General features: G+C 41.9%; 7 protein-coding genes across 16 annotated transcripts; 5 read left to right on the top strand and 2 right to left on the bottom strand.

Moving 5' to 3' along the window:
• Window positions 1-34,290: 34,290 nt before the first annotated feature.
• Window positions 34,291-41,334, top strand: c15h5orf22 (chromosome 15 C5orf22 homolog). 6 transcript variants are annotated; one of them, XM_057057552.1, is made up of 11 exons: window positions 34,291-34,522; window positions 35,287-35,463; window positions 35,931-36,004; window positions 36,818-36,967; window positions 37,595-37,728; window positions 37,944-38,227; window positions 38,599-38,661; window positions 38,962-39,083; window positions 39,247-39,313; window positions 39,981-40,120; window positions 40,755-41,334. In XM_057057552.1, exons 1-11 carry the CDS (start codon window positions 34,454-34,456, stop codon window positions 40,954-40,956), a joined length of 1,482 nt encoding a protein of 493 aa, XP_056913532.1. In that variant the 5' UTR covers window positions 34,291-34,453; the 3' UTR covers window positions 40,957-41,334. The 6 variants fall into 6 exon arrangements, with proteins under 6 accessions (XP_056913532.1, XP_056913534.1, XP_056913533.1 ...); XM_057057554.1 differs by having other exon boundaries at window positions 34,299-34,522; window positions 38,052-38,227; XM_057057555.1 differs by lacking the exon at window positions 34,291-34,522 and adding an exon at window positions 34,539-35,097.
• A 141-nt stretch (window positions 41,335-41,475) lies between these two features.
• On the top strand, window positions 41,476-45,688 carry LOC130539307 (uncharacterized). The gene is made up of 7 exons (XM_057057566.1): window positions 41,476-41,651; window positions 43,154-43,298; window positions 43,373-43,468; window positions 43,860-44,004; window positions 44,122-44,267; window positions 44,352-44,491; window positions 44,570-45,688. The coding sequence occupies exons 1-7, from the start codon at window positions 41,552-41,554 to the stop codon at window positions 44,716-44,718; spliced, it is 921 nt and encodes a 306-aa protein (XP_056913546.1). The 5' UTR covers window positions 41,476-41,551; the 3' UTR covers window positions 44,719-45,688.
• Window positions 45,689-45,832: 144 nt separating this feature from the next.
• LOC130539311 (actin-related protein 2/3 complex subunit 5-like) lies at window positions 45,833-52,227 on the top strand. Of its 3 annotated transcripts, none has more exons than XM_057057575.1 (5): window positions 45,833-46,082; window positions 46,902-46,973; window positions 47,664-47,840; window positions 48,107-48,199; window positions 48,329-48,825. In XM_057057575.1, exons 1-4 carry the CDS (start codon window positions 45,942-45,944, stop codon window positions 48,167-48,169), a joined length of 453 nt encoding a protein of 150 aa, XP_056913555.1. In that variant the 5' UTR covers window positions 45,833-45,941; the 3' UTR covers window positions 48,170-48,199; window positions 48,329-48,825. The 3 variants fall into 3 exon arrangements, with proteins under 3 accessions (XP_056913555.1, XP_056913554.1, XP_056913553.1); XM_057057574.1 differs by lacking the exon at window positions 48,329-48,825 and adding an exon at window positions 51,853-52,227 and having other exon boundaries at window positions 45,834-46,082; XM_057057573.1 differs by having other exon boundaries at window positions 45,834-46,082; window positions 48,107-48,825.
• Window positions 49,092-55,470, bottom strand: rnf2 (ring finger protein 2). Its single transcript, XM_057057560.1, has 9 exons — window positions 55,317-55,470; window positions 53,450-53,546; window positions 53,201-53,361; window positions 52,766-52,848; window positions 52,555-52,687; window positions 52,380-52,479; window positions 51,768-51,940; window positions 51,448-51,637; window positions 49,092-51,371 (listed from the first exon to the last, which is right to left on the bottom strand). The coding sequence occupies exons 2-9, from the start codon at window positions 53,534-53,536 to the stop codon at window positions 51,270-51,272; spliced, it is 1,029 nt and encodes a 342-aa protein (XP_056913540.1). The 5' UTR covers window positions 53,537-53,546; window positions 55,317-55,470; the 3' UTR covers window positions 49,092-51,269.
• Window positions 55,471-56,218: 748 nt separating this feature from the next.
• On the top strand, window positions 56,219-71,094 carry si:ch211-267e7.3 (ADAMTS-like protein 2). The gene is made up of 20 exons (XM_057057541.1): window positions 56,219-56,376; window positions 57,627-57,716; window positions 58,333-58,436; window positions 60,451-60,526; window positions 60,596-60,698; window positions 60,788-60,933; window positions 61,064-61,187; window positions 62,712-62,792; window positions 63,077-63,252; window positions 63,377-63,740; window positions 63,888-63,956; window positions 64,398-64,725; window positions 64,946-65,046; window positions 65,301-65,427; window positions 65,656-65,869; window positions 67,037-67,192; window positions 67,284-67,454; window positions 68,442-68,618; window positions 69,045-69,198; window positions 69,334-71,094. The coding sequence occupies exons 1-20, from the start codon at window positions 56,284-56,286 to the stop codon at window positions 69,480-69,482; spliced, it is 3,003 nt and encodes a 1,000-aa protein (XP_056913521.1). The 5' UTR covers window positions 56,219-56,283; the 3' UTR covers window positions 69,483-71,094.
• A 3,666-nt stretch (window positions 71,095-74,760) lies between these two features.
• On the top strand, window positions 74,761-79,894 carry LOC130539314 (putative ferric-chelate reductase 1). 2 transcript variants are annotated; one of them, XM_057057578.1, is made up of 7 exons: window positions 74,761-74,955; window positions 75,562-75,729; window positions 75,799-75,876; window positions 76,036-76,112; window positions 76,275-76,372; window positions 76,505-76,595; window positions 79,460-79,894. In XM_057057578.1, exons 2-7 carry the CDS (start codon window positions 75,630-75,632, stop codon window positions 79,511-79,513), a joined length of 498 nt encoding a protein of 165 aa, XP_056913558.1. In that variant the 5' UTR covers window positions 74,761-74,955; window positions 75,562-75,629; the 3' UTR covers window positions 79,514-79,894. The 2 variants fall into 2 exon arrangements, with proteins under 2 accessions (XP_056913558.1, XP_056913557.1); XM_057057577.1 differs by having other exon boundaries at window positions 75,525-75,729.
• A 137-nt stretch (window positions 79,895-80,031) lies between these two features.
• agla (amylo-alpha-1, 6-glucosidase, 4-alpha-glucanotransferase a) lies at window positions 80,032-105,287 on the bottom strand. 2 transcript variants are annotated; one of them, XM_057057527.1, is made up of 35 exons: window positions 105,130-105,287; window positions 103,718-103,845; window positions 102,757-102,967; window positions 102,490-102,659; window positions 102,206-102,409; window positions 101,205-101,386; window positions 100,935-101,046; window positions 100,346-100,472; window positions 99,932-100,034; window positions 98,833-98,930; window positions 98,329-98,468; window positions 98,057-98,244; window positions 97,411-97,534; window positions 96,601-96,764; window positions 96,230-96,331; window positions 95,474-95,629; window positions 95,027-95,177; window positions 94,783-94,907; window positions 94,574-94,686; window positions 94,306-94,440; window positions 93,508-93,638; window positions 93,014-93,150; window positions 92,534-92,667; window positions 92,272-92,447; window positions 92,033-92,135; window positions 91,832-91,955; window positions 91,318-91,419; window positions 91,120-91,231; window positions 90,817-90,952; window positions 88,684-88,796; window positions 86,482-86,693; window positions 86,247-86,344; window positions 86,083-86,170; window positions 81,640-81,773; window positions 80,032-81,506 (listed from the first exon to the last, which is right to left on the bottom strand). In XM_057057527.1, the coding sequence occupies exons 2-35, from the start codon at window positions 103,803-103,805 to the stop codon at window positions 81,389-81,391; spliced, it is 4,611 nt and encodes a 1,536-aa protein (XP_056913507.1). In that variant the 5' UTR covers window positions 103,806-103,845; window positions 105,130-105,287; the 3' UTR covers window positions 80,032-81,388. The 2 variants fall into 2 exon arrangements, with proteins under 2 accessions (XP_056913507.1, XP_056913506.1); XM_057057526.1 differs by lacking the exon at window positions 97,411-97,534 and adding an exon at window positions 97,104-97,227.
• Between the last annotated feature and the right edge of the window lie 12,393 nt (window positions 105,288-117,680).

Below are 117,680 nucleotides of genomic sequence, written 5' to 3'. Positions count from 1 at the left end.
CTAGGTTGCCTCTTGATGTGAGTGAGTGAGTGAATGATGTCAATGTCCTGTAATATACTTAAAATGAGTGAAGGGACAAATGACAGCAGTTGCATGGATGGATGGATGGATGGACTATGTTTTAGCCATACACACATCGCATTTGTCCTTTTGTGCTGTGCTGTGCTGTGCTATGCTGTGCCATGCTGTGTCATGTTGTGTTGTCTTGTACAGCCAGTGTTGTTTTCACACTGAGGCATACATTGGCCTTCAGTTTTAATTAACTGCATTTTTTCTTTTTCTGTAATGGTTAACTATTTCCAGCAGGTTTCAAGCTTTATTCATTTTTTTCATTCAATTTTTTTCAACTCAGTACATCTTGTATCTGATGGCACAAGGTGGTAATAAAAAAATCATTTAAACTTTTGACTATGTGTTTCAACAATGCTAACCCTTTCACTCAGGAGGCCTGTATATAAATGCTGCTCAGCATCGGTATGACACAAACAAGGTTGGGTTTTTTTCATTGCTGATAACATGCTTGGCGTGCATCACGTATCTCCATTAGTGCTTCTTATTTTTTCCTTCACCGTTAATCTTTGATGGGACTGCCGTGTAAGGAGATAAAAAATGCCAGTCAAATTTACCAAACTAGCCCCCCCACCAACACTGCAAAACACACATAATTCAGACAGTACTTTTGAGAAATACAAACATGCAGTGATTCACTCAGAAACATGACATGACATATACAATCACACCTTACACTGACTTCTGTGACAGTTCAGACCAAACATGGTGTAAACAGCGACATAACGTGCTGAGTGATCACATTTGGATTGAAGTGAATTTTGGACCAAGAGACTAGAAACTGACTTGAGGTTAAAGTTCTTCACAGGTGCTTTAACTGGCATCCTCTTCTGAACTTGAGGAACTACAGAATTATGTTATGAATGTAAATCCAAGTATTCCCAACATATAAATACAGTTAACACATTACACAGACACGGGCAGGGGTTGCAATTCTCGTTGCTCCCCAGCTCAGTGCCTGTATATTGGAGTTTACCCCGGTGGATGAGAGGGTAGCCTCCCTTCGCCTTCAGGTGGGGGGACAGATCCTGACTGTTGTTTGTGCCTATGGCCCAAACAGCAGTTCAGCGTATCCACCCTTTTTGGAGTCCTTAGAGGGAGTGCTGGAGAGTGCTCCTTCTGGGGATTCCCTCGTCCTCCTGGGTGACTTCAATGCTCACGTTGGCAATGACAGTGTGACCTGGAGAGGTGTGATTGGGAAGAACGAGCCCCCTGATCTGAACTCGAGTGGTGTTTTGTTATTGGACTTCTGTGCTCATCTCAGATTGTCCATAACAAACACCTTGTTATAAAGGCGTCCACATGTGCACTTGGCACCAGGACGCCTTAGGCCGCAGATCGATGATCAACTTTGTAGTTGTGTCAACAGATTTGCGGCCGCATGTTCTGGACACTCAGGTGAAGAGGGTGCGGAGCTGTCAACTGATCACCTGGTGGTGAGTTGGCTCCGATGGTGGGGAAGGATGCCGGACAGACCCGATGTGACCCAAATGTGTTGTGAGGGTCTGCTGGGAACGCCTAGCAGAGTCTCCTGTCAGAAGGAGCTTCAACTCACACCTCTGGGAGAGCTTTAAACATGTCCTGGGGGAGGTGGGGGACATTGAGTCCGAGTGGACCATGTTCCGTGCCTCCATTGTTGAGGCGGCTGACCGGTGCTGTGGCCGCAAGGTGGTTGGTGCCTGTCGTGGCGGCAATGCCCGACAGGCTGAAGAAGGAGTCGTATCGGGCCTTACTGGCCTGTGGGACTCCTGAGGCAGCAGATAGGTACCGGCAGGCCAAGCGGGGAAAAGTTCGGTGAGGCCATGGAGAACGACTTTCGGACGGCCTCAAAAAGGTTCTGGACCACCATCAGGTGTTTGAGGAAGGGGAAGCAGTGCACTGTCAACACTGTGTATAGTGGTGATGATGTGCTGCTGACCTCAACTCGGGATGTTGTGGATCGGTGGAAGGAATACTTTGAGGACCTCCTCAATCCCACCAACACGCCTTCCAGTGAGGAAGTATGGCCTGGGGACCTGAGAATAGGCTCTCATATCTCCGGGGCTGCCGAGGTAGTCAAAAAACTCCTCGGCGGCAAGGCCCCGGGGGTGGATGAGATCCGCCCAGAGTTCCTTAAGGCTCTGGATGCTGTAGGGCAGTCGTGATTGACTCGAATCTGCAACATCTCGTGGACATCGGGGGCGGTGCCACTGGATTGGCAGACCGGGGTGGTAGTCCCTCTTTTTAAGAAGGGGGACCGGAGGGTGTGTTCCAACTATAGGGGGATCACACTCCTCAGCCTCCCTGGTAAGGTCTATTAAGGGGTACTGGAGAGGAGGGTCCGCCAGATAGTCGAACCTCGGATTCAGGAGGAGCAATGTGTTTTCGTCCTGGGCGTGGAACAGTGGACCAGCTCTACACCCTCAGCAGGGTCTTCGAGGGTGCATGGGAGTTTGCCCAACCAGTCCACATGTGTTTTGTGGACTTGGAGAAGGCATTCGACCGTGTCACTCGGGGGGTACTGTGGGGGGTCCTCCGAGAGTATGGGGTGTCGGGCCCGCTGATACGGGCCGTCCGCTCCCTGTACGATCGGTGTCAGAGTTTGGTCCGCATTGCTGGCAGTAAGTCAAACTCGTTTCCGGTGAGGGTTGGTCTCTGCCAGGGCTGCCCTTTGTCACCGATTCTGTTCATAATTTTTATGGACAGAATTTCTAGGTGCAGTCATGGTGTTGAGGGGGTCCAGTTTGGTGACCTCAGGATCGGATCTCTGCTTTTTGCAGATGATGTGGTCCTGTTGGCGTCATCGGCCCGTGACCTCCAACTATCACTGGATCGGTTCGCCGCCGCATGTGAAGCGGCTGGGATGAAAATCAGCACCTCCAAATCCGAGGCCATGGTTCTCAACCGGAAAAAGGTGGAGTGCCTTCTCCGGGTCAAGGAGGAGATCCTGCCCCAAGTGGAGGAGTTCAAGTACCTCGGGGTCTTGTTCACGAGTGAGGGAAGAATGGAGCAGGAGATCGACAGGCAGATCGGTGCGGCATCCGCAGTAATGAGAGATTCTCAATTTACCGGTCGATCTTCGTTCCTACCCTCACCTATGGTCATGAGCTTTGGGTAATGACCGAAAGAACAAGATCACAGGTACAAGCCGCCGAAATGAGCTTCCTCCGTACGGTAGCTGGGCTCTCCCTTAGAGATAGGGTGAGAACCTCTGCCATCCGAAAGGAGCTCGGAATAGAGCCGCTGCTCCTCCGCGTTGAGAGGAGCCAGATGAGGTGGCTTGGGCATCTAGTTAGGATGCCCCCTGGGCGCCTCCCTGGTGAGGTGTTCAGGGCATGTCCCTCTGGTAGGAGACCCCCGGGAAAACCCAGGACACGTTGGAGAGACTATGTCTCTCGACTGTTCTGGGTACGCCTGGGGATCCCTCCGGATGAGCTGGAAGAAGTAGCTGGGGAGAGAAGTCTGGGCTTCTCTTCTTAGGCTGCTGCCCCCACGACCCGACCCCGGATAAGCGGTAGAGGATGGATGGATGGATGGATGGACATTACACAGACATAAGGATAAAGGATAAGGATAAAAGACTTTATTGATCCCACATCGGGGAAATTGCACGTTACAGCGGTAGCCCGTGGTGTACAATACAGAAAAGTACTAAAAGGAAAAATAAAAATAAAAGACTCTTATGTTATGTACATTTCTATGTACATTGTACAGTATATATAGAAATTATTTTAAAAAAATTATTTAAAAAATTATGTACAGGAGGAGTGTCGGACAGTGTGAAAACAAAAAAATAAGGTGCAAATGAGATGTGCAAATAATAACTAACATAATAATAACTAACTGGGATTTCAGCCGCATAAACAGTGGATCCGTCGACTTTTGGTTATTTTCTTATTGATGTGAGTTACCTGTAAGTCTACTTTTCAAGAGTTTTTTTTTAAATTGCCATTAAAAATCAAATCATAGTTCACATTTAATTCAATTCAATTCAAACTTTATTTATATGGCACTTTTCATACGCTAGGTAGCACAAAGTGCCTCACAAAGGATAAAAACAGCAAAGAGAACAAGAGAATCAAGAAAAGGACACACACACACACACATGCATACAACACACTTACACACACACCCACACACATAAACAAGCTGAGGCAAGCTGAGACATGGCTGGGCACCGAGACCTGAGGCGAAGGAGACGCCACCTTTGGAGGCCCACCAGGCCGAGGGAGGTCACGGTCCGTGACCACAGGTGGTACCGCCACAAAGACCACCCCGACCCGGACAGACCGGAGGCTCCACACCAAAGCACAGAGCCCCCTAACCACCCAGGCCAGAGTCGACAATGGGACAGCATCCCCAGCGGTAGACCGGAAACATCTCCCAGCCTGGCAGGCCCCCATGAGGAAACACCATGAGGAAACACTGGAGCTAAAAACTGAAGGACTGAAACAGTAAATGGGATAAAAGGTATAAAAGCTAAAAACTGAGGAACTAAGAATTGAAGGAGTAAAACAGTACTAAGACTAAAACAGACTGAAACAGAAAATGCGATAAAAGGTGTAAAGACTAAAAACTGAGAATAAGAACTGAGGGAGTAAAACAGTACTAAGACTAAAACAGACTAAAACAGTAAATGGGTTAAAAGGTGTAAAGACTAAGAACTGAGGGAGTAAAACAGTAGAAGTATCAAGTAAAATAAGGATAAGACATAAAAAGTATGAGGACATAAAAGAAATTAAAAATAATCGGAAAATCAGTTAAAGGCCTGATTAAAAAGGTGTGTCTTGAGCCTCTTTTTAAAAATCTCAACAGTCTCTGCGGCCCTGAGGTTCTCCGGCAGGCTGTTCCACATTCGGGGACCATAATAACTGAAGGCCGCTTCCCCGTGCGTTTTAGAGCTTACATGTGGAATGGTTAAAAGGCCGGTGCCCGAGGACCTCAGAGTCCGCGAGGGTTGATAGAATAAAAGCATGTCTGATAAATAAGTCGGGCCAAGACCATTAAGACATTTAAAAACTAATAAAAGAACCTTAAAATCGATCCTGAAACGCACGGGTAGCCAATGCAGCGATTCTAAAACCGGTGTGATGTGCTCCCACCCTCTGGTCCTCGTCAGCACCCGTGCAGCTGAGTTTTGTAATAATTGTAGGTTCGTGACGCTCTTTTTTGGAAGACCAGAGAGCAGGGCATTACAATAATCTAAACGACAAGAGATAAAAGCGTGCATCAGCACCTCCGTGCTGGCCTGAGAGAGAAACGGGCGGACTCTGGCTATATTCTTCAGGTGGTAAAAACATACCTTTGTTATGTTTTTGATGTATGGGATAAAACTAAGCTCAGAGTCAAAGATCACACCCAGATTTTTTACAAATTGAGATGGCTTAAAATCCTTTAACTTTGGTACAAGTTTCTCTCTCTGACCTTCAGGACCAATGACTAAGACTTCTGTTTTGTCCTGGTTGAGCTGTAGGAAGTTTTCTGCCATCCATGACTGGATATCTAAAATACAGTTAAAAAGGGCATCAACTGGCCCTGTGTCATCAGGAGCCACGGCGATGTACAGTTGCGTATCGTCAGCATAGCTGTGGAAGCTGATGCCGTGACTCCTGATGACGTCCCCAAGAGGAAGCATGTAAAGATTAAAAAGGGTTGGACCTAAAATTGACCCTTGGGGAACCCCACATTTTGTCTCGTGGATTCTCGAGGAGCATGTATCCATACTTACAAAGAAGCTTCGATCAGTAAGGTAGGAGGTGAACCAGTTAAGAACAGTACCAGAGAGGCCGACCAGCGAGGGTGCGCCCTCTGTTGTGGGTCAGCTACGTGACATGTTGTTTAAAATCCAAACTGTGAAGGAGGTTTAAGAATTCTCTGGACACTGGGTCCGAGGCGTTGTTGAGGTGTAGATTAAAATCACCAGTTATTAAAATCCTATTGTATTTAGCGTAAATGATTGATAAGAATTCCGAGAATTGACTGATAAAAGAGGTGGAGTATTGGGGTGGTCTATAAACTGTTATGCTTAAAATAGGTTTCAAATGATGGAAACGTATTAAAAGAGACCTCGCGTGAAGACATTTGGGTCCTTGTTATTGAGGCGGTTCCACCTCCTTTCCTGCCCCCCCTTGTAGAAAATAAAAAGTTAAAATCTGGGGGGCAAGCCTCTGTGAGAACAGCAGGTGCATCAGTGCCAAGCCATGTCTCAGTAAGGAGAATACCATCGAGGTTTCTGTCTAAAATTAAGTCGTTTATTATAAAAGATTTGTTTAAAAGAGAGCGCACGTTCAGCACGGCCATCTTTATGTCCGCGCCGGACATGATCGGTAGGGAAGCAACAATCATGAACTCAGTAAAACAGTGAAACAATTATAAGTAGTAAGTAAGTAGTAGTAAGTAATAAAAACAGTGAAAGAACAAAAAAGGCAATAAATATAGTTATCAGTTAAAAATAAGGTGCAATAAGTAAAGAACTGAAATGTAGTAAGACTGTAAAATAGACTGCAATAGGGTAATGTGGGGAGGGGGGAAGGCATAGTTATTTTTGTCTTGCATTGTACAGCATCCAGTTATCAGGTTTTTCTCTGCCAAGTGGTTCTTGTCCTGATACTGTGCACCCTCCTTCCTGAGGAGAGGAGGCAAATAGATAGGGAGCAATGTTGGTGGAGTCTCTTATGATGCAAGGGGTCTTTTTACTGCTCCTGCTGTTGCAGGTGTCCCCCACTTAGGGCAGGCTGTCTTTGTGTAGACTTCACCACTCTGCAGGGCTTTCCTGTCTGTTTGAAGCTGGAGAAATCTGGAGTAAAAGCTGGGGGAAAAATTCGTCTCTGAGATGGGAGGTGGCAGGGTTGTGGCCCTCCTGAAGCTCACCGCCAACTCTTTAGTCCTATCCGCATTGATGTAGAGTTTGTTGTCTCTACATTAGCACTCCGGGAGTTCCAATTCCTGCCTCGTCATCATGGGTGATTAGTCCCACCACAGCCGAGTTGTCTGCAAATTTAACAATATAACAGCTCGGTTGTGTGACAGAGCAGTCATATAACAACAGAGAGAACAGAAGGGGGCTTAACACACATCCTTTGGGGGAACCACTGTTAAGGATGATGGGGGAGAATGTGAAGTCATGGACATACACTGATTGGGTCTGTTTGTTAAAAAGTCCAGCAGCAAGTTGCAGAAATATGAGCTCAGCTTCAGTGTGACCAGTTTATTGATGAAAATTTGAGGGATCATGGCATTGAAGCTGAAGTGTCTGAGGTCCTGGTAGACAACAGAGGAAATGGCGTGAGCAGGGGACCAGTTTCTCCTGTATCCATACTGGTGTGGTTCTATACTGTATATCTATATATATATTTTAAATTCCCCCTTGTCCTGTGAGACAAGCAGCATTGGCAAACCCTCCCCTAGCATGTGAATATGTATGTGTACATGGGCATATACGTGGGTCTATATTAGTGTCTATATTGTCCTTCATATGACCCGTGACCAGCCACTGGAAGAACTTTGTGACTTTTGGGGTGAGAGCCACTGGTCAAGTCATTCAGATTCACCTCAGAGAATCTATTATATCATAATTCTGTTTTTTAGGTGGTTTACATTTTTGTGTGTGTTTAAAAACTTATGTGTAGCATCCTTTTAGCATTTGTTACTTTATATGATGCTCCAGTAACTTACTTGGCCTTGACTGATATTTTGTTTTTGAGCAGTGAGCAGAGCCTGTGACGACGCATGAAAAGAACATAAAATTCCACAGCTGCAAGCACCTCGGTGCACTCTCACATAGACTGCGTTCCACTCTGGTTGAGCAGGGCCTTTGATGCCTCAATTAAAATATTCATATTCTCGTTCTCTCATCTGAACAATCTTTATTTCACTCTCACTGGACAAATAGAAAATTCCACACACAAGAAAACTGAAATTATTTGAAACTGATCACTGTTTTTATCTTGCAATATATATATATATATATATATATATATAATATATATATATATATATATATATATATATATATATATATATATAGCGTTAGCAGGGGACCAGTTTCTCCTGTATCTCCTGTAAGATAAGAAAAACCTGAGAGATAGAACTAAAAAGAGGCACAACAAGCTTCAAATAAAAGTGGTCAAATTAGGTCTTAATTCCTCCCAAACAGCAGACCTCACAGATGGACAGACAGACAGGTATTTAGCTGATAAAAATTTAGAGGTTGTTAACATATAGAAGAGGAGCAGGAAAGCAATTATAAACTGCAGGATCAGAGAGATGCTGCAGTAAAACCAAATGTTATCCAATCAATGATGTGAATATTTAACATTTGATTATTCAAAAATTTTAACTGTATACCTACTAATTAATTACAAGTTGTTAAATGATATTTTCCAATGATTAAAAGATGATTCCCCGCTCTAATTATTCTACCCATCAAACATATACAGGATTATATATTCTAATTAAAGTCATCCATCTTCCTCCATATTCATGAGGAGAATGCTGGAAAAACGTGTTGTGAATGATTAAGGTCACTTTTCTGAACACAGCTTATCTATTGCTGAACATTAGATTCAACCACATGCTGTCAGGCTGCTTCTGCCAACATTCCTGCTAACCTTGTTAAATCTCTTTACCAGCTTTACATTCAGATCCATCATGATCTAAATAAGAGTTGTAAACTCAGGCAACAGTAAAACAGTAAAATAAAATATGGGAAATTATGTAAGAGAAACTTTACTGTTTTGTGATATAGTTTATGTGTGTATTGGGTGCCAAATGTAAAAACTTACGCTTGTCACGGCTACTTTTCTCAGATTTAGCTAAATATGATGACTAATTTCCTCAAATTTAGCTAAATGTGACAAAGTCTAAAAGTAAATGTGAAATGTAAATCTAGATATTACATGTAAATATTGAATGTGATTGTTGAATTTAAATTTAAATGTTAAACCAAACTCTAGTGCCTCATAAAATTTTGCTACTGCTACCTTGGGAGCATATCCTAGCTGCCAGCAACACAGAGTACACAATTTATTATTTAATTATCCGGTCTTCATGTAGGCAAGGCCAAAGCCAACATGCAACCTAACTCAAGCTACATATTACCTCTTACTGCATGCGTTTAACCATTTGAGATGCACTGAGCAAAAATGTATGATCATAAAAGTGATGAACTGTAGGTGTGTAGAACACAGTAGCACATTTTGATAAGTAGCAGTAATCAACAGAACACCAGAGCTTTGAGTCAGGATGAGTGATTTGAGATCGGTTCCACGAGGTGGTCCTTTGGAATACATTGTGTTATTATATTTATTATGGTTATTCCTGAAATGTCAAACTGTTGTGACTGGTTGATAATTTTGGTTAATGGGTACATTTCATTAATATTTCGCTCTATTACTGTCACAGCTGTGGGCAATCATGCCCGTGAGTCACACCTGTTGTGCATCTGGACACTAATGAGCCCCTTTCTTAAACCCTGCACACCTGCTCCCTGCCCGATCGTTATTCGTGTTCCGATGACTTTCCATCGTATTCTTGTTTGCCTGCCTGCCTGGTTCCGACCTTGCCTGTTCCAGACCATTCTGTTGTTCCTGCTCCCCGGTAAACCCTGTCTGCCTTCTGCCCGATCTCGACCTTGCCTGTCCCCGACTATTCTGTTCTGCTCGCTCCCCGGTGAATCCTGTCTGTTGTCTGTGTCTGACAATAAAGCGGTGTTCAGCCAAACTCCTGTGTCGCATTTGGGTTCTCATATGGTTTGTGACAATTACTCATCACAGCCCATCATGTTAAAAATCACAATTCACAGATTACCATTTAATCACACTCCTTACATATTGGAGTGTAAAGCAGAGATTTTCACTCATCAGGAACCTCTTGCGGTATTCATAGTCCCATCTGAGGGCTGAACGGAGTTTAGGAGCGAGACGAGGAAGAGCAGAACAGAATGGAGTGTCAGGTGCTGTGAAAGTGCTCTTAAAAAAGATTGAGGAATTGTGGTGTGTGTGTGTGTGTGTGTGTGTGTCTTGGAAAAGGCACAGCTAAACTTTTTAATGGATTCTGGTAAAAATGCCAAGAGAGCAGGTCTTTGAAGGGGTTTGACAGTTTCTTTTTGTGTGTGAAATTGTGAAGTGGAGTGTGAAACAGCAGAGCCAAAGTGCATCTGTTAGCTCAGAGGAAGAAGGTCTGTGTGACTCTGTCAGCTGTTATATTTTTATTGTTCCTTCAACTATGCAGATTAAGTTAATTTCATATTCATATCTTTCACTGTTGAACTACAGTTGTTTTAACAAATGACCACGTTTTAATCCAAACTAACATTTGTAGCATGAGTGAGGGCTTTAGTGCACATGTTTGCGGGTCTTCTGTCTTCAGCAGCTGAGTTGTACCTCCAGGTAATGAAGCCTGATGTGCATTTCGGCCCTCGTGCCAACAAGAAGATTTAAAGTCCACACAGGAAACCCATAGGCAGAGATTTGAACCAGAAACTTTTTGTTGAGAAGGGATGCAACCTTACTACCCTTTTCACATCTTTTTAACATCTTTTTCTGTTTGGAAATGTCATAAAGACTTTAGATTGTATTTACATTAATGCCTGTAGACTTCTCATCATAAATCATATCTGAACCATTTTTACTTATTTAGGTCAGAAAAGGGAGGTTTCCTAATTTGATTCCAAATTCCTCACCTTTCTTGTGTAATAACTTAGTAGCATCATGTGACTCTTTTTCTCTTGACCTTCTCACAGACAGTTAATTTTATCAATTAGATACAATTTAACTGTTGGAATAATCTGCTTAACCTCTCATGGACAAATTCAGAAATTAGTCAAAAGCTGAATTCTTTGTTTGAATATAATTGAGCCACTGAAAAGAATATGAAGTAAATTCAGTAGAATCCTGCATATTATTTCAGAGTACAGTATGTCAAAGACTGCGTTTTGGAGCTAAAATGTGTGTGTGAAGAGAAATTTGTATTTTTTTTAAAAAACCCATTAAACTAAGGGTTATATGTACTGCACTAGCAATTCAAATGGAAGTTGAGCAACGTGATGTAGGCTGGAACAAATGATAGCTTCAAGCTGTTTGATTTACACTTTGGCACAGAGTCTTTTCTGATGGCAAGGGTTAGTGAATAGCAGAATCCTACGCCTCACGCCTGTTGAGAAAAATGCAGCAGGAGGATAAGATGAACATTAATTTCAGCAGACTGGAAGGGATCGCACATCTTGACAATAAGATTCTGCTCAATAGCAACCCTACGAAAGAAAAGTTTGGAATCTTGCACCACTTTCTCCTTAATAGGGTCGATGGTCTGGAGCCTATCCAAACTGTCACTTCTTATCGTCAAGCAACAATCAAAATTTAAAAAAAAAAAAAGAAATTCCCACCATTTTGTATTTTATATTATAGGTACCTCCTCTCATTTTCAGAGACAATCCCAGTGATTAGCCAAGCAGGCCACTGTGGACCACAGTTGGACTCCACAGGAGGTCTCTTCTTACTGTGATCATCAAACTGTATGACCCTCCCCTGATCTATACAAAATCCTGTTAGTCCTGTTACTTAGGTGCCACCTTATCTCTGTATAGGTTCAGCTATGCAGCAATGCTGATGCTGCAGCATCAGTAAAGTGGGGGCTGAGAGAGAAGGAAAAACCGGTAAATGTATGTTCTGCCCCTCACTTATGGCCATGATCTGTAGATAGGGACAGATAAAATAAATATAGGCAGCTGAAGGCTGGCTGGGCTTATAGACAGGGAAAGGATTTCAGATAGCTGGAAGGCACTTAACCCTCTGTTTTAAGAGGAACTAGCTGAGGTGGTTCAGGCATTTGGTCAGGGTTCCTCCCAGATGTTTTTGATGTCTATGAGGCAGATGTACAGTATATACATACCACTGTTAAAAACTGCCACCACTTTGCTCGGAATACAGAAAAAGAAATAAAAATTTGCTGATCTCTAATCTGAAAAGGAATGGAACAGGATAGCTGACAGCTGACAAAGTAGGATGATTTTGTTTTTATCTTTATTCCCTGGTAGAATGCCATCATTTTTACTTGATCAATAATCAATTTTTAGTCCAGCTATATTATCTTTTTATTATCAGTGCACTATCAAAGGCAAAAGCTCTCTGATGTAAAAAGACGGGTAAACATTCTGACTGTATTCAAATAAAATCAGGATTTTAGTCTCCACAGACTGATTTGGATGCAGCAAAGAAAGATCTGAGGTTTGTGATGGAGGAGAAGAGCTATTTTTGCCAAAAAGCCATGGAAACACATGTGGTGCTTTATTTAGCAGCACAGTCTTTGTGTTTGACACATTGCAGAGAAGGTAGATTAAAATGTATCGTTTCAAAAAACGTTTAATCAGTGGAACTTTTTGGAAGGTGGCAGAAAACATTTGAAGCTTTGATTAAAAAAAACAAAAAAGAACATTCAATATGATCGTGGTAGGCTGATGGTCTTTGGCTGCTTCAGGATCAAGAATGGATCCATGAACCAGAGTTCCTCTGAGGGACAATGTCTGCTCATCTCTTTGTGACCATAAACTCAAGCACATTTGGATTCTGCAAAAGGATGATCTGGTACAGACAAGTCCACCCCTAAATGTGAAAATGCTAAATTAATCAATTAATTAATCAAAATAAAGTTTGTGGAGCCCAAAGAAAATTCTGACTGAGTATCTGTTGCATGACCTTCAGTGCGTCAGAATCCCTCTATAGTGGCTTAAAACAATTCTGCAAAGAAGACTGGGCCAAAATTACTCTTTCTTCCTTCTGATGGATTTTGAGTGAAAAATACAGCAATAAATCTCCCTTCAGTCAGCTGATAAACACTAAAGCATTTCAGAGCAGGTGAAATGTGTGACAGGTGCGATTAGGACCCAAAAGCAGCACTCTGGAAAACTGGACCGTGATAATGACTTTTATTAGCACACGGGCAAACAGGAACGAAGGCAGACAAGGAAACACAGGAAATAGTCCGTTCTTCAGGCTCAGGGGCCGCACAAAGTCTATGGGTTGCAGGCTCAGGGGCGAGCAGCAGCGAAGTCGGGGCCGGGTGGAGAAGTCAAAACCAGGTGAGCAGACAGGAACCAGAAACGCTGAGGCAGAAGTCATGGTCAGGGGCAGAAAGCAGGTAGGTTGCCCAGGGAACAGGCAAGGCAGGCAGAACGAAGACAGGCAGGGTCAATAACAGGTAATCCAGCAGGGAAATAACACTGGAAAGTCTTGCATCAAAGCAGAAGAACAATCTGGCAAAGACTGAGAGTGCAGGGGAGGCTTATAAACAGGGCTGATTGAGAATAAGCTGCAGCTGTGCTTGCAGGTGAGTGGAGTTGAGCTGAAGGGGTGGGAGTGGCTGGCAGGTAGAGTGGAGCAGAGGCAGGGAGAGTGGAAAATTACTGGGGCAGAGGGACAGGAGGGAACTGGGGAAATGGGGCTGTGACAAAATGTCTTCTACTTAGCCAAAACTGCACTAAAATAAAAACAAGACTAAATGTCTCACACTATTTTGTCTTTATTTCCAATATTATAACTGATAGGAAAATGTAAAAAATAATAAATCAAAATATGTAAAACTGTGCAACTGCATCCTTTGTAAAACACACATTATAACTTCATTTCATTGTGATGAAGAGGTGACGCTATTGATTTAAATGAATTAAAATGAAGCTCCTAACAAGGAAGGAGACCCAGGAGGAGGAGGAGAATGCTCAGTAAACATATTGATAGCTTGACTTTGTTTGTACATAAATGCTATTTTTAAGGATCAATCAATGTAAAGTGCACAGCTCTCTGAACATTAGAGACATATAGCGGCAACTAATAGTGGCTGAGAGACTTTCCAGAAGATGACACGCACTGTGTGTGTGTGTGTGTGTGCACGTGTGCGCGTGCGTGTGTGTCTCTCTCTCTCTCCCTTGTTTCCCTGAATTCTTCAGACCTCCCTACAGTCCCTGTGCTATGCTGTTAAATTATAGATAGCAGCTGCTGCTGGCTGTTCCAACTCTCTCTGCAACAGTGCATCAGCACAAGCATTAGACCTCTCACTCCCTCCCAGAGAGCTGCAGGGTGCTGAAGGGAGAGGATATATGCATTATACTCAGGGCAAATATCTTGCTTCCAGATTTGCCAGTGTTTGTATACATTTTCAAAACATTACATTAAAAAGCATTAAATAAAAGATTTTTAAAATTTTCACAGCTTGTGAGCCACACCTCCACGGTCTGATGTTGGTTCATGGTTCGGAATCAAGGCCTAAAAGTTTAGTCTTGGCTTCATCAGGCCAGAGAATCTCCAGATTGCTCCAGGTGCCTTTTACTGGAGACAGACTTTGTTGGTCATATAACAGTTCTTAAGTCTTTTGAGAATTTTTTTTTAATAGAGCACTACTTTGATTTTTTATTTTTTTTTCAACATTAATAACACATTAAATGTACTTATGTCTTAGTACCATATTTTCCGGACTATAAGTCGCACTTTTTTTCATAGTTTGTAAGGGGGTGCGACTTGTACTCCGGAGCGACTTAAATAAATACATTATTACAGAATTTCACATGTTCCTTATTTTCACACTGACAACCACAAAAGGGCGCTCTAGGTGTGTGTACCTGAGGAACGAGTTCCTTTAGTGACGCAGAAGAAGAAGCGATGCTTCTTCTATGGAGTTAGACTTGATTGTTCGGTAAACTTGCTCGGATGTTCTTTATGCTATAGTTATCTGAATAACTGTTAATATCTTACGTTAACAAAGCAGACACATACTCAGTTCGATGTGGGTCATGTAACTGAATTTGTTAAGTTAGCATACCGTAACCCTATTGCTAATCCATGCTAATTGCCTTTCAAGATGAAATGTATGTTCTTGGTCTCGGATTTTATCAAATGAATTTTCCCCCAAAATGTGACTTATAGTCCAGTGTGACTTACATATCTATTTTTCTTCTTTATTATGCATTTTTTGGCTAGTGCGACTTAAACTCTGGAGCGACATATAGTCCAGAAAATACGGTATCCACAAAATATTTCCAGTGCATCTGAAATTTTAATAAATTTCGGTAGTTTCTGTTGTGAAATATCACGAATTCTATTTTATGTTATTGATTTTAATAAAAGTAGGGTAGTTTCGTAGGTAATGCGAGAGGGATTAAAATGTGGCTATGTGTGAGCATATTTAGTTAGAAGATCAAAAGAAGAAGGTGTAATATCTGCTTAGGTTAGGCCAGTCACGCCTGGGCGCCTTTGAGTATGCTGAGAACCGCTTCAAGGTAGTCAAAGAAGCCTTGGCACCCACATGGCTGTGGACATGTGTGATATGGTATCGTGGTAAAAATGTGTAGTCAACACATGAGCAACGTGACTCAGCAAGCATAAACTCGCCCCTGCCTGTGTGAGAAAATGTAACTAATGCAGACTATGTAACTAAGATACGCTTCCTGCTATGTAACCTTGCCTGTATTGTAATAAAAGGAGACAATGCTGGGAAAGAGAGTGAGTCTCCGGGACAGCACGACAGCAGACGTGTCTGTAATGGAGTGGGACTCCCCTTGGCCAAGGAACTTTGACGTCTGGTCTCAAGTTGTGGTGAACTTCGGTCCTGCGCCTATCTGAGTACACTTCTGAGGATTTCGACTTCAATTTGGTGACCCCGACGTGATCTGCTCCAGAGGAGAGTAGGACAGGCGCACACGTCGAAGGTCCAGATCAACCGGTCCTTGGCATCATCCTGAAAAGGCGCCTGACTAATGAGGTAAGCACTGCCTGTTAAATCGAAAGTGATGAATGATGTCAAGTGAACTGCGTTCAGTCCGAATTGGTAGACCTTTGTCCTGGTTCTGGACACATTTGTCCGAATTGGTAGACTTTCCTCTTGGTACCGGAGGATCGATCCGAACTTGGTAGATGGGTCCCATTCTGGGGGACCGTTCCGAATCTGGTAGACTTCTCCCATTCTGGGAATCTGTCCGAATTTGGTAGACCTTTGTCCAAATTCGGACTGCCAATTTCCCTCATCTCCTTGCCCGAAGGAGATGAGGGAAAAGGCTTACAAATACTGTTGGAGATCGTAGCTGAAAATAAAAAGGAGAAGGATAAATGTGATGTGGAATTGGCGAGTGTGAGTGTGTTGGAAAAGCAAAACTTAAGAGATAAAATGAGGGTTGCAGATGAAATGAAGTGCATGGCACAACACCTACGTGATGCTTGTCTAGCTTCGCAGGCGGCTGCAGTTTATGAAATGTACTGTCACAATCAGCAGAGCATGAGCGCAAGGAGAGAGGAGACGAACGCACCAAACGCACCTCCACATTATGACGAAGGGTGCCAAACACTGTACCCAGTGTTGGCAGGAGGAAATATAGTTGTGGCAGGAGGAGAGTTGCAGTTTGATGAAGGAGCAGTAGGTGGCAGCGGAGAACCAGGGGTAGAAAAGGCAATGGCTAAGCTGATGGTGGGAGAGTCAGGACAGGCAGCGGCCTTGACTCCACATAACCCGTTCGTACTGCGCCCACCGCATGAGGGAGGACAGAGCGACAGTTGGTTGGCTGTGCAGCGGAGCATGATAGATGAACAACAAAAACAGAAGGGTGTGGCGGAAGACGTGAACCGTCGGTTAGCGAGGATTAAGAACATATTGGTGAAGACCAGGGACGAGGGTGGAGCTAAGACACGGAAGAAAGGCAGGCGTAGACGTAAGGATGAGGATGAGGAAGAAGGCGCTGAAAGTGGAGTGAAGGCATGTGACGGGCTGACGCTCAACTGGGAGCCGCCCCCACAGCAGGCGGCCCCCACCCTTTTGTGGAACCCCCTCCATGGCAGGGCCACGAGTCAACCAGAGGTTCCAGCCCTTCCCACCCAGGGAGGTGGACCTGTAACCAGGTCACGAATGGAGGGAGCTGGACAGTACCCCCTGGTGGCCGCTCCAGGAGGGGGAGCCCCGCAGTATAAACCATGGAAACGAAATGATTTAACAGCCCTGCGGAACGAGCTGTCTCCGCTTCCCAATGGAGCAGCACCGTGGATAGCAGCCTTCAAGGCACTGACAATGGGCATACCCTTAGCACTGGGGGATGTCCACATGATTGTAGATGCATGTGTTGGATGAGAAAAGCTGGCCATAGCGGAGCAGACGGCAAGCACCGCAGTAAACAGAGCACCAGACACTACACCATTTGCAGACCACACAGGTGCTTTCTGCGATGCTATGAGATTACACTTCCCAATTAGCACGGCGGCTATCGGAGGGTTTGCCCATCCCTGGAAGAATGATGGTTCTCTGAGTCCAGAGTCTTGGCTACACGAAGCCCACCAGAAATAGTTACAGATGAAGGGTGAGGTCCCAGTTGATAATACCCCTGCAATGGTGATGCTTAAAGACAAACTATTGTTCCACTAACGTTCCACTACCATTGAGGACACTACCATATTGGCATTGAGGACACCATGAATGGCCTACTGGCCGCAGGGGTCATTTACCCTACCTCCTCACCTTGGAACACTCCAATCCTACCCGTTCTAAAGGCGGATGGGCAATCCTATAGAATGGCACACGACCTTAGGGCCATCAACACCCTAGTCAAAGAATGACCTCAACCAGTCCCCAATCCAGCCACCACATTGGGACCGCTCACGCCAGAACACCAATGGTTCACGGTCATCGATCTGGCTAACGCATTTTTCTGCCTCCCCTTGCACCCTAACTTGCAACCGATTTTTGCATTCACGTACAAAGGGCAACAATATACGTATACACGCATGCCTCAGGGATTTTCTCTAACTCCTGGGATCTTCAACACCATCCTCAGAGACATTTTGAAGCAATCTCCAAAACTTCCACCAGACACTATGCTGATTCAGTATGTGGATGATCTGTTAATAGCATCCACCTCTCGAGCGGCATGCACATCAGCCACACTCACACTTCTCCACTACCTGAGCCAGGCAGGGTTCTTGATCAAAAAATCAAAAGTTAGTCAGGAGAAGGGTCACCTTCCTGGGTAACTTGATATCAGGGCGAGGCAGAGAGCTGACGTCCATACAGAGACAAACCATTCTCCATCACAAAAGACCCATACGGTCCAGGACATGATGGCTTTCCTGGGCCTCATCAACTTCTCCAGACATTTTCTTCCTGACTATGCGGGCCACACTGCTCCACTCCGGGCTTTGATGAAGGAACAGGGTGTGGGGAATCTTCAGTCACACCTAAAGTGGACACCTGAGGCTCAGGCTGCTTTTAATGACATTAGACAACTATTGGCCAATGCGGCAGCACTAAATAAACCAAACTACGCCGCACCATTTTTCTTGGATGTAGCTGATAAACAAACTACAGCAGCAGCCTGCCTTTATCAGCAATAAGAGGGGGAAAGAATGGTATTAGGTTATTACAGCATCATTCTAGACCCAATTGAGCAGAAAGCACCACCATGTAGGGATTGCGAGCAGGATTTGCAGTTGTGATGAGAGAAGGTGAGAGCTTTATCAAGGTGGTCTCGGGGAAAGTTGAGCCAGCATCAGCACAGAAAGCAGAGTTGGTGGCGTTGCAAAAGGCACTGGCAGTGGCACCAGGTAAACCTGTAAATATTTATACTGATTCTGCTTTTGGTTATTTTGTTGTACATAGAGATCTGGGTTCATGGAGGAGAAACGGATGGCGAACAGTAACAGGGGTCCCACCTAAACACGAGGAAATCGTCAAGCAGATAGATGAGAATTTGTGGATCCCCTCTGAATTGGCAATAATTAAAGTGGCGGCACACAGGAGTGATGGGACCATTCACTCCAAGGGAAATGCGGTTGCAGATAAAGCTGCAAAAGAGGCAGCGGGACTGGATCTGATGGGGATGTACATAGTGAAGACAGTGGAAAAGGAATAAATGGAGGACTTAAGACCCCATACACTCGAAGAGTCGGGGCACGCGCAAGTGCAAGCAGAATGGGCAGAACAACAACAATGGGAGGAGCACGGAGCCACAGTAGAAGAAATAGGGACAGAGGAGAAAGGTCAGTGTCCACTGTGGAAAGGCCCCAAGGGACAGCTGGTGGTCCCGGACAAATTCCTCACCCAAATGTGTGAAGAAGCCCATGGTCCAGCGCATGTGGGGGTGGACACCATGAAAAGACTTTGTGTAAATATGTGGCATCCAAATCTGCACAAAATGATTGAACAAATTAGAATGAAGTGTGACATTTGCAACCAGTTTAATCCAAAATCCACTTTTAGGACTCAGAAGGGGGCCTTCCCAGTAAGGGCCCCAGGAGCAGAAATAATTATGGATTTTACTGATATGGGAGACCGGGCAAGTTGGCAAGCGCTACTTATTGGTCATAGTAGACGCCTGCTCTAGATGGCCCGAGGCGTATCCTAGTGCTATGGAGAATGCAGCAGCAGTAAAGAAAGCATTGGTGAACCATTTCATACCAACACACGGGTTCCCTAGAACAATCCGACAATGGATCTCATTTTAAGAACAAACACCTGAGAGAAGTAGAGACTGCAATGGGAATCAAACACAAATTTGGCACGGTTTACCACTCTCAATCACAAGGGAAGGTGGGACGAATGAACACAAACATCAAGACCAAATTGGCTAAAATCATGAAGGAAACGAGACTAAACTGGGTGGAGGCGCTCCCGTTGGCCCTCATGGCAATTAGACACACTGTAAACAGGTCCAATGGGTTTACACTGTTTGAACTCCACCATGGAAGGCCCTTCCCAAGACCAGGACACCCCATGACTGAAGGAGCGGTGGTACACCCCAAGGTAATGTTTAAAATACTTAACTACACGTGTTCAAGCTTTTCTCTCCAGATCCCACCAGAACCACAGGAGAGACCCAACCTCACAGGGGAGGAGTTCCTGCTATTGAAGGTCCTTAAGAGGAAGTGGCAGGAACCAAGGTGGATGGGCCCACATCGAGTGATAGCGTGCACTGACACAGCGGTCCGGTTTGAAGGAAGGGGTGACACCTGGTACCACCTCTCTCAGTGTGCCAAGGTACCGAAAACCACAGACGTGAAAGGGAGCAACAAGGGGTAGTTTCATAGGTAATGCGAGAGGGATTAAAATGTGGCTATGTGTGAGCATATTTAGTAAGAAGGACAAAAGAAGAATTTGTAATATCTGCTTAGGTTAGGCCAGTTACGCCTGGGCGCCTCTGAGTATGCTGAGAACCGCTTCAAGGTAGTTAAAGAAGCCTTGGCACCAACATGGCCGTGGACATGTGTGATATGGTATCGTGGTAAGAATGTGTAGTCAACACATGAGCAACGTGACTCAGCAAGCATAAACTCGCCCCCGCCTGTGTGAGAAAATGTAACTAATGCAGACTATGCAACTAAGATACGCTTCCTGCTATGTAACCTTGCCTGTATTGTAATAAAAGGACACAATGCTGGGGGAGAGAGTGAGTCTCCGGGACAGCACGACAGCAGACGTGTCTGTAACGGAGCGGGACTCCCCTTGGCCAAGGAACTTTGACGTCTGGTCTCAAATTGTGGTGAACTTCGGTCCTGCGCCTGTCTGAGTACACTTCTGAGGATTTCAAGGTCAATATCACAATCAAAACATATTTTATTGAAGAAAAAAAAGAAGACAGATCATAAAATAATGTGGGATGAACATAATGATGTCATCCCATCATCTTCACTTAACATCCATATGGACAAACAGCTACATAGCCAAAAGTGAAACCAAGTGTAGCTCTTGGGGCTTATTTGTGGATTGCACTGAATCTTGACTCTGGGTGTCAGATTGATAAATGAATGTGGTGCTGATAAGATTTGCACTTTCAGAATGTCTTTTTCCATAAATTGACCAGCATAAACAGCCAAAGCTTCCTGCTACAGACTGTGACTCTTGAAAGTCACCTGTGGCTCAAGTCCATTTACCTGAAAGTGATGTCGCCACACGTGGCGACGGCGCTCTGACTGGTCTGAAGCCACTGAATGCGTCAGAAGTGAGAACTTTATTTGCCTGGCAACAAAACTAATTTATATAAAAACACTTTCTAAACAATTAGACAAAGATTCAGCATGTTGCATGTCAGAGATATTAAAAGGTTAACAGTTATGCTCTTTCCTTGAGTAGTTTTGGTCTTCAACCCAAAAAAACTTGGCAGCATCCAACACTCAACACATTGCGCTGTTCATAGCTCGGGCGCATTCTACTTACAGGTCTGTACCTCATCTTGACACAAGAATGCAATGGTAAACTTTGTCCCCAATCATAACTTCAAAAATATGCGTTGCTGCTAATGACCTGGGCTGTTATGTGTTCATCAGTATTGGACTCTATTTCTAGAAAAGGCAAATATCAAATGCTGTCCCATGTGTACTTGTTCTGTTTGCAGTCCCCTTGTAGCTCAGCCCCCTGAGGTCGGTGACGTCCTGTTGTGTGACAAAGCCCACTGCTCTTTGATCCACTGGCTAAACATGTTCACACATCCAATGTGTTGTGTTCACAGCGACTGTGGTGAAGCCACATAGAAAATTGGCTCTGATCAGCCAGGCCTAAAAAGGTTCAGAAGTGGGGAAATGGCCCAAAAAAAAACTACCGGTCTCCTCCAGGCAGTCAGCCAGCTTTTATTGATTTATGGCATTATCTTTTGTGCTTCGCTTGACTTTTGTAAGGCATGGTCAAGTGTAAATTGCTAAAACTAAATCTGACAGACTTGGACACATGCAAGCACCCTGCCCCCCCCCCAACACAACCGCATACACAATAAATGTCATTGTGCACGCTCAAAATGTGCACGTGAATCCACCCACTCACGTTACTGTTGTTGTGCCAGACTTGTGTGGGCTCCGTGCCTCCTGCAGCCCTCTCTGCATCCTCAGGCACCTTAGGTTCAGCCCTCTCACTGCTGCAGCCATTCAACCACTGATAACATAAACCAACCATTCTGTTCTGGATTGTTTTGTTTTTTAGTAGTGTTTCACATTTTGGACTCCAGTTCTTTAATAATTACATTTATTGATTTTGTTTTTTTAATATAAATTATCCTGCTTCATTATCAATCAAGGGTCCTGGACACTGTGTGCTGCAGCAGCAGCCAGGTTCAGAGTATTACTGCCGAGGGTTACTGCGGTGAATTTGTGGAATCGCTCAGGGTTGCTGGGGCAGTTAAAGCAAGAGGGCTGTGATGTAGATAGATTTGTGGAGGTCTTATTTAAGCATAGGGGGAGAAAAATGAAGGCTTAAAAATAAAGATTACACTAAAAACATCTAGGATGCAACAAAAAAGTGTCACTTTGAGTATGAACCAAAAATTGACTACAAATTACTTTTAAGAATAATTTTATAGTACATGCATGTACTTAGTGGGATTATTATGGATAATGACCATTTTAACATGTAAACCCCCCAAAAGTTTTGCAAAGTAGTGGTTGACAGAGATCTGTGATCTACCCTGCTGGTACCTTTGTACCAGGTGAGTCTGTTTAAATGCAGTCGGGATGCACACAGATATCTGCAGGGGAAGAAGATTAATGTTATTTACAACATTACAACCTCTTTCAACCAAAAGAGTGAAGAATCTAGTAAAGAATGGCTATACACATTAAATGCTGTGAGATTATTTTTTGTGAATAAATAAAATGTAAATCACACTGAGTCTTATTTATACATTCATCAAATAAATTGATGTTTGGAACAGAACTAAAACTTATCTGTTTAGATTTCAGGCTTCTGTATTGGTTTAAATTGTATGAAATATTTAATCAGGTTTTTCATATTTTAAAGGTGAGATGATTTGTGGGTTTATTTTTAACTGATAGACAATACCGTATATTGCCTCCATAACCAGAGGGGACAGCGCAAACACTGGACTCACACAAAAAGTAAATCAGTCGAGGACTCATTTCAAATTGGCCCCTTTGAACTTTGGTGCCTGGTGTTATTTGTGCAAAAATATGATTCAGGAATTTCCAAATCTGTGCCACACTGTTCACTTTCAATCTAGAGCAATCAGAAAAACCAAGACTATCCCTTTCATCCTTTTGATCAGAAGGAAAACAATTTACACCTTTTCATTTTAGAGGTGCTGTGAAATGAAAAGGAGAGTCAGAAGAAAGGGCATGAGATGGAAATGGGAAATGGCAGAGTGTATAAGTGAATAGATGAAAAGAACTTAGCATGTTTCATCAAAGTAATCAATCATAAAAGTGTACCCCCCTCCACCCACACACATACATGCACACACGCACGCACGCACACGCACACACACACACACACACACACACCACACACACACACACACACACACAAATGTCTCAAGGAAACTCGGCTCCACTAAAAGACAGCAACAGACAAAACTACCCTCTGTTTTATGCTGGTAAAAATTATTTCTGGCAATAGATGCTGAGAGGTGACAAACCAACAGATGTCAAAATTCTTAAGAGGCAATAAAGCAAACTGAAAAATGAAAAATCCATGATGGACACCTAATGCAGACCAGTGCATTAAGTGGAAAAAATAAGTGCCACTAATTCCCTTATTCAACTGTTGGCACGTAAATTAGATGGTGGGCAGTCAGTACTGGAACATAATTAAGTGATATATTCAAATAATACAATATGGTGCTGATTTTTAAAAAGAAAATTGTTTTATTGAAGTTTTCATACAAACAATGTCTCTTAATTTGGATATTGGCCCAAGGGACGTCTTCAGGATGAGAGACCTTAGTAACATATAGACTGATGTACACGGGAACTAACTGGCACCTACCATTCAGATGGAGACCAGCCATGGAGAAAAATGAAGAATTAATCTATGGACTTGCCAAGTAAAGCAGTCCAATTGCGTACTCCTGTGTTTGTTTCTATCATCAAAGTAAGTCACGTCAATGCTTACCAATTCTGTAATGCTGCAATCTTTTCTATTCCTGCTGCGTTTGTGTGAAATTAAGATGTCTTTGTTCTTTAATCCTTTTAGGCATGTTTTTTGGTCTTGTCAGCTCCAAATGTAGATTAAACATCCACTCCACTCGTTCAACAACCTCTCCCCCAGATGTGTTTGGGTTCACTAACCATTCTATTCAAATCAACCTGGTGTCTCCTCGCGTTTATGTTCATATTCATATTCAACGTCTGTGTTTATAAGTGACCTCAGGTGTGTCAAGAAGTAATCCTTGATCAAAGTGAGTACTTTATATTGATACAAACTGGTTCATTTTTGTTTGAAATACTTAAGTTCTTAAATTGTTTACATCTCAACATTTTGATTTTGATGAAAAAGTCTTGTTATTCATCACAGTATTAGAACATCCATCCATCCTCTACCGCTTATCCGGGGTCGGGTCGTGGGGGCAGCAGCCTAAGAAGAGAAGCCCAGACTTCCCTCTCCCCAGCTACTTCTTCCAGCTCATCCGGGGGGATCCCCAGGCGTTCCCAGGCCAGTCGAGAGACATAATCTTTCCAACGTGTCCTGGGTCTTTCCGGGGGTCTCCTACCGGAGGGACATGCCTAACATGCCTACCGCAGGGACATGAGGTGTTCATGCCTGAACACCTCACCAGGGAGGCGCCCAGGGGGCATCCTAAGTAGGTACCCAAGCCACCTCATCTGGCTCCTCTCAATGCGAAGGAGCAGTGGCTGTACTCCAAGCTCCTCCCGGATGGCAGAGCTTCTCACCCTATCTCTAAGGGAGAGCCCAGCCACCCTACGGAGGAAGCTCATTTCGGCCGCTTGTACCCGTGATCTTGTTCTTTCGGTCATGACCCAAAGCTCATGACCATAGGTGAGGGTAGGAACGAAGATCGACCAGTAAATCGAGAGCTTCGCAGTTTGGCTCAGCTATCTCTTCACCGTCTCTCTTCACCACTACAGACCAGTGCAGAGTCCGCATTACTGCGGATGCCGCACCAATCCGCCTGTCGATTTCCTGCTCCATTCTTCCCTCACTCATGAACAAGGCCCTGAGGTACTTGAACTCCTCCACTTGGGGCAGGATCTCCTCCTTGACCCAGATAAGGCACTCCACCTTTTTCCGGTTGAGAACCATGGCCTCGGATTTGGAGGTGCTGATTTTCATCCCAGCCGCTTCACATGCGGCGGTATGCCGATCCAGTGATCATTGGAGGTCACGGGCTGATGACGCCAACAGGACCACATCATCTGCAAAAAGCAGAGATCCGATCCTGAGGTCACCAAACCGGACCCCCTCAACACCATGACTGCACCTAGAAATTCTGTCCATAAAAGTCACGAACAGTACGGTGATGAAGGGCAGCCCTGGCGGAGACCAACCCTCACCGGAAACGAGTTCGACTTACTGCCAGCAATGCGGACCAAACTCTGACACCGATCGTACAGGGAGCGGACAGCCCGGATCAGGGGGCCCGGCACCCATACTCTCGGAGAACCCCCACAGTACCCCCCGAGGGACACGGTCGAATGCCTTCTCCAAGTCCACAAAACACATGTGGACTGGTTGGGAAAACTCCGAATGCACCCTCGAAGACCCTGCTGAGGGTGTAGAGCTGGTCCACTGTTCCACGCCCAGGACGAAAACCACATTGCTCCTCCTAAATCCGAGGTTCGACTATCTGGCGGACCCTCCTCTCCAGTACCCCTGAATAGACCTTACCAGGGAGGCTGAGGAGTGTGATCCCCCTATAGTTGGAACACACCCTCCGGTCTCCCTTCTTAAAAAGAGGGACTACCACCCCGGTCTGCCAATCCAGTGGCACCACCCCCGATGTCCACGCAATGTTGCAGAGTCGAGTCAACCACGACAGCCTTACAACATCCAGAGCCTTAAGGAACTCCGGGGGGATCTCATCCACCCCCGGGGCCTTGCCACCGAGGAGTTTATTGACTACCTTGGCAACTTCAGCCCCGGAGATATGAGAGCCTATCCCCAGGTCCCCAGGCCCTGCTTCCTCATTGTCAGGCACGTTGGTGGGATTGAGGAGGTCCTCGAAGTATTCCTTCCACCGATCCACAACATCCCGAGTTGAGGTCAGCAGCACACCATCACCACTATACACAGTGTTGACAGTGCACTGCTTCCCCCTCCTCAGATGCCGGATGGTGGTCCAGAACCTTTTCGAGGCCGTCCGAAAGTCGCTCTCAATGGCCTCACCGAACTCTTCCCATGCCCGGGTCTTTGCCTCGGCAACAGCCATAGCTGCATTCTGCTTGGCCTGCCGGTACCTATCTGCTGCCTCAGGAGTCCCACAGGCCAGTAAGGCCCGATACGACTCCTTCTTCAGCCTGACGGCATCCCTCACCGCTGGTGTCCACCAGCGGGTTCGGGCATTGCCGCCACGACAGGCACCAACCACCTTGCGGCCACAGCACCGGTCAGCTGCCTCAACAATGGAGGCACGGAACATGGTCTACTCGGACTCAATGTCCCCTGCCTCCCCCGGGACATGGTCAAAGCTCTCCCAGAGATGTGAGTTGAAGCTCCTTCTGACGGGAGACTCTGCCAGGCGTTCCTAGCACATCCTCACAATACGTTTGGGTCTGCCAGGTCTGTCCGGCATCCTTCCCCACCATCGGAGCCAGCTCACCACCAGGTGGTGATCAGTTGACAGCTCCGCCCTTCTCTTCACCTGAGTGTCTAGAACATGCGGCCGTAGATCCGATGATACGACCACAAAGTCGATCATCAATCTGTGGCCTATGGCATCCTGTTGCCAAGTGCACATGTGGATGTCTTTATGCCTGAACAAGGTGTTTGTTATGGACAATCTGAGACGAGCACAGAAGTCCAATAACAAAACACCATTCGGGTTCAGATCAGGGGGGCCATTCTTCCCAATCACACCTCTCCAGGTCACACTGTCGTTGCCAACGTGAGCATTGAAGTCACCCAGGAGGACGAGGGAGTCCCCAGAAGGAGCACTTTCCAGCACTCCCTCTAAGGACTCCAAAAAGGGTGGATACGCTGAACTGCTGTTTGGACCATAGGCACAAACAACAGTCAGGATCCGTCCCCCCACCCGAAGGCGAAGGGAGGCTACCCTCTCATCCTCCGGGGTAAACTCCAATATACAGGCACTAAGCTGGGGAGCAACAAGAATTGCCACCCCTGCTCGTCGCCTCTCACCATCGGCAACTCCAGAGTGGTGGAGAGTCCAACCCCTCTCAAGAAGACTGGTTCCAGAGCCCTTGCTGTGCGTCGAGGTGAGGCCGACTATATCTAGTCGGAACTTCTCAACCTTGCGCACCAACTCAGGCTCCTTTCCCACCAGAGAGGTGACATTCCATGTGCCTAGAGCCAGTTTATGCAGCCAGGGATCAGACCACCAAGGTTCCTGCCTTCGGCCGCGACTCAACACACAATACACCTGACCCCCTTGGCCCCTCCTGCAGGTGGTGAGCCCACGGGAAGGGGGTCCCATGTTGCCTCTTCGGGCTGTGCCCGGCCAGACTCCATGGGCAGAGGTCCAGCCCCAAGGCGCTCGCCAACGTGCCCCACCCCCAGGCCTGGCTCCAGGAGGGGGCCCCAGTGACCCGCATCCGGGCAAGGGAAACTTGGCATCAATGTTGTTTATCATCATTAGGGGTCATGGGCTACGCTTTGTCTGATCCCTCACCTAGGACCTGTTTGCCATGGGTGGCCCTACCAGGGGCATAAAGCCCCAGACAACGGAGCTCCTAGGATCATTGGGACACGCAATCCCCTCCACCACGATAAGGTGGTAGCCCAAGAGGGGGTATTAGAACATGTTTTAAGAATATTTGTACAGTTTTCATCCTGATAATTTATTTCCAACATAAACTATCCTAACAATTTAAGAATAATCTTTTGCACATACCATAAAACCAAAGGTTATAAAATATCAACTGTTTATTATATATGATTATATAGTATGAGAATCCAACCATCCAGCTCTCGATTTACTGGTCGATCTTCGTTCCTACCCTCACCTATGGTCATGAGCTTTAGGTAATGACCGAAAGAACAGGATCACGGGTACAAGCGGCCGAAATGAGCTTCCTCCTTAGGGTGGCTGGGCTCTCCCTTAGAGATAGGGTGAGAAGCTCTGCCATCTGGGAGGAGCTCGGAGTAGAGCCGCTGCTCCTCCGCGTTGAGAGGAGCCAGATGAGGTGGCTTGGGCATCTAGTTAGGATGCCCCCTGGACGCCTCCCTGGTGAGGTGTTCAGGGCATGTCCCTTCGGTAGGAGACCCCCTGGAAAAGCCAGAGGAAAAACTCCCCTTTAACAGGAAGAAACCTTGAGCAGGACCAGGCTCATGTAGGGGCCTGGTCCTGCTCAAGGACAGGTAGAGGATAGAATGGCGGGGAGAGGAGAGGAGAGTAGAGGGGAGAGGAGAGGAGAGGAGAGGAGAGGAGAGGAGAGGAGAGAGAGGAGAGGAGAGGAGAGGAGAGGAGAGGAAGGAAAGGAAAGGAAAGGAAAGGAAAGGAAACCATGACCCAGTGGGGTGACAGAGGCCTGTCAGGTGATCATGTTTCTGGATCCTGGCATAACAGCATATTTGAAGACATCCAGGACTTTATGTCTTTAAAACAGGTCTGAAGCTTCACTAACTTCTCTGTCTCCTCTGGTTTCGTGGATAAATAAAGCTGGGTGTCATCAGCATAACAATGAAAATGTATCCCATGCTGCCGAATAATGTTCCCTAAGGGAAGCATGTACAAGGTGAAAAGGATTGGTCCAAGTACAGAACTTTGTGGAACTTCATGGCTAACCCTACTGTATTAAGAGGGAACACCATGGACTTGAGCAAACTGGTATCTATCAGATAAATACGATCTAAACCAGTCTAGTGCTGTCCCTTTAATCCCAATCACATGTTCCAGTCTATGTAACAGGATGCTGTGATCAACTGTCTCTGCACTTATAGTCTAAGGCATTTAATGTACATATCCATCTGTAAAATATGTTCATACAACAACCTGCAACTCATTGTAAAGTACTGTAACATCACAAATTACACATAATGTATTTATTACTCATTATTATATCTAAGCTTGCTGCTTCTTTTGCTGCCTTATGTTGCTCTGTACCTGTACATGTGCAATACCAATAAAGTTAAATCTAATCTTAATCTAATCCTATAATTGTAACTACTCGAATAAATGTATTAAATGCCATGACAATTTGACACATTAACAAGTTCAGAGTCATCTGGTACATAATGAACATTTTACAGAATTACATGAGTATTAGTCATCTTAGAGAAAATGACAATGTATCACCCTAAAAGATGAGATGATAATGTAGTGGTGTTTATTTTTATTTTGTTCTTTTAATGATGCACACACATATGATTTTTATTGATAACAGTTATTAACAGTATATGGTCCAAGTACCGAAAACAATGTACATAACTGTTATTCCCGAACCCCTAACATGAATCCTAACACAACCTGACCCTAAACCTAACCCTAAACCGTTCGGTAAGGACACAATATTTTGCGTAACAGTGACCTCTGGTGTTTAAAATGCAACTAGTCATAAAATGCCATTACATTTCAATACATTAGCAAGATCAGAGTCGTTTGGCACATGCAATTTGGCAACTTTATAGATTTTTATGAGTAATGCTCATCTTAGAGAAAATAACAACACATTGACCTGGGGAAAAAAATGTCGTGATGTTCATTTTTATTTTGTTCTTTTAATGATGCACACACAGTTTTTTTTGGTTTTTTTTAATAACCGTGCACTATTATTTCCTAACCATAACCCTAAGCCTAACCTTAAATCTTTTTAGGGTTAGGTTTAGGATACCATATTTTGCATAACAGTGACCTCTGGTGTTATAAATGCATCTATTCGCTTAAATGGATAACATTTCTCGAATTTTCGACACATTAACAAGGTCAGAGTCAACCCGCACATACAGAAAATGTTATAGATTTTCATGAATATTTCCCGTCTTAGAGAAAATGACAACACATTAACCTGAAAAATGACATGATGATGTAGTTGTGTTTATTTTGATCTTTTCATGATACACACACATCATATCCCCCTCCCATATTAATCCCTTACCCCTAACCTTAACCCTATTTGAATTGGATCTGTGTCACTAGCTCCTCCAGTTAGGATGGAGCTAGGCCTCTTAGGACCTTATCGGTCAGAAGAAGAATTTTAAAAATTATTCTAAGTTTAATGGGCAGCCAATGAAGAGAACCCAGTACAGGAGTTATTTGATCTCTTTTGTCAATACCTGTCAGAACTCTATCTGCAGCATTTTGGATTAGCTGGAGACTTCTCAAAGAATTGTTTGGAGATCTTGATAATAATGATTTACAGTCGTCCAGGCTGGAAGTTAAAAAAAAAAATGCATGGACTAACTTTTCAGCATCATGCTTTGTTAATAATTTCCTTATCTTTGCAATGTTTCTCAAGTGAAAAAAGGCACTTCTAGAGACTGTTTTAATGTGTGTTAAAGGACAGATTTTGGTCAAAAGTTACTCCAAGATTCCTCACAGAGAGACTGGATGCTAAGGAGATACTATCTAGAGTGATAATGTGATCCAATATATCCCTGAGAGGTTCAGAACCAAACACCATGACCTCCGTATTGCCTCAATTAAGGAGAAGGAAATTTGAGGACATCCAAGACTCGTCATTAGCAGAGTGTCATTAGCATAGCAATGGAAATTTATTCAATTCCAATGTTTCTTTTGGGAAGAATGTACAGATTGAAAAGGATTGGTCCAAGTACTGAACCTTGTGGAACTCCATGGCTAACACTACTGTATGAAGAGGGAATGCCATGGATATGAGCAAACTGTTACCTACCTGAAAAATATGATCTACACCAGGGTTCTGCAACCAAAAATGTTGAATGAGCCATATTGGACCAAAAAAACAAAAAACAAATATGTATGGAGCCGCAAAAAATTAAAAGCCTTATATAAGGCTTATTATGAAGGCAACACATGCTGTAAGTGTCTATATTAGCTATATTAGCCTACTTTCAAAATGATAAGTAGGAGGCTACAAATACATAATGAGCATTCATGAATAAATGTTTATTTTCCCTGCAGCGCATCCTGGAGAGAATGATGCACCATGTGACTACTCTGCCATACGATGGTGCTTTAAGTTTAACTTGGAAACTGGGAACTGGAACTTGGAACCCCTGAGAGAAAGACAGCATTCTTGCCACTCACCCACACATGCTGGAGCTGTAGGTTAGTTCTCATGACTTGCAACCTGTGCTATCAAAAAGTGCTGTAAAACCAGAATGCAAGACAACAAACAGGAATTCAAAACCTCAAATAAAATGTGAGGACTGTCCCTCAGTCCATAATAAGGGAGCATGATAAAAACATGGGGTGGAGTTCAAAATTGGTAAAAGCCCTTCTTAATCCAATTTTATTTAACACTAACTCTAACCCGAACCTAACCTAACCCTAACCTAACGTTAAACCTAACCCAAACCCTGACGTCAAACCTAACCTTACCCTAACCCTAACACCAACTCTGAGGTCAACCCTAACACTGACGTCAACCCTAACCCTAACCCTAACGTCAACCCTGACTGTAACGTCAACCCTAACACCAACCCTGACATCAACCCTCACGTCAATCGTAACCCTAACGTCAACCCCGAATGCTAACGTCAACCCTCACACTAACCTTAACCCCAATGTCACCCCTAACATCCACCCTAACCATAATCTAAGACAAACCCAGTCTAAGACAAACCCAGTACAAAGAGGAGGTCTGGGCTGGGACACCTCCTCCAATGTCATGAACCTCTCAACTCTATTCATGCCATCTGCCTCCAGTTGATCCAAAATGCTGCAGCCTGAGTTCTGACAGGTATTGACAAAAGAGATCACATAACTCCTGTACTGGCATCTCTTCATTGGCTGCCCGTTAAATTTAGAATAATTTTAAAAACCCTTCTTTTGACCTACAAGGTCCTCAGAGGCCAAGCTCCATCCTACCTGGAGGAGCTAGTGACACCTTACCAGCCCAATAGACCGCTCCGCTCTCAGAATGCTGGTCTACTTGTGGTTCCCAGAGTTTCTAGGAGTAGAATGGGGGGCCGAGCATTTAGCTACCAGGCCCCCCTGCTATGGAACCAGCTCCCTGTCCAGGTACGGGAGGCTGACTCCATCTCTCTAAGATCAGACTTAAAACCTACCTCTTTGAAAAAGCTTATTGTTACTAATTTTGCAGTTCCAGTTACTATCATAGACAGACAAACTATCATACTTAGGGGGTCGTCTAATTATTAGGTTAACATCTTAGCTATGCTGTTATAGGCCAAGGCTGCTGGGGTCCAGAAACATGATCACCTGACAGGCCTCTGTCACCCCACTGGGTCATGGTTTCCTCTCCTCTCCTCTCTCCTCTCCTCTCCTCTCTCCTCTCCTCTCCTCTCCTCTCCTCTCCTCTCCTCTCCTCTCCTCTCCATTCTATCATCTACCTGTCCTCCCCCCCTCCTCTCTCTCTACCCAGCCGGCCATCAGCAGGAGGGTTCCCCTACTTGAGCATGGTCCTGCTCAAAGTTTCTTCCTGTTAAAGGGGAGTTTTTCCTTGCCACTGTTGTTTGTTGGGGGTTAGGCCCTGGGATTCTTGAAAGCGCCTTGAAACAATTTTGATTGTAAAAGACGCTATATAAATAAAGATTGATTTGATTTTGATTTGATTTAACAATGTAAATTATTGGGAAAAGGCCTATTATTTGTCCCTTTTCCTACCAACTTCAACTGGGAGGAACCTCAAAGGGACCTTCACAACTTCCACAGAAAAATCAAATTCATAGACCACTTTCACATCCATCCCAAACATAACTAGATTAAATTTACTACCCATCTCACTGGGAGCCAGAAGCAACCACTGTACCTCGCCAGTAGGTACAGCAGTAACTGTTACCTAAGCAAAACATTCATTCAAACTAACACACGGGCCCTCCAGGACAGTAAATTTACCACCGACACACAAGACAGTCTCTCCGTCTCAGAACGCAGGGCCCCCTTACAACTCACCCATAACCCTAACATTGTCATCAAACCTGCAGATAAAGGATCAAAAATAGTAATTAGCGATCACCAAAACCTTGTTGAAGCTAAAAGACAACTGGACAACAGCTCCCACTATAAACCACTACCAGACACAATTCAGTCACAAGCACAACACAAACTCAAAACCATTATTCAAACACTCTACAACAAAAATTCATCCTGGAGAGAATGATGCACCACATGACCACTCTGCTGTACGATGGCGCTTTAAGTTTAAGTTCTATTATAATGAGATGTTGAAATTAAATATTTATTATACACATTTATACAGCATTGGAAAACTTCAAGAATGTTTGTCACGTTTTTCCTCCAACAGAAATTATATTAAAACAATTTCCTTTTTCATCTTTTTGAAAAAGCTCCAGGGAGCCACTAGGGCGGCGCTAAAGAGCCGCATGCGGCTCCAGAGCCCGGGTTGCCGACCCCTGGTCAAACCTAAAACCCTAATGTCTAGCGTTAACCCTAATGTCTAACTCTAACCCTTACCCTAATGCTGAACCCTAACGACGAACCCTAACCCTAAACACAACCTTAATGTTAAACCTGAACCCTAATGTCGAACCCTAACCCTAATTCAAACCCTAACCCTAATGTCTACCTCTCACCCTAACCCTAAACACAAACTTGACCATAATGTTCAATCCCTAACCCTATATTTCATACCCTTACCCTAAATGAAACCCTAAACCCTCAACCTTAACTCTAAACCACCCTTAAAGTTACAACCCTGACCCTAACCCTACCTTCTTTGGAATTAGGGTTATAGTTAGAATATCATATTTTACACAAGTCACTTCTGGTGTTATAAATACAATTAGTCACTTAAATGGATAAAATGCCAACAATTTTCGCACATTAACAAGGTCAGAGTCACTTGCCACATAAAGAACATTTTACAGATTTTCAGAGTATTTATAATACTGAGTATTTCCCATCTTGGAGAAAATCACATTAACCTGAAAAATGAGATGATGATGTAGAGTTGATTTTTTTTTTTTTTTGTTCTTTTAATGATGCACAAAAATTGTGTGATTTTTACCATGAGGTCCACTGTTTGTCTTAACCCCTCACTCAGTGACCAGACCTTAGCACATTTAGGTTAGATGCGAACCAGCCCTATCTGAAAGGAAATGTACATGGCAGGAGTTTTTCAACAGTCTTTTTCACACCTGAAATCTGATTTTGTGCATATACTATGTGCATCTGTCTGCGTAACAAATGAAGCAAAACTGCATCCTTTTCCGTAAAAGCAACCGCTTTTCGCAGCTTCCGTACTCCGGAAGTGGGCGTGGTATAGTCTTAACCGGTATGGAAAAACAATAGTCGTGTTGCTTTAAGTAATCACTTGCTCACACAGGGTAAACGATTATTGAAGACATCGGATATATTAAAAAAAACTGTTTCGGAAAGCTAAATTATTTGTCATTATCTGTCATTATGAGTGGTGTGCCACTTAAGAGACTATATAAGGAGCTGCCAGTATGGATAGTGGAGGACCACCATGATGTAAGCCTGCCACACTGACAATCTTTTACGCGATATTGTCAAATATATGGTCTAACGACGCTTCACCTAGGACAAAACTTGCTAATGTATTCTCTTGAAGCACACAAACGTAAAATGTGGACGTTTATATGTTTACACACCGCTTTGCGTCTGGGAATATGTGCTTGAGCTACAACAACGTCATGATGAAGACATCGTATTTGTTCATTTCTGTGAGATTCAACACCAAGTACCGGTATACTCGGCCATATAGTAATATTTTTTATCCCTTATATCATAGTCACAGTCTCATCACAACTAGCACATAAACAAATGTTAATAGACAACTGATTTCCTTTATAAACAAGCAGTTTATGGCATTTGGTGCAGCCACTGTGACGCCTCACAGCAGTTTTTCCAGATTATCACCTGAGTTTCCCAAATATTTTCCTGATACCGAAAATTGCTACTGGACGTCTGCAAGATGCAGCATGAGATTCTTAAGGCTTTGTGCTGGTGGGTGCATGGGGAACATTTGACAGGAATATTGAATTGACGGCGTTATGTGTCAATGAGATGTCAATGAGCTATCAACGGTAAGAACACATATTTCATGTTTTCTTGATATTCAGCAGCGCTAAAAGAGGTATTAATAAAAGTTATATCACTGTATTAGTGATGTGAGTATGAGTTCTGTTCACCGTATCTCAATAGTTCTAAGATAATGCTTAGACATTTTACAGATTATGTCTAATCTAAATTCTTTTTTTCCGTATATTTGCCAGGTTGTTGGTCACATTTATCGTGCGATTGCATCAAGACACCTGCCACAGAACAATATCAAGTTGGTTCATTTAGATTCTCATCCAGACCTGCTCATTCCAGTCAAAATGTCTGCTGACACGGTCTTTGATAAGGAAAAGCTCTTCAGGTGTGATTTGTTTCATTCCTTCGCTCAAATGGTCAGTATATCTGTTATCGAAATTAGTTCTAGCACATATAAACAGTTAAAACAAGATTAGAACCAATAAACTTTCCCCAACAGTTCACTGAAGTTCATTTTCTTGAATATAGAGTGGCATGCAAATTTAAGTCTGATAATGTGACCAGTTTAACAAGTGAAAAAAGAAATGAGCTCTAAAAGACCTAAAAATAGACATATTCTCTTTGTGTCAAACAAAATCTTTTATTTTTATCTTTTGCATTTTTAAAATTGTAGAAATAGAAAAGGCCTCATGGCACATGTTTCGGCTCCATGCATCATAACTACCTAATAGTGCCCCTTTTGGCCAATATCAAAATATGTAAAGACTTCTACAGCAGCCAAGAATCCTGTTTAAGGAATTTTCCTCCATTCTTTCTGACAAAGGTTTTGTCAGATTTCTGGGCCACCACTGCTCTTTGATCCACATATTTTCAATATGTTTAGCTCAGGAGACGGTGGGGACCACGAGAGAAGCTTCAACTGGTACCTCACGAGATGATCCATGGTGGATTTTTATGGTGTGTTTAGGAACATTGTCCATTTGCCATCCTCTTTTCTCCTTTTTCTCAGGTGCTATTTTTGCTTCAACTTGTGCTTGATGGATCAAGCTGCATTATTAACAGTTGTACAGTTGCTCTTTTCACCACACTCTGTGTCCTTTGTTCCTCAAGAGAAACTCATCCTTCCACAGGACCTGTTTCTAAAATGGATCAGACTTGTCTAGATGTTCCTTTGCTGATTTTTCAAAAAATCAGAACACAGATGAGGTTTTCTTCTGACTCTTCCATGCAGGGCATTTTTGTTTAGGTGTCACTGATATTTTTCTTTGATCTTTCAGATCTTGTCTTGACCTTCACTGTTAACTGCTTCTTCTTAATTTTATTGTGAACTGAGGAAATGGAAAACTTTAAATATTATAACCTCCTGTTCTGTGGGCATTAATCATTTTCATGAGTGCTGATTGGACAGATTAGTCTGGGTATTTATAAAGCTGTAAAATCTTCATCACTTCTTAAAGTCGAGTGTAAAAAATCAGGCTAATGAAGCTCTCATACCTTGGTCAAAGTTATCTGACAGCTCAGTTCTTCTGGGTTCCAATTCTTTTCCAGTGTGCCGTGTGTTTTTTTTCCATTCTAAAATTGTTAGAAAAAAATCGTAATGTACTGATATTTCTAAAATATTGAAAAGGGTGTTTCATGCTTATATTTACTCAGAGATTATTTCATCTTCCACTCGATTAAAGGGTAATAATAACAGAAATTTGGTTTTGGTTCATTCCATATAATTTTGAGTGTATAGATATATTTTTTTGTCTCTTCTTCTCCTGTCAGTGAGCTGAGTATAGAAAACTGGATTATGCCCATGGTTTATGCTGGTCATGTGTCCAGTGTAGCATGGTTGCATCCATACTGGGCCCAGCAGATTACAGAGGGAGACCACCAGATGACTATAGGAAGAGACTCCTCCACTACCACCATCAGGTATGATAATTGACACTTGCTGACTACAACTGCTTGAAGCCACTTATCATCAGACTGTTGTGGCAGAGGCGTCTTTCCTATTGTTAATTGTCTTTTTCTCTGCATTTTAAAAGCAAGACAATGGTTTTGCTGGACAAGATTGTTCAAATAATGCTCAAGAGTGTATGGTACCATAAAGTTCAAGCACCACTTTATCAAGCTCCATGGCTGTGAAACAGATTTAAGTTTTTAACCCATTTTACTGTCCTCTGAACAGGACCTTTTTGTATAACCCCAAATTGTACATCATTGCTCAGTTTTAGGTAGTCTCACTTTTTTTTTAAAAATATCTGGTAGTTCAACACTTAACTTTGTACTATTTCAAGCTATTGGTTGGACTTGGACTGCTTGGAATTAATTGTATTTATTTTTCGGTTGCACATAAAATGACAAAATCAGTCGGCTTAGTGTAACACATCATTTCATGGTGATGGTAGATGTGTGCTTAACGTGTTGTTTACAAGATGTGTGGTTTTGCAGTTGTAATTGGATTTGAAAGCATGCTGCCAAATTTCACCTAATGGACAGTCAGGTCAACCTTAGCCTTTGACACATGTTAGTACACCATCAGTTCTTGTGTGTTTACAGGCTGACAAGTACAGAAAACTACTTCTTGAGTGATGGGCTGTATGTTTCAAAGGAACACTTGGAGAACCCTAAACCACTCCGACTGAATGTAGTCAAGGTCAATCCTATCAAAGCAAGTCACAAGCCAACATCAGGTGTGCACATTGTTTACAGAAGGCATGTGAAAAATAGTCTTACATACTTTCACATTAAATCTAAAATATTTATGAGATGCTGCCATTTGTCAATATGGTCTTATTTTAGCTAATAATAAAGTAGTAGTAGTTGTTGTAGTAGTAATAAATATTTAATAAATTGTCAACTAGCTGACATGTTTTTTTGTTTGTTTTTTTTAATCATTGTCATGCAGTTCTGTGTGAAGACACAGACAGACTTTTCCTCAAGAAGCCTCGTATAGATGAGAACATTCCTGGTGAAGCGAGCTGCTCTCAGTTTAGATGTAGTCTTGCCTCTCCAGCAACAGGTGGCTGCAATGGGACAAATTTATGGGATGAAGCTGGCGATGCTGAAGGCTCTACCAGTTACATTGTGCAGAGAATATCCTCACTCTTACATGAAACAGATCCGTACATCCTTGACATCGATTTGGATTTCTTCTCATGTAAGAACCCGTTCAAGGAGCTGTACACACAGGTATCTGCGACCGATACACATCATGTCTCTTTGAGGTAGTAGCTAGTTTTTATCAGAAAAACAAAGATTGCCCTCTTTGAATTCTACAGTTTATGTCTATGGTTTAGAAATAGATGGTTACTCAATATGAAACAGTCAAATAACTATTTGAACTGGATTGATTTAAATGTTAAATTGAAAATACAATAGGTACAGTCATCATTTGAAATGTTACCTACAATGTTACTACACCAGCTAAAAATAGACTTGTGTTTATGTTTATCTTTATCTTCTTTTTCATGTTACATTTGATCACATCCCACCTGCCCTGGGAAATGGCTTTTAAAAACAGACCATTTTAATCCAACCTCTGCTCTTTTGTGTCTGTTAAGGAGCAATATGCCATTCTGAAGGAGCTTTACAGCTTCAGAGGACCCGGCCCTGATGCTGATGAGGTCAGATCCTGTATTTATGCTCATGTTTCTGTCAAAGCACAACATGTATGGTGATTGAATGCTAAGAAACATGATGCTAAGATGAGCAGAGCTCTTTTTAGTCTCACATGTGTTCCAGCAGATGAGAGATTGTTGCCACAGTCATTTCTAGAAAAGTGTTCATGTATTGATAAATACTGTTTTCAGTGCTCTGTCTTTTGTGTAAATGGTGTATTTCTGCCTGATATCTCCACCTGCTATGGAGACATATCAGTTTTCACTAGTGAGTTTTTAAATCAAGGCGTGTGTTTGTTTATCCAGGAGCAGCTTGATGACTGTGTGGATCATCGTATTCATCAGTTAGAAGACCTGGAGGCAGCCTTTGCTGATCTGTTGGAAGATGATAGTGAAGAAACAGTTACACACTGGGCCAGTGTCCCAGGGTAAATCTATTTTATATAAATATCACCACACACCCAGCATCACAGCTTTAAAAATAATTCCACTGATTTAATTTTCAAAGGGAGGCTGGACACACCTTCCTCATATTTGCTTACATTTCATGCTGAATTTGTAGGATTTATGGTGTTTATGTGTTTTGTGTAGAATGGCTTCTTTAGCTTCACTGGTTTCCAGTCTGAAGTTGAGAGATCAGTGTCCTGACTATGAAATGGTAAGAGTGTGGAATCTTTCAGTTTTTAAACAGTGACTGTTTTTGTAATTTCAAAATTGTGTTTTTTATTTGAAACACCTTAATCAAGTCTTTAGCAAAGGCTTATAATTAATTAATTATAATGAATCATTTTCAATACTCAATCATTATCAATGTCGAGTGCTTCTTTCTTTGCCCTGCATTTTGACTCATCCACCTGTTGTCTAGTTTAATTATTTGTCTGCACAGTAAAGAGTTTCCTGCCATGTTTTATCTTCCATTATTATTTAATGTACTGTAGTTTGTTGTGTAATTTTACGTGCACCTCTGCATTTTTAAAAAAGAGAGGCCCTTTGGGTTTGACATACCTGCTAGTTGATTTAATTTATTTCTTAATTATTACACTACTGAATCAAATTAAACATTAGATATCCTTCATTGAAAAAACAGTTTCATGAAAATCAGATAAGATACTTTTGAAAATTGGTTCAATTTAAGTTAAGATTAGACAACTAGAACTACTAAACATCAGTTATGGCTGTATTCTACTTATGAAAATGCACATGGACCTCGGTGATTGGACACGGAGCTGTTTTCTAGAAACATTTGCTTCACCATCATTTTTTCCTCAGATGTTTGTTTTTCCACTTCTCCCAGGCTCTCAACCTCTGAGTGTATTCTTTCTCAGGTCCATCAGGCAGGTTTAACCTGTGACTCCGTCGAGCTGCCTCACCACATCAGCACAGAAGATGAGATCGACAGATTAATTGAAGCTGTACGACTGTTCCTTAAAGCTTTGCCCAAACCTACCGTGGTTACCTTGTCCAGGTAAACACAGTCACTCTTACCATAAACCACCATATAAAATAGAGCTTTGCACTGGATTTAGGAGGTTCCTTTATATATTATTAGTCCCAAGTTCCAGACATTTCCATAGTTTGATGTCCAGAGACTGGTGACATTTTGACTTTTATATGAAGGGACAAACTTGATTAATTTTAGTAAATTATTTACAACAGTAAAACATTCCACACATATACTGTATATACAGACTTATATAATTTAAGGGTTTAAGTTTGAAATTTAGATGATTTGGGCTTTCAGCTAATGGAAAACCAAAATCCAATGTCTCAGAAAATCAGAGTACTGTGGAAGTTCAATATTGGAGACTTGTGGTGTTGCAGTGATTAGCTAATGTGCTTGAAACACCTGTAAAGATTTCATGAGCCTTAAATGGTCTCAGTCTGTCTTGTGTCCGTTTTGAGTCTGTCTACACTCTGAAAATGATGATATAGCTTTGCTAATGCTAACACTCATAGTTATGTGCTATCAAACCAGCATTAACACTTTGAATATTTACTGATTATAAATCATTGTGAGGCAGACCTATACAAGAATCTTTTGGAATATTTTATTTCACAATGAAAAATGATTTGGGCTGATTAATGTGTTTTTGTCTTAGATCCAGTCTCGATGAGTATTGTCCTGTAGAGCAGGTGGATTCCATCCAGAGTAGAGTACTGGTTTTACTGGAAAGCCTGTATGGATCACTAAACCTGCACAAAGACTATGAGCACTGCTGCTCGGAGAGTGAGGACTGCCAGCCTCAGACCTCCACACACCCAGAAGCAGGAACTTCCACTGGGTGTGTTGGGTACAGGTAGAATTCTGATTGAGGGTTATGAGCAACAGCCCATTGTTGTCTGTAATGTGTTAATGGTAGGATAATACTAGACTGGGTGTATATTAGACTATCAGGAAAGCTTTTTTTGTTCTTCAAATGTGGTAAGAAGAATAGTTCTGTAAGAATGTACGGTAATTTAACCACTTTTTGTTATATTTTATCAGATTAACCTGCTAGTAATTTTTTAAGAATTTACAGAATATCTTCAGAATTTGCTAAAATATGTGACTTCAGGATTTAAATTGTAAATCCACTTGTTTTCTTTATTTTTGAGAAATGACTTTTGTAGTGGTAAAAGATCTCAAATGTTTGCACGTTTTATAAACTCCAATGTGAAATAAAAGAGAAGCAATTTTGAGTGGTTTGTAATGTATCATAAACCTGTTTATTGCCCGACAGTGGAAGATTGTTAGATAACTGGTTGACTGGAGGGGGCGGGGCTTTCACGCTGAGCACGTGAACACAACATTATATAAACTCTTTCCCACTTGGGGTCCAGAGACTGAATCGCGGCTGAAGCTGAGGACGGCGGAGAAGGTGGGGATCTTGCAGACCGAACAGCGATTTTAAACACCATGAAGGAGAATAGCCTACCTCGGATCATTGTGATTATCGTCTGTGCAGCGCTTTTTGTGGCTGTTTTGGTGGTGAACGCTTTGGCTGGTGCGGGAAGAGGTGAGCTATAAATAGCTTTATTTATCGAGTCTCTGTTTATCTGTGGCTGAGCTAAAGTGTGTTCAAATTTGTTAAAAGTTCGTTTCAAAAAGGAAAAGTTCTGTTCGTAAACGTTGATGTACTGTCAGTGGGGTAAACGACGCGACAGCCGTGTATTTCGGTTAACTGGTTACAGCATTGGGAGACTCCCACCCAGTTAGTGACTCTTTGTCCGTTGCTGGTCCCGTGGAAGCGGACAAGTTTATTGGACTTTACTTTTCCACCGACTTGTGACAACGGACTTTATATTTACTCTAAGTGAACTTTAAACGAATGAGTGTAAAGTTGGTTTCTATGTTCTTATAAGTCTTCGGGATGTCAGTTGAGAGTGTTTTCCTCTGGTTCGTATCCGGGCTGGGCCAGGGTGTGGCATTGAAATCACTTAAGCGTCTTCCCTCCATCATCACTTCCTCTTCCCACTGCGTCTGCTTATTGTTTAAGTTAAGTCTCTTACTGATCTGAACTGGTTACTTATTTGAAGCAAGTTGTACAAAAGCGTTTTCTCTTCGGTGTAAATTTTAAAATGATATAGTTAAATTACTGCAGCGACAATCCTTGTGTGTTCATCACTAGCATTTAAGCATTTAATAGCATTTTGTGCTGGGATCACCTTGGCTGGGCTGTACTGGGACTGATGAAAATGGACAGGTTATAGTGGGACAGAGGATAAATTGACTGTTCATAGAAATCTTCACAGTATATAACTGGGGTCCTCACCAGCTAATTTAAAACTGAAGAAGCCTCTTGGATAAGAGGTGAAATGTCTTTGAAATCACTAACTAACCAGTTGTATTCTCTTATGCCAAGTTAAATAGACTGGTTACTGTGGGGCACAGAGGATAAATGGACTGGTTGTAGTGGGACAGAGAGGATAAATGGACTGGTTACAGTAGGACAGAAGATAAATGATTATTGTGGGAGGGATGAAACTATATACTGGTTAAAGTGGGACAGAGGACAAATGGACTGGTTATATTGGTACAGGGAGGATAAATGGACTGTTATAATGGGAGAGAGGATTAATGTGCTGGTTACAGTTAGAAGTACATACAATTTTGGGACAGTATTGAATTTGAAAACTAAGTACTGTTATTGTTAGTAAGCCATAAAATATGTTAATGTTGAACTTATCAGATAAAGTGCATTTGCCTTGTGCATGTAGTGGACAGGAAATAAAAATGATTAACTTAAAACTCAAATTATGACTGCTGTGTAGATTTTGGTAAAAGTTAAGTACCTTGTATTAAGTATTAAAAAGATTTTAAGGTTTTGGTGAACCCTGATTACATCTTTGACAGAAATGGTCTCTCTTGTACTTTAATACCGGTACTCATGTGTTTCATGTTACAGCCTGTGAGCCTTTGTAAAACCTCATCTATGTTAGACCTACTGATGTAATGAGGGGACTGAGATGTTAATGGGTATTTTCCAGAATAACATGCAGATATTTAATTGTCTTGCAGGTCCTTTCCACTCTTCTACGGGCAATGTGTCAGCCCGCTATGAGACAGACATCACCCCTGCTAGCTGGACCTTCTCCATATGGGGCGTTATCTACACCTGGCTCACCCTTATGGTCATATACATCACCTCATATGTGTTCAGAGGGTACTGTATCAACAACATTATGCTTCTCTTACTTTAATGACTTTAATGATTTTAGTGTCTATTTCTCTAACCAGGTCCTGGGCCCAGTGTCTGCTGCCTTATGCCTTCTATGTTTGCTGGGTGATCAACATGATGATGAACATAACATGGCTGTTGCTGTGGGACAGAGAGTATGTCTTCTGCTTATCTCTTCAACCACACAAATATTTGGTTTGATGATTGGGACCAGAGATGGCTGGGGGTGGAGACCTGTCATGTCCCTGTTAATATTCGGGTTGAGGCTGAAGTACACGAGTATCAAAGCTATTAGAAATCTTTTAGTGCTCACTGCATCCTGAACAGACTAGGACGTGTGATAATAGATATTACTAATGACGGTTCTGATTCACTATTGATGCATCACAGATTGGAACAGAAACTTTAGACAGTAAAGGATGCCCGAGTTTACTTTTGATGTTGTGTCATTGTGGTTGCCATGACTGCGTTACAGTACACGATACAGAATACTGGCATTCTTGGTTGTTTTTTTTTTGTTATGGTTTCTACTTCTCTGAATTGCAGGTTGATGTTGGCTGCACTGGTGGTGTTAATAATGATAGCCATTTCCAACTTTGGTGCTTTGTTCTTCTGCTGTTCTGCTACCTATCGATATGGACTGTGGTTGAAGATGTACCACAGCAAAGACCTGGCCTGTCTTCGTATCTTGGTGCGACTCATGTCCAGTTACCTTTCCATGTGACTCATTAACCATCTGTTGACTACATAAGTTGGATATGTCACACTAGTCATCACTCTGTTGATGACTGGTGTGTTGACATGTTAGGTCCACAATGGTTTGGCCCTGTACGCTACATGGACTGCCATCGCCTCACTCATCAATTTTACATTGGTTCTCCACTTGTGGGGAGTGGACCGCAGCACCGCAGCCACAGCGTCTCTATGCATCCTCTTTGGAGAGGTGGCTATATGGTAAGATTTCCAAAATATTTGTTATCCTGTTTTATGACAGGTGCTCTCATAGATTTGTTCAGCACTGTGTATTTTTGCATGTAGGTTTATCCTGGAGAACTGGGTTCTGGATCGTTGGGTTCGAAACATCCTTACTGTCTACCCTGTGGTGATCGTGGCACTGGTTGGAAACATCTGGAAACACTACGTACCAGCTGATCCCTCTGCAAACTCTGTGTTCATGGGTGAGTTTTTATTTTACTACCTAAAAGTGATATTAGTTTTAAAGGTGTTGAAATGCTCATTGGTTGTTGTCCTCTCAGTGGTGCTGCTGGTGTTGGCCTGTATCCTGCTTTTGTCCAGAGTTTGTACTGTGATCTGGAGGAACTCCAGGCGACCTCTTCACTCCCCCGGCTCGGCTCAGCTCATGATTTCGCCTCTTGACACCAGACATTCAAGGATCTTTACCTAAATAGCAGGAAAGGACGACAGCTGCAGCCACACTCACTGTTTAAACTCTGAAATATACACTAAGATCATTAATGTTCTCTCCTGCACTCAGAGAGGAACATTAAAGCTCTGCTTTAATTAATCAAATATTCAGATTCAAGTCAGTTTTAGGTCCGTGTAGGAGTAGAAGGAACTCTCTCTATGTAAAGTAAGAGGACAGTATTTGTATAGCACTTCTGTAGCTTGATGTCAGCATTTCGAGTGGTCTTCAGGGTTTGGGAGTTGCACTTTGCTCACAATGGCAGGGGTCTGAGGTGAAACTAACTACTTTAGTGTTACTGAAGAGACCACACAGCCACTATATAATTGCCTTGTTAAGGACAGAGCATCTTTAACCACAGCACTGCCAACAGCAAAAACCATAACAGTTTACATTCGCGACTGGTTGTGTTTAACTGACATACATCTACCACACGGTTGGTGTAAACATATGTCCTGCAGTGAAATGTTACAAGATGAAGGAAATTTACAAATGTCATTTTGCAAACCTTTTAGATTGAAAGTATTTGAGATAATTTTGTGCATTTATCAGTTTATTAATAAATCAATAAAATGCAGGATTCAGTTCTTACCTTTTTCTGACATTTTAGCCCAAGCCAAAATCTATAAAATGGCAATAAACAGATTATGTAATCATCAAACAGTAAGGATACTTTTTTGCAAAATTTATAAAATGCAAATGGGAAAAGTCCCTGTATGTATAGTGGAAGGTGAGCAATGACTTACTTATTTTGCTCTTGAAAGTTTTTTTTTTTTTAAGTGTTTAAGGTCAGAATTTGCCCTAAAGATTTTCTATATTTCATTTTATACAGAACAGATAGCCTTGTAATGCACTTCTTATGTTTTCTGTTTTGTGTTCTTAGTAATGTTACTTGGGTTTTATTTGTTTCTCTTTATAATTTGTATAAAAAATTAAAGTATCACTCATTATATATTGCTGTATATAATATGTTAATGGAAATAAGCCTACCATTATAATAACAAAACATGGAACTCTCACAAGACTGTGGTAAGTTGCACTTCCCGCACCAGGCCGTTAGGTGCCGTCACTATGCACAAGCGCTGCCTCACAAGCTACTAGCAAGAGAGGAAGTAGTGAGGAAACAAGGAAGTGTTAAAGCTGTACACCGACATCCTCTATCTGATTCTTCAGTTCTGCCAAGGAGCAGTATTCACGACCCCATCATGTCTAAAAGTACAATTTCTGATAAATTTCGAAAAGTAGACGTTGATGAATACGACGAGAACAAGTTTGTGGACGAAGACGACGGAGGAGAGAACCAGTGTGGTCCCGACGAAGCAGAAGTGGACGCTTTGCTCAGACAATATCCTTTAACCCGTTCCGTTATTTTAAATGCTCAAACATAAGGAAGCAGAAAATTATTTTAAAAAACAGATTATTTTAGGACCGATTGTCCTAACTGCGCGCTTATAGACAGGGTGTAGACACATGTACTTTTTAGTATCTAATTTGCGCTTTTATTGTGCTTGTAAGTACGTGGCCTTCTCCCAAAAAAAAAAAAAAAAACTTGATTCTTGTGCGATGATATATGGTCTTATCCGTGGTAATCTATATATTAGACAGGAAGTGTTGTTAAGTGAACACTTCCGGGTGTAACTTCAGACACGGGTGTGGCTCTGTCAATTTGGATACAATATGTATTGGTATAGTTTTGGGGGAGCAGCTGATTTTTATTTTACTTTTTTTTTGGGTCGTTGGACATCAAGACTGCTCTTGTCTTATCTGTACCTTTCTATGAGCGCACCAAACTTTTAAGGAAGGATATTTTGTACACAGGTAGATATAAGATCTGGTTCTAATCAATTATTAGCCTTTTCCGAGCTAAGTTTTGGACTAAAGTTGGTTGTTTAAAATCCCTAACTTAATCCCTAAAATAAAATGTAACTCTATTTCATACTTTAGCTCCCTAAGGCCATGTTTAATTCAGAAAACGGGTTGTATAAGGCCTAAGCCTGCCTCTGCACTGCTTTTGCCTGGGGACAGTCAACATCCTCTGTTATTTAAACCTGTTTCTGCTTCAAGCTTTGCAAAATAGTCAAAATATCAGAATGGGAAGAAATATTTGACTGTGAAAAAGCTAGAGTCATTTAGAAAGTTGCAGTCCTTAACTGTTTGCTGTTACAGGGAACATGAATGCTGCTCTCCATGCTGTGCTCAAGAATCCCCCAATCAATACCAAGAACCAGAACACCAAGGTGGTTTTTGTTGTGTCACCCTGGCAATGATGTTCAGATTGTTGCCACACATCAATTTTTATCATCTTTACATTCCTTCATTCAAAGATCAAATTAAATCACAACCATGCTCCATATGTTATTTGTCCCCAATAATAGTCTTCTGCGTCCCCTCTGTAAATATAAAGATAGATATCTGTATATAATTGAAAGGCAACTATGTTACCATCGTCACGGATGCGCTAGCAGGTGAATTCATGTGTAAACCATATAAATTGAGCAGACTAAATTACAGTATCATTAAAGTGGTATGTCTTAGTTCTCCAGTTGAGTGTGAGGAGTCATTTTTGATCAGGATCTGTTCTTTAGCTCACATATGGGACAGGTCTCTGGACTGTTTTCTGTCCTCTGATTATGAATTTGAAAGGCTTCCAAGTGATGCAAATTTCGGTAACTCTAGTGCTGACATGAATTACGAAGAATGTTCATATTTCTATTCACTGGCTGCCAATAAAATCCAGAACAGATTCCTTTTCCTGGTCTATAAAATCTTTAGAGGCCATGTTCCATCATAGCTGGAGAAGCTGTTAGCACCTGAGCATCCCAATCATACTACCCTCTCCATTCTCCCCTCCTTTATCCAAATATAACTGCACTGAATAAAAGGCTTTATCTTTTATTATAGTCCATCAGCTCTGTGTTTGTGTGTAGGAGCGAACCGAGCTGTTGGTGGTCCGGGTGCTGAGCAGTTTTAAGAGCAGTGACATCGAGAAGGCTGTGGCTTCACTGGATCGAGCCGGGGTGGACCTGCTAATGAAGTATATCTACAGGGGCTTTGAGAGACCCTCAGACAACAGCAGTGCTGTCCTCCTGCAGTGGCACGAGAAGGTGTGAACCGTGTCCATTTTTAAATCTCTGGTGTTACACTGCTGGGTCATTCATGTCAAATATTCAAAATCCTTTTTATATTTATGTGTTTTCCATTTTTGCACATCATTCCCATAAATTTTCCTTTGGAATGGACCAAATGTTCCATTCTTAATGTGAAAACATGAGTGTGCATCATCATGCATGTTTATGAAGTCTTCACCGAAGATAAGAACGTACTCACCTGAGCAGGATGGTGAAGATATTTTGTTTCTCTGCATCCTCAGGCCCTGGCGGTCGGGGGAGTGGGCTCCATCATTCGGGTGATGACTGCCAGGAAGACTGTGTGATGATTCCAGGGCTAATCCATTTGTTCTCTGGTAAATATTTGTCCAAGCAGCACAGCTGCGAGCAGCGACAAACCTCTTCTGGTTTTGGACATGGATTCATTTTCTACTGAGGCTCAGTAATTATTTTTTTTAGCTTTTTTTCTGAACTTTCCCTTGAAGCTATGGACTTTTGGCATGCTGGCGGTCATGCAGGGTGGTGCTGGCACCTCACCCTACACGTGTGCCAGCTCTGCAGACACATTTCTCAAGCTTCTCCGTCTACATTAGCTTCTCTGACTGCTTCACAGCTGCCATGTTGCCTCTATTGACTCCTCCTTCCTCTTCCTCTAAAGCCTCGGATTCAGGTGGAGAAATTGACTGTGTTACCTGCTCTCCTTTCTTTGTCCTGTTTATACTGGGTGTTCTTTTTCCATATCTCTTTCTTGATTATTTTGATTTTTCCATCACGCTGTTATCGGAGCCTGTCTCAGGTCAAACATTTTTTTTACATCTTAAACCAATATAAGCAAGAAAATTAAGTATTTCTCAAAAAGCCAAGCTTAAACATGATTTTGTATTTGTGCAACCTTAATTTCTCAGAATTTTTGATTTTTTTTTCAAGTCTCAATGTTTAAAACTGTAGAAGAGGAGGAAATAAAATGTGCAGAGGAATGAGATATGTTCTGAATTATCTCTTCGACAGTGGTGTGAATCAATGGATCAGGCTCCACATGCAAGTGTCCATGAGTGAAATATTCTCTCCTCAGGCTGCATCCTAAGTGCATACATCTGATTATTGGTTACTCCTTGTGATGAGCATTCTAGTTTTCTTTGACACCAGAAGTACAGTTTTATTGTGTGTTTTTTTATCAAAGTGGACACAAATGGAAATATGCTAGGCAAGGGACTTTGACCTCTTGGTGATTCAGCCAAAATAGGGCAGTTAAACACAAAACTTCAGGTTTATTGTCTGAGTTCAAAGATGCAGAACGCCTTCCATGCACACATGTCAAATGATTCTGGAGTGAAGAACAGTTTCTAAAAGCTTTCAAGAGAAAAGATGAAGTTATTCTGCTAAATAAACCACTGCAGCACGCACAATCTAATCCAAGAAAGAGCAGCAGTTGACAAATGGGTAACTACTTCATAGATCGTGTACCTATTATCAAATTACCAAAAATTGCTTCAGTCATAAGGATCAGCAATTACCGATCTTTAATATGGGACATCGCATTTAACAGCATATGAAATTTTATATTCCAAAATCAAAAGCCTCATTGGGAAAAGCTGCTCACCGATTCCTACAGGTGTTACAATGCTACAGAAATAGGATGTGATATGATTTACTTAAGTTTTGAGTTTTTAAGAAGCAGAATAATATAAAAGCAGTTGACTCTTCTCCTTCATCAAGCTCCTTGGGTCTAACTCCTCCAGTATAGTATTAGCATTGCAATGTGGAGTTAACAAAGCTTCATTTAAATTGAACAGTTCTTCACATTTGGTTCATTGCTTCCAAACTAGTGTGAAGGATGAAAGGAAAAACAATTCTGGCGCCATATGCCGAGTCACTCTCTTCTTTTGTAACACTTGAGACTGAAACACACACATCTTCAGAAGGAAATAAAACCATAATCTGTGATGTGACATCTGGCAACACGAAGGCAGGTTATTATTTACATCCAAATATCCCATTGACTGACCTCCCACTAGTGAGCCAGTGCTGACTAAAGGGTTTGAAAGACGGAGAGCACTTTGTACAAGGTTGCATCTCTCTCACTCACACTCTTTTACAAAAGACATTTATAAAAGAACATTAGGATAGTTTGTGTCTACAGGTTCTCAGCCATACACCTATACATACTTCAGCTAAACCTGCTGCTAGACTGTTAGCATGTGTTAACTGGCACTGTGGTAGACCAGCAGGGACCAGAGCTCCACTTTCTAGGTGCTTTGTTCCCAGTTTTATCAATTTTTGCCATCCTTTATTCTGAAAGACTCCAGATCAAAGTAGTTTACAGCACATTATGAAGATGTATCAGAGCCATTTCAGTAGAAAAATGGGGTTATATACGTGTATGCTGTCTGCGTATATTATGCATAGCTCACACAAAACTAGCAAGAAAAATATAGTATTCAAAAAGTATATCGGTATTTTACTTCCTTTTAAATTAAAATTACATCACAGAACGTGTACCTTTAATTTACCAAAGCAATATGTGGAGGTGTCGTTCCTCTTCCGATCTTAAAAAAAAAAAATCAAATGTTCTCATTAATTTAGGACTTTTAGCAATTCTTTGCAGTACAGACACACCTAGGCCAAACTGCTTATAATTGTGCACCCTGAACTTTGACTCTGGCCCCGTTTCCATCTGTGAGGAGGACTATTGGTAAGAACAAATGCTGTTATGGAACTGTTACATGTTATTCATGGATTACTCAAATTAACAATAAACTGAAATCTTTTTGAAGAGCACACTCTGAATTTCCTTTAAAAAAGTTTTAGTTTCACAAAATAAAAAGACCAATAAACTCCAGGGTTTAAATTCAATTTTTTTAAAATTCTCAAAAAAAAAAACCAAGGGGCCTTAACAAATGAGTTTTTCCTCACCCAGCAAGTGGATCTTTAGACTAACAAGGATCATTTGTCCTGAATCATTAATTTATCATAACAGCAAAATTTAACCACACAATGCAGAGAGAAGCCTGGCAAAGTGAAATATTATAAATGTTCCAAAAGAAGTATGCATGAATATTGTGACACTGCAGTTGCTATGGTGATTCTATACTTGAGTGACTGATGAATCCCGTACAGCCTATCTACAGGCGACATGTCTGTATGTTGTATTTGTGTAAGCAGCAGCTGTAACCTGGCCCTTGTGCTGGTCCAATCTGCTCCCTTCTACACACACGAGGAGAGAATGAAACACTGACACAAACTGAATATAAAACAAGGGGCTTTTTACAAGTCCTTTCTGGGTTTGACAAACCCACCTCACCATCTTCACACAGACACACACGTGCGTGCATGCACACATCTTTCTGCCGTGTGCAGATGTAGCCAAGTCCATGTGTGTCTTTACTTCCTACTGCTGAATGTGTATATGTGAAATACTGAGTGTGACTACTTGTGCTCTTTAGTGGGAGCAAAGTAGAGCTCCATGGGTTTGTTGACTTTCCAGTACTTTTCGCTGACCAGCTCCAAGGAAAAGGAGCCATTCAGGACCTGTCAACACAGATATCCATGTAGGGTTAATACTGATTTTCACTCCCAACGTATGCATGTATGTATGTGTACTCACAGTGAACTGGTTTCCAGCTGTAGGTATGTAGATGGTGTACTGTTTTTCTGAAGCTGCTTCCACATTGACTGGACTGGCGTCTGAGTTTCTCCTCAGCTCCTCCAGAGCCAGTCTGACCGCCAGGTATTTCGATAGGTGATCCACTGTGGCGTTACCAGATGTCTTAATGTAACGAGGAACAAACTCCACACTGCAAACACATTCAGAAGCTCTAAAAGGATCCATAACTGGAATGATTATAATGTTATATGCTGTCAACTCATGTCTACACTGGTAAATAACAAATCAACAACACATTTAAGCCAATGCTTGTAGGCTACCTGTTGTGACCGTCATCTTTCTCCATCAAGGTGGGGTGAGGTCTGAACACCAGCTCTATCTCACTGGTCCCACTGTCATTCACAGAGTCCCCGCCGCCATTCTCTGCTGCATTGTCCATGTCGAGGCCGCTGTCATCACTGGTCTTGGTGCGTTTAATGCTGGGCCCTGCCTCCTGGACAGAGGAGCAGAGCGATTCAGATCCCAGCCAACGTAATTAATATTTCATGTTAGTCAATTTAAACAATACCTTGAAATGAAGTCATATTGTTTTCAACTCCAAATAAAATTTAAAAAAAAATCACGTTTATATATTTCAACATCAAACATATTTTTTAATGTATATAAACATATACAATTAAATCCTCGATTTCTTCCTGTAATGGAACACCATATTCTACCATTAGATATTAAGCAATTGGTTTGTTGTATCAATGTCAAAAAGTAAATTGTGACAACTGATTTTACTGCTTATTCCCTGTAACAATTCTGTGTAGGATTAAATGCACTTTTACCTGTTAAACTGTTCTCCCCTAAGAACGAATATAAGTGAATGTCACAGATGGTAAATTGAGTGCAGAATTAGACTGATGGACAGAGAGGGGGCTACATGCCTGGTTGCTGTGGACAGAGGCGTTGCTACAGTGGGAGGAGTCTCCATTATCTTCGGCTCCGCTGCCATTCTCCACAGTGTGTCTCTTTCCCCGCTGCAGTCTGACACATACAATCAAACAGTTTATAGCAGGAAATAGTGGCAGACATATGATAATGGATTTGTGCTGGGCTCACCTGGTCATGGCCTGGATCTTCAGGCCCTCCTCTATGCTGTGGGACAGGGCCTGCTGGTTGTTGTGTTTACTAATACGGGCCAACACTCTCTCCTGGTGGGCTTCATACTCATCACGGCTGGGATAAATTTTGCCTAAAAAGGGATAAAATATTTTTAATTTGATTCTTTACATTAAATTCAATATTGTGTTGTATAAGCTTGATTACTTACTTATCAGGGCGTCAAAATTAGGGTCAGGACGCAGCGACCTCTTTGACACCAGCTTCTTACGACAGGTGGGACATTCTTTATTACTGTAAAAGATATTTTCAACATAAATAACTAAAATAACAAGATTGAGTGCATTTTACAGCAAACAGACAAAATTTCTGGGGGTGAAACACAAGTGTTCTCCTACAATGAAATACATGAATGCTATGGAAAAAAGCCTTGGTCATTATAAACGTTGTTTCAGTTTTCTTTAGATATATCACATTTAATATTTAATATATCACATTTTAAAAAAGGAAAACTGTCTTGGATTATTTAAGTAGCCAATTTAGTGTGTATGGTTCAGTACAAATTTAATTCTGTGACCCGACTACCCTTCCCTGAGTTCTTCAGAACCTCAACCAGTCTTTCAGACGACACTGGAACTACACTCACCCAGATCTCAAAGCTGTGATGATACAATCAGCACAGAAGCGATGCAGACATTCTTTGGTTGTCATTGTGTTCTTCAGCATGTCCAGGCAGATGGGGCACATAAGTTCACTGTGCAAGGACCTGGGTGACACAGCTATCTCCAGTCCATCTGTTATAGCCTCCTGTTGTATTGAACAGCAAACCAAGATTGAGTAGCACACAAAAAACACACCTGAAATTCCACAAATGATCCTAAGCACGAATTGTTACCTGTGGCGTTCTCTGTAGCTCATACAGGCTCAACTCCCAGGTCTTACTGAGAGGTTGAACCCCGTTGGTCTGCACCGTCTGAGTCATCACTGCAGCACTGAAACGCCAAAAAGGAAACATTCGGAGTCATTCTAAAATTAGCAATTTTAAAAATAGTGATGACTTTGAATCTATTAACATATACACATCAGGAAAATCTGAGGGAAAAAAAAATTGAAAATCAGTAATTAAAGTTTGAATATTTTAGATTTAAGACAAACAAAAACTGAAATCTATTAAAAACGTACAAATTTGTTTATCTCAATACTTGAAGATACAACTTTAAACAGAAAATAACAGCTCTACATCATTCTGTGTGGGTTTCCTGCGGTGCTCTGGAATCTCCCACCACCAAGTGTTTCTGAGTGATATCACTGATCTCCTGATAATACTGTGCAATTACTGAAATTTCAGTGCAGTCACTGTGGTACAAGATGCACATGTACAGCTTCACAACATGTTCTGCATGTCTTTTTTAATAATACTACTAATAATACTATTAATACTACAATGACAGGGGCTGCTGAGTGTGTAATTTAATATCTTGTGAAAATACCCGAAAAGGGACAAATAATATAGAAGTGGAATGGATATATGATATCGAGACTGAGCGTTTATACATAAGATAAAGAAGAGATAAAGTCAGAAAAATAACTAAATGTGAAACAATCTAAACAGAAATTTGTGCGGAGAATATTATGAGGCTGTAGAGTCAAGAGGGCGTGGGTTGGAAAAATGTATAAAAGACAATACAATATTTGTCAATTGTCACCCTAATTTTAGACATATGAAAAAGCCCCAAAGGCAGTGCCATTTCAATGCATATTTCACAAAAGCATTGGCACGATCCAACAATAGGTTCAAAGTATATTGAGGATATTTCATTGAGTTCACCACAGATGACGGCGGAACTCTCACATAACGTCATCCCATAAAATTTTTCCAAAACCTTTTGCCACCAAGGTAAAGATTACAAAATGGTCTACAATGTAGAGGTTGTGGCAAACTATTGAGGAGCGGGTACCTCTCTCTACAGCAATGGAGATCACACCTGTAAGCGGATATGTTAGAACAGCTTTTAAAAGGGCCCTGAACCGATTTCAGTGTGGGAGGATGGGGAATAGAAATTCAATCGATTATGTGACCATGCTGTATACATGTGACAATAAAGTGGGGGTATTTTATCGGACAAATCTTAAAAATAACAAGAAAACAGAGAATATACAGGATACTTTACACAGCTACGGTAAACACTGTCATACAATTGACAAAACCATATTAACTCAACAGCATTGTTTTCTAATTAACGAATTTAAGGCAGATAATATAGATATTCCCGGTTATAACGTGATTGATTTGGATAGACGCTTCAAGAAACATATATTTAATTAATAGTGAAGACAAATTATAACGCCGACGACGCAGATTTCCCACAAATCTGAAAACATTGCTAATGCTAATTGCTAAAACAGAAGCTATCCTTTCTTCATACGCCAACGTTAGACACAACAAGCAGCTGAATGTTTTAGCCATTATATTGGTGGATGACAGCAAACGCTTCAGTAGATATAATAAAAAGATTGTAGCTGATGATTAGGAAGGAAAATATTAAACATTATGAGGGAGTCGTAGATGTAATTTGTAGCTGTGACAGAGGGAAAACAACAGAAAAAGACCCGACGGACCAGTCCACAGAAGCGAACATTCCGTACGTTCCTTTAAGTATTTAAACGTTCCAAACTTGCTTAAGATCTATGATAGCACGAAAATATAACGGCGGTGCTACATATCTATAGCTTCAGTAAAATCTTTTTGTTTTTGGACTTACATTTTCAGTTGTGTATAAGACCCGATGCAGCCTGTGCGTTAAGGTGAAGGCAATATGGCGGACACTGAAAGAGCAATGTAGTCTGGGAAATTGAGGCGCTTTGATCGAGGCCGTGGTGCGCAGACTGTTCAGTTCCTGTCCTGACGGCCACGAGCCTTTACTGCTCATAACATAAGAAACCAACACAGCTTTATGGTGTTTGTGGTGTCTGCAAAAATTGTAATAAAAAAATTTAAAATAGGAATAAGAAAAACCATTTGCCAATGAACCATGGATATGTAATGCATTTGCAAAAATAGATTAGATTAGATTCAACTTTATTGTTATTGCACATGTACAGGTACAGAGCAACAAAATGCAGTTTAGCATCTAACCATAAGTGCAAAAGGAGCAGCAACTGCAGATATATTAATAAGTAATAAATACATTATGTGTAGTTTGTAATGTTATTGTACTAGATTATAAGTGCAGAAACTATTTACATAAAGCATGTTTTTGTTTACCCGACCCCCCCCCCCCCCCCCCCCCCCCATGATGATTAAAAATCATGTTGATTTTAATAAGTGTGTTTATTTGCTCAAGCAGGTAAATAAACAAAATAATTATTTCACTTTTTTACTTTTGAAAACTGTGCAAATTACAGGTAAAAAGAGACAGGCGCAAGTAACGGATCAATGTCTGTGAGAAAGACAGATACTGAAACAGTCGAATTAAATCAAACGTTTTCATGAGTAAATTCGTATGATACGAATACGATTTTATCTATAAAAACGTCTTCGACGTCGCGCGCGTCTGAGCGAGTGGGACCCGGAGGCGCGGCTACAATACGCGCGAACTGGCACATGGGCGCGGTTAAAACTTGAGGGCTGGGAAGTGGGAGGGGTAAGGGGGGCACAAGGAGAGCCGCGAGGAGGGGAGAGAAGGTGATGGGAGGGGAAGCGTTCTCGGTCCCTGACATGAATGAACCATGTTCGGGAACGGAGGCTTTGCTCTCCCGGTTTGCTCCTTCCTCTTGTTACAACTCCCGGCTCTTCCGCTGACCAACAACTGGCCTCTTAAGGTAGATAGCTGCCAGAAGAGCTTGTCGTTTATCTGAGAGCCATTTTCAGGCTGGGTATATGGAAGTGGGGGGTTGTGTCTGGGTAGTTTGCCTTGAAGTCTGTCACTTTGATTCTGCCTGCTTCATATCGTCCAGGCAATGTTCTGTTTTCACGTTATTCATGTCTAGATGAGCTATATTCCACTGAACTGAGACATTTTCTGTAGGAGTGTTGATGTGTGAAGTGAACTCCTGGTTTGGCGCGACGGGTCGGTGTTTCAGAACCATTAAACCGGAGTGTAACTAATTGTGTTTGTGAAGGTAGGCTAACTGTTACCAAATGCGGGAATGCCACTGTTTCCTTCAGCGAAGCTCCGAGAGCAGTTGATAGTTGGCTGAATGGAGCCCAGTGGGATGCAGCTCTGTAAGTTGAAGGGCTGTCGACGATTTAAAAAAAAAAAAAATGAAAGGAGTTTATTAAGATGACGATACTGGTGTAATTATTGAATGCAATTTGTGACACTTTCCCCACAAATTTGCATTAAACGAGCTGTTATAGTGTTTGCTATTATGTTATGGTTTGTCCTATAACGAAACCTTGGTGTTAATAATATTCCTTACGTTTTCCTTTCTATTTACTCTTATTATTTTATGCAACACTGTATGGTTGCCATCCACAGACCTGTGGTGTCTAGTTCCATACATTGTGGACTTCTCATTTGAGAAAGGATTTTGGTCTTGGAATTTTTTCTCTCAATATGAAGGAGTTCGACATGTAGACTTAGAAAGTCATAGAAAGTAGTTTCTTGCCTGATCCTCCATAATGGTTGGCAGGTAGAAGGCAGAGTGGAGTGGCACCTTCTAGTAACTACCATTCTAGTTTTGTAGATGAGGAAGTTTGCTAATGATTTTAGTTTTTGTCCATGTGCAGCACTTGACAGTTACATCAGCAACCTGATGCTGCACTGGCAGCCTTTTACACAATCCCACAGTCGTGTTTGTTATTATTCTCACAGTTGAGCATAGTTAGAATTTGATGCTACATGCTGAGACTACTTTTTATTGTTAAGAATTAACAAGCCACACAAGACACAATCTTCTGATGATCTGTAACTTTAAAAACAATAATCTAATTGGGTTTTATTGAATCTTGTCATGAACAAATGTTGACACTTACAAAGACATAAAAGTTTCATTTTCAGATAATCCCACATAGTGGGTCCTCATATTGAACATGTGTGTATGTGTGATTGTGCGCGTATGTGTGCTAGGACAGAAGTGAAGGGAGGTTGGAGCAGTGGAGCAACCATTTGCAGCCCTCCAGATTTAGAGGTCAGGATGAAAAACAGATAGAGAAAAAGGTACATTACACACTATCTGTCTGTCTGTCTGTCTGTCTGTCTGTCTGTCTGTCTGTCTGTCTGTCTGTCCGTCCGTCCGTCCGTCCGTCCGTAAGATTAGTTCTTTCTGAGATTTTCTATCAATAGCTCCCTCTCCTCTCCTCTCCCTCTCCCTCTCCCTCTCCTCTCCTCTCCTCTCCTCTCCTCTCCTCTCCTCTCCTCTCTCCTCTCTTTACCCAGCCGGCCATCAGCAGGAGGGTCCCCCTACATGAGCCTTGTCCTGCTCAAGGTTTCTTCCTGTTAAAGGGGAGTTTTTCCTTGCCACTGTTGCTTGTCTGGGGTCAGGCCCTGGGATTCTGGAAAGCGCCTTGAAACATTTTGATTATATAAGACGCTATATAAATAAAGATTGATTTGATTTGATTTCGCTCATACTCCACAACCAGATAAAGGAGGAGCATGTGATAGAGATGGCAGCCTGAGCAGTTTACAGAACAGAAATTTGAATAACTCATTATAGTAGATGTTAAGTAACGAATGATGCAAAGTGACTGTGTACAAGTTGATATTACATTTCTTACTTTTGGAACTTGGTTGATTGTCTTATTGCTGCTTATTGCTGTGCATTTTCTTGAAGGAGGAGGTGTTCCAGTGGTGGGGAGAATGGTCCAGCTGGTCCTCTTGTTCCAGGAGTTGTGGTGGAGGAGTAAGGAGTCAGGGAAGACATTGTCTTATACAAAGGTAGTGTGGTTAATAATCTAAAATAAAGAGCTGCATTACATAAAAAAAATGTTCCAAACAAAATAGATGATAACCTACATTTTAGTTTTCTTCTTTAAGTTAGTAGTTGTAAGCAGCTGAAACACAGTCCAGACTCTTCACCCTGACAGGCGGCTCTCTCCAGATGCTTGTGTACTTTGTTATTTTCCAATGTGTCTCAGGTTCATAATAAGGTTTGGAACTAAAAATATCTGATGTATATTTTTGAAATATGAAAGTTAAGGTTTTTCTTTTCATTTTATAATATTTTCAAAAGTTACAAATCTGAATTAGTTTGAACCACAGACAGCAAAGCTAAATCCAATGCTTTAGTGAAGTGATTTTTGAGTGTGGGGGTGAGTGGAGATAGGGTGCTGACAGAGTGGAGATAGGGTGCTGACAGAATGTGTGTTTGTAGCCATCTTGTTACCTTTGACCTCCCCGTGTCAGACTTGCGGAAGTTTCTGTCAACCAAGATTAACACTCCTCTGCTCTTACTGTTTGCCTTTCATCTCCCTATTCGTTCCCTCTGTTCCCCCCGTCTTTGTCCCTGCCCTGTCCCATTCTTTCCTGCAAGTCTTTTCCCCACTCTCAGTTTCTCTTGTTTATACACCCTCCATCCCTTCCACCCCTTACATTTTTTTTCTTGTTTGCCTCTGCACAGCTGCCATCCTCTCATCACTTTGTTTTACACATGACATTCTAGTCCTCGGTTTAAATTTACTACCTGATCTTAGGCATTTAAAAATAGGACCCCTCCCCCCTGTAGGATTCAGAGGTACTAGATAATGTTTACCTCCTGGCAGCTTTTTGTGATTTTTATCATATTTTAAGTCTAATTTTAATATATGTGTTGCTGTTCTGATCCTATTCCACATAAACGCTAAAAGCTTCCTATTTTCTCCTTTGCAACAGACTGGTGTTTTGTGCCTTCAGCATGTCTTTGAACCACTCTGAGAACTATAAATACAGCAATTTCATTGTTCAAGTCTGAGTGTAGTATATACCACAGGGATGATATTACAAAGACATAGAAGGCGCAACGGACAACCCAGTTTGAGTGCAATTAGAATCATTTGTGTATGTGTGCCACATCCAACAATTACCCCGTAAGTCTGAGCTGTCGAGGTGAGGGTAGATGTAGAGCAGTGGAAAAGCAGCATTAGTGACCTCCTGCTCACCTCCTGCTGTCTTTCCTCAACAGTTGAGGCAGAGGAGGATGGGCTGAAGGAGGAGACATGTAAAGAGTGTGTGTCTGTGTGTGTGTGTGTGTGTGTGTGTGTCTGTGTCTGTCTGTGTCTGTGTGTGTCTGTGTGTGTGTGCGCGTGTGTGTTGGGGTGGTGCCATTATCATGTTAATAAAAGACAGATGCATTAACTGCAGTTCTGTACATTCTTCTCCGTGTATAAACAGTATTACAAACCTGTTTGTGTTTGGTACAGCCAAACCAGCTTACCAGCCTAAACTGCACATTCAGAAAATGTCCAACTATAACAGGTCCATTTTCTCTTTCTGTCTCGCTATAACCAGTCCATTTTCTCTCCATCTCTCACTAAAACCAGTCCATTTTCTCTCTCTGTCTCACTAAAACCAGTTTAATTTCTCTCTCTGCCCCACTATAACCAGTCCTTTTATTCTCTCTGTCCCACTGTAGACAGTTATTTTATTCTCTCTGTCCCACTATAACAGTTCAGTTATAGTTTGGCTCATAGTTTGGCAGTCGATTTACCCCCCTCCACCCCCCACCCCGTCCCACTATAACCAGTCCATTTATTCTAATGTAAGCATACAATTGTGTTATCTCAATTGTATGACGTAATTTTAGTTTGTAAACTACCATGTTAGTCTTAAAACATAATTAAAAGTGACACTGCAGTAGCTAATTTAAAGCACAGTTACATCTGCGGTCTCATTCTGATACAGGAATTATTTAACCTTTTTCTGTTCTGTTGTTCTGTCCTATATTGGCCCTGTTTCCTCTCATGTGTTTTATCAGACTGTCCAGCTCACAAAATCCCAATGGCTCAATTTGTGCTGGTTCATCTAAACAATACCAACTCTGTCCAAGCAAGGTAAGCCATTACAGTAAAGCATACTGAAAGTAAATCGTCTACTGCACCTGTAATAAAACTTTTCTTCAGGCTTGTTCCAGCCCCAGTGTTAGCTTCAAACAGCACCAGTGTTCCCAGTTCAATTCAAAAGCATTTGGCAGAAGATATTACCAGTGGATACCACTTTATCCAGGTATATTTGTCCATCTCTCATTTTAGTTTTAATTCTACATTAGCTGTCATCTCTTTTTTCATGTAAATATATGTATATATATTTTGTAGCTGATTACATTAGCATCTCCAGCAAGTCTTGTGACCTGCAGTGTACAACCATCAATGGTGAGCGTCAGCTGCTTGTTCCAGCTCAAGATGGTACCTTCTGCCGTGATACCAAATACCACGGAGTTTGTATCGAAGGGACATGTCAGGTAACACCAATTATCATTGTTTTTGTGTCAGTCAATTATTGTGCATAATTTACGCTTCATGTATGCAGCTAGAGTGGATGAACAAGCTACCGGTACTCCTCTGAAGTGTTTTACTGTGTGTTGTTGTCAGCCAGTGGGCTGTGATGGCAAACTGTATAGCAGCATGGCTGTAGACCGATGTGGCATTTGTGGAGGCAATGGGACGTCATGCCAACGCATCTCTGGATCCTACAGGAAGGCACTCACACAGTTAGGTAACACACACACAACACACACGTTCATGTAATAAAACCTCACAGTTTCTGTTCACAGTTTCCATAATCATTCTAAAAGACTGTATTTGAAACACTCTGTTTTGACTATTTTTGTCTTCAGACAAGTTGGCCTGATCTCAGCAAAGAGTCAGTAGGAACATTTCTACTGCAGGAAACTGCTTTCAGTTAAGATCCCCCCCCCATAAATTTTATGCTAAAAGAGCTGTCGATGAAAGGTTGCCAGAGCGTGACATAGAATTCCAGGACAGCTACAGAGTGCAGCTTTGCAGAAGGTTCCTGCTCTCACTTTACTGGTTGGAGGAACATACTCAAATGATTACAGTGACGAACTTAGAAAACCAGGGTTGATCTAACTTTCTAATCGTTCTCTAATCATTAAGATTAACATATGTATTCCACACAATAATATCACTTCCTTAAATTCATACTTCATAAATAAGTAAAATGTATTTGGAGCTAAATGGTACCTTCAAGTGTGATCAAGTGATCAAGTGTCAGTGTTTTGGACTAATTCCACAGCAGTTTTCTACATAGAGCAAGGCGATGTTTTAACCACTGTGCATTATTTTCAAGAGTATTTGCCTCATACATACAGCATATATCTGATGTTGAACATGTTTTGTTTGGATTGCATATGTGACATCTCCTTGGTTGTAATCCGGCTGTTAACTTTCACGTGATTTTCTGCTTGAACATGCTCACCTATTGAGTTTTTGTGAGTCAAAAGGTAATTAAAATGTTATATTTACCGGTGTCGGTCCTGTAAATAGATAACTTTGTTATCTATCTCTAACATAGATTTGTCAGTCGATCTATGTTCCGACCCTCACCTATAGTCCCCAGCTGTGGGTAGTGGCCAAAAAACGGAACCCGAAGTGAGCTTCCTCTGTGGGATGACTGGGCTCTCTCGTAGAATCGGGGTGAGAAGCTTGGTCATCTTGGAGGACCTCAGAGTAGAGCAGCTGCACCTCTATACCCAGAGGAGCCAGATGAAGTGGGTCAGAGATTTGATTGGGATGTGTCCTGACACCTCCTGGTGAGGATTTCTAGGCATGTTCCATTGGAAGGAGGCCTCAGGAAAGACCAGGGACATGCTGGAGGGACTGTATCTTCCAACTGGCATGGTGGTGCCTCAGGATTCCCTGGACGAGCTGGACAAAGTGGCTGGGGAGAGTGAAGTCTGGGCCTCAGTGCTTAGGCTGGTTCTCCCCATGACCCAGCTTCACATAAGCAGTAGAAGATGGATGAAGGAAATTTAATCCCAGTATTGTTTCAAACAGTTGGGACAGTAAGAACCCCAAACTATATATATTTGTATACTACAAAAGTGTGAAATGGAGTTAGTGCCATCAGGTTTTTCATGGTATTTTAAAATATTTGTTTTTTATGCATTTTATGTCTTCGGTGTCTAAAACTGGCTACTATATAGAATAAAGGTTTTTTCCATCCCTCTGGATGACAGACAACCATAAACATATACAATGTTCTTATTTTTGCCAACAGGCTACGTGTTCATCACTAACATTCCAGCTGGAGCTTCAGACATTCAGATCATAGAGAAACGCAAGACTGAAAATGTCCTGGGTGAGAACCTACCTATAAGGTCATTAAACTGATCGCAAAATCAGTAGTTATAGCATACAATAGTAAAATAGGATGGTGAAATAATTACATTTTAAGGTATGAGTTTTAGATTTACAACTCTCGTACAATATTTAGATTTTCTATCCAAAACGGATAATATGTAATTTGGTCTGTTCAAAACCAGTAAGTAAATATTCTTGTAACACCAACCCTTGAAAAAATTAATGTACTTAGTCAAATTTGGGGGTTTGATCCTGTGATTTTTTTGCCCCTCCTAATTCTAGCCTTATCAGATGAAGCTGGTCATTTCTTTTTCAATGGAAACAGTCTGTTTGACAACCCACAAAACTTCCACGTGGCGGGAACAGTGTTTAAATATCGACGGCCAAGCAACGTCTTTTCAGATGGACTTGAGTATGTTATGGCCCAAGGACCAACACTTCAAGGCCTGAATGTCCTGGTAAGGACACACACACACAGATCTAGTATTATTATTCTTAGATAAGTAGGAGTTACATTGTTAAATTTCAAACTTATGTATTAAGTAATTAAATATTAAATGTGATTTTGATCTTCACATGGAGTACTACAACTTGAATGGGAAGTTACCACACATCACCTACGAGTACACCGTGCCCCTTCCATCTCTTGATGCCACATCAACAGGAGGTGTTGAACCTGACCCTGTAAACTCTTATGGCAACCTAACCTTTAATGAGGTGAACGAGCACATCCGAGAGGATCAACCTCTAGCAACAAACCACAGCAGAGGCAGCACAACCGTCCATCCCTACAACAGCCAATCACACGAAGAGGAAGACGTGGAGGAAGTAGTGTGGGAAATTAAGACCCCCAGCCCACCCCCCTCTGCTGCCATTCTCTTGTATAAGCCAGCGGATATCTACAGTCATAATGATGTTGAGCAGCCTCCAGTTCCGTCTGGCTACCGTAAGTCCATGTTTCCATGTTGAAAAACTCATTCTGAGATTCTGAGGGTGTACTTGCACTTTTGTCAAATAAACATCCCCTTTATATTCATAAAATGTTACCAAACTTATATTTATTTGTATTTGACATGTTATTCTGTTGAATTAGGAAGTTCCACCAATTCGGTTGATGAGCCTTCGACTGCTGATGAAGAGCCTGTGCTGCTCTCTTTTCCAGGTAGTGATCAGATTTTCATGTAGCAGGTCTGACAGAAATAACTCATCTATGCTGTCTGTGGTTACCTTTTCCACATTTGGATCATTTTTGCCCTACAGACAAATTTCTAGCCTGGTGAAGCGAAACACACCGAAGCTCAAACATTTTTTATTTTCTGTTTTCATTTCCAATTATTTTGCATAATGTTTCTGTCAGGTCATAAAGCCAAGTTAAACATTAAAGATGAGCTTCTTTAAAATTCCTGGAACTTCTCCTGGAATATCAAGAAGATGGCGTCCCTCCTATTATCAAAATGTTAACTTTATTTTTATACATATAGAGGAACTGGGAACTCACTCAGGGATTGGACAGAAAGAAAGGTGTCTTGAAGGACACTCTGCTTATCAGTAAAATCAGCAGTAGATATTTCACAATACTGATAAGTTTATTTTGTGCACACAGGAGGTCATCCAGGAGGTTTTCATCCAGCTACTGCGGTCAGACCAGAGGATGCCCCCTATCTGCTGCAAGAGGATTTACAAAACAACCAGACACAGTCAGATAAACACTCTGACATTCAGTCTGCTGAACAGACTCCAACAACAGTTGATGTAGAAAATAAGTCTGAATCTGCAACTCGCTCTGAGTCTGAAAGAACTTTGGAAACCGGCTCTGATTTACCCACAATCACCGTCACCCACCTACAGTCAGACTCACACTCTGACACAAATGCCACCAAACTGGTGCGGCTCCTACAGGTTTCTGCGGTCCACAGAGTTAACACTGAGAGGTGAGAGAAGTTTTTTTTGTGTAAAGATATTATGTGAATGTTGTTTGTATTTTAGTACTCATATTTTTTCTATTGTCTGATGTTAAGTGGAAAATCTTGGCTTCAATAAATTCCCCATACATGCTTTACCACAGTCCTTTTTCATCTTATATAAAATGTTTTTGTGCACTTAGATTGTGTCAAAAGTCTGAATCCAAAATGTCCATTTGTTTTTCCACAGCAATAACTTTGACCTGGGCCTGGAAACAGATGTCAGTCTGGCAGATATGTACCGCTGGAAGGTTTCTGCTTACGCTCCCTGCAGCTCAACCTGCACCACAGGTGAACCAGAAAACATACTCGGTGTTGTTTTAACACACGCTCTTTAAAGAGTCTTTTTATTATTTTTTTTTTGTTGACTGTAAAAGAAATCCTTGACTTGCAGCTGATTCTACCAAGCCAACTCAACCCAACCCACTGTTCTGTCAAAGCCTTCCAGAAACTTCCTGATATTACCTAGTACTGCTCTGGATTCATATTCAGGGTACCATAAAGAGTTCCTGGTTATTGACCACTGTGTTTTTGTGTATTACCAGGTATAGTCACCAGTTACGCTCTTTGCATACGGTATGATGGCACTGAAGTGGATGACCGTTTCTGTGATTCTGTGACCAGACCAGAGCCCACGCATGAGTTCTGCACTGGGAAGGAATGTCCTCCAAGGTATCACTGAATTTACTTTTTCACTGGTTATGTTTGCCTTGGACTAATTTTAATTAGTCAAAAGTTTTAATCGTCTGTGAGATGAAACAGCAACAATATATAGAGATGAGATGAGCTTCATGTTTTGGCAAATGTTATATTGTAGTTTATTACAATACAGATAAATCATGTGACCCCAAAGTTTTGTTAAATGGATTCTTAGCTGAGGCTCCATCACTATATCTGCAGGTGGGAGACCAGTGGTTGGAGTGAGTGCTCTCGGACCTGCGCTGAGGGCTTCCAGTATCGCACTGTGCGCTGCTGGAAGATGCTTTCGCCTGGACTGGACTCCTCTGTCTATGATTCGCTGTGTCTGTCACATGACCTCCACAAGCCAGCAAGCAGGAAGGTGTGCCTTGGCCAGAGCTGTGGACCCCAGTGGGAGGTGTCTGACTGGTCAGAGGTAAGCAGCTCAGGCAAAAGTCATGCTGAATATGATGGACTGGGGTAAACTCTGACATAATACACCTCAAGTATGTGTTATCGCAAACACAACTGATTCTTTTTTTAAATTCCAGTGAAATTCATAAATAATTTTTGTGGAGAAGCTGATCTAGATTTGGATCCCATACACAACAAAGATAGATGATATCTTTTTTTTCTTTTTCTTGACTGGTAAATCCCTCTCCAGGTCACTAGGAGGGTTCTGGGACCTATTCCAGATACATATGGTACCTCCTGAAGGAGTTACCAGCACATTGCAGGGCCATATGTATGTTCAAGGCTACCTTGGTGTTACTCTGAAGGTGTACTGGCACCTCTCCATGCTACCTGCTGAACCCCTACACACTGAGCTACCACCACACCCATTTATTTTTCTGATGACATTTCAAACTTTAAACAGGATTTTAATTCAGTATTCACATTCACATTCATTCACTTGTGTTGTTATTTGTAATAATAAATGGATTCAACGTAATCGGGGTTAAAAATCTTTCATTTTAAGTGTGAAAGCCAAACAGCTGGAATGTTTTAAAAATGTTTCTGCTCCTTCTGGCTGATTGATGTCTTCTCAGGCCAACTGAGATGTTTAATTCCTTCACCATGTGCTAGCTGGTCCCCAGAGACTCCAGCCAGTTGGATTCCCGTGGGATATCCACAAAGAGGGGCTGTGTCTCGGTGCCTCAGCTGGTTTCTCTTAATTCCCTCTTGGGGTTGGTGAGGTTAGAACAAAGGCTTCAAAGACTTGAACAAAAGGAGCTGAAATGTTGGGGAAAAAAAACAAATCAAACAAGAAGATGAGTTGATCAAGGGCACAGAACCTTTCATTTCAAAATGAGTTTTTTGGCTGTATGGGAATCAAAATGATCCTTCAAACTATGAAAATTCTCACTTCCCACAAGACAGTCAGCCATAATCTGTAAATGCTGTTCAGAAAAGTACCAATCATTAGCATTTTGTTGTGTGTGTGTGTTTGTGTTTGATCTGTATAAATAATCCAGACACCTGTTTGAGGGGTTTATATCAGTTACTTTTATTACAGGTTGGAGAGTTTTTAGTATTGCTTCTTTCTTATTTCTGTGTTTTGTTTTATGTGTTTTACGTGATGCTGTGTATGTTTGTGTGTCAGTGCTCAGCACGCTGTGGCTCCCGAGGTGTCCGTACTCGAGAAGTTCGCTGCTCCACTGACATGAGATTATGCAACAGGTCCTCCCAGCCAATAGAAAGTCAGGAATGTGAAGGCCCACCCTGTGACAGGAGATGGACTGTATCTGACTGGGGACCAGTGAGTTTAACACACACACACACACACACACACACACAGACCCTAGTGAAGAACGCTTTACCAATTCAGTGGTACCTTGTGTTTATGTCAGTGCTCAGGTGTTTGTGGAGAAGGAAGGATGATGCGTGCAGTCAGCTGTAAATCCTCAGGTGGGGTTGTGATGTCAGAGGAGCAGTGTGACCAGACACTGCGCCCACTGGCCATCTATCCATGTGGTGACCGAGATTGTGCGCCCCACTGGGTGGAACAGGAATGGCAACAGGTAAACAGCAACAGGTCTTTGACCACCAGGATGTCTCCTGTCTTTGTACACACAGTGACTTTTATAACAATCTTAGTCCTGAGTTGTGTTTGAATTTTACTTAATTATTAAATGTATTTTTGGCTTGGATTTCTTGTCTAAAGCAAATCTCATCCTCACACTTGGCATGATCCAGCTGCGCAGTGCTTCTGATGCAATGACCTGATGAGTATTAGACCTGAGCAGTTATTCCTTCTGATGCTCTTACATGTGCATATGTATGAATCAGATTCCCACTGGCAGACACCAGCACTGTGGCAAAACAGCTCAAACCGAGTCCCCCCCCATTGAGGTTTCTTCCTGCTAAAAGGGAGTTTCAGGCCCTTGGTTTCTGTAAAGCAGATTGATTGTAACAGATGCTAGAAAAAGATGAAATGAAAGAAATCTTGAAATAAAGAGAACAGATACTTTTTGAACAAATTCCTAATAAAAGATGACTAGATATATAAAAATGGTTATACAGTTTCAATATCTTTAAAATATTTTACAGAAAGATGTAGAACATTAAAAGAAAATACTAAAACCATTAGTGATTTATTGCCTTCAAGCAGCTTAACCCTAGAATTACCAGCATTTAAACTTTTGATGGAATTTGACTTCATATACTCACAATATGAAATTCCACAAAAAGCCAAATATATTTAACTTGTCAGGTGTTTTACGTTTCTAGCAACAAATCAAAGAATAATATATGCCATGTTGTTTGGGTTAGGGTTGTGCTTTTATTTAGCATTGTTTTGTGTTTTTTCTTTTCGTCTAATAATTCAAAATATAGACGACTTTTTTGGCATTGTTTGTATCTGAAGCGCAACCTTTGCCTTCCTCAGCAGTATTGGTGTTATTGTACTCTCTGCCAGAAGAGGGCGACATAACCCTGCTGCCTGTTAAAAATGTGGTCCATTTTCAGCCACTGTTTTCCAACCTCATTATAAATGTTGTTTTTGTCAGTGTAATGCCACATGTGGCCGTGGTGTGCGTCAGCGTCAGGTGGTGTGTGCTGGACTGGAAGCTGGTGTATTTAAAGAGTTTCCAGAGAGCAGCTGTGACAAAAGCAACAAACCAGAGAGCACCTCATCCTGTTTCCAGAGACCATGCTCTAAATGGTTCACCACATCCTGGTCACAGGTAAACTTTATACTGAGAGTTCCATGTTTAGTTTATGTTAAAGAACTAAACTTCAGTTGCTGTCACTCATTTGTCCTGCAGACCTTTGTGTCTGCAGTCATAATCACATTAAATTATATGTAAACATAAGAATAATTAACAAATGTCTGTTCCATATGGAGCAGAGCATCAGTGAAAGCACCTGTGATTGGCAAAATGGCTGATGTGAAAATGACTTTACAGCCTCTGAAAAAAGCTGAACATGTGTCCAATGGACTATAAATCCTGAAATAAAATTAACACAATTTTCCTTTATAAAGCTTTTATAAAAAAAAAAAAAACAATTCCATGATTATTTGCTGTGTCTGGTAAACTAAATTATATTGGATTGTATCAGATTTCCTCCATAGTACAGTGCAGGCTGATCTGTTCCTCTTGCCCCCACAGTGCACGAAGACTTGTGGCCGCGGTGTTCAGGTTCGAGAAGTCAAATGTTACCAGGGGGAGGATCTGGTAACCAGAGGCCACAGCTGTGACTCTGCCCTGAAGCCAGAAGCCAGACAGAGCTGTGAGACCCACAACTGTCAACCAGAGCCAACAGGTACGCTAACAAACAGAATGTTTCATGCAGCTGATGCAATAGTTCAGCACCTGATCCAAAATGCATCACAGCAGAGTCCCACTGGATCAGCTCTTGCTTCTAAACCATGGAATCCCTTTTTTCTGTATTTACCAGCAGTATCTTCAGTAGCCTCTGCTCCAATAGATGACTCCTGTCGAGATAAACCGACTGCAAACTGTGCCCTGGTGCTGAAAGTGAAACTGTGTTCTCACTGGTACTATAGAAAGGCCTGCTGCCAGTCATGCAAGGCAGCAAGACCCTGATGACTGTACTGTATCCTCCAACCACTGGTACCAAAGGTCACATTACATTCATACTGGTACTACCAACAAACCTGCTGCTAGCAATGTAAGGCCTTACAACCTTAACTGTTCACCCCTGAAATCACTGATGTCATTGTTATTTGTTCATCTTCTGTCCTTCTGCCTACTTTATCTGTTTCTGTCTATCAATGTTGTATTGTAATTACTAAAGGCAAAGTCACTCCGACTGCTTCCATCAGCAGGAGAACCACAGTAGAGAGCACATCTATAGCTTTAATCTCACAAATGGAACTGTTTTTGAAGCAATCAGACTGGTACAGATGGTTTTTACTACAAACCTGCTCCTCTTCATCATTGACCTCCCCTTCCCTGCTAATGTGAACACGGACTAGCTTCAGGATGCGATGTGCAACACTTAATTTCCTTTGCTTTTCTTTTTTTTTCTTGATACTCACCATTTTGACTGTAACAGTTCAATTCAGAATAGACCGACCTTTATGCCACCACCGTCATCATGATGCTAACTGGAAGGAAAACAAAACCGACATCCAGGATTGCACATACAACCGACTCAAAGCAGCAGGTCACATCTCAGATATCATCTCAAAGAAGTAGTTATTTTGGTTTGAAATCCAATCGCCTTTTTACCTGACTAAAAGAAGATATAGCTGTTGGCAGCTGGGATTTGCTAACTCCCCCAAGCTCTGCCCACAGTAAATAAAATCCTTCAACAAGGCCTAAAGTTAATATTCATATTCGTTATTAATTTAATGAACAAATCAATAATTCAGTACATGTAATAGTTTGGCAATCAGAAGTGTGTTCTTTTCAAGTTCTTCTGAACAGAAAGTATTTCGATATGTGTTTTAACCACTTTGAGGTTACCCAGTGTGTTAGAGCTGATATCAGCTGTCCGGGGCTGCAAATACTGTGAGGAAATTCAAGGCTCAAGTCAATACTATGTTTAAAAACATCTTATTATCTCGGATGTGATACGGCCACTTTGCAAGACTGAAAACCCGCATACTGTATTTACCCTGATGCGTGGAAAATGTTTTAGTTACAGAGTATTATGAGCAAAAATGTTAATCTTTTATTATGTTCCTCAACAAAATGTATTTTCCCCCACATTTTTTCTTTATTGGACATCCCCCATCCATCTTACCTGATGTTATATATGTTTTTAATAATTAATTGAGTATAAATTCTTGCTTCTGTGTTGTGACCTTAGATTATAAATCAAGATAAGGAGAGCTGCGCAGAGGTGAGCAGCAACATGGTGAATCAGCCTAAAAGCGTTTCATTTGGACATTTAAATCCAGCATTCCTCTCCTCACATTTCTAAACTGTTGGAATACTCCTCTGAAATGGTGCTTAACTAAATATTCTTTATCTCTGAGGAATCTGGTTTGTCAGAATACATAAAGAAGGCAGTGAGAGTTGTTTGAAAAGTGACATTTATTCTGTTTTCTTATTCCAGATATGATAGCTGTGTGTGGATCTGTAGTGTGTTTGGTACAGAAGTCTGACCCGGCAGGGTTGACTGTTGATGAGCTGCTGTTGTTTTCTGACTGTATCACACATAACAAATAAAGATCGGCTGTATACGTGCCGTTTCTGTGTCGGACTCTTCTGTCTGCATGAACATCAGGCTTTGAAAGCTAAATCAGCTGTGTGTCCATGTGAGGTTTGTTCCATTTGAGACACAACATGACCCAAAAGAAACCACACGCATGGCTGAGGACTGACACCAGCTGTCTACAGCCCATCCAGGGTACTCAAAACTCCGGTCAGAGGTCCTCCTCAGATGTTGGTTCAATGGCACCAATGTTAAACTCCCTCCATTATGATAGGTTTATTATTCACTTTCTCTATTTGTCTTCTTTTTTCTAATGTTGGATGTGATGTGCATGTGAGTTTCTCTTCTTCAGATCAGCACAATAAATGTCAGGACAGATCTTGGCATCACACATCTGAACTGGAAGGCAGAAAAGCCACTTCTGTTTGTAGTTGTATATTGGCCCCTGCTGGGCCACATTCAGAGTTCCTGTCTGAGTTCTCTGATTTCGTATCTGACTTGGTCCTTAGAACAGACAAAGTCATTATCATTGGAGACTTTAATATCCATGCAGACATTGTAAATGATAGCTTTAGAAATGGCTTCATTTCATTACTTGAGTCAGTTGGTTTCCTCCAGCAGATAAACCAACCAACTCATAACTTCAACCACACCCTAGATCTAGTTCTGACTTGGTGGTGTTGAGGTAGAACATGTGTCAGTGTTCCCTCAGAACCCACTCCTGTCAGACCATTCTTTGATCACTTTTACATTTATTAGTTTACAAAAAGGCCTTTCGCAAGGATAGAACATCTTATTTTTCTTCTTTAATTGAGGAGAATAAGAACAACCACAGGTTTCTTTTCAGCACTGTGGCCAAATTGGTGAAGACTTCATGAGCATCTTCACTGATAAAGTTCTAGCCATCAGAGAAAAAGCTAACCAGGCCATCTCAACAACTGGACCATCACCAGATGTGCTGACTGTGGGAACATACAGGTTCTCCAACGAGCCCTTAAACTCCTTAAGCCCTATATATTTTTCTGAGGCGCCATCGCTAATTCAGAAATCCAAGACCACCACGTGTCTTTTAGATCCCATCCCAACACACCTGTTGAAGGATGTTTTACCATTGATAGGCAGTTCTATCCTGGACCAGATCAATTGTTCTTTAGTGACAGGTTATGTACCCCGGTCCTACAAGGTGGCAGTGATTAAGCCGTTGCTTAAAAAACCATCACTGGATCCTGATGACTTAGCAAATTACAGGCCGATATCCAACCTTCCTTTTATCTCTAGAATTCTTGAGAAGGTGGTGGAGACTCAGTTACTGGAGCACCTGCAGAGGAACAGCCTGTTTGAGATGTTTCAGTCAGGCTTTAGAGCTCACCACAGCACAGAAACAGCACTTCTTAAAGTTACTAATGATCTTCTTATAGCTTCAGATCATGGACTGGTCTCTATGCTGGTTCTGCTGGACCTCAGTGTTGCTTTTGATACAGTTGATCACAGCATCCTGTTACATAGACTGGAACATGTGATTGGGATTAAAGGGACAGCGCTAGACTGGTTTAGATCATATTTATCTGATAGATACCAGTTTGCCCATGTCCATGGTGTTCCCTCCTCATACAGTAGGGTTAGCCATGGAGTTCCTCAAGGTTCTGTACTTGGACCAATCTTCTTCACCTTGTACATGCTTCCCTTAGGGAACATTATTCGGCAGCATGGGATAAATGTTCATTGTTATGCTGATGACACTCAGCTTTATTTATCCATGAAACCAGAGGAGACAGAGAAGTTAGTGAAGCTTCAGACCTGTCTTAAAGACATAAAGTCCTGGATGTCTTCAAATTTCCTCCTCCTTAACTCAGGAAAAACTGAGGTCATGGTGTTTGGTCCTGAACCTCTCAGGGATAGATTAGATCACATGATCACTCTAGATGGTATCTCATTAACATCTAGTCTCTCTGTGAGGAATCTTGGAGTAACGTTTGACCAAAAACGCTACTTCAACTCACACATTAATACAGTCTCTAGAAGTGCCTTTTTTCACCTGAGGAACATCACAAAGATTAGGAAGCTACTGACGCAGCATGATGCTGAAAAGTTAATTCATGCTTTTGTTACTTCCAGGTTTGACTATTGTAATTCTTTATTATCAGGGTGTCCAAACAACTCTTTAAGAAGCCTCCAGCTGAAACAAAATGCTGCAGGCAGAGTTCTGACAGGTATTGACAAAAGAGATCACATTACTCCTGTACTGGCATCTCTTCATTGGCTGCCCGTTAAATTTAGAATAATTTTTAAAACCCTTCTTTTGACCTACAAGGTTCTCAGAGGCCTAGATCCATCCTAGAGCTAGTGACACCTTATCAGCCCAATAGACCGCTCTGCTCTCAGAATGCTGATCTACTTGTGGTTCCCAGAGTTTCTAGGAGTAGAATGGGGGGCCTAGCATTTAGCTACCAGGCCCCCCTGCTATGGAACCAGCTCCCTGTCAAGGTACAGGAGGCTGACTCCATCGCCACTTTTAAGATCAGACTGAAAACCTACCTCTTTGAAAAAGCTTATTGTTGCTAATTCTGTAGTTCCAGTTACTATCATAGATAGACAAATTATCATACTTAGGGGGTCGTCTAATCGTTAGGTCACATCTTAGTTATGCTGTTATAGGCCGAGGCTGCCGGGGTCCGGAAACATGATCACCTGACAGGCCTCTGTCACCCCACTGGGTCATGGTTTCCTCTCCTCTCCTTTCCTCTCCTTTCCTCCTCCTCATCAAGCAGACTAGTTATGCTGATTCTTGTGTAGTTTTTCTGCTCCCCCCCCCCCCCTCTATTTATTTACAGGTATCGCCGCCTTCGGAGCTGCATAATGACCTCTGGCCCCGCTGAAGTGATTGTATATCGTATTTTTGTGTGTGTTTCTGTGCTCTGTGCCTCTCCCTCTCCTCTCCTCTCCTCTCCTCTCCTCTCCTCTCCTCTCCTCTCCTCTCCTCTCCTCTCCTCTCCCCTCCCCTCCTCTCCTCTCCTCTCCTCTCCTCTCCTCTCCTCCTCTCCTCTCCTCTCTCCTCTCCTCTCCTCTCCTCTCCTCCTCTCCTCTCCCTTCCTCTCCTCTTTCCCCTCCTCCTCCTTCTCCTTCTCCTCTCCTCTCCTCTCCTCTCCTCTCCTCTCCTCTCCTCTCCTCTCCTCTACCTCCCCTTCACTCTACGTCTCCTCTCCTCTCCTCTCTCTCCTCTCCTCTCCTCTCCTCTCCTCTCCTCTCCTCTCCTCTCCTCTCCTCTCCTACCTATTCTATCCTCTACCTGTCCTCCCCTTCTCCTCTCTTTGATTTGATTTGATGAGCCTGGTCCTGCTCAAGATTTCTTCCTGTTAAAGGGGAGTTTTTCCTTGCCACTGTTGCTTGTCTGGGGTTAGGCCCTGGGATTCTGGAAAGTGCCTTGAAACAATTTTGATTGTATAAGACGCTGTATAAATAAAGATTGATTGACTGATATGACGTTATGATGAGCTCTTTAATGTGTGGAAACACTCTGGTGCCGCTGCTCTCAAATTGATGGGATTTTTCCAAAACATTTCAATAAGCAGGTAAAGATCTGAAAACCAAAGAGAAAAATTCAGAATTCAAGATTCCACCGTCACCATGTATTTACTAAGGTTGTGTGTATGTGTGTGTGTGTGTGTGGGGGGGGGGGGGGGGGGGGGGGGGGGGGGGGGAGCAGGGGTCAGGGTGTGAATTACACCATCATTAGAAACGTTTGTTCTGGTTCAGTTGAGCGTTTCATAATTCAGTCATCCCACTGGACAAGAATCACACACGCGAACGCACACCAACAACTGAGAGTGTGATTGTGAGTTGGTGTTAATGCAGTTCACAGAGATCTGAAGATCAACAGACTGGTGCAGAGAAGAGGTGAGCAACCATTTACATACTCGCCAGAATCAGGTCGGATACAAGCTAAAACTCATTGCATTGATTCAGTACCAAAATTGGAATAGTTGTGGTGCGCTGATGCCATTTGTGTGTTAAAGAAGCTGGAGACCAGCAGTGAGACATCAGAAGCATCAGCTGATGGGTACTGGAATCCAAATGTTTTGAATTTGCTTATAATTTGGATATAATCAAAACCATAAAATAAATTCAGTTTAGACTACAATCACACCTATTTGGTCATTGAAATGAATGCTAGATTAAGCCAACACATCAGATTTGCACCACCTCTGAGTCAAACCAGAAGAAAGTCTATAGCTGTCAAACCAAATTGAATCTGTTCTGCTTTTATTCTGAATTCCAGCTTCTCGGGCTGATAGTTTGACTGATGCAAAGGGAAATTTTAAAAAGTAACCAGAATCATCTGTACCTGTGCCAAAGCTCGTTTGCTCAGTGGGTGTGGGTGTGCATGTTGAAATGCTTTCTTTATTCAGAGAAACTTGTGTGATGCTGCCAGCTGAATTCTTCCATGTGTGAAATCTTTATTTAAGATGTCTCCAAAAGCCGCCTTGTTGCTCCTTGCTGCAGTGTGTGTTTGGTGTGCAGAGGAGTGTGCGTGTTTCCCTAATGGCTCGGTGGCATTCTCCTGTGACAACATGATGCCCATACACCCACCCTTTAAACCCTCATCCAGCCCCCCGCCAGTCATACTGTCTGCTTCCAGCGCCACCTACAGGCCTGGTGGGCTCATCACATGTGAGTGAACTTGATTTCCAAGACTGATCTGCCCTGCTGTAATTTATGCATGATTCTCTCTACTTTTAGTGACCCTGGAGGTGGTGCAGAACAGCTCAACAGAGTTCCAGGGCTTCCTGGTGCAGGCTCGCAGGAGACAGGGCAATGGTACATTTTAGACAGCAGTTTTAATCATTTCAGATGAAAGGTTTTCCAATTTCCAAACTGCTAGAAAGTAGAGCCATTTCATTAACAATCACATTTTGGCTGGGTTTCTGAGTCTTTCCTTGACACATATTACACATGTGTTTGCATCTTTGCTTCCAGATGTGCTTTGGCCTGTTGGAAAGTTCACTAACATTAACACCAGCATGTTCACAGCTCTGCACTGTAAAAACAAGAAGGTGAGTGTAAATTATGACATTGCGTCCATGTGCTTTTTACTTCTCACTATTTTGCCCTTTAGCATTATTGTGTGATGTGTGATGAGGTCAGTCAGAACACAGTGCACATGGTGCATCCTGAAGGTTAATGATGGTGTCTGTCTGTGTCTTTGGGGAATACAGAACTCGACTATAGCACAGGCATCAGGAGAAAAGAGGAAGAAAGTCCAGCTGACGTGGGAGGCCCCTAACAACAGTAACTATGGAGATATCTACTTCAGGTAGGCACTAACATCACATGAGTGAGACATCCTGTGCTCATACATCAGTCTGGTGCTGAATCCAGGATTAAAGCAAGCAAATGTTGTAGCTGTTGATGTTCATTTACTCAGGATCTGTCTTCCTGTGTACAGCGCCAGCATCATTCAGGACTACACCACATTCTGGGTTCAGATGAACAGCAGTACTCTGAGACAGGTCAGCCCTGGAAGCTCTGCAGCTGCTGTGAGTGCTCATAGACTGGTCCGTTAACTCAAAAAGGACACACTGGAGGTCACCTGCTGGGGATCCCAGTATCCCCAGTTTGTTAGGTTACCTTTGAGTTGGATAAAGTAAGCCAGTTCCGGGGTTGGAGTTGTTGCTCCTGTGGCTGTGCCTGACCATAAATCAATCAATCAATCCATTTTTCTTTAAATAGCATCTTTTACAATCAAATTGTTTCGAGGTGCTTTACAGAATCCCAGGGCCTAACCCCAAACAAGCAACAGTGGCAAGGAAAAACTCCCCTTTAACATGAAGAAACCTTGAGCAGGACCAGGCTCATGTAGGGGGACTGTCCTGCTGATGGCCAGCTGGGTAGAGAGAGAGAGAGGAGAGAGGAGAGAGGAGAGAGGAGAGAGGAGAGAGGAGAGAGGAGAGAGGAGAGTCATAGATCATAGAGAATACATACAGAAATACATTATATTAAGTAAATTGTGCTGCCGGTGGAGTCAAGTTGAGTGGGTCAGCGGGAGGGGGTCGGAGGTCAGTATGCAGCTCTGAAGGTGGCGATACCTGTAGATGAATACGGGGGGGGGGGGGGGGAGAAGCAGAAAAACTACACAAGAAATTGCATCACTAGTCAACTTGATGGAGAGGAGAGGAGATTTTTTTGATTTTTACAAAAATACTTTAATCACAAATTTACACAGGGCCACAAAACGCCCTGTTTAGAAAAACCACAGAACAACAATAATAATAATAGTAATAATATTAATAATAACAACATTAATAGTAGTAATAATAATAACAATAATAACCACAATAATAAATAAATAGATAAATAAATAAATAAATAAATAAATATTAAGAAAACAACAATACAATTTATCCCACAAGGGGGTGTGCAAAGTGCAAATGATCCTCCGTAACAGTGCATAGTACATTTCTGTGACACCATATATCGCGGAATTGGCCGAGGTCGTTTATCATTTTATAAAAACCAAACTCCAACCTCAGCCTACACCGGACATTGCAGCGCCACACAGCGCCTCACTATCTCCTGTTTTTGAAATTTTGTTTTTCCTAGAGATGTAAATTGCCATTTTGGCCTCACCACAGATACAATTTAGGAGTTGCCACTTGTTGCGAGCAGCTTTGTTGTACCCTGCACCAAAAATAAAAGTTCTAATAGAAAAGGTTTCATTAAAACCATTAAAAAGACCTTTTATGACATTAAAAAGCACAGTGAGCCTCTCACACTCACTGTATGCATGGAATGCAGTCTCTCGCATTCCTGTCAGGGAAATATGTTCCCAGATCAAGGCCTTTCATGCCCTTGGTCTGTGTAAGGAACTTTTTAAACAAGCTTGGAGGGTACAAGTCAATTTCCTGCCCGTCTGGGATTCTGCCGGACAATTCGCTGCAGTCCGACATGGACCATTCAGTCACTGGTGTCTGTGTCTGTGCCTGCGGCTGCATCCTCCAGCCTTTCGGTTTTACTGTCCCCCTTGTCCTTCATAGCACTTTTCCGATTGTTCCGCCACTTCGCGGGAACAAGCAACCACTCGGACGCCCCGCTAGTGCCCTCACCTGCGCTCACTGCTCACTCACATGTGCCCACTGCCCCCTCACCTCGCTCCCCTGTGCTCACTGCCTCCTCACCTCGCTCCCCTGTGCTCACCCCTCCCTCACCCAGCTTCCAGCCACTCGTTGGTAAAACATCCTTCATCAGGTGTGTTGGGATAGGATCTAAAAGACACGTGGTGGACTTGGATTTATGAATTAGCAATGACGCCTCAGAAAAAATATATAGGAGTGAAGGAGTTTAAGGGCTCGTTGGAGACCCTGCATGTTCCCACAGTCAGCACATCTGGTGATGGTCCAGTTGTTGGGATGGCCTGGTTAACTTTTTCTCTGATAGCTAGAACTTTATCAGTGAAGAATCTCATGAAGTCTTCACCACTAAGGGAAGAAGGGATACCTGGATCTAAAACACTGTGACTCTTGGTTAATTTGGCCACAGTGCTGAAAAGAAACCTGGGGTTATTCTTGTTTTCTTCAATTAAAGAAGAAAAATAAGCTGTTCTAGCCTTATGGACAGCCTTTTTGTAAACTACCAGACAGTCTTTCCAGGCTACATGATAGCTATCTATTTTACAAGAATACCACTTCCTTTCTAGTCTTCGCACTTTCTGCTTGAGGGTCCTAATATGTGTATTAAAACAAGGAATACTGTAAAGCCCAGAAAGCAGCACCAGAACTGGCTTGTTTTACCTAACTTGCTGAGAGCCAAACATACGTTGAATTTGACCCTTTGCGGTTAGAGTTACTGTGTAAATTAGAGCCCAGACACCAAACATGGCAACCTGCGAGTGTGAGGAATAAACAGGTTTAAACATACAGTAATTCTTCCCATTTGTTAACACTGTAAAAATGAGTCAGTTTTGGTACTTTTAGTGTCTCATTTTCTTCTGCTTTATCCCTTCCGTGGTCACGGAGAGGGGAGACAATTGGCAAAGGCAGGGTCCACTCCTGGATGAGTCACCAGATCACGGGGCCCTGAGCATTTGTGGGTTCGGTACCTTGCTCAAGGGTACTTCTGCAATTCTCTGAAGGTCTTCTGGCACCATACCCTACTACCAGAACAACTTCCATGTTTTGTCTGCCCTGAGGCTCGAACCAAGAACCCTCTGCTTCTCAGCCCAGTTCCCAAGAGTCTGAGCTACCACCACCTATACTTGTTGCAGTGTAGTTGCCTAACTAGTTAGATAATAAACAGTCATCTATCTACTAGCAAATGAAAATATGCTATTCAAAAGAAATCATGTTCACACTCTTCCTATAGTGAAAATGAAGGTCTGATTGTTGATCTCTTTTTCTCTTTTCAGGTCCTTTTCTCATCTCCTCTGCTCCTCATCGGTCTGTTTGTGTCATCAGTTTGAGGCAAAGTTAAAAAAAATTGCTATAATTAGTCGCTTCTCTCACCCTCTTGTGTATTTTTAATTATGGGATATTTGGCTCTGAAAGGACAGCCGAGCTCCACCTGTGGTTGAGAAAAATCACATAAATATTTAGTCTGTTGGGGCCTCTGATCCACTTACAAACTACCAGATTACACCTTCTAAGGGGAACATTTCAGAACAATGAAAACTTCTCTGCTCATGTCTTCTGCTTGCATTTCATTTTTACTTTTGGCAAATTACCAATAAAATGTTTAAATTTGAGGCTTTGGTCTCAAATGCAAAAGTTTACAGTGAAAACTAAAGAGATAAAACTGAGTGAAGCCACCATTTAAAGGGTCAAAGTAAAGTTACTGGTGTCCAGCTGGTGTATCCCTTCCTGTTTTCTTTCATCACATTCCTCACTGGCTGCTTCATCTTAGCTGCTGTCAGATTCAAATTTATATCTCAGAGTTCCTAAAAGGAAAAGCTCAGTTGCACACAGACACAGGAAGCCGCACCAAAGCTAATGTGACAGTTTATTCTCCATCTATGGTAATGTCAACATATCACAGCGCAGAGGACACATCGGTGTTACAGACTCATTCCAGCAGGTTTACACTCCTGCAGCACTGCACCGCTTGTCAGAGACTTGAGTCATCGACCTTTCCCAGTGTTTCAGAGTGAACGGAGTATAACCGTCAGGCAGTGCTGAAATATTTGATTTGATGGCGTTTGTCTTCGTTTTAAAAGAAAAAAGCCTCAGCGTGGAGGTGCATGTGGGGTTCTTCTCTGTAGTCATCCTCCAGAACAGCTACAATGTGTGGGGACACTGACCACGACCCTGGATCAACACTGTTTGGTCTTCTGCTTGTGATTAAATCAGAAGTCAACATGTATGTTGTGATTCTCATCACATCAGACAGGACTGCTGTTATCAATGCTCACCTGACATCAATAAATTAATGACAATACATGAGGAATTTAAACACCACAGAAAAAAACATACAAAAAGAATTGTTTCGGACTAGACTGGTGGATCCGCCTCATTCAATTTCTTTTATGTTTTACCTTCTAAATTAGGAATTAGTTGTTAACAAGGTTACGCATTCCTGACCACACCACCGCCGCCAAAGGCATCGGTCTTTGTGTGTTGACAAAGTCACAGAAGTTTTACGAGGACAGCTGACAACAGTCACAGGCTACTCACTAGAAGAGACAACATTCATGCGCACAAGTGTTTGCCTGCATCGTAAGGCTTGTGGGGAAACTGGTGAATTAAGCAGGAAGCTGGAAGAGCAGATATATAAAGGCAGCAGGAGTTACAGATTCACAAGAAATGCTACAGCTCATAAGACACCTTCAGGTGAGGATGAGGACAGTGAGGCATCGCTGTTTAAACGCAACAGCTGTGACTGAAACTGAGGAGGCTTCCAAACCTAGATTATGTATTATCTGACACTACAAAGTCTAAAACATACAAGACAAAAGAAATACTATGTTTTTTCTTGTGATTTTCTGACTTTGAACTGTCCAAATATATATTTCCTTTTAATTCTTTTATGCCCCTGCAGACTGGTGACAAAACACTGATTGTTGAAGGTAATTAGAAATATAGTAAGTGATCATAGTAATTCTGATGCTTATTGTTTTTCTATGAGTTAACTGCTTCACCTGAAGGATGTCTGAGGTTTCTATTGAACTCAGAAGAATTGTAAATTTCCAGGAGCAGCTGAGTAGCAGCGAGCCCTTGTTGGTTTGGATGAGGCAGTAAATGATTGAGGAGGAGGAGGCGGAGGAGGAGGCAGATCAATGTGATGTCACCAGTGACACACTCTCTGGTTTATGGTGGACCTGAAGTCTCCAGCCATGTGTGGCTCACAGTTCATAGAGGACCTCCAGTAGTGTGGCCAGGGACCAGGCCTGGGTCTCACAACTAAACGGACAATACTGGCCGTTCTCATTGGTCAGCTCTGGGAGACCCTTCCAGGGAGAGCTGAGGAGCCAACAAAGAAGAAGGGCAGGTTATTTGCACATGAATCTACGTCACAACATAATAATCATTTATCAATTACATTCAATAATTGCTGTGCAGAACTTATAATAAATTGATAAAAACAGAGTCTCACCGCTCCAAGTGAGTGTAATGTCGGGACAGAACACTTTTGATCAGGGTCACAGTTTCACTGTAGATTTCTTCTCCAAGCTTTTTGGCAAAATAGAGTTTAGCACGCAGGAAGTATCCAACTGGCCAGAGCCACTCCTGCTCACACACACATGCAAACAGTAGTCATTTCCTGTAACGTATTGCGTCACTTCCTGTCTTCTCAATCATTCGTTGGTTGCTAGGTGCAAGGTGTGATGTCACCAGTGACACACTCTCTGGTTTATGGTGGACCTGAAGTCTCCAGCCATGTGTGGCTCACAGTTCATAGAGGACCTCCAGCAGTGTGGCCAGGGACCAGGCCTGGGTCTCACAACTAAAGGACAATACTGGCCGTTCTCATTGGTCAGCTCTGGGAGACCCTTCCATTTACCTAAAATTCAATTTAATTAAAATTGAACACTTGGGAAAAGTGGCCAGGTCCATTTAATTATTTTAACCCATCCGAAACATACCCAAACACATTCAGTGATCGTTTCTTTGAAAATGCAATATTTTACCCTATTATAATCTTTATATAATAATAATAGATTAAAATATTAATGTCAATAACAATAACATAACACTTCCTTATTATCTCAAATAATTAGTGTCCGGTGACATTTCCGGTGACGTAATCTAATAAGATGCTTATAGTCGCGTATAAATAAATAAAGGCAAAAAATATATTTAAAATGGAGGCAGCAATGTTCCACTAAAGTGAAAGAATTTTACGCTCTAGTAAGATATGTGAAACAAATAGCATATAATAATAATAACATAATATTACATACATTTGTGCGTCATTACTGCTCGTTTACCCGCCATCGACAGATTACCACGTGATACCGTAAAGGCTGATGGGATATATTACCGAGTTCGGGTGCATCGGTTGTACACTACTTTTTGCAGTGCATTGTGGGATACATTGAGTGCACTCGCGATGCTCACTAAGAATTCGGACACTATTTCAAAATGGCGTCCACACGATTGAGTGCACTATGTAGGGTATAGGGGGTGGTTTCGGACACAGCCTTTGTCTGTTCAGATAATGCTGTAGCTAAATTTAAGGAAGCAATCCCTGTGCTAATCCCAGGACCACCGTGTGTTTCCCCAGGGGTTAATCATTATAATCTTAGTCCTGCTGAGGTTGACTCTATTGCTGAAGGTGCAGCAACCTCACTGAGAATCACGCTTGATTCTGTTGCCCCCCTGAAAAAGAAAATAGTAAATCAGAGGAGGTGTGCCCCCTGGTATAATTCACATATCAGGACCCTCAAGCAGAAAGAGCGCAGACTAGAAAGGAAGTGGCATTCTTGTAAAATAGATAGCTATCATGTAGCCTGGAAAGACTGTCTATTATTTTACAAAAAGGCCATCCGTAAGGCTAGAACAGCTTAATTTTCTTCTTTGAGGAAAATAAGAACAACCCCAGGGTTCTTTTCAGCACTGTGGCCAAATTAACCAAGAGTCACAGTGTTTTAGATCCAGGTATCCCTTCTTCCCTTAGTGGTGAAGACTTCATGAGATTCTTCACTGATAAAGTTCTAGCTATCAGAGAAAAAGCTAACCAGACCATCCCAACAACTGGACCATCACCAGACGTGCTGACTGTGGGAACATACAGGTTCTCCAACGAGCCCTTAAACTCCTTAAGCCCTATATATTTTTCTGAGGCGTCATCACTAATTCAGAAATCCAAGTCCACCACGTCTCTAAGATTCCATCCCAACACACCTATTGAAGGATGTTTTACTATTGATAGGCAGCTCTATCCTGGACCAGATCAATTGTTCTTTAGTGACAGGTTATGTACCCCGGTCCTACAAGGTGGCAGTGATTAAGCCGTTGCTTAAAAAACCATCACTGGATCCTGATGTCTTAGCAAATTACAGGCCGATATCCAACCTTCCTTTTATCTCTAAAATTCTTGAGAAGGTGGTGGTGACTCAGTTACTGGAGCACCTGCAGAGGAACAGCCTGTTTGAGATGTTTCAGTCAGGCTTTAGAGCTCATCACAGCACAGAAACAGCACTTCTTAAATTTACTAATGATCTTATAGCTTCAGATCATTGACTGGTCTCTATGCTGGTTCTGCTGGACCTCAGTGCTGCTTTTGATACAGTTGATCACAGCATCCTGTTACATAGACTGGAACATGTGATTGGGATTAAAGGGACAGCACAAGACTGGTTTAGATCATATTTATCTGATAGATACCAGTTTGCTCATGTACATGGTGTTCCCTCCTCATACAGTAGGGTTAGCCATGGAGTTCCTCAAGGTTCTGTACTTGGAATAATCCTCTTCACTTTGTACATGCTTCCCTTAGGGAACATTATTCAGTAGCATGGGATAAATTTTCACTGTTATGCTGATGACACTCAGCTTTATTTATCCATGAAACCAGAGGAGACAGAGAAGTTAGTGAAGCTTCAGACGTGTCTTAAAGACATAAAGTCCTGGATGTCTTCAAATTTCCTCCTCCTTAACTCAGGAAAAAGTGAGGTCATGGTGTTTCGTCCTGAACCTCTCAGGGATAGATTAGATCACATGATCACTCTAGATGGTATCTCATTAGCATCTAGTCTCTCTGTGAGGAATCTTGGAGTAACTTTTGACCAAAATCTCTCCTTCAACTCACACATTAAATTAGTCTCTAGAAGTGCCTTTTTTCACCTGAGAAACATCGCAAAGATCAGGAAACTACTGATGCGGCTGAAAAGTTAGTCCATGCATTTGTTACTTCCAGGCTGGACTATTGTAATTCTTTATTATCAGGGTGTCCAAACAACTCTTTAAGAAGCCTCCAGCTGATCCAAAATGCTGCAGCTAGAATTCTGACAGGTATTGACAAAAGAGATCACATAACTCCTATAATGGCATCTCTTCATTGGCTGCCCGTTAAATTTAGAATCATTTTTAAAACTCTACTTTGGACCTACAAGGTTCTCAGAGGCCAAGCTCCATCCTACCTGGAGGAGCTAGTGACCTTATCAGCCCAATAGACTGCTCTGCTCTCAGAATGCTGGTCTACTTGTGGTTCCCAGCGTCTCTAGGAGTAGAATGGGGGGCCGGGCATTTAGCTACCAGGCCCCCCTGCTATGGAACCAGCTCCCTGTCCAGGTATGGGAGGCTGACTCCATCTCTACTTTTAAGATCAGACTTAAAACCTACCTCTTTGAAAAAGCATATTGTTACTAATTCTGTAGTTCCAGTTACTATCCTAGACAGACAAATTATCATACTTAGGGGGTCGTCTAATTAATAGGTTAACATCTTAGCTATGCTGTTATAGGCCAAGGCTGCTGGGGTCCAGAAACATGATCACCTGACAGGCCTCTGTCACCCCACTGGGTCATGGTTTCCTCTCCCTCTCCTCTCCCTCTCTTCTCCCTCTCTTCTCCCTCTCCTCTCCCTCTCCCTCTCCTCTCTCTTTACCCAGCCGGCCATCAGCAGGAGGGTCCCCCTACATGAGCCTGGTCCTGCTCAAGGTTTCTTCCTGTTAAAGGGGAGTTTTTCCTTGCCACTGTTGCTTGTCTGGGGTTAGGCCCTGGGATTCTGTAAAGCGCCTTGAAACAATTTTGAGTGTAAAAGACGCTGTATAAATAAAGATTGATTTAATTTGATTTGATTTGATGCACAGAGTAAGAAATAAAATCTATATGTACCTTATATAAATCATAGAAACTGGCATAGTGCAGCGCATGTGGGACAGGAAGTTGAATGCAAAGAGAAAATAAAACATCCTATAAATTTTCACAATATAAAATCCTGTGTTAACAGCAGAACAGTTTCAACTGTGCAGAAGTGCCCTACATTTTCTAAATACATTTGTATGATAAAAATAACAATACACAATAAATAATCAAGCAATTCGAAATACACTACACAGTGCTAATATTGCATGATTGTATGTAAATTTGTTTTCAGCTGCCTGTCGGAGCGGCACCACGCAGCACACTGCAGAGGACGGAGTGGATATGCAGCGAAACTGTTGTGAATCCGGTTTATTACCGGGGTACGTCTACATCTGGACCTCCTGTCTGGCAGTTTGATCCTCTGTGTCCTCCCAACATATTCTGTGACCCTCCTTTGGACATGTCCAATCCATTTCAGCCTGACCTCTCTGGCTCTCCTGATCTAACCTCCATCTTCTACCCCTTTACCTTCATTCTTGTAAATATTATTTTATTACACCTGCCATTTTTCTCTACGTGTTTCAACCTGCTTGTTCTCTACACCCTCCCTTGCTCTGGGTTATTGCAACTGTTGTACTTTTATGCTTAAAAGCCATAAAAAATACATATACTGTTGCATTTTGACCCTCAGATCAAAAGTCAAAATGTGTTCACATGAAGACATTATCTTTTCTCCTGATTTGGATTAGTTGTAGAATAAGTGTGGTTGTTGGTTCTGTCACACTCACTGGTCCTTGGTGGTAGTTGAAGCCTCTGGCCAGGTTATAGTTGTCATTGTCTAGAGCGTTGTCATAAACACCACAGTACACCATGTCACTGAAACACAGATCTGACATGAGAAGGTGCCTGAATGTCCTACAAACACAGTGTGATGAGGGAAGATAAACTTTACTCTGGGTCAAGAGTCTTCATTCCCAGTGGTCCCAGTAGTTTCTTCTCAGCCACTGAGAGAGCGGTCCATGCCCTCTCTGCTGTAAACAGCTCTGGGGCCTGTTAACACAGCAGCATGTCAAACACAACCCAAATTTATTAACATTTCGTCAGCTCAATAACATTAAAACACACAGCCAAGTTAAATATATGCAGGTTTTCTCAATGGGAAGACTGAAGACCCTTGCTCTACTTACCACGACCATGGCAATAGTGAAGTTAGGTCTCAGCTGGTAGTCGCACCAGGGGCTTGAGGCCCCATAACTGTCCTTGTAGATGCCTTTTTTGTGAACCAGCTCAGGATTTTTCTCATTGGAGTCCTGTGGGTCTTCTGACACCCAGAAAGCAGCTTCAAAGGCCTGCTGGAGCTGCTGATTCCACTGGGAGTATGACACAAACAGCTCCTGACCTGGAACAAATTGAAAACTCTGATTTTCTTTGTTTCTTCAGTAATCTTAATCTCCAAAGACAAAAACACTCTGAGGTGGTCTTGACCATTTGTGACCACATTGTTCTTTTAAGAATGTGCATATGGCCCATCTTTAACAACCCATACCACCGTCTCACCTTCAGAAGCAGCCTAATACAGTGGTATGAGAAAGTTTGGGCACCCTTGACAATTGGCATTATTTTTATTCACCAATCATTGGGTGTTTTAATTCACAACTTAATTTTGATATATCAAATAACTGATGAACACAATCATATTTCAGCAGTGAAATGAGGTTTATTGGGTTAACAGAAAATGTGCAATATGCCCCAAAACAAAAAAAGGTCGTGCATAAATTTGGGCACCTTAATAGAAAAATCATATTAGTATTTAGTAGAGCCTCCTTTTGCACAAATAACAGCCTGTATGAGTGTCTGGATCCTGGATGATGGTATTTTGGCCCATTCCACCTGGCAAAACCTCTGCAATTCAGTGATGTTTGAAGGATTCCGAGCATGGACAGCCTGCTTCAAGTCATCCCACAGATTCTCGATGATATTCAAATCTGGGGACTGGGATGGCCATTCCAAAACATTGTACTTGTTCCTCTGCATGAATGCTCGGGTAGATTTTGAGCAATGTTTGGGGTCATTGTCTTGTTGAAATACCCATCCCCGGCACAACTTCAACTTTGTGACAGACTCTTGAACATTATTCTCAAGAATCTGCTGATACTGAGTGGAATCCATGCGACCCTCAATTTTAACAAGATTCCACTGGCCACACAGCCCCACAGCATGATAGAACCTCCACCAAATTTTACTGTGGGAAGCAGGTGTTTTTCTTCGAATTCTGTGTTCTTTTGCCACCATGCATATCACCTCTTGTTGTGACCAAACAATTCAATTTTTGTTTCATCAGTCCACAGTATCTTATTCCAAAATGATATTGGCTTGTCCAAATGTTCTTTCGCATACTTCAGGCGACTCAGTTTGTGACGACTGTGAAGAAAAGGCTTCTTCCCCATCACTCTTTCGTACAGCCTTTCCTTGTGCAAATTGCGCTGTATTGTTGACCGATGCACAGCGACACCGTCTGCAGCAAGATATCCTTGCAAGTCTTTGGAGGTGGTCTGTGGGTTGTTTTTAACCATTCTGACCATCCTTCGTCTTTGCCTCTCTGCAATTTTTCTTTACCTACCACTTCTGGGCTTAACAAGAACTGTGCCCGTGGCCTTCCATTTCCTCACAATGTCCCTGACAGTGGAAACTGACAGGTGAAATCTTTTGGACAGCTTTTTGTAACCTTCCCCTAAACCATAATGCTGGATACTCTTGGTTTTGAGATCATCAGAAAGTTGTTTGAGGCTCCCATGTTGCAGCTCTTCAGAGGAGAGTCAAACAGAATGAGAACTGGCATCTGGCCACCTTAAATACCTTTTGTCATTATTGGATGCACCAGTCAATTAAGTTCAACGCTTAATGAGCTCACCAAACCAACTTTGTGCGTCCAATTATCTTGTAATGATTAGTTACAGGCCATCAAAGCAACAAAATGACAAGGGCTCCCACATTTTTGCACAGCCTATTTTTTACATTTGATTTAATTTCATACAATTGCATACTATGAATACTTAAAATCTGTGTTTGGAAATCATCTTATGGGCAAATGAAGGACATGCCACCAAGATAATTTTGTGTGAAGTCAGAGTCCATTATTACACAACCTCAGAGGGGGTGCCCAAACTTTCTCATACCACTGTAAATACTACTTTAGCCATACAAACGGCATATACAGTATGTGATGTAAATTTGAATGCAAAAAAAGCATATTGTATTCATTGAGTTTCATACAGTGAAGGTGTGGCCGCTTCATCCCATGTAAAAATGTGTCTGCATGTTGAAATGTCATCATGCACTCCTGTAATTGGATCTCTAAAGAAGGTTAAAAGACTACTTCCATCTCTTACCATCTCGGTGCACTTTAGTTCCAGTGTAAGGGAACAGTCCTTTGGCGTGGAGCTCAACGAGCCAGCGAACAGCCGATTTACTGAGGCCAACGATCTCCACTGCTGCACCGTCTCTGGAGAGATAGTCACATTAAAGTGAACTGAATCAGAGAACTAAATCAATGACACGAATACTTTTTGTCACAACTCCAAAGAAAATGTTAATGTGAAAGAACACAAAAATACACTGCTCAAAAAAATTCGAGGAAACACATCAGATCTAAACGGGGGGGGGGGGGGGGGGTGGATGATCTTGAATATCTTTCCTGATTAAAAACTAGGTGATGTATTAGTAACAAAATGATGCCAGGCGGTGCCGGATGGACCTAAACATAATGTCCCAGAGGTGTTCTATTGGGTTTAGGTCAGGTGAACGTGGGGGCCAGTCATTGGTATCAATTCCTTCATCCTCCAGGAACTGCCTGCATACTCTAGCCACATGAGGTCGGCATTGTCGTAAACCAGGACAAACCCAGGTCCCACTGCACCAGCGTAGGTTCTGACAATGGGTCCAAGGATTTCATCCCAATACCTACCGGTAATAGCAGTCAGGGTGCCATTATCTAACCTGTAGAGGTCTGTGCGTCCTTCCAGGGATATGCCTCCCCAGACCATCACTGACCCACCATCAAACTGGTCATGCTGAATGATGTTGCAGGCAGCATAACATTCTCCACGGCATCTCCAGACCCTTTCACATCTGTCGTATGTGCTCAGGTTGAACCAGCTCTCATCGGTGAAGAGCACAGGGCGCCAGTGGCATGGTTGCCAATTCTGGTGGTCTATGGCAAATGCCAATCGAGCTCTACGGTGCCGGGCAGTGAGCACAGGCCCACTACAGGACGTCGGGCCCTCAGGCCACCCTCATGGAGCCTGTTATTGATTGTTTGGTCAGAAACATTCACACCAGTGGCCTGCTGGAGGTCATTTTGTAGGGCTCTGGCAGTGCTCATCCTGTTCCTCCTTGCACAAAGGAGCAGATACCTGCTGGGGGTTTAAGGACCTTCTACAGCCAAGTCCAGCTCTCCTGGAGTAACTACCTGTCTCCAGGAATCTCCTCCATGCTCTTGAGACTGTGCTGGGAGACACAGCAAACCTTCTTGCAACGGCACGTATAGATGTGCCATCCTGGAGGAGTTGGACTACTTGTGCAACCTCTGTAGTATCCAGGTACCGCACCATGCTATCAACAGAGATGTTGATCCAAGCCAAATGAATAACTACAGCAGTAGAAAGTCACTCAGTAAAAAATGAGCCAAAGGAGATGAGGAGGGAAAAAAGTATCAGTGGCCTCAACCTGGAAAGCCATTCCTGTTTTGGGGGCCGTCTCATTGTTGCCCCTCCGATGCTCCTGTTGTTGATGTCGTTAACAACAAAGCAGCAGAAACTGATTAACAACCCCTTCTGCTACTTAACTGACCAGATCAATATTCCAGAAGTTTGACTGGTTGTTATACTCTGAATAAAAAGTGTTCCTCTATTATTTTTTTTTAGCAGTGTAATAAGGAAAAACGGTCAAAATTTGGAAGCAAAAAAAAAAAAAAGATTTCATTTAGAGCAAAGATGGAAAATCTTGTAGCTCATGTTCAAACATTCAGATGCATTTATTTTTCTATCTCCGTTTCATAAATTATTTTTTATAAAAAGCAGTTGCCGGTGTTGGAATAAGGTGTTGATAGTGGACAAATATCATCTTGATACCCTTTTAATAATTTTTCCTCGATAGTAAAATCTTGAAATATTATTTTTTCCCTGTACTTTAAGATGATTAATTCAATTCCATAACAGTAATTATTATTTTGTTTGGAGTATGACATTCACATATAATGTTGGGAAAATATATCAGCATCCCTGATTGCAGATACTTAAATTCACATAATGTGAGTAAAACGTAATAAGCCGGAAACAGAGTCCAGCAGAGGAACCTCATCCGGAATCATCTAAAGAAGCTAGTTCAACACTGATGTCTCAGAAAATTCAATGCATTTGGATTATGTCCACTTCCTGTGAAAAGCTTGCTTTAAACTCTAGCATTCATAGCTAATAATGATTCATATTTATTTGTTTTATGACAAACATGTGTTTGTGTGTTACCTTGGAGTGGCTGGCATGCCTTTGTTCCTCGCTCTCTCACTCTCTCCCATTTTGTCCATCCATGTGCCGCAGTTAAAGCGATTCCCTCCACTCACGAAACCTGTGGCCACGTCCACCTTAATGTTCACGTTGAACCCTGAGGAAGATTGAGAAGAGCTTCAGATCCCTGTGATGGTTCAATTCAACACAGCCATAAAACTCTGTCTTAACCCTCAAACAGTCCTTTGAAGCTGTGGGACCCAGCAAAACAGGTCCCAAAACTTAAAAAAGAATTCCCAAAACTTCACAAACACACACTCCTACCTTCATCTCTCATGTTCATATCTATCTTGGGTCCAGCGTTTCGCTCTCTGAAGGAAATGCCCTGCAGGTGGCGCTGTAGAGCCTCTTGGATCACGTCATACAGGGGCTGTTCCTTCAGACAGGCACAGAGACAAAGTTATGCATTACACACTGGAGATGATGTGTGACTGTTCTGTTCCACATGTGTCAGGAACATACCACTTCTCCAGGTCTGCAGGGTTCACAGTCATCATTGGGATACATGCGTGTAACAGGGCAGCTGAGGATGTCCTCACCTTGAGAAACATTGTTGGCATAGTCCTGGACAAGACAGGGAGATGTGGTTTAGACAGGTTCATGATGATAAAGACTTGACAACTGAAGACGCGAGTCTAGAGGAAGAGGTCTTAGAAAAGTCTCCAATCAGGAGACTATTTCAAGAATGTAAATAAAGACTCTTTTAATAAAGACCCACTGGAAACATTCAAAAGCAGGAAGATCAGATTAAACAGTCTGAAAACCTTGGGAAAAAACACTTCATAATGGATGTTCTATAACTGAATTCAATTAGGAGATTTAACAAAGAAGATTGAGTGTTGGAATGATGGAAGAGAAAAGTTAAATATACTGGTAAGCCATCACCACATTGTCTGACAACAGAACTGGCTTGATCTGAACCTAAATAAGCTGTTCAGTGCTTTTGTAAAAGATTAGCAGTACCAAGCAGACGTACCTGGATGCACTGCAGCCACCACCAAATGGCATCGCGGCAGTTGTAGCGAGCACAGCGGCCCTCCCCCAGCAGGTTGGGGATCAGACCATGTCGCAGCGTTCCAGCAAAAGCCAGGATGATGTTGCTGCAAATGCAAAGTCATTCAGCAATTGTGGAGAAAATCTCTTTCTTTCTTAAACATGCAGAAACGCTGGTACTTACCGAGCCTCCACTTGTCTCCCAGTGAGTAGCATTAGTCCTCTGAGAGCAATGAAAGTGTCTCTGCCCCAGCAACGGAAAATCCCAGCAGAGAAATGAGGAAGTCCTAAACAACATTATCCATTTAACAAATACAGTAGATGATATCATTTTAAGCTCTTACACTTCAAAAAATGCATCTGATTAACAATACCATTTTTTTGTAACACTGTCACGTCTCCATTCATCTGTTGCTAAGCTACCTGCAGCCAATGAGACGCAGCACTGCTCCTTCTGGTCTGTGACTGGACTGATGCGATACGGAACATCCACAATTGTGGTAGAAATTGGAGGGAGGGCGGGGAAGCGCCCAACACCACACATCTGAACCGAGCCAAGAGCCAAGTGACGGACAAAGGTGGAGCCATTCTGAACAAAGCTGTCATAAAAAATGGTTTAAAGGGTCGCTTGTAAAAATCAGTCAGGTTTAATTCTAAAGTTGTTGCTATCCAGAGTCAGACTTACCTTGACATGAGTTTATAGGTCGCATCCAGAGCTGTTGTGTAGGTTGAAACCAAGATGGCATCAAAGTAACAGGGAATGAGGTAGCGTGGGATGTGTTTTAGGTAGCTAAACATGGCTGCCAACCACTGGCCAACCTAGATAAAATAAAATGGTTTAATTAGCTCTTTACAAATTCGATCCATGATGATAGCAGAAGGTCTTTGCCCCTCCATGATGGATAATATTATAGCACGTGTTGACTGTAAAATTGTGATCTGCCATTATCTGTATTCTCTAAACACAAAGAATTTTCAACTTTACCGTGAACACAAAAATTGTTCATCGGTTTCATTTTGATGAAAATAGTCATGCTTTTATGATGAGTAAAATTACAGATCCTCTCTAGTAAATGTGAATTTTCTTTATCTAGTCATCTAAAGTAACAGAATAATCACAGTTGATTTTGATTTTTAATGGAGAGTGACTTTTGTCAGGCCTCACCTGCGCCAGAGGTCCCTCTCGGTGCAACAGTCTGTTTGAGACATAGTCAATGAGCCAGTCTCCCTGTCGCAGGTTGGCACACACAGGATGGCCCAGGTCATTGTTGGGTCGAATGTTAGCAAACACTGATATCAGACCTGCGGACACACGGCAACACTGTGTCATTGTGTTGAAATTGGATGTTCTGCAGCTCTTCTGGCAGACACATGGTCTAGATATTGTGCAGACATGGTGTCTCCTGTGAGCTCTGCTGAAATTGAGATAGGCAGCTAATTTAAAGGTTGAGAGGAGACATTTCCATGTGACCTTGTCCATTGAGCTTCTTTTTGCGGAGAACAATCTCTAGTTACTCAAGCCCTTCCTGGAGTCATCCCTCCTTAATACACTACTGGGATAGTGCAATGTCAAGATTTTATCTACTGCCTGTTGCATTACTGACACTGTAAATAGCCAACAAAGTGTAAATGTACTGTATGTACAGCTGTGTAACTTACCCTGCAGCCCTGCATATTTCAAGGTCTCCCATCCTGGGATGCTGTAACAGCCACCACCATCTTCTTGTTCCTCTGATTCACAGCGAAAAAGCAGGATGTTGAGGTCCGCTAGGGTCAGCTGAGACATCAGCCTGTGAAATCCAGATTAGTCTTAGTCTTTTTGGAATCTCAAGACCTAATGTACACAGCTGATGCCACTGGACTGCAAATCCCTTCAAATCTGAAAGTCAGCATCTTTGGATGTTTGCCCTGCAACTAAGTCACTTGATCATAGATGAGTTGATAAAAATGAATGAATTGATTATACTGTTCAATGGTGCTTATTTTTGCAAAATGGTGGCGTTAGGGTTAGCACTATTACAGCATGAAGGCTGCGAGTTTGAATCCCAACTACAACAGGCCTTTTCTGCATAGAGTTAGTGGGCTCTCTCCATATGTGGGTTTCTTTCAGCCACTGTATCTTTCCCACCATTAAAATCATACAGGTCAGATGGGTCCAGAACAGTGGCAGAAGCTCCAGAGTGACCCTCCATATTTCATTGTACAACTTGCATATAATGACAATAGAAGCTTCTTAGCTCTTCTTTAAAAATTAATTGTTAACTTGGTATGTCACTCATCAAGTTTATCATGATGTGACCTGATTGTTGAAAGGTAAAATCAGATGTCTGAGCCAGTTGTTGCTTTTACATTTGAATATTACATATATTAAAACAAAACCTGATGTGTGAAGATGTGTAAACAATGTGTTGTTAATTTGAAGAGCTCTGTCTGTGCAACGGGGGCATATGTACTCACTGAGTCAGAGGTTTCTGCAAAGCCTCAGGTGGGTTTTCCTCAGTCAAGCTGCCCTTCCTGTATTTTGGGCTGAACTGGGAAAGATAGAATCTTAGTGCCCCCACCATCTTCTGGGCCTTAGGGTCTAGGCTAACCCTGAGAAGAAGAAGTGGCACAGTTCTCTGTGGTTAATGCTGCATTTGATGCACAGCTGGAATAATTAATGCTCCTGAAACTGTATTAACTTTCTGTTGATGTGGCTCCAATAGATGCTCTGTGGTTGGATTACCTAAAGGCGATGACGCTGCCTGGTGTCAGCTTCTGGAAGTTGATTTCCTGAACAAACTCGGATGGACCTCTAGATGTGACTCCAGCTTTCTTCACCACTGTACTTTCTTCTAGCTACATAAAAACAAAACATTCAGTAGACTTCAGTTATTCAATTATTCTGCTGAAATGTTAATTTTCAGAAATTATTTAAACTCAAAGTCTATTTACAGGAAGATGTTCCTTTATTTCCACACTGTATTCAGGCATGCCATTGATGTACTTGTCATCTCTCTTATAACTCCCAGCATGCCTTTCCACCGTTCTTGCCTCCAGCACCACTTCCTCAATCTTACCTTGAAAGACAGCAGAGAGAGTATAGTGAATAAAACATTCTAACAGCACAATAACACGGATACAAGTGTGATTAAAAATTGAAGGTTTTGGTTCCTTTGGGGAAAATGTCATGCCGTACCAGGTATGAACATGGGAGGGACATTGGTGTCATACTGATGGGTTTTGGGGTCCCAGAAGGCGGTTCGACACACTGATACCACAGACTGATGCGTGCTGGGACAGTGGCGAGTGACAGCTACGATATCTACATCAACCTGGTCAACGTATACCTGGAGAGGTACAAAACATGCATGGTGATGATGAGGATCACAAGGGGACGGACATTTATTGAGCAAATTACGCTGAAATGTGTGACATCATCTGAAAATGCATGGTGAGATACAGACAAAAGAATATTAACAGTAACAATGTGAGAATTTCATGCTATAGCTAATTTTCTTTTTTAACATTGCTGACTTAAACATTTGCAATTTTTTTATAGTTAAAAACCTCACAATGCATTTGCCGATCGAATCACATATTTACAGATGACTATAGAAGTAGCTGCTTTAATTATGGGTCACACCTGTATGAATCCCTGGGCAGCCAGCTCTTTGTGTAGCTTGTTCAGAGCCAGCTTTCCTGCTATAATGCCAGTCTGGAATCCGACCTCACTGCTGGAGCTAGGGGCTGCTGAGGGGTTCCACTTTGGGTAAATACGCTCCTCCTTCACCACAGAAATCTACAAACACACACCAAAAGCAAGACAAATAAGTTTGTTCAGATAATCCTCATCCTTCCCACAGTGGAGAAGTCTATAATGTTCCAGCAGCAGAGAAAAGTGACATTGCAAGTACAAAAATGTAGCGCTAAAATATGTGTATTTAAAAAGTGACCCTGCAAAAAGGAAATAGGATAATTAGCTAATAATTCAGTCTTTTCAATCTAAATAAATTAAAGTTAGTCATATCAATTTTCAATTTAGAAACAATTGTTTTCATATCATTGCTCAGCACAAAACCAAATTTAAATGTGTAAACTTTCTACTCCAAAAGAAAAACACCTATCCTCTATGATCTCTGAATATAGAACTATTTACAATAAGTGAAAAACCAAAACACGATGCACTAAAAGAATATCAACATGATTAAGGACCCCTGTCAATACATGATGGATGAAGTTATTTTAGTTGTTTTATATTTTGATGCAAAATTAATAATACAAAGAGTCTGAAACATGTCCAACAATGAGCCAGATTCTTTGACCCACTCCAAATGCGGTTATTGTGAAAAACTAAGGAATCCGGTAAGAGCCTGTGTTTAGAGAAGAAGGTGTGTAGGACCTGATGGGGAACTAATTCATCATATCCTCTGGTGGAGCCAGTAGCACAGCAGGCCATAGAGACCATCGCAGAACTGGGGAGGGAGTCCAGAGCTGAACGCAGCTGTCAAACATGAACAACAAAAGTAGCCACAGTCATTTTACGGCATGAAGTGGTAACAAGTAGACAGCAGCACAACATGCTTCCAAACCTGAGTCATGCATGTAGTTTTTTTTTTTTGTTTTTTTTTAAATCACCATGTAGACAAAAACACAAAATATTACAGAAAAATGCGCAGCTGGCTGCCTTCACTCCCGGCCAAATAATCTGCCCTACAGGCATAAACAATTCAGTCTGGCTCAACACATCCCAGCCGTCTCACACAGACTCACCTGTATGGGGCACTCGTTGTCATGGGTAACATCCAAGAACATCGCATGGGCAATAGAGGGCATTAGTGGGCGAAGACTGGGCTGGAAGAACGCTCCCACAGGCTCACCTCCGTAACGGTACACCAGTCGGCCCTCTTCATGACTGTCACCAGCTGACATGGCCTCTGAGGGCAAGTAAGAACAAAGTGATTCTGGCTGCGGCGCCATTTCTTATCGTGCATGCTTGAAGCCACAAACACAATAAGCTGGCAATCAGCACAATTCAACAGCTCTCAAAACACTCCCACCTTAAAAAGTGAGGTAAATTTTTACATTCAGTTAAACTTCAGACATGGTGTTTATTACTCTATCAGAACTACAATGGGTACATATGGCAGACAAACTCAGGTACAGTTTGGGATTTGGTGATGAATCCCAAACTGTACCTGCCAGTTTTTTTTTAACAGTACAAATGCAGATAAATTACACCAAACTTTACGAAATAAACCCGCCAGGCCCGGTACCTCGTATCAGCGATGAGATGCCTAGTTTGGTTACGAAGACATTATCCAGCTCTTCGCTGCCGGTGAACAGCTCAGCCACAACATACAGGTTAGGACACACTCTTCTGGCAATGTCCAGCATGAACTGGTCAACACAGCCAGGCAACACACCAAAACGAGTGCAGGCAGAGCAAGAGGAGTGAAAGGGAGGAGATTAAAAAGAGAGAGAAGGATTGCGGGAAGCAGGCAAGTAAGGATCACATCAGGCAGTTCAGTCCACAGGCAGAGAGAAAACAAGAAGAAAAAACAGAGTTAGTTCATGTTGTACCTCGTATAAGGCTGCTAATTCCCAGTCGGTTAACAAACACATTGTCAATGAGCTCATTGCCGGTAAAGAGCTCAGCTATCACGTACAAATTGGGTCTGACCGCTCTGGCGGCGTCTAGCATGGCCTAGAGAAGACAACACAGGAGTGTTTGAGACATGGAGCGATTTGATGAATTGTCACTATCTGCAAAATTTTTCTGAATTTATTCTGAAAGATTTTTACAGGGTTAAAAATGTGCAACAAATCAGATTGCGTCTCATTGTTGTTTGGTAGGTTACTGCGTTTCTGTAAAGCAGAGTTTTGCTGTATTTACATGTTTTCACTGCTCAGGATGTGGCTCCTCCCACTGTTTGAAACAAGGACCATACATTCCTCTTCTAAATGTGTGTCACACCTTTTTTTCTCACATTCAAACCTTTTTCATAATGTATCATCTGGATATCAGTATGTATGTGACAGTATGTTTGTTTTTGGAAAAACAAACCCAAAATTGAACACCACAAGAAATGACATTCTAAAAATTAATATTAATAACTCATTGTAGCTTTAAAATATTTATGAGGGATGTCCAGAGATCTAGTTGTTCATGCTCAAACTGTATATTTAAGGAAATCTACAAAAACATTGTGTTGTTGTGTGACAATACCTCAGCCACATGTAATGGTGTTGAGTGACAGTTGTCCAGTCTGACTCCATTGAAGTACTGGGCAGTAATCTCAGTGTATTTCTGCATGTGGGCCCACAGGTAGGGGCAGTCTTCAGGGCCCTTCCCATAGCGGAGCTTCACGCTGTCCCCCCAGCAAATAAGCTCCCGACGCAAGTACACATTAGAGCCTGTGAGTATCAGCATCAGTCAGGTCTGTGGCTGCTGTTATCTGTCCAGACATTGTGGACAACTACTAAGTTTACCAGCCTTACCAGGTTCCGCAAAGTTGCGCAGAGGGTCATCACCCATCACCCAACCATTGTGAGCTAGGAAATGGCATGTCTTGCTTGGTTGGTTCAGCAGCAGCAGCTCCTGCTCCAGAGTCATTTCCGGATACGGAAAAGTAAAATACCTGGGACAGACAAACAAACACCATCCACCTTTACTGCAAACTTTAGCTCCAATTCACATCAAAATGATCACAAAGGTGTGGTTTTACAAATGAGAGACAGCTTTAACTGATGTCTCCTCAGTGTCGACTCATTACATTTAAGTGTATTTATCAGAAGAGAGATAAAGAGAGTAGTGTTTCACTGTTGTGTGTGTTTGTGTGTCAAGTCATCCCATTACCTAGTTCATTGTTATGATGTTTACATATGTAAACGATATAGAACATCAAAACATGTGATGTCCTGTATTCAATAAAATTAATTTCAGTATTGGACTCAACTTTACTACCAACAACAGATACTTATCTTTTTTTTACTTATCTTTACCTGGTTACCATAGGGTTCTTCCTGCTAATGGGACCAAGTTTGGGGCCGTGTTCTGCCAGACGCTCATAAACAACATTTCCCACAATACAGTTGACAGCCTTGAGGGAACAACAATAACAACATAATAAACACCATTTGGTAGCACAAATGTCTGGTGCTCTGCACAGGTATCATGGGTTCCGTTGCCTAATATGCATCCCCTAATTTTATATATAGTTTCTCAGGAAAGCCTGAAAGTTTTTTTTTTTTTTAAATTTTGTAAAAACCTTATATGAACATGAAGGTGAATTGAGCACATAATCTCAAGCCTCGAATCTCAGTGGTCAACATTTCAGGAGAGATCAGTAAACTACATCCGCAGTCCAAATGCTTTATTTACCTATACCATAAAAAGGAAGGTCCATAGAACTACGCACTGTCCTTCATTAGTGTATTGTGTTTACAGACAGCATTTCTGTTTATAGGAAGACTACAGTCTGTGAGGTGGTAAACTGGCCTGTTTGCACTCCTGACCTCTCACACACTAAATATGTTTGGTGCATGACCAAGTGTCAAATGTGAGTGAGCCAGTATGTGAGCCTTTATCCAAAATCAGAATGTAAATCTGTAAGATTACACGTATATGTCTTTGGGTTTTGGTGCTTCACATAAATTAGATAAAAGTTAAGGACAAACCCACACAAAATAAAATAAATGAAAACGGACTAAAGTAATCAGCAAGTTGTTCATATTGGCCATAGTTGACAGTAATGCAAACATAGACTTCAAATCCATATGAACAATTATTCACAGTTTTGGAGTGTGTGTAGTTACACTAGTCCAGAAGCATAATAATATGTCTATTGTATAGACATAAATTAATATGTATATACATGTTAGTTAACAAGTATGTACATATTAACTAATATTTATATGTATATTCACAGATATATGTTATATTCACAGATGTTAGTAAAACATGAACTGTCTATCAGTGTGGGTAGGGGCAGATACTGTGTTGGTGGGGGTCACGGGTTTGGTAAGAAGATAAGTTCTTGTCATTCTTCGTACACATGCCATCAGCAGAAATAGTGTACACATACAGGACAGCTTAACTCACCTGCTCTTGGTGCTGGTGCACAATGTGGTACTGTTCTTTATTCAGCTCATCCAGCTTCTGCCTCAGCCAGCCACAGCACTCCTCTATGTGCTGTGGGGAAAAACTGGATAAACAGAGATGTAAATCTATAAAATGAATAAAAGAATGATCAATTAATTAAAGAGGATGTGAATAAACTAAGTGGCTACTGGGATATAAATTAAAAAAACACTTGTTAATTTAGCTAGTCAAAATCAAAAAGTGTGCAATCAAAAAGCAAATTAAAAAGCAAAGTACAGAAAACAGCTAAAGAAGGTCAGGGGCATCAAAACAGAGGGGAAGGTTGTGCCACATAAGCAGCTGAACAATACAACTATGAAATGCTTTGAAGACCATCTAAAAACTAAGTTGGTAGCTTAATGTTCTAATTCTGACCTGACAGGTATAAATGTTTCCAGAGCTGAGTCCATGTCCACGTTGTTGCTATAACGACGATAACGTGGATCCTGAATGACCTTCAGGCCTTTCTTACCTCCAGTTTTACTGTGATCTGGTTTCGAGCCTAAACAAAGCACAGACAATCAGATAAAAAAAAGCCTCACATGTAGAATCCAAAAGGATCCAGAGAGAAAACCTGAACAGAAGAGATTTGATCTTCATATACAGAATCACACTGTATACAAATGCTGAAGAACCCAACATCTGAGCACAAAAGTAGAATTTAAAACTAGGTAAACATCACTCTTCTCCTCAACCATTGTGGAGCATTTTGAAATTATTTACCTGTAATAAACACCTTCATTTAAAGTTCTGCACCTATGTTTCTGCTGCAAAGGTTACAGCTGCACTCACACTAGAACAACTTCTGTGTCATATTCCTTCGATACATCACGTCGATACATGACATGCACACAGCGCAACAGCGCCATTAAAGCTGTTGTTTAAGTGCTGTCACAGCAGCTTAATGAGCATAATAATGTAAGGATCATGTTTTGCGTATGTAACATGCTTGTGTGGTTCGCACCATTTTGGAGCAGAGTTCTGAAGTCCTCCACAGCAGTGGCCACATTAACCTGAAAGAACTCCCACAGTTTGATCTGAGGAAACACGTCTTTCCACAACACACTGCGAATGGCCTGAAACACGGCAACATACATACACACACACAGACAAAACACATCATTGGACTTCGCAAGTGCAAATAAATATATACTTGGTAAGAAGCTTTACTGTCTTGTTCCAGTAACACACATCCCATTGCAGAGTCTGGTGGTGCAGCTCTGTGTTTACTCACACTGAGGTGACTCTCATTGGTGATGTCTGCAGGAAGTCCTTGCTCTTTGTAGCGTCCATCAGCTACTCTTGTCGTTAAATGCCAGATAGCTCGATCTAAGACCCAGGCTGGACGCAAGTGGGGGGAGTTGACCAGGTTGTAACCACACTCAGGATGTTCCTTGATCCAAACACTGTTAGCAGCTTTGTTAGAAGAAATAAAAACAGGACAGGAGAGTGCAATCATGGGAAACAATGCTTTAACTTTATTAAATGTCATAACTACCACGTGATTATGAAATATCTCTAAGCAGTTGTCTGTAGCTTTAGATCATTCATCAAATAAGTGATAAACTTGTTATACTCTATAGATAGAGTGGTACTGTAAACTGATCTGTCACTCAGTGTTTTAATGAGGCTCGTTTTACTGGCCTTTACTGACCTTTTCTGCTAGAGGAACGATGAGGGAATGATGTCAGGTGGGTGTGGAAGGGAAAGAGGGCAGTGACAATAATACGGACTTAAACACACTTTAAGGTTGCATGAGATTCTATCCCACCAGAAAATACAGCAATAACAGTAATCAAATATATACCGGAATGTAAATTTAGGTATTTTTGTAAATATAACTTTCCGTATTTCTCAAACCTTCATTGAAATTATATTTAGTTAGTCATGTATCAATGAGGGGATTCCAGTGACCCAGTAAATGTTTCATTTCTCCATTATTTTAGTCCTCCACGGTCAGCCTCAGCACTAATGCCAGCTTCACCGATGAGGCACAAGTTTGAAAATCCTTTTTTTCCCCATTTTGCCATTCTTTTTCAAACCTACATATGGCGCTAAACTCCCATATTGTCTCTCAAGCGTCACCAAGCTTTTGTTATTCAGGTAACTTGACTATAAAACTGACTGTAAAAAGATGTCAGTCAGGCAAAGTCAAATATTCCCTTTCAAATCTCTTCTGTGAACTCTCTAAAGTCACAGTTTACAGCTTAGACAAAGCGGAAAATGTTCACTCACCAGTATGATTGTACACTACATCTGTAATACATAGCATGCCCCAGTCTGTCTTCAACTTTTCCACCAGTGCCCCCACATCAGCCCAGGTGTAGCGCTGACCCTGTGGACTGAACTCAGGGTTAAAGGTCAGCTGGTCTGCCAAAGAATAACAGGACCGGGACTCTCCCAGAGTCTGTAGTGGCGTGAAGTGAATCATATTGTATCCTGATGGAAAAGCACATATGCACACTTCCTGATCCCGAGCACCATAGGGCATTGTGGCAAAAACTGATTAATGCACCCACCTGCCTCCTTAGCTACCCTCAGTCTATCAGGCCAGTCATCCAGTTGACCCAGACATTTGGACAAGTAGGTCTGGATGGTGATGCAATCTAACGGGAGTACATGATTGTCTGCTCCAACGCGGAGGACTGGGTCCACGACGATGTATCCCCTTCCTGACTGCTCAGTGTCTCTGGGGAACAAAACACAAGAAAAATATAAACTAAGTTGTTTTGTTTGTTTCATGTGCAGCCAAGGAGTTCTGTCATTTTCCACAGATGGCTATTTACCCATGTCCAAAGTAGTATTCATAGGATCCAGCTATCTTGAGGTCCAAAGAACAGAACTTATCAGAGTCATCCTCCCGCCCCGTTGGGTTGTTCCACTCCAAAACGCGGAATTTGTTACGTTTGTATGGCTGCCCCTCTAAGGGATAGTTGGTGTACAGCAAAACATCCTTCCCCTGCAGGCTGGGACCAAGGCGGAACTGCAGCTCAAACCCTGAGGAATAAATGTCTTTATTTGATTAGTGGTGGCTATAAATGAATCACAGTTATTCCAATCTAGCTAAAATAATTTTAGATAGAATGGAATTTTATGGGCTGATTCCTGAATTACTGAACAATATTTATTATGCACATCTGAGTGGTGGTTTCGAAAAACAGGAGTGTAAAACAAGGACAATTACCAGTGAAATGAGCCCTTTCAGGACTACAATCAAGCTAGCCAATCCCTATCCTGATACATGACCTTTACTCTTTTTCAGCAAATGCAAACACATTCTGAGAGAATGCTGTGAGACTCTGAAAACAAGAAAACCCAATTAGCGTAAAAGCAGAATGTCAAGATTACTTCTGCACTCTGGAACGCAACATATTCTGTGCATCTAAAGATAGTCCAGTTAAAGAGCCAACTTTTACAAACCCTATCAGGTTCAGATAAAATATCAAATGCTACAACCTTTCATCCAGCCCAGCTCACTCCCACCAGCACTGCTGCTGTTTGACTGGAATGAACAAGCCTTAAATTTGACCCCAGAGTTACTGAAAAGAGTGACTAAAAGGCATATTTAAATAAGATAAGATCCAGTAAGTCTAGACTATGGTAAAAAGTCAGTACTAAAAAAAAATAAATACTGTAAAATCCATGCTTGTTTAGGTATGTGCACTATACACATATAAAAGTCAGGATTTGAACAAACAGAAATTTGTCGGTCTAACAGTCCGTCCGTCTGTCCATACATGACTTTACCCTGTTCGAGTCTGAACAATGTCCTCTGTAAGTTCTCCTTGTCGTTGAGCATTAGGACTCGAATCTGCTTCAAATGTTGAGGCAACATATTAAGAAGATCACTTCAAGTTGAACTGATCCCTGGTCTCCTGAAGAAAAGGAAAATAAAGGATACAAGGTAGGTATGGCTGTTCATTTATAGCAATCAGCTGCATTTTACACAGACAAATGTGCTAACAAGTCAAACTTAATGAAAAACATAGCTAATTTATAGAAATGCCAAGAACAATGCGATGCCCTCCCATCTCTGTCTGATAATAGAGTCATCGAATGGATTGAATGGATTTTGTAAACCTGTAGCATTTTCCTCTTAGGACAGAACAGATGCATTTATCAGTGGGTCCTGGAAAGTCTTAATACTGTCTTAAATATTCAATACACTTGGGGTTACAAAGAAAAATCAAAGGTGCCTGCATGAGTTTTACAGAACTCAGTCTATCTGTGCTTGAGCTCAACATTAATCCTGCAAAATCAAAAAACATCATTAACATCTTTTAAGCCTCTCAATCCAGTTGGTGTAGTCTGCAGAAGATACTGTCAACAGCAGCAAATGCCTAAACTCATCAGAATTTGTTTTTTACAGGCTGAAGGCGTAAATCTTATGTAAAGTTAAAACTTTGCAAGGACAATCAAATCGATATTCTGACAATAATTGTCATCTAATGAAAAGCAGTTCACTTTTCGGATGAAAGCTGGTGATCTGTGACCGCAGTTCTTAAATAACCGGAGAGGGTGAGTGAACCCCGGAGGGTCCCCCTCTGCGGCTGCGCATTCCCCCTCCCAGACCAGCCTGAACAAGGTCAGGAATCCAGACCTTTAATGTCACACTATTTATAAAACCCTCGTTTAGCAAGCTGAATGAATGTCAAAGCAGCAGACAGACAAAGACTATTCAGCGATGGTGACAATGATCTGCCAGCGCTGACGCAAGAACCGTCAAAGCTAATGCCCTCCTTCCAAGTTCCCTTCAAAATAGAGGAACTTTAAGCTTTCATCATTGACTTAAAAGTCTGTAATGTTCTTAAAACGATTTGAACAACCGCTGCTAAATTCTTAGTGACAAATATCCACAACGACAGCCAGAAAAACGCCATTTCCTGAAATTAAGTTGGGGGAAGTTAAATCATAGTTCATTCATTGGCAGTGCAGCCGAACAGTAATTAAAATAGCGAAGGTCAGACTGATGCAATGTCACTAATATGTTAATAGTGTCATGTTAATTCCAGTAACAGTTAGATACAGTGCAGGCAGACAGGTACTGGAGTCATTACGCAAGATAACCTGAGTGACTGACGCGAGACAGCAAACTGTGCTAGCGGCTAACAAGAAGAGCCGACAGGTCAGAATTTATCTTTATGGTCAGTATGGCTCACCTGTTAATTGTGTTTTCAGTCCGCCACAGCAACAGGAGAACAGTCAGCAATGTGACAGGCAGAGAGGCAGGCAGGCAGACAGATGGACAGACAGCTATCTGTTTTCCTGCATGGACCAGGGGGCGGGGCACACGTGACTTACCGTAAGAACCCGAGAAAAAGCGACCAAAACAACTTCAGTGCGCAAGACAAAAATGAAAATATGAATGGACAAAACCGTCCTTAGTTTGATATAGAGCGCTAAATATTAAGGTTAGATAAATAAACGCGAATGATTTTTTGCCGTTTCAGTTAATAGACTGTGAACGATTGGCATAAACACATTCGCAATCTAATCTGTTGCAAAAATAACTGGCGCAATACTGGGACTTGCACAATTTGAGTTGCGTCATTTTCAAAGGTTTACTGCTTTGCCCACCGGTTCACCCATCACACGTACATGCGCATCAACACAGTTACGTAATGTGTCACTGCAGTGCAGCACCACATCTCCATGAGTATAGCTTCACTTCTCATAAGTATCAAACTAAAATAAAAAATAAATCAGAGTTGTTTTAAAAAAAAAAGAAAATATACACCAGTTATTGCCTAAACATAGTTGATTTTCTATTGTTGTTATTGTTGTTATTGCTGCTGTTGATCGTGATACTGTACAAACTCAAGCCATTTCCATGTTCGAACCACATGGTGGGAGCAGTAAGCATGAACCTAGGAATTGACTGATGGGTCATGTGACTCATGATCGCACAGAAATTGGTCAAACTTCTGGCACATTTTCCAGCTATGCCAGTATGAATTCGCTGTGCTCAAACTGCTGCTGATGATTGGGATGGAAGCAAGCTCAAACTGTCACAAAGGTAGAGCAACATGTTTCATTTCACTGGCTTATGTTAGATTTTATCATGAAAATATTGCATGACGTGCATACTGACTGAACCTTAAAACACTAGTTGCTTACATGTGAATCTGTAACTAATACAATTGAACACAAATTAAATTAGAATTACCTAATTTTTCTGTTATTTATTCATCTGCAAATTCCAATTTTGATGCACGTTTTTTTTTAAACGTAGGATTAGGGATTACAAGTAAATCTTTTGAGTCTAAGTCTCATAGTTTTATACAGAACTTCACAACTAAAGATGAGCCAATTAAGCTTTAGAAGACTGGAGGTAACAAAGAAATAACTACATACTGAATCAACTTACCTCAACCTTCTTTTGGAATTAGAGGACAATTTACGAATTTCATTACAAGAAAGCTTGTAAAACTTATTATTGTATCAAAATAAGCTACAAAATGAACAGCCACAAAACATATCAAAATAAACTGCAGTATTTAAAAAAAATACTCAAAATCCAATACAGATAGCCTATGGGATGTAATATTCACATGAACATTCTACAAGCCCAGTATTGGACCTGAATCTGGATTCAAATGTAAACAAAACCATCTTAGGTAGGTGCTGCTCACTTACTTTATAAAGGCATTACTATAGCAACAATCAGTCACACAAGCTGCTTTTCTACAGCATCTCAACATTTGGCTTCTGCACGAGTGCAGCAACACCTTTCATCCAAGGAAATAAAAAGTCTAGAAGACAAGCAGGTTAAAAATAATAATAATAAAGCATCCATTTGGCAATAGAAACTTCCAAAATACATACATAATAACAACTAAGTTAATAATAACTTGTTTTTATTGAACAACTAAGTACGACAACAAATGTTGAGATGCTGTAGAAAAGCAGCTTGTGTGACTCACTGTTGCTATAGTAATACCTTTATAAAGTAAGTGAGCAGCACCTACCTACATACAAACCTAACTAACTTTTAAAATAAATACTTGGCAGACCTTTCAAAGTGGTGTGAGGGTGAAGTTTGTCACCCGCGCTGTTCTTTACTCTTATGTTAAGACTCAGACAAACCACGCAAACAACTGGAGTCCTTGCAAGGGAGAGCTGAGCAGCAGTTCAAGCTTCCTCTCTCAACTCCGCTCTTCTGCTGCTCGTTCACCTCTTTTATTTGGTGCATACAAGATTTATGTCAATCAGGACCTCACGATTCCTTGTTTCCTATCTACTTTTCCCATCTTTACGACCTCCTCGTCTTATCGAACAGGGTACCTTCAAGTGCTGGTTATATAAACAGCTCCAGCACTTAATTTAAACATTCACACATTCCTTTTCTTAAACACTCCTTAAACACTCTAAATCTACTCACCATAGCATTGAAACGATAATAGTAATAACAACAATAATTCTTCTCACAGTGGCAACTCAGGTTAGTGTACACAAAGAAAATTAAAATTAACATCATATAAATGAATATACATAAACGCAACTTAAAAGAATAAAACACACTATGACATTCAAAAGCATAATAAAACAATTCATTCATATGTGCAGCAGAAGTCCTTTTTAGAAGCTGAGAACTCAGTCGTATTGACAGCTTCAGCTCATGCGGTACTCCAATAGGAACTATTTATTTAAAAATACAGTGATTAAAAAGGGGAAAAAAATCAACACCAAGGTCGGGAGCTGACCCCAAACTGTATGGTCAACAGTCACCAATGTAGCCAGGACAACCTCTACAGAGAAACAGGCAATGATTAACAAAAAAATAAGGGGGGGGGGGGGGTGGGGGAGAGACAGGTGTAAGCACACCTGAGTGCACCCTGCCTTGCTGTGCCACCCAATAGCAAACAAGCGTCCCACTTCTCACACAGATAAACCAAAATTAACAGATTTCAAATAGGGTTCAATACTGAAACAAATTACCGTTTCAGCATTGTGTTTTGGTCAAATCATCAGTCCAAACAGATCCAATAACTTTAAGATTATAATGTCATTTGGACACAGTGTTCACCAGATTTATCTTCTTCTCATCATCCTCACCAAATAAAATTTCAAAATTTCTTGTGTTCTCTCAATGTGGCGAAGAGGTTATAAGGGGTTTCATTACTCAGAGTGGGTCTGGAGCTTGTTAATCACTTGCTACGATGAAACCCATAACTTTGGTAGGAATCTTGGGGTTTTTTTTGCAAGCAACTTATTTTTTTGTCGGAAGACTGTGACCCTTCTGCTCTCTCATTGTTTCCCCTTTCCAAAATAAAAAGCTTTCCAAAGAACTTTATTTTTGACTCATTTTTGAAGCTTGTATCCCTGATGCATGAAAATGAAACACTAAGTCCAGTGGTGAGGTGAGGGGATAGAAGAGATCTTTTTTCAAAACAAGATTAGCATTCTAAGGTGCTTTAGGCTTTGACAATTCAGGAAGTTTTTCAGAGGCAGATTCTGTCAAATTAAATCAAATCAAATCAATTTATTTATATAGCGTCTGCAGAGAAACTATACAAGAACAACATCATCAATGATCTACTCGGAGAGGAGAGGAGAGGAGAGGAGAGAGAGGAGAGGAGAGGAGAGGAGAGGAGAGGAGAGGAGAGGAGAGGAGAGGAGAGGAGAGGAGACCATCACCCAGTGGGGTGACAGAGGCCTGTCAGGTGATCATGTTTCTGGACAGCGGCAGCCTCGGCCTATAGCAGCATAACTAAGATGTTAACCTATTAATTAGACGACTCCAAGGTATGATAATTTGGTAGGATAATAGGTAGGATAATTACTGCAACTACAGAAGTAGTGATAATAAGCTTTTTCAAATAGGTAGGTTTTAAATCTAATCTTAAAAGTAGAAATGGAGTCAGCCTCCCGTACCTGGACAGGGACCTGTTTCCACAGCAAGGGGTCCTGGTGGCTAAATGTACACGCCCCAATTCTACCTTTAGAGCAGTGGTCTCAAACTCAATTTAACTGGGGGCCGCTGGAGGCAGAGTCTGGGTGAGGCTGGGCCGAATCAGGTTTTCCACAAGAAAAGCTTAGATAAAAACATTCCAATGTTCTCAAATATCTTTATTCTTATTTTTTAACACAAAATAAAATGAAAAATAAATTAACAAATTAAGAATGAATAAGAAAATAAATCACTCAATCAGTAATAAATAAATAAAATAATAAGTATAACAACAACAACAACAATAATAATAATAATAATAATAATAATAATAATACAGCAGATATACTGTAGCTGAACTAGGATTTTCTATTGGAAATTAACAGGATGTGTTTTCTTGTACTTGCTACATACTATTACCAAAATCTGCAAAAACTCCATACTTTTACCTCTAATCAATGCGGATAAGTTGTGGTATTAAGGTGGTGCTGCGCATAATTCCATGAAGTTCATTTGTGGCAAGTTGGTCTGCAGCATGATGGAAGGCCTTTGGTTCGGGTTGTTGGAAAAATACGCATGCACGTTTTTAAATGTGTTCTAATAGAAACTAAAAATGCTGGTGAGGTGTTCAGTGTGATATGAAATGAATAGGGCCATTGACCTGGCAATCCGGGTGGATCTGCGGGTTCAGGCTCGTCTGCGGGAGAAGCACCAGACGAGGCACCTCGTGGTGGCAGACGAGTTCCCAACGGAGGCCGCTCCTCGGCCAGCAGCACCTTCGGGAGAGGAGGAACCCATGCAGCTGAGCCACACCTTGCTCACAGGGGAGGAGTGCAGGCGCTGCTGCCGGTCCAACCGGTGCCTCTACTGCCTGATCAGCGAAGAGGTAGTCCGGCAGCTAGGTCTTGAACGTGAACCACTGGAGTCTTCCGTCCCATCCCAGGTGTTGGACGGGCATCACCTGGGGCAGCTTCTACATCCTGGAGGAGACGCACCTCCCCTTGGTCCTGGGCTACCCATGGCTCCGCCGCCACAACCCGCACCTCAACTGGGAGACAGGGGAGGTCCTGGAGTGGGGAGTCATATAAAACTATAAACATAAAAAGCACTCAAATGTTAAATTATTAACTTCGTACAAGTTTGTCCAAATTCACAAATACAACATCTAATGAAGGATTTAAATTTAGAAAACCCTAAACTATCTGCATCACCCACATCGTCATCATCATCGTCTTCCTCTGCATTATCTGCAACTAGTCATCTGTCGCATCACAGTATAAAACAGTTATTACAATGTTCTGATTTAAGCTGCTGTCACAGATCACATACAGAGCACACTCATAGCCATGACGTTTCAGAGGGTTCTAGGTCACCCAAATGTATTAGTTTGTCTCCTCTTTACACAGAAGCACCGGAAATCAAGATTTCACTTTCTCCTCTGACAATAAGAAAGGTAAAGATATTAGTTTACAAAGTAGTGTACTTCTGGGTGTGTTTCACGGGTACTGGTACTGCTATTGGTACTGGCACTGGTACAGCATATTGAGGGGGCCCAAGCGGGCGACGTAGAAGCCAATTTAAAGCTCCTGGCAAGAAGTAAACGTAAATTTGGTAAAGTTATTATTCATGTCGGAGCAAACGCCACCCGGTTTCGTCAGTCGGAGGTCACCAAAATTAACATAAAGTCGGTGTGCCACTACGCAAAAACGATGTCAGACTCCGTAGCATTCTCTGGTCCCCTCCCCAATCTGGCCATTGATGAAATGTTTAGCCGCATGTCGTCTCTTCGTTGCTGGTTGTCATGATGGTGCCCCAAAAACCAGGTGACCTTTGTAGACAATTGGAGCACTTTTTGGGGAAAACCTGCTCTGATTAGGAGAGACGGTGTCCATCCCACACGGGATGGTGCCTCTCTCATTTCTATTAATTTGGCTAATTTTATTAGACTCAAAGTGACCTGACAATCCAGGGTCCAGACCAGGATGCAGAGTTGTAGTCTTACACACCTCTCTGCTGCTTCCATAGAACCCTCATCCACCAACAATAATATATTTAACACTATAGAGGTAGTTTCTGTTCCACGGTTAAAAGTTCACCAAGCACAGAGCAGGGGAGCGGTCAATCACCATAATCTTATTAAAATTAATACCAAAGCACAAGTTGGAGAAACTAATATCACAATTAAGTGTGGACTGTTAAATATTAGATCTCTTTGGTGTAAATCCCTGTTAGTGCACAACCTGATAGCGGATCATCACATTGATGTATTTTGACTTACTGAGACCTGGCTTCAGGAGGAGTACTTCTCTATAGGACTAGGTGTTAAAGTCCCGACCTATTCATGGCAAGTGAAGGAGACTTGGATGGAGCAGGATTGGCACTCATGATTCTGTGGTGTCACCAGCTCGACACATCATCAGTTGTGTGCCTTGGCATCATTAGGTGTTTCAGCCATTTAAACACAAGACACCCTCCACCAAGGTTGGCCCACCACAGGCTGATCAAACCTGGGTGTGTGTGTTGCACAATGGCACCACATGATCACTTGGCCGCCCACAATATGTCCCTCCGTTTCAACCACAGCCAGTGACTGCTTTGCTCTGCTGTGGCAGCGAGCTCTGGCTGAGGTCCACCCGCATTTCTCAGTCTCGGGCAACGGTGAGTGCGCCGGCCTCCGGAGGAGCTGGCTTACTCCCTCGTTTCTCCCCTCCCCGAACGAAGGACATTTTCCATGGGGCAACAGGTTGGGAATTTGGAGGCATGGAATTGATCTTTACCCTCCTCTTCTCAAGTTCAGCCATCCATGTAGACATTGTAAATGCTTTAGAAATGGCTTCATTTCATTACTTGAGTCAGTTGGTTTCCTCTAGCAGATAAACCAACCAACTCATAGCTTCAACCACACCTTAGATCTAGTTCTGACTTATGGTGTTGAGGTAGAACATGTGTCAGTGTTCCCTCAGAACCCACTCCTGTCAGATCATTCTTTGATCACTTTTACATTTATGATGAGGGATTCTTCTATCCTCAGAGCACAGTCTTACTATAGCAGATGTCTTTCAGACAACACTGTAGCTAAGTTTAAGGAAGCGATCCCTGTGCTAATCCCAGGACCACTTTGTCATTTGAACCTAACAACCACTATGTGTTTCCCCAGGGATCAATCATTATAATCTTAGCCCTGCTGAGGTTGACTCTATTGCTGAAGGTGCAGCAACCTCACTGAGAATCACGCTTGATTCTATTCCCCCCCTGAAACAGAAAATAGTAAATCAGAGGAGGTATGCCCCCTGGTATAATTCATATATCAGGACCCTCAAGCAGAAAGCGCGCAGACTAGAAAGGAAGTGGCATTCTTGTAAAATTGACAACTATCATGTAGCCAGGAAAGACTGTCTATTAGTTTACAAAAAGGCCCTCCATAAGGCTAGAACAGCTTATTTCTCTTCTCTAATTGAGGAAAATAAGAACAACCCCTGGTTTCTTTTCAGCACTGTGGCCAAATTAACCAAGAGTTACAGTGTTTTAGATCCACGTATCCCTTCTTCCCTCAGTGGTGAAGACTTCATGAGCTTCTTCACTGATAAAGTTTTAGCTATCAGAGAAAAAGCTAACCAGGCCATCCCAACAAATGGACCATCACCAGATGTGCTGACTGTGGGACCATACAGGTTCTTCAACAAGCACTTAAACCGAGCACCCCTCTCCTTCTCTCCTCTCCTCTCCTCTCCTCTCCTCTCCTCTCCTCTCCTCTCCTCTCCTCTCCTCTCCTCTCCTCTCCTCTCTCTACCCAGCCGGCCATCAGCAGGAGGGTCCCCCTACATGAGCCTGGTCCTGCTCAAGGTTTCTTCCTGTTAAAGGGGAGTTTTTCCTTGCCACTGTTGCTTTCTGGGGTTAGTTCCTGGGATTCTGGAAAGCGCCTTGAAACAATTTTAATTGTATAAGACGCTATATAAATAAAGATTGATTTGATTTTGATTTGATATATTTTTCTGAGGCGTCATCGCTAATTCAGAAATCCAAGTCCACCACGTCTCTTAGATCCCATCTCAAGTTATTGAAGGATGTTTTACCATTGATAGGCAGCTCTATCCTGGACCAGATCAATTGTTCTTTAGTGACAGGTTATGTACCCCGGTCCTACAAGGTGGCAGTGATTAAGCCGTTGCTTAAAAAACCATCACTGGATCCTGATGTCATAGCAAATTACAGGCCGATATCCAACCTTCCTTTTATCTCTAAAATTCTTGAGAAGGTGGTGGTGACTCAGTTACTGGAGCACCTGCAGAGGAACAGCCTGTTTGAGATGTTTCAGTCAGGCTTTAGAGCTCATCACAGTACAGAAACAGCACTTCTTAAAGTTAGTAATGATCTTCTCATAGCTTCAAATCATGGACTGGTCTCTATGCTGGTTCTGCTGGACCTCAGTGTTGCTTTTGATACAGTTGATCACAGCATCCTGTTACATAGACTGGAACATGTGATTGGGATTAAAGGGACAGCACTAGACTGGTTTAGATCGTATTTATCCGATAGATACCAGTTTGCTCATGTCCATGGTGTTCCCTCCTCATACAGTAGGGTTAGCCACGGAGTTCCAGAAGGTTCTGTTCTTGGAACAATCCTCTTCACTTTGTACATGCTTCCCTTAGGGAACATTATTCGGCAGCATGGGATAAATTTTCATTGTTATGCTGATGACACCCAGCTTTATTTATCCATGAAACCAGATGACACGGAGAAGTTAGTGAAGCTTCAGACGTGTCTTAAAGACATAAAGTCCTGGATGTCTTCAAATTTCCTCCTCCTTAACTCAAGAAAAAGTGAGGTCACTCACTCAATCACCTGCCATATCCACCAGAGCACCAGAAGCCTCTTACTGCTGTCACAACAGCCAAAAGGAGCATAATTCCTAAGAATGAAAATCCAATAATAAAGGCGCTGCTTGCAAGTCAACAAGTGCAAATTAAGCGTTTGAGGATTGAGATTGAGAATGTCAAGATAGAGAATCGAACACTGAAACAGGTGAGTCCATCCATCATTGCTTTTGTCTTTAAGATGTAAATTTCTTCCTCTACATCTGTTTTTCATGTTCTTTTATCAGTATGTCCAGTGGCAGCTGGTCAATAGAGGGTGGCAGGTTGGGCCCTCCTAGTGTTTTAGATTTAAAACAAATTCAACAATTAACAGTAATGGGGTTATTTTAAGTAAGCATGTGCATAACATCCCAATATGTAAAATAAATAAGAATGCAAAATAATTTTTGAGAAGAAAGTAGTCACTGTTGATTCGATCGACAAGGAAATTTGTCCAGTCAGCAGTCCGTCAATAGGCGCTTTTCCACTACACAGCATTGACGATACGATTCGGTTCAACACAGTACAGTGTGGTATGGCTAGTTTTCCATTACACAACCTCTACGATGTGGGTGGGGTTTTTAAATGAGGCGGTCCAAAATCTCCATTGACTGGTTTGTACTGTTGGCTTTTTTGTCAGCCCGATGACAGAAATCATAATGCAATAATTGATTACAATCAGAGGTAAAATTCAGAGGCTTTACAAGGAGGAAAATTCAAAATGTAGGAAGACCAAAACCCCCTCACATGCAGCTTAAGTAGGAAACTATGAAATGCAACATGATCTTTTTAAATAATGCTAACGTTACGTTAGTTTATTAAATGTTGTCGATTGGCTGAAGTTATGTTTTCCTAGGTAATGAAGAACTTGCAAAATAGAAAAGTCACGAAACACTCTGACCCTCTATCTAGTTTTAAACAACTCCGTTTGATTATACCACTTCCAATCCACACTGGTATAGAATGCTCCTCACACGTCCAGCACCCTGACACTGTACATGAAGCATAAAGTGGGAGACTGAGGATCAGTGAGCACTAGAGCCCCTATCCAGAATGAACTGAATGAGATCAGTGTGCAAATCAGAAAGCTGGCCCCGGAATAGAAGGTGCTACCTGAATACCTCAGGCAGCAGAACCCGAATGGGAAAGAACAGGGAAGGACAAGCCCCTGCATGGCATAGACCACCACCAAATTGAGGAAGTGGCTGATAACATGAAATCCTACCAGTGGCTGGAAAATGCTAGACAGAAGGACAGCAAAGAGGAACTACTCATTGCAGTACAAGAGCAGGCTCCGAGGACAAGAACCTGGGATCTACCACACCAGATATGATGCAAGGTTGGTTATGCAAAGGAGCCCCTGACACAATCCAATCCATAGCAGTGGGGTGTAAGACATTAGTAGGTAAAGCAGACAAGGAAATATCGAGGTCAAAACAACCTTTCGGAGGTGGTGGAAAACCTCTATGCTAAGTTTCTGTGAGACTTTCAGATACAGAATGACACACAGCTGATGGTAAACTAGCTGGAAATTGTGGTGGCAGTTTCCAAGAACCCCAGATTGGGAAAAAGGAAAATGAAAATTTGGAGAAATACCAGGGTCTGAGAGAGTTGGCGAGGATGTGGGAAGTGAAGACATCAGTGGTCCCTGTGCATGTTGGAGCACTTGGGGCTGTGGCCCCCAAGTTTAGAGTGGCTCCAGCAGATCCAAGGAACACCTGAGATCTCTGTCTAGAAGAGAACTGCCATGGACTGTCTTTCTAAGAAGCATGGTTAAAATAACTGAGTCTTTGATAGTGATCAAAGACTCAGTTATTTCATACCTTCCAAGATGTGGAAGTGGAAAAGAGGATTTTCTGGCGTGGCGGTTAGAATGGTCTAATCTCAACATTCCCACCCCCATATAACCCTACATCAAAATTAATAACCAGGATGTCAACCAAATTACTTATTGAGCTTAAACATAACCACAATGACATTTTCCCCAATGCACCTCACAAAATGGATCACGTTCAAGTGTGATCTATAACAAAGTCAGAGTGTGGGTGGGTGTCTGCGCTGAGGAGTCATCCCTGGCAGGAATGCTTAATCAGAAAGTACAGGAAGGAGTAGGTGCCCATGCACCTATGTGTCATCAAAGCATTACATGTTATATACGTGTAATGCTTTGATGAGGGTGAATCAAACTATATCAAAGTATAAACAAAAAAGCCAATATGAAAAAATGTATAATAGTTCAAGGTTGTCCAAGTTTCAGAAATAACTGTATACTGTATATACATATATATACAGTATATATATAATTTGTAGACATCAAAACGAAGCATATGCAATTGGAAAGCCCAAAACTACCTGTATCACCTTCCTCCTCATCTTCCTCTGCCACATCTTCCACTGGTCGTCTGTCACGTCACAGTATGAAACGGTCAAGTCCTGATTTAGATCGCAGTCAAACATCTGATAGAGAACATTCAAAGAGTCGGGAATCCGTCTCAGAGGGTTCTATATCACCCACATGTAGGAGCCCATCACCTCCTAAAATAGAAGCACATGAATTAAAGATTTCATCTATCAACAATAAGAACGGTAAACAAAAAGTCCTTTTCACTGGTATTACTGGTATTATTGTACATTGACTTTTAATCTTCTCTCCCTTACAGCCTTTGTTGGGTTTGGGGCTGTACTTCATGTTCCACATCCACCAAAGTGCCTGAATTCCCATACTGTTGACAAAACAGCCAAGGAGAACATCCAGAAAGGAAATAAAGAATCAATTAACACTGAAGTTATGGGAAACAAAAAAAAATGCTGCACTTTTGACTTATTTTGCTTAAAGCTTAAGAACATGGATGAGCACAATAGCTAAATAATCAAACTACTTTGCAGGCAGGTTTAGGCTTGGGACTGTGCCTTACGTTCCACAGCCACCAAACTGCCAGAGGCCTACTGCTGTCAAGACCAACACTGAGAATGCAACTCTTAAAAATGAATATACAATGACAAAGAAGCTTCTTGCAACTCAAGAACTGCAGATGAAGCGTTTAAAGACTGTGATTGATGATCTTCAAACTAAGCTTGAGAATGTCAAGCTCGAGAACCGAACACTAAACAGGTGGGGCCCACCCTTTATTGCTTTTGTATTTAAAATAATTTTTTATGCACTTTTATCGGAATATTTGATATACATATGTGCAACCTGTTAGATTGTATAAATGTAGTCATATTATTGTTTTTTTTCTTTTTGTGGTGTCCTAAAATCTGGTTTTTATCATTGTGCAGGCACAAGGGCGTCTGCAGCAGAGAAAAATTACAGAAAACAAGTTTGAGGAGCTAAAGGCACAATACACCAAAGACACTTGCGTGTGGCAGGAGCAGCTCGGAAAATACAAAAGGCAGCTGCGAGCAGCTGAGAAGACAATAAAGGACAACAACCTGACGCTTCTGAAGGAACAAATTAAAGTGAAAAAGCATGAGCAGACCATCACACACATGAAACAGCTGCTGGCTAAGAAAGAGATGGAGACCAGAGATAAGATGCTACGAGAACTAGACAAACAGAAAAAAGTGGCCCAGGAGGCGGTGGAGAGAGCTGCGGTGTGTTCATCTGCGATGCCATGTTCATGCCAATTATTTACTGATTCATTTTTAAATGTTCCAGAACTAGAACATATCTGTGATTTGTAGCAGGTAGAACGCAAAGCTGACTTGACCAACAGTTTGCATCAAAAGCTACTACGTGCAGAGAAGAAGAAAACAGCAGCCGTGACTGAGGAAATTTCCCTTCTCATGGAAAAGGTGCAGGATCTCAACAACAAGCTCATGGTCAGTCTGCACGAAATGTTTTTGGCTTGTAGAACGGTGTGAGGCTCTGTTTGACCATCAAATTGTCGACTTTTCTTCAGATTGAGGGCAAAGCACAAAAAAACCCAAACACAGGAGCTCACTTTGTAATGAATGAAATAAC

This window comes from Takifugu flavidus, chromosome 15 (genome assembly GCF_003711565.1).
Source record: "Takifugu flavidus isolate HTHZ2018 chromosome 15, ASM371156v2, whole genome shotgun sequence".
Taxonomy (NCBI): Eukaryota; Metazoa; Chordata; class Actinopteri; order Tetraodontiformes; family Tetraodontidae; genus Takifugu; species Takifugu flavidus.
The sequence above is the reverse complement of the archived record's forward strand: the minus strand, read 5'-3'. Positions and strand labels throughout refer to the sequence as shown.

Coding starts and splice junctions, on each gene's coding strand:
- c15h5orf22 (XM_057057552.1), top strand. CDS start 34,454: ATGAGTGGTGTGCCACTTAAGAGACTATATAAGGAGCTGCCAGTATGG. Junction 35,464..35,930: donor TTCATTCCTTCGCTCAAATG/GTCAGTATATCT, acceptor CAATATGTTTAG/CTCAGGAGACGGTGGGGACC. Junction 39,314..39,980: donor AGTGTCCTGACTATGAAATG/GTAAGAGTGTGG, acceptor ATTCTTTCTCAG/GTCCATCAGGCAGGTTTAAC.
- LOC130539307 (XM_057057566.1), top strand. CDS start 41,552: ATGAAGGAGAATAGCCTACCTCGGATCATTGTGATTATCGTCTGTGCA. Junction 44,005..44,121: donor TGGCCTGTCTTCGTATCTTG/GTGCGACTCATG, acceptor TTGACATGTTAG/GTCCACAATGGTTTGGCCCT. Junction 44,492..44,569: donor TGCAAACTCTGTGTTCATGG/GTGAGTTTTTAT, acceptor TTGTCCTCTCAG/TGGTGCTGCTGGTGTTGGCC.
- LOC130539311 (XM_057057574.1), top strand. CDS start 45,942: ATGTCTAAAAGTACAATTTCTGATAAATTTCGAAAAGTAGACGTTGAT. Junction 46,083..46,901: donor TGGACGCTTTGCTCAGACAA/TATCCTTTAACC, acceptor TTTGCTGTTACA/GGGAACATGAATGCTGCTCT. Junction 46,974..47,663: donor CCAAGAACCAGAACACCAAG/GTGGTTTTTGTT, acceptor GTTTGTGTGTAG/GAGCGAACCGAGCTGTTGGT.
- rnf2 (XM_057057560.1), bottom strand. CDS start 53,536: ATGACTCAGACGGTGCAGACCAACGGGGTTCAACCTCTCAGTAAGACC. Junction 53,362..53,449: donor AGCTACAGAGAACGCCACAG/GTAACAATTCGT, acceptor TCAATACAACAG/GAGGCTATAACAGATGGACT. Junction 51,941..52,379: donor CCTCTGTCCACAGCAACCAG/GCATGTAGCCCC, acceptor TCCTCTGTCCAG/GAGGCAGGGCCCAGCATTAA.
- si:ch211-267e7.3 (XM_057057541.1), top strand. CDS start 56,284: ATGTTCGGGAACGGAGGCTTTGCTCTCCCGGTTTGCTCCTTCCTCTTG. Junction 67,193..67,283: donor CTGTATCTGACTGGGGACCA/GTGAGTTTAACA, acceptor TGTTTATGTCAG/TGCTCAGGTGTTTGTGGAGA. Junction 68,619..69,044: donor TCACCACATCCTGGTCACAG/GTAAACTTTATA, acceptor TTGCCCCCACAG/TGCACGAAGACTTGTGGCCG.
- LOC130539314 (XM_057057577.1), top strand. CDS start 75,525: ATGTCTCCAAAAGCCGCCTTGTTGCTCCTTGCTGCAGTGTGTGTTTGG. Junction 75,730..75,798: donor GCCTGGTGGGCTCATCACAT/GTGAGTGAACTT, acceptor CTCTACTTTTAG/TGACCCTGGAGGTGGTGCAG. Junction 76,373..76,504: donor TATGGAGATATCTACTTCAG/GTAGGCACTAAC, acceptor TCCTGTGTACAG/CGCCAGCATCATTCAGGACT.
- agla (XM_057057527.1), bottom strand. CDS start 103,805: ATGTTGCCTCAACATTTGAAGCAGATTCGAGTCCTAATGCTCAACGAC. Junction 97,535..98,056: donor CACCATTACATGTGGCTGAG/GTATTGTCACAC, acceptor TGTCTTCTCTAG/GCCATGCTAGACGCCGCCAG. Junction 94,687..94,782: donor AAATAAAGGAACATCTTCCT/GTAAATAGACTT, acceptor GTTTTTATGTAG/CTAGAAGAAAGTACAGTGGT.